The following is a 115,205-nucleotide window of genomic DNA, read 5'->3' as shown; positions in this document are numbered from 1 at the left end:
TTTTTCTTTGCTGTCGGAGCACATCTCCAAATTAAAGCTTCTCCCTCACTGATTACAGACGGTGTGGCTCCACTGATGCAATCTCTGTTGGTCTGATGTGACAGTGCGCTCCCTAAAAGCATTTCCCTCTCTGGCTACAAAGATGAGGCTCCACGTTTGTGGGAGTTGGCTGGTGTTGAACAATTAACTACTTAAACATTTAGGCATGTAAGGCAGCCTATATGACACATTATGGCACACTAGAGGGCGCTATATCACATTTTCTTGCACATATTGACACCAAACCAGTCAAAGAATGGGCAAAGATGTACATAAAATAGTGCCTTTTAAAAGTAATGACTACTTAAGGATTTATGTGTTTAATATGGACATGGTTAGATTACATGATATTTAGTTAGCTTATTCTTGTAACCAAGCACAGACGGTAGTTACTATCCTGATCAGCATTTAAGCATTTTTTTTAAATCAACATGTAATGTGTTCATACTTGTATATTTACGATGTTTTTTGGAAATTGTATAGCTTAAAGTTACACTTAAACCAGTAACATCAAAACAAAGTGAATTAAAATTTGCACAATTTATTATTTAAGATGTAATTCAGCATCACATTTCTGATTTAAAGTTTCTCGTCCTATCTCCTCTCCTCTCTCTGCAAGACAAATTGGAAGACAGGGAAGATTTAGTTAAAGAAAAAACAGTAACAAAGTGAACTGATTATTTGTGCATCACTATATAAATTGTGATATTTTTAAAAAAAATGGATATTTACATTTTTTTATTGACGGTGCACACCTATTGCCCTCCCTCCTCCTCTCCTCTCCTCTCCTCCCAGCTCCTCTCCTCTCCTCTCCTCCCCTGGCCTCTCTGAAAGAAAAGAATGACTGTGGTTAGAAACTTAAGTAATCAGGTAAACAAATGCTGAATGAATCACTATGAAATCTGATAATAACATTAAATAGTCACCTTTTACATGAGAAGATTCACTCTTCATATTGTCTCCTCACCTTTGTGCTCCTCTTTACGTCTCGTCTCCTTTCTTCACTGTCTTGATTTCTGAGCATAGATGCAAAGAGGTTGTGACAACTTGTGCGCACATGTGAGGAGATTCTGGATCCCACCAGCAGAGAAGAAGCAGACAGAAACAAACAACATCCTTTGTGTGGGTCAGACCCGGGCTGGTCCTGTAGTCGTCCATCCTTCTCGTCTGATCCGGAGTAAACACATCTTCTCTCGCCATGGAAATCCTGGATGTCCTGGAGTCTGTTTTCCTCGTCGTCTCATGTGAGGGAGTTCATGCAGTGTGAGAACAAAAATATGATTCGTTTTTTAATATTTTAATAGATTAATATTAGAAAGCTATAGTTACAGCCACAGACACCTAACCAAAGACTGCAACAGAGAGAGAGTACAATAAACAATCTTTGAATGACATGTGAGTGAGATTAAGACTTTTGTTAACTTACCATTGTCTGGTTAGCCACCTGTATTTCATGAAGACAAATACTTACCAATATAACATAGCAAAATGAATAATCTCTGAAATTAATGTTTCTATTAAAGCACAACATAATTGCAGGTTAATCAATATAAAGATAAAGAGATAAAAAGAAGCCCAGGTTCAAGATGTCCTTAGTGATCACCAATCCTGCCACTTTGTAAATAGCCTTGGCCTACCAACACAGTAAGTGCATACGGTATCTGATGTACAGAACGTTTTGTTTTGGTCATGTCCCTGTGACAAATATGGATAAAACCATGTCATCTTGTAAATATTAAAACCAAGGAAACTTACTTTGTCATTCACCAGCAATAGTGTCAACTGCAATACAGTTTTACACAGCGCCATGGTCTTGTTATGCAAAGTAATTTCTATTACAAAAGGTCTATTGAACACTGAAGGTCAAACTGGATTAAAGATTCAATGCACTCTGTAGTCATGCCATGTTGTTGAATGTATCCAACAATACAACAATTTAATATTCTGGTGTGGTTTTGTTCTGGTGCACATTGTTATTTTTTTGTTCTCATGTGCCTGTAGTGGTGCAGAACTGTGCAAACTATCACTTCCATCATTAGATTCGTTGGTGAGCAACCACAGCCAGAGAACCCGCTGACTGATGGTTAGTAGGTTCTATAAGTGACGTCTAACTTGCTTTGTCAAGTCTCTGCACTAAACGTTAGGATCTTAAGGTTATGAGCAGGCACATCACCTGGGGTAGTTTCGCCCAGATAACATGGCTGATGAGATAGCCAGTCTTGCATTAGACGGCTACTATGGAGTGTGACTAAGCTATTGCATGCAGCCTTTATTTTAACAGGCAACTAAACAAATAAGCTCACTACGTAAGTAAAATAATATGACAATTCAAGTATGCATACGTTTTAAAGGTGTCACTGACCAAGTTTTCTTTTTTTCTCTGTTGTTTTAAAGCATTTCTGGAGACAAAAATAGCAAGTTTTGAAAATAAGTGACATACATCAACATGTGAATTAAAATGAGGAAAAGATATTTTCTGCTGTTCATAACAATTGTATCACTGTACATTTGTGAATGGCCTTTGTGTTTATTTTAGTTTCTCTCTAAGTCTGGAATGGATCGATGATAATCAACAGTACTCATGTAATTTACACTACCAAAATTCAAATTACCCTTAGCATAAATAAGCACACCATTAACAGAACAGTAGGTCCTGTCTTTTGAGTGAAAAAGACATTGAACCTGTCAAAAGTCTGATATAACTACACTCCACCTCATATATTTAAACATTTATGATGAAGAAATAAATAAAAGTAAAATCGTGAGCTGCACAGGAGAGAAGTCTTCATCCTCAAACACAGTGCACTCTGCAACCATACAGACAGTGATTCCCCATTTACTAGACTTAAATTTCTCAATAGAATATAGTGCTGGAATCCTACTGTATGTTACATTCAAGCTGCCCGGCCCCCAATAAACATTAAAACAAATGTTCCTTCTCCTGACTGATTAGCTTCCTGTTATTAATTTTCCTCTTGCAGTTTTTTGTACTGCTTTTTTTAAATGTCTGCTACCATTCTGAACGAAAGAATAGACAAGACATTGTGCAAACATTAGTGATTAGTTCCACTCGGGACTACACAAGTAGTTTGACAAACGTCCTGATGAATGGTATCAAATATACGTCCAAAATATCAATATAAACTGCATAATATCAACAACATGACCTTTTGAAAAATGTATTTTACAGTCAAAATAAAAATCTACATCTCAAGTGATTATTTAATAGTAAACCTGTAAATCATCATTAAGCAAGGTTCTGATAGCTCCCACAGAAATCTTGCTAAGATGGCATAAAATACATAACACTCCATGTAAAGCCATGACAAAATCACTGTAAGGTCACTTCTGAGCTCCACACAGTGTAAATTCCTGCAGGAATATCACACTATTCATTGATCAGGGGAAGCTTTTTACAGTGTGCTGAGGTTGCAATTACACTCGTCCACAGAGGTTCATATTGAGATTTAATACAGATGTAAGTGGTGTTTAGTCTTAATGCAACATGGAGAGATAAAGGAGGAAATTGCCAGAAGTGTCGATTTGTGCTGAGTGTGTGTTCAGAGAGGTTAAGTGTCAGTTCTCACCTCATTCATTATGTGTAGCATGTTGCTTATATTAGGCCTATCGTATGTCTGTGTTAGTGTGTTTGCTAAATTTAGTGAATTATTTTCTATTTTGTTATATTTTAGTCCTGTGTTCCTATCTTTTTCACTTAACAGCCATTTTAAGGACAGTATGTGACAATATTATGGAGACGGTTGCCACTTATTGTTGAATGACCTTTTTGGGCCAGGAGCTTTAATCTTAACTTGTAACACTGGCTTTAAATCATTTGAAAACCACATGCAAATCAGAATGTAAATTTTGTCTCATGATAGATTTGTGTGAACAGAGCCTTTACACTTGTTTTAATTTAGTGTGGTCTACATGAAATTATCTTGGAGTAATAATAATTTGCTGCCACATGATAAGATTAGACTTTATGGGTGCCAAAGTGGGAGAAGAGAAAAAGAGCTAAGAAAATACATAAGGAAATAATTGAATGAAATATATTAGAATTCATATGATAAAAAAAGGAATTAAAGAAGAAATAACAGTAATCACTATTTACACACATATACTGCACATTATAATTGTTTAGACAATACATATCAATTATGCAAATATTAATGCAACAGTAGAAGTGCAGAAATTCAGTATCTGCATCAAGGTACTGTTATGAATTGTATCTTATGACGTAAAAACCTGTAATTTGTTTATTTAATTTGTAAAATAAACAGGCTAAATTAAAATTCAATATTTATTGCAGACAATAGTCTATATTTATCTACACATAAATACTGTGATAAATGTTTCACTCTTTTCTCTTTGATTTATTGATAGAGCCATCTACACCATGGTGAGTCTCGAGCCTCTTCAGTACCAGTCCCGACCGCTAGATGTCGCTGGTCCCTGTGTGTAGGAGCTGGTGGGCAGGCAGGGGGCTGGATGTGGACTGTTGGAGACTCCAGGGGGGCAGTAGTAGGGTATGTGTGTATTTGTGAGTGTAGTTGAGGCTTGTCGAGCAGCAGGGGAACTTAAAAACTTCACTGCGTCCAGCAAAAGGAGATCTCACATCGGAGATTTGACGACTGGGAGCTGACTCGGCTGCTTACAGTCCAGCTGTGATCGACGGAGGAGGACCGGTCCCGGTTCTCAGCATTGGAACGATTTCCGGCCAACATGGATGATTTAGGTAAGTTCACCCGCCCTGAACGCAACATTTACACAGCACGCGCGCGTGTGTAGTGTTAGCGTAAACACACAGTGCTAGCGTTACGCTTTTACTCAACAAAACGAAGGTTTTTAAAGGAGGGTTTTCGAGAATAGTTGTCTGTTTGGTTCTGCAATGTATACATGTCAAGGTAGGTTAAGTTACCCAGGTTCAGCTGAGCTCAGTGCGAGGTTACGTTCCCAGAAAGGCCCCGCGTGCAGGATTCAGGATACATTGGCACAGGGCTTCTTGAGATAATTAGCCGAACAACATGTGTGTTAGCTGGTGTTTTCAAAGTAAACCGTGTCTGCGATGTATGGGTGCTTTGGCTGGTGTATTGTCAGTGTTTGCATCGAGTTATTCGCCTCACAATTCCTCCACTCCTCTTTATAAGGCATGGTAGTCTGCTGCAAAGCTCTTACAACTTTTTTCATCCCACTTACTATCACAAATACATTAATTGGCATTTGATAAGACCCATTGAGCCCCTCCTTGTGATTGTCAGGGTTACATAACTGTCTGTCCTGCAGGTGGGATGGTAACAGCTGGCCATCTGATAAATACAATATAGAGAGAGTGATTCCACAACCTGTTTATTTTTTCATTTAAAGCCCTCTTTGCAACGTATTTTAGGCTTGAATTCAGCCCTGATTTCAGCTCATAGTTGCCCCAGTGCTGTATTTTCTCACATATACAGTTTTAGATAAATCCAGCAGAGCTGTGCTGTCCTACTGCCTTTAAAAATGAGCTTAACTCAGTGAATTATGGCACACTTGGTGACAGCAGAAAAAGTAAAGCCCGAGGGCAGGTTATGGTGACAGGGATTGTGTGTAGAGCTCAGCATAATGTTCTCAATGCAGAGAATAATGTGCCTCTCCAGATTCCCTCTGTGACAGCTCCTTAGCTAATATTTTAGTTGTTTAAAATTCTTATTATAAGCCAACATGCCTTCTTGTTTTTGCCTGGCACTGCGTGAGCTGGATATAATAAGACTGCTGCAAACCTTGCGGGATAGTTCACAAGTTTAATTCAATGGTGAAGAATAATTTATACAAGCAACTATGCAGACCCCCTTCAGTGATGCTAAAGTGTGCGGCATGATTAAAAACAGAAGGAAACCTCTGGGGTAATGCAGCGTGCACAGTGCCATCTGGATCAGAGGATTTTATTCGTTTACAAGCATTGACTGTGCAGTTTATGTTTTCAAGGCTTGTGAGTTTTACCCTGACAACTGTAAGGTTAAGTTTAGCAGGACATCCTTGAAATGCATCGAAGGAGTCAGGTTCATTGGCTGCTAAAAAAACACCTGAATGCATTCATAAATTCGAGGATGATAAATGTGTCGCAAAAGCCATCCAGAAAAATATGACCACCCTCTGTGAGCTGCAGGTGGACGTGCTATCAGATCCAGCTCTGTTTTATGGCATGTCAACATAACATTCACATCAGGAAAGACATTGCTATTCATGCTGGCTCCTTTTTTGTACATTTAAGTTACATTGAAGAAACAATTGAATGCAGCACAACATCTGCATGCCTCTAATTAAGGCCAAAACCTAGTTCCCTGGTTAACATCTTGGTGGTGAGAGTGAGACTGTGCCAAACTATCAGTCATCCTATATCCAGTCAATATTTATGGATACCTTCTCGGCTTACACGGGTGAAGGGCTTTCCTTAAAGTAGCCGCTTAAAAAAGAGTGTTACACAACCCTGTGTAATTACCATGTCACAGGGTTGTAAATTCTCTCATCGTTTTAGCCGAGACCTGTAAAAATGTGGCACAGAAACTCTCCTGTCTAATCTTGTACGCTCGTTGCTTACTATCGGTGTCGGTTTGGGAGCCTCAGAGGGAAAACTTTAAATTAAAGGTCTGAAGTTTTAAACTGGTTGTAATGCAGTGCTTGATCTGAAGAAGCACCTTTCTAAGAGTTGGGGTGAGGCTGTGCAGCGAGTCCTCCACCTTAGACTTCAGAGAGGACAACGAAGCCTACATGTATTTTTAGCAGTGAAGTCCTTCTTCTCAAGTGCTGAGACGGCAGCACCTACAAACCTTCCTCCGACCAGCAGACATCTCTCTTTTCCCATTTCCCCCTCCTTTATGGTTATTTCCTTCACTTCCCCACGCCTTAATTGCCCCTACACCCGTGACATGAAAGCAGCAGTAGCTCAGCTCTTGCCCTAAAAGCATCTTTCCTGTGATCCACACATTTGGACACACTCACTTTTCTATATCCTCATGTTCCCTCAGCACCCGGCGTGGGAGCAGACGAGTGCAGCTCTCAGTCAGGGCGTCGGGGTGGATCAGGCCCACATGCAGGGATTGGGCCTCAGCCAAAATTTATCCTCCTTAAACACTGCACTGCCCCACCCTCTCCCTCTCTCCCCACTCCTCACCATTCCTGTGGTGAACCACATAGGAAGCTGCAGGCTGCGATCTATCGACAGTTTAAAGCTGGCTGAGTTTGCAGAAGAGCAGATTAGCCTGTAGGAAGATTTGCATCGAGGCGGACGTGATGCATGATCATAATTGCTCGATCTTCAATCATCAGGTTTTTAACTCTAAGTAAGTTATTAAAGTCAGCACTGGACACTGGACAGGAAAGCTTTCATGTTATAAGCTAGACATCAGCATATAGGCTCCTTTTTATGCAGCCTTTGCATTTTAAAGCCGTGGCATGTTCTCAGGCAAAACTTTCAATGACCTCCCCTCCTCAGCTATCAGCGCTGCCAAGCGTTGCTCCGTGCCTCACTGCTCCGGGCCTGCACCAACAAGACATGAATGTCAAATAGTCTCCAAAGTTAACTTCCCTTTACTGACTGTGAGTTGCAGTACCTTCCAGTATTTCCTTTTCATGTCTGCAAATGCAGTAACTGCTGCTTCCCTGCCTCTGATTTGTTTTACTATCGCTTTAGTAGCATCATTTGAAGTGAAGTGATTCCCCAGAGCCCTGTCAGCACGGCGGCTGCAGCGATGGAAATGTCACTCATGAAGTGGGAGTGGGTGAAGTAGTTCTTAACTAACTCAAAATGGGATCTGATGTAGCCTAGATACTCGGCGGAGTCTAAATATAGATCCGTTCATTGTTGATACACCAAAGGAAACGTCAGACAGCTCACATGTGGACTTTTGACATTTCCTCCACAAACTCCATTTAAGACTGAAAAACTACCACTCAGGCACAATGACACCAGTTTGAATAATAACCTTATTCCCTTTGTGCCTACCAGCAGTACAGTCTTATCACTCACTGTTGTTTACAAGAATAGTGAGCTTTTATCTTCAATGGAATTATTATTCAGTGATGTTTCAGCGACTCTACAGAGGCTACACTTTTATGAATAGTGAATCATTTATTAGAAATCACAACTTTACTTCAGTTGAGTCAAAATAATCTTAATGTTTTTTGTTAATCCGGACAAATATGCTGTTTTCCTGTCATCTTTAACAGATACTTTATATCCATAATTCAATAATATCACAGGAAATAAGCTAATAAGCCACCTTGACTGGATGAGAAGATTAATACCACTCTCCTGTCCGTATGCTAAAAATAGAGCTACAGCCAGGAGATGGTTAGCTTAGCATGAAGACTAGAAACAAGGAAATGCCTCGCCTGGCTCTGTCCCAAGGTAAGACAATTTGCCAAGCACCTTTAAAGCTCACCAATTAACAGGTTATATCTTGTTTGTTTAAATCAAGCAAAACTGCATCATTAATTTGCCAGTTTGCCATTAATGAGGGCGCCTCATTCTTCCTTGGCCAGGACCAGTTGCCAGACAGCCTGCGGAGACTCAAGGAAGAGTCTTCTCCCTGGCAAGATATTGTCCTCGCGTAATCCCAGATAAAACCACAACGTTTGAATTTTACCCTCTGATTTCTACACAAAACAACCCAACATAAAACATGTTTATTTGTGATATAAAGAAGTACTAGTAGATTGGTTTTGGTGCCTTTGGACAGAATCAGGGTAGCTGTTTCACCCTGTTTACAATCGTTATGTTAAAGGGGCTATATGTAAGATTTTACATGTATTGATTAATGTAATATCGTTTTTTTTGCTTGGGATAGTAGAGAAACTGAAAAATTGAGATCTTCCCCAACTTTCTCCATTGCCTCTAACAACCTGTGGGCTGATTTTTATGTTAAGCACTCGGGGCAGTTTTTCTGTTAAAGAAGAGGATGTGGCGTATCCGCACGCCCGCGAGTACCTCTGCCTAGAGCTCATTCTACACCACTACAGTCAACAGTGTGCAACACGAGACAAAGCAAGCTGTGAGATGGAGATGGAGAAAACAAATGACCAGCACCCACAACATCACCAAGTGGCGCAATGCATGCTGGGTGTTGTAGGAATGTAGAATGGGCGAAACCACCAGCTGTTTGTACAACTTTCTCCACAGCTATGACACCAATTTAAAATATCATTGCTTCTATTGATTACGGTGAACACCAGCTTTGACTGAATGTGGCTTTTTCCAGGGGCGAACTGCTCCTTTAAGCTAAGCTAAGCAGCTGCGTACTCCAGCTACATATTTAGCATGCACACACAAGATTGTTGTCAATGTTGTTGTTCAACTTAACCCTGAATGGGAATCTTTTTTTGCCTTTATTATATAGGATAGCTGAAGATAGACAGGAAATATGGGGAGTAGAGAGTGGGGGAAGACATGTACCAAATGTTGTGATCAGTGCGTCGAGGACTGCATCATGACTAGGACTTGAGGTCTACGTAACCTTAACAAAATGAACTGTATTGTGGGAAATGTAGGATCTAGCATTCTTGGTCTCATAGTCAGGAGATCTTGGTCTCCGCTGCTTTAATGTTTTAGCTGTCTCTTGCAAATCCCCCAGTTTCATGGAAATGTACTTTAATTCACTGAAGTACTATTTTAAGTGTGAAGTCTGTCCAGATTTGGAAGTTCCCATTATCAAAAATCCCCCCCTTCATTTAACTTCCTCTTTACTTGAGCTCAAAAATCTGGCACATCCTCATAGCGAATTACATCTTCTGTAACCCTCGGCTTAATGCAGCAAGGGGCACGCCTGCACTCGATGATAAGTCTCTTGTGTGTGACACATGCATATAAATCACACACACAATCAATGTAGCTTCCGAAGGCTTGAGAGAATCCCTCGTATCTCCTCCAGCGTTTGTCCATCTGTTTGACTTTAAAATGAAAATGCTGCGAGGCTTTGAAACATATGGTGTATACACACACGCATACGGACACACTAAGCACTCACACACACGCTCTTGATCGCAGACTGCTGGTGTGGACAGACAGCTCTGAAGGGGAAGCTGACTAAGCAGCGACAGCTCTACACTCAGCCAACCGTCATGTCATCTCTCATGGGCCCAGCGCAGCATAACAACAGCCTGCGGGGTCGATATCCGAACAGCTACTGTAGGTTTTTTGGAACCAGTGTTTATGTGGAAAACGACCTTTTTAAGACGAAAAACATATTTAGGCTGGTAGGGGTTCGAGCAAAATCTGGCTGTGGTTAGAATATGCGTAGTTTTAATTTTAGACTAGCATGTCTTACAGTATAGTTACAGCTCAGCGCTCACAGAGCTCAATAAGACCTTTTATTTTGCAGCTTTTCATCCAGCCAGACACATATTTCAGGACAGGAAGTGGCCTCTGTGACCTCTTTGTCATAGTGGGAGTCAGACGCATTGTTTGCTGCTATCCAACAGAATGGCCTTCTGTAAGTTGAAGACCTCATGTTAGTCATACCAACATGTGGACATGCCTCATCCTGTCCTATTTTTGATAACTTCTCTGATGTGAGCAGAAGAAACTGGTTCTCTGTTTGTTCTTATTTGAACCTGAATTTCTTTCTTGTTTTCACTGTTTTTCGGGGTTGTTTCCAGGCAACCTGAACAGCTCATTAGCTTGATGTAGCATGTTGTCAATGAAGAAATGGAGCAAAAGAAGAAGAAAATATGGTGCAGTGATAATCCATTCTGTATTGTGTTTTCAGTGGGTATTATATGCGGGTTTGCCTACAGCTGTTATCAGCCTGCTCTGAAGAATTGAGTCCCCTGCTGACTTACAGAGATTCTCATACTGACAGTGACGCTGACTGACAGCCGGGTTGATGCGATGCTGCTGATCCTCTGGTGCAAACTGTAATCGGAAAACGGCTGGTGTAACAGTTTTGCGTAGAAGAAAATGAAGCCACAGTAATTACAAAATTCTACTGGTGTCACAAACAGGATTTAAAAGGAACCTGCTGTCGAAAAACTTTCATTCATTCAACATTCATTTGCCCCAGTTTATGCTTATTTGTGAAATGAAATGTAGCTCTTACGGTGTCGAATGGCCTTTAAAATACACCTGCAGGGTTTTGCAGGCTTCCCTCTAATTGACTTCTAAATGTCATTTATCTCTGAGGTTGTATAGTCAGGCAGGCTGCAGGCTTAGATAACACGTTGTTGCTTTATTAGGAAATGAGTGCGTGTGCAGCAGGTTTCCTCTGGCCTCGGTGCAGGTTTAAAGAGTCTGAAAAACACGGCTGGTGCTGCCCTATTTGGGCTATAAAGCCACCACAATGAAGGCCTTTGATGAATTGGGAAGTTGGAGGGGGTGGAGGACAAGTGAGAGTGCGCATGTGAGCAGAACTGAGCTTGATATATGAGTGTGGGTTTGTGCGTGTGTGTGTGTGTGTGTTTCAGATTGCTTGTGCTTTAGTTGGATTTACAATCAGCATCTGGCTTGTTAAAGAGGATCATTCATGGTGCCTGATCTAGACCCCTTTCGGGTTAATGACAGCATCAGTGATGCTTGGGTCAGGTTTATAGGGGTGTAGGCTAAGCAAGAGTTTACACACATACACACATAATGCAGGTTCTGGCACCCACGCCGAGCTGTTATGCAGTGGTGTGATTTGGCCTGCTTTGTGGACCTCACAAATCGTCCTCTCCATCCTCTCCTCTCTGTCTTCGTCCTGCCGGAGGGGGACAAAGAGCGGCTTGTTTCTGGTGCTGTGACCTACTTCGACCCAGGAAAGACAGAACCAGACAGGACTGATTAGGGTAGAAGGAAAGATTGTGTGCCATCCCATTTTACATCCATCCAACCACATATCCACTATCTATTTTAAAATAACCAAAATAGCTCAAATATCTAATATCATTCTTTGAGACAAATATCGGTTCAAGATCCTCTTAATTGCTTTCAACCTCACAAATCAACAGATGGAGCATGCTCTGTTGAAAGCTCCAGCCTGTAAATTGAACTCTAAATAAGTTGTATTTTAGGGATGCACGATATTATCGGCATGTTATCGGTATCTGCAGATTATGGCTTGAAAATGAAATATCGGCCGATATTTTCTGCCGATAAAACAACGCTTTAATTATGCCTAAATGCTCGATTGTTTCCTACAAAAGTGTGACGTAATGCTACAACATTAACTGCGTGCACCACTCCGTTCTGTCAAGTGTGAAGGGTGCAAGATGCCAGCAGTAAGGCAGCTTCTCATAGTTTCTGAAACGGACAGCACGGTTGTGCTCAGCATCTGTCATGCGAGGAGGGCCCAGATCTCTTTCATTCAACACTACAAATTTAATCAGCCATCTCAAGAATCTGCCACTGGGCCACTACAATAAGAGTAGACATCATATGAATTCCACTACAGGGGAGACTTGATGTTCTCTGCAATTAGGTGGAAAAAAACATGTGCCTAATATATCGGTATCGAAATTGGCAATCGGCAAAAAGGGTTGAAAAATATCGGCATATGCCAATATCGGCGAAAAATCCAATATCGTGCATCCCTAATATATTTGTCAAATATAATTCTGACAATTCAAATTTTAGTTTCAAGTTTATTTTGTGTTACTAAGATCAAGGCATATACAAAATATCATTAATGCCACTTTACACCCATTGGTCACAGGGTCTTTTATTACATATTACATAGACTTCACTATAAGCAAAACATTAAGGTGAAAGATTAGTACTGCAATCCTGGATAATAGTTTTAATCAGAAAGAGAAGCATAACCTGTTGGAAAGAAGAGACAGATATAATGTTTTCAGCTGTTTAAATTCAACACTCCTCTCCTATGGGACGCCTCAGTTAGTGTTACAGCTTATAATCCTGTAGTGCAGCATCAATAACAAGTAGGTGAAATTGTCGGCAGAGTCAAACCACCATAGGAGATTGAGGATTTCCCATCTGACAGTGTGGCTGAAGGAGGTGTGTGGATGAATGGAAAATGTCTTTATTTTCACAACCACAGTCCAATGACTTCATTTACACTTGTAAAACTCGACTCCAAGCAGCCAGCAAGAACATTTTGGGTCTAACTTTTCTTTTTCTCTGGGCTCTGTAGTGTCTGTATTTTTTAATTAGAATCAACTTAACTGGACAAGTGGGTCTACACAAAGACTGTAAGACACTGGTAGAATAGAAACAGACATGCAGCTAAAAGCAAGGACAACAAAATTAAAAAAAGGTGGCTAAAATTGACATTGAACTTTTAGGGAAGTGGGTGTATAAATATCTAAAGCAACAATGACTAACAGCACACAATGACTGTTCTAAAAGTATTTCTGTGAATTGTAAACAAGACAAATAGTGCAAGATTTCAGATTTATTTTCAGTTGAACCACATTTGATTATTTTTCATTTCAACAAAACTCCAACTGAGCTCTCTTTCATCCTGGTTTTAATAAAACACCCCCTGCTCTTTGGTGCCTTCACCGCTGTTGCGTTCGCACAGATGCTCAAAATAACCACAGGGGTAGCGAGTAAACCACAGGAAAGCTCATGCGCCCACAAACTACCTCCGTGCTCGTCTGTGAGCCTGCTTCTGTGGGGAGACGGGGGAGGTAGGTGGAAGGCAGCAAGACGAGGGTGTTTCATCTTTTGACTACGTGTTTTTGTTTCAGATACTCGTCTCACTATTTCCATCAGTTCTTATACTCGTGTGGAGATTGATACATTATTTATGCACTCAAAATTCCCCTAATTAATGATTTTTGCTCGAATTTAACGTTTCACTTTGGTGGGTATTTATTGTCCCCACGGGCAATTGGTTTGAAAAACAGTGCATAACAACATAACAATAAAAGCTGTTTTAAAAAATGATGAGCAGAAAAGGGCATGTTAATAATGCAAGATCCCTTGTGTGATAACAGTGATAGAAAAATATATTTTTCAGTGATCATAGCTGTAATTTGTAGTGATTATGTTTTGCTTATGAGCTGTACAAAGTAACAAAAAACAAGTAAACAAGAAATTATAGCATATTGCAATTCATGCTTCACATTATAGAACATTAGTAGATATGAGCAGGTGTGAAGTAATAAAAAAATGATCTCACAGGAAACAGTTTTATGCAGCACTGCTTTAACTGTAACCCAGCGTGTAAAATGAGGCAGCAGCGTGGCCTGAGCTCGGTTGTGAGCCAACACCACTCTAAGAAGTAGTTGTTCACCCACGTTAAGATGCTTAATGTTAAAAAATGCCTTTCCAAGAGGAGACCGAACATAGGAGCGATGAAGATAATGCTCCATAGTTGCATGATTTACATAAAAACAATCTTTGCTATGTCTGTAAAATTACTTTTAAAATCAATTTTACATTGCTCTTATTTTCTCTCTCATCTCATTACAAAAGATCTTTGATCTTTGATCTATAACCCAGAGGATGTTATCTGTATCTGTATCTGACACCTCGTAGGCTGCAGCTCTTTTACATCTTTGCTGAGGTCAAACACGCTGTAGCTTCCAGGAAAGCAGCCTGAAGGGTGTTACTTTCTGGGTGTAAATAAACAGAGATGAGGTGTCATGACTATTTCTGTGGTCAACCGTCACTTGTGTGCGGTGACTACACAACAGGCTTAATAGTATTAAGTGCCATGTAACCATTTTTATGATGACATTATTTTAAAAAGAAAATGGATGAATGCAATTTTTACTTCTAAGTTTATAAATATCAAAGTAGTGTGAAAAGTATTGCACCATACTAGCTTTCCCCTTTGCTCTGTCTTTATGCTAAGCTAGGCCAAGGCTAGCCCCCCTCTTGGCTTTGGCTCTTTGAGTGATATTATCTAAGAGCATATATTTCTTACCTTATTCACACCACTCCTTTGAATGATTGTTTTGACTGTTCTGGGCAGCGCAACAAGCTATAAACACTAAACTAGCATTTATCATCTTTTAGGTTTAAGTAGCAAACTAGCTAGCAAGCTGCAGAAGATATCCAGGAATCCAGACGGTATAAGGAGCAATGATTTCAATGGTTTCTGACCATCAGGTGTATGTTGTCAAGGTTCACTCTCCTTTAGCTCTCTGTTGGTCTCTACAACTGCTGTGTGATATATCTGACTCTATAGCTGCTCCTCCGTGTTTATTAGCTAGTTGCTAACATTGTCCGTTTGCCGTTTAGTGCTGTGCTGGTAATATATGGTTGATTTATCATAGCTTTTGGCTTAAAGAGGCGGGGGTATTATACTAATTTCAAGCTTCATATTTCACTCTGTGATACCTTAGCATAATTTACAGTAAATAAAACTCTGTCCCTTTAAGAAACCCCGCCCCTACAAGCCCACTTTCTTCTGATTTTTGATTTCTTAAAAATGTGAAACAGCATAATACCTCCTCTTTAAAAGGCTGCCGGTTGACATGTTTGCTTTTTGCAGAATCCAGTTTGTGATACAGACGGTAAACATGGAGAAGGAGAGCGATAAACCACATGCATCAATTGTCCCCTTGCTTGATTCAAACTGGCGATGAGGCCCTCAGATATGGTTTCACAGCATGGCCCCTGCTCCATGAAGTGTTTTGTTGTTCCTGTTGCAGCATCTCTCATTAGCTAAGATTTTGCATCAGCTTGCTCTGTGTGCACACGTCTTCTTAAACTACACACAGCAGTGTTACTTTCCTTCATTTTAAGATTGATACTATTCACAGGAGCCGTGTCTTCTACTGGGAAGCTCTCTCTCTGTTTAACATGGGGATTAAGTCAGTTGGCAACAGTAGGGACTTTTCCTTGCACCCGCATTAAGTTTTTGGATTGCACTTGTCTAAACAGACTTACTGTAATTGTATTGAATGGTTTGGAGAGGAGCACACAAGCTGCTGTGCAAGCAGTCGTATTCTGTGACTTAATTGTAAGTGTTGGCTGTGGTTTAATTTAATTTGAAAGCTTTTGTAGCAGCAGCTCTTCATTGATCTCAACAAAAGGAAACAACCAGGCTCTTCTTTATGCTGCAAAGTGTGTGACAGTACTGTTTAAATGTAATGTAATACACAGTACAGGGCTGTTGGGTGGTCTGTAATGTTGCTCAGACCGTCATGGCCATCCATCACCTTCTGTGCGTCTCCGCTCCCACAGGCCAGGGTCGGGCGGGAAGGTATTTATAGTGGACCTAGATGCCTCGGTGTGTCTCTGGTATGTGTAGGCGGCCTAGCCGAGAGGCACCTGTGTGCAGCGTTGTTGTTCTACTGGTGCACCTGTGTGTGCGTTTGTGTGTGCGTTTCTAGTGTGATTAAATTTTGTGTGCCCACTGAAGCGCTCCAAATGAACACAGGCACAAGCCGTCTGCTGTGTAACAGGAGCCTGGAGGGGAGGAAAGTATAAGTGCATGTGAGCTCGTCTTGTCCTGATTCTTTTTTTTTCTCCTTCTGGTGGAAGCAAAGAGTTGGATTCATCATCTCTGTGACGGTCCGTCAGCTCGTTTCACTTTGAAAGGCCATCTCTCTCGCAACGTAACATGAAAGGCTGTCACTTCATGTCCTCGAATACTCGTGCACTACAAACTGAAGGCTTTTCCGTACAATGGAGATTGTTTTACCATGTTCATTTTTAATCCAGGCACTCCCTTTTACTCAAAACTGGTTACAAACAAAATATCTTTGTCTAACAGCTAACATTTCTTCTTCTCCATAGGTCCTATCTTGCCTTTCTGTCTTATCCCTCTATCTGGTGTGCACCTCACATTTCTCTCCATGTCTCAATCTTTCTCTCATGTTTGGAAGACGAGCTGCGGCATGTTAGGAATTCATATCAGCCAGCCTGCACCTTGAAACACATCAGATACAGAGGGGAGAAATTAAAGGAATGAGGGAGATGCAGAAAGGAGGTCAGGGAACACAGGTGAAGTTGCAGCACAGACAGAATCTTGGAGACGATTTCCATCCTGTTAGCTTCGCTTTGGTGTCAGCCCGTATCTCAGTAAATACCTCGACATTTATGAACCTCATAGATAAAACCTTCTCTGTACACCAGCCCTCAGGTTAGAAGAAAAACCAGGGGTGTGCTCAGCCTTCTACGCACAACTCGACATCACCCCCTGCAGGTTTGTTGAAGTCTCTGGTTTGTTACATTTCTCAGGACCTACTTCCTGAAATGATCCGCTTCCAGCAGGGTTAAATAAACAAGACGTGTGGAGTTGTAGACAGCATTGATTCACTCTGTGCAGTGGTCAGCGCTGATAGGAGCTCGGGCAGGAAGGATGTCCTGTCAGCTTGCTTCTGTTGACGTGCAGAACAAACCTCACAGAGTGAAAGTACTCTAGGGTTGTTTGTACCAATTATATTCACATCTTTAAAGTTGGTTTTGACTGTAATAGCTTGTAATTTAAATCCTGATCTGTCCTTCCTTCCTCTGCTTACATACTCTTCAAATGGCTTCCTTTACATCCCCTCATTTCCCTGCATCCTCCTCCCTCCATGTCTTTTTCAACCCTTCCTCGGCCACCCCAATCTTCCAAGTCCCCTTTTTATCTCTCCCTCTCTCTCCCTTTCCTTCTCTCTTTCCAGTAATGAGCCCCATGCGGAGCGGCGTTTGTGTAATTAAAATGCACACCATTCATCTGGGAGGAAGGGAGTCTCCTTAATCTGCGTCAACCCACATTCTAGCCTCGGAGGATTTGCCTGCTGCTCGTGCACACACACACACTTCCTAGTTTCTCTCGCTATCTCTCTCGCCACTCCCACCGCCATTCCTCATTGTTTGAGCCCAGCTGTGCTCTGCCATGTCACATTTAGTGTTGTGGACATGGAAGCTAACAGACCGCTGGTGTTTTTCATTGTTCATTAGCTGCATGAACAGAGCAGGCTGTGTTTGGTAGATGTGGGAGCAGCTCTGTCACCTTCTCATATCTGCTGCTTCTCAGGAAACTGGGTCTCTGAAGGTTTAACATCGCTTTATTCATGTAACACATCAAACAGAATTTTTCAGGGGCGCCTCTTACCTGTATTTCCCCAAAAATATATTCTAAAATAACCTGGAATAAAGGTATCTCCAAAGGTTCTTGCCTCTCCGTGAAAAGGATAAGATGATTTAGGAGGCTGGTTTTGAAGACTGAGCTCTCTCATGTCTGGTATGAGCTCCTCATTTTACTGCAGTTCCATTTTTGGTCACTGGGGAACGTGTCTGAGCCGTGCACCAGTGTGTCACGGTATGTTCTCTTGGCAGACGAGGCTGACACACCTCTGTGTGTTTGTGTAGTTTGCGGATGGGCCGGAGCATGCCTAGCACAAAGTATTCAGCGCACAAAGGCTGCCATGAAGCTGCTCGTTTCTCTATTTAATGTTTATCCTGTATTCTCCAAATTATAGGACTTTAATCCAGAAGATAAATGAGCTGTTGATTTCTTATTGTCAGACCTTTTAGACATAAACGTTGGTATACAGATCTTCCACAAGCCATCGCCTAATCAGATATGTGTTTCATATAGCCTGGAAGGTTTGTGTTTTAGCCTAACTCTATTTGGAAGCAGCAGATTCTCTGTGCGCAGGGTTAAAGCAGGGCAGCACCAGAGCTAAGTTGATTAACATCTCTTGTGTAAAGCATCTGGACTAACATCTGTTGACTGAGAGCTCCACCAGCTGCAGTGAAACTTTGTTCTGACATCAGCAGCAGATATGTACCGAGGCTGCGCTGTTTATTTATGCAGCATTTCAGAGGAGCATCTCATGAAGTCTAGATGATGTTTTGGCCTGTTTGTACCTCGTGCTAGATTAATGTTGGGACTTGTCTGATACATTTTTTTAGTTTGCACTGGTAATGTGTATATTTGTAACCTGTAATGAAGATTAGGGAGAAGGACTGTGTAGTTTTTTACCTAAAAACGTTCATCCATATCACAGTTTCTCTTGGTGCCTTGGGTGACGTTAATATGATAAAAAATCTGCTGCATCGTGGGAAATGTTTTTAAAGAAGAAGAAGTCTTAACCTCTGTTTTAAAATACAGGAAAACCTCAAAGAATAAGTCCACAAACTTCTGCTTTTAATGGACCAGAAGTAAAGCAAAGAGATGTGGTGTTGACTGCACCTGTCCGTCTGATGGTCTGAAACATCCGCAGGTTTCATCATAAACCGCACTTGTTCTAAACTATACAGATTGACAGCTCCTTTACTTCTATGGGTTTTGTTTTATCTCCGGCCACGCACAGAGCTGGCTGCAGCAGTGTAAACAGCAGGCTGCGTGAGGAATGTGTCGGGCTTCTGTGTCCAGAACGGAGTCTCCGCTGTGAAACCGAGTCAACTGGCATGTTAACCATGCTGATCATGCTAATGGGGAAGGTGGGCCAAGTGGATCTGGTATGGATCTGGCTCTGATTCTGCTGTGTCTCCTCTCAGTCTGGGTAGTCCAAATGTCTTCCGCACTGATGATACTATTGGTGTACTGTATCTAGCATTCATTTCCGGGTTCAAATGCTTCAAATGTTGACCTGCAAAGAGATCCTATAGGGCTGAAATGATCCATTACTTTTGTTTTGATTAATTTGTTGATTACTAATAAGTTGTTTGGTCTAGAAGATGTCAGATGATCGATCAGTGTTTCCTAAAGCCCAAAGTAAAGTCCTGAAATGTCTTATTTTGTCCAACCCCCCCAAAAATCAGTTTACTGTCATAGACGAGGTAAGAAACCAGAACTAATCAAGTTCCTAAACACTGCATCAAACCATTTAATTTAGTAGTTGACAACTAAGCAATCCGGCTTCAACTAGTAGTTGTGTTTAGATGTAGTAAAATGAGTGTGAGTCATGAGAAACCTAAGCAGAGTGTGGGCTGACAGCGTGAAGGAGGGGCTAATCGTACCTTTATATACCTTTGTGATTCCACTCCCTTTGGCTGGGCATGCCTCTGATGATAAGAGCTCTGCTTGCTCTCAACTGTCCTCATTTCACAACTGTGCACAACGTTGCTCTGCTAAAGTTGGACAACTCCGTCCTCAGAGACTGTTTTCAGCCGGGGCGTCATTTTGCGTGAGTGGTATCTCTTACTTAAGCTTTCAGGCGGCTGGGTCGGAGCTGGCATTAATTTTAACCCCTCCTTCTCCTCTCTGCTCTGACCCTCTCCTCTGCTTTCAGTTGAATCCCCCCCTTCCCCTCCTCTTGCTCGTCTCTCGCTCTCTTATGCTGATGGTAGAGTTAAGAAAGGCAGTTCCTGCCTGGCAGACAGTCTGTTTGGGTTGCCCTCTTCCTCCTTGCTTCTTCTTCTTTCTCTGTTTTATCTCCTCTTCACTTCCCCGGGTGTAATGTCTTGTCTTTTTCTAAGGTACGTCAGATCCCCATGTTACCTTTGCTATGTTTATTATCTTTCTTACCCCACTGCTTCACTTTTCGGATGGCCTTTGCTGTGTTTGATGTTTGGAACCTGTCAGCATTACAATAATGCAGTTTTATGTATGCAATACTAAAAACCTCAAATGTATTTGTAGCTTGAGTATTTTTCCATTAGCTTTGTTGCAACAAGAAGCAAACCTTGATAGTAGCTGTACATTATCTGTTTCTAACTTTGGTTTATTGGATTTTGTCTGGAATCTTCCGTTATTGTATGAACTTGACATCAACAACACCATCGTCCTTAACAGCCTCCAATATATTGGTATAATGTAAAACATGTAATTTCAGATAACTAAACTTTTGTCCTAAAGGTTTGTAATTTCTTTGTTAGGGTAAGTTAGAGTTTTTGTTTGTTGTACTTGTGAAATTCAGGAAGAGAAACTAAACACTGCCTTGGTTGGTGAGCGCGCTAAAATAAGCCCAAGCATTTAGTAATACAGTCTGAGCTCTTCATTAAATCCCCTATAATGTTATGTGTTCTGCTACCTAATGGTTAGGACTGAAATCAGTAGTTGTTTTCTTCCTCTCAAAATACTAAATGACCCCCTCATGCAGGGATGGTAGCTGTCAGATGGTAAATATAAGCGGGTATGGCCTGGCCGCAGACTTCATCGTGACTCTTGGGTTTAAGACATGTCAGGACTGTGGGCAGGCGAGGGTCAATGAGTAACCAGAGGAGCGGCTCTGACAGTCTGCATGATTCAACTTTTACAACTCCAGCTCACCTGATGTCAGCGCACATGGGGGTTTTGGCTGATTGCAACACAGGCTGTTATTATTTCTTCCTGTGTGATGCAAACGGGCTGGTGATGAGTTGCTTGACATTATAGGGCAGTGCAAATGTTATAAGCTGTGGGCTTTTATTTATGTTTATTGCTATGGTGATAATATAATACTAAGTATGTCGTGTTCTTATCTCTTATCACTTATAATTGTTTTGTTTTTTATTATGTGGATATTGTGCAATGTGGGTAATATGCAAGGTATATAACTTGTGGTTGTGACTGATATGTACGACTCTGTTTACATATTTATTGGTGTTTGTTTTTAATGGGTTTTTTGAGTACTAGCATAGAGAGAGTTGTATCGTACTGTATCGTGTCGTACCGTACTGTATCGTATCCTTTTGTACTGTATGGTGTTGTATCATACTGTTTTGTATTGTGTCGTATTGTACTGTATCGTGTAGTATCGTATGTTGTATCGTGTCATATCGTACTGTATCGTATCATACTGTATTGTATAGTGTCGTGTCGTGTCGTATGGTATTGTACTGTATCGTATCCGTTGTGATAATATGACTTAGGCTATATTGCAATTTGGATATGATTTGCGATGTTTATATCTCGTATCTCATTTTCTTAAAAAACATATTAAAATGATTGTGGTGTGATTTTTCCAGGGATCTGCACCAAACAAAGATATTTAATACTTACCTCTGTGTATGATGTGTCGGCCATAACACCTCTGCAGCACAATTTTTAAATTACAATAGTATTTTTGACACACATTTTACCTTTAACAAATAGGCTATTGCGCCTCCTGCAACTTGAAAATCGCAGTAGGCCATATTCTGATTTCAATAAAATTTGGATAAATTATTCAGCCCTTATAAAAAGTAATGAGATAGGAGTGTCTGATTTAACCTAACACAGTGAATTAGATACATGAAAAAAATGAAGCTACTTTACACGTTGATGCAAATATCCTGTAAATCTAATACTGCTTACAGATTTGTATTATTATCTACAATGGGCTAATACATACAGTATATTATATGGATAGCTACCTCAAAAATGGTATAGCAACACCTTTAACTGTACAGTACATTATATACCTCTTTCTTCCACCCAGCCCAGTCTCTAAATACAATTAGCCTCAGACCTGTTGTGGTAAAATCTTTGTTTTCTATTTCCGCAGATGCTTTGTTGGCGGACCTTGAGTCCACAACATCCCACATATCCAAGCGGTCACTCTTCCTGTCGGACGAGACCGCCTACTCCATCCCTGTTGGGGGTCAGACCCAACAAGACATCTGCTCCCTGCCCCAAATCCCACCAACTCCCTCTGAGCTTAATGGACTAGATGAAACAGAGGTAAATAAAAACACACATATAATGGTGTGATAAATTAAAGAAAAAATATTTCAACAATATTTCAAAAAAAGCACATTTGTTTAGTTTTTTACTATGTTGTTACTTCTCTTCCCTCCTCAGTCTTTCAGCTCAGCTCAGAGAAGTCCCTGGTCTAGAGAGAGCGGCAGTCCAACCCAACCCGCTGGGGAAGAGGACCACGTATACAGGTGGGACTTGAGACTAAGTTAGTTGGATCAAGCGTTTATAAATACTCTCACAATAACTTGTAAAAGTGAGAGAGCTTTTAAATTGTATAACTTGACCACCAACAAGAAAAATACATATTGTTCCAACTAAAGAAAGGAATGCTTTATTTGATATTAAACCCATTTGGTGAGCAGAAAACACTGTCCAAACGGTGTCTGTGTTAGGACATAGCATCATGTTTAGTCCTTGTCTAGCTCTGTTGCTCATGAACATTGTTTTTCTCTCCACCCTGTACAGTTTCCCAAATAAGCAGAAGAATAGTGACTCATCAGCCATGAACTCATCATTGGGCAGCAACCTGTCTGAGCTGGACCGCCTGCTGCTGGAGCTCAATGCCGTCCAGCAAAGCACCCCTGTGTTCCCTACAGAAGGTACACAGTGTTATCATTTAACAATCTTTAAAATGTTTCTCTGCAGGAACTCAGATGTCATGTTCTACTTTTGACATTTCTGTTTATGTTCCACAGTCGCCTCTCTCCACTGTATTTTGATGGTTACAATGTAATTAACTTTGCAATGTGGATCCATTAAGGGGAAATTCATTGAGCCTCTGTTTTCTGTAATAGAAGAAGCAGCTCCCCCGCTGCCTGCCAGCAGCATCATCCACCATATCCAGGAGAATGGAGTCTCTTCTGCAGGCAAGGTTCCTCCACCTGTATTGGAGAAGCCTAAACGTGGTGCAGCGGCTCGAGGAATAGAGGATGTACGACCAAGTGTAGAGAGCCTTCTCGATGAGCTGGAAAGCTCTGTGCCCTCACCCATGTAAGTGCAAAATTTTAGCAACAGAAATGTTGCCATTTCTTGTAGTTGTTCAAATTAGACCTCGAGATTGTTACAGAAAAACAAAAACTAAGTTGTTTTCTCTTCCGCTTTCTTAGTCCCACACCACTGGTTGTGTCAGACGAGCAAACAGACGGACAAGAGGAAACACCAGCACAGCAGCAAGCCAGAATGTCTGCCTCCTCTGCTACACGAGAGCTGGATGAGTTAATGGCCTCCCTGTCTGACTTCAAGGTCCAAAGCAATGTGAGTAGAGTTCGCATGAAGGGAGGTTAGGGGTTAAAGGAGTTTCACACTAGAGGGATTAGGTCTCTTTTTGGCATTCTGCAAATGTTTACGACTGTGCTGCGGATGTTAAGGGGATTGCATGACTGTTAAATTAATTGTAAAATGCATTAGACCAGACTAATTTTATTGAGTGACCCATCCATATTTGTGGGTTTGTAATGTCAAATCAATTACTGCTGCTGGCAGTGTTCCTGTTTTAATGTTTCCATAGATTTTCTTTGACAACCGTAAACATTTGCAATTTTGAAATGGCATAAATGAAGAGGCTTTTTTATCAGGCCTTTTATTTCGACCAGCTTTTCTTTGTTCAAAAAAAAAAGATTCAACAACTGTCCAGAAATTGACAACCAATCTACAATTACTGTAATTTGGTGTCACGCTTCACCATAGATCATATACCATGTGACACCTTCATTTTATTGTGCCTCATTTGTATGACAGTGTGCACAATACATATGTGCAATTTGGGTGCAAGCGTGCAATCATGGAGGAGGTTTTGGGATTAACGCAAGAAAATATGTTGACAGCATGACATAGTGCGATCCAATACAATTTCCTATGAGAGTACATTAACAAAAAGTAATGCATTTTTGTTAAGATTAAAATGCCCCATATTGTAAAAGATATTTTATTAGTATTTTTTAACTTTTTATTTCAAACAGAACCTAATTTCTTGTACTGAAACAAAGTTTTATTTTAGTATTTTAGAAAAATTATGTTAAAAAACTTCCCTAAAAAAGGGAACTCTACCCATACTTTGCTTTCTCTGTCTCTTTCTTTTCATTCTCTTCATCCTCAATGTGTTTTTCCTGGTTTCTTTCTCTTTTCTCCACCACTCTGTATGTCTTGTCTCAAAACCCTGCAATCTTACATGCTCCTGATTTAGTCTGGCTCTCAGTTGTCTGTCAATCAGGAGGCATTAGTAGACCAGTCATTGTTGGTGGGTTCACCAGTTGTCCAAGCCGTAACTTCCCCGTCTTTAAATCCTAATATTAGTTCGATGGATACTCCTCTTCCTTCTAGTTACGATACTCCCTCCTGTACCCCTCTTCCTTTGGAGCTTCATATAGACGAGGATGGTTGTTCAGCCCCTACATCCTCGTCCGGTTCCACAGTAGTAATTTCATCATCCAAGACCCTTCAGTACTCCCACATCGAACAGATGGATGATGGTGTCAGTGTCACTTCTGAGATCTCTAATGTGGAGATCCTCAGTATCTCTAGTACTGTAACCCCTCCTAGACAAGCTTTAGTCCCTAAACTTTCTGACGGTAGTGCCTCGAGTCCAGTTGGAAAGAGCCTAAGTCCAGTTACTGTTGGAAAAAGTCCCAGCCCTGTAGCCACTGCCCAGAGGTCCAGTCCAATAGTTGTTTCAAACAACCCTAGTCCTGTTACTGTGCCTAAAAATCCCAGTCCTGTTAGAGCCAAGAGTCCTAGTCCCCCTGATCTTAGATGCTCTACTCTAAGTAAGTCTTCCAAGAGTCAAAGCCCAATCCCCAAAAGCTGTAGCCCAACTCTCAAAAGAAATAGTCCAGAATCATCTGCAAAGACCGCTAGTCCAATCACAATTCCAAGGCTATCAAGTCCAGTTCCACAAAGTGCAAGTCCAGTCCCCAATATCTCTAGTCCTCTAACTGTCCCAAGATGTGCTAGTCCAGTGTCAATTCCAAGACTTTCAAGTCCAGTTCCAAAGACAGCAAGTCCTGTTACCGTCCTTAATATCTCTAGTTCAGCAAGTGTACCCAAATGTTCCGGCCCAGTAGTTCCCCCAATGCTTTCAAGTCCAGTACCAGTTGTAAAGACTGACACTGCAGTTCCCAAGAGTCCTGCATCAGTCATCAGAAAAAATTACACAATACCAACCACGAGCAGTCCCAGAGCTTCGCCAATTTCACTTGCTGCCGTACCATCAAATAGCCTGTGTTCCCCTCCCACAGAAAAGCAGGGAGGGGGAATAATGGATGTAACATGGCCGTGCCGGGAGCCTTTTCTGGATGATGCTTTAGACAAACTCTTAGCCCCCGACTCCACCCAACCGAGTGAGAACCAGCCACCTGCCAGTGCTATGCATGGTGCTGAAGACAGATCTTGGGAGGAGGAAGACGGAATTTACCCTGATCTCAGCCGAGAGGGAACTCTGACACCCATGACTGAGTCCAGCTGGATGGACGAGTGTTTCACCCCCTCCACTTGCCCCGGGACACCAGATGCAACGCTGGACCTTCCCACGCAGCAGCCCTCTGCTGTTGAGCGACTATCTGCTTCTGGCCAAGTAGGACACATCAACTTGACTCTCCCAAAATAAGCTGCTGGCATACAGCTAGGGAGGCTTTATTACCCCATGTGGTCTTTCTATTATTTGACCATGTGGCCTAAGACATTAATTATCTCTGACAATAATGGCAGAACTGCTGTGTCAGATCATTGTTCTGGCAGAGCGTACCTCTAGTTGCCTTAACAAGCTTGTTTTGGGAGAGCTGCTCCAAAATAGTCAAGGAGCTGTGCAAAAGTACAAAAACTGTGTCTTGATGAAGAGATTTCCTCCAACTCTGTGATGTGATGCATGTGGTGTCATTGCATAGCAATTGCAAAATGCCTTGAGGGAGAAATCTCCCTGTAGAGACTATTTGTGGCTGATGTTGAAAGCTTTGCTGAGAGGATGTTTCTGCACGCCCCTACTTGCCTCAGTGGACATCGATGTGTTAGTCACAGGGATTGGCCTTGGTCATGTTTACGAAACCAGTGGATGATGCGAAAAATGTGTTATTATTCACTGAGGGTGTGATTTATGTAGCAAAAACATACACATGTTGTTTGGCCTTGCTTTGGCACTTGCAGACTTTAGTGCAAGCATTTGTGAAAGGATTGTGTTGTCTTGACTTCAGCGTCCGGCATGCCGTGCCACAGATACCTGCATCGCTTTAAGTAGTTTTTACAGTAGGAAATGAATTTGAATGGAATGGAAGGCTGTGCTTAGCTCTTGTGGGCAAATTTGATTGGATACAAAAGTGTACCTCAAGAACATTTTCAGAAAAATATATTCTGGAGCCATTGCTTGAGCGGATTTCCCACTTGAACGGGACATTCTGTGCTGTGCCTGGCCTGCTTGTGTTTGTAATTCAACATGGACCTTTTGATGAATTGCAAATGCTAAACACCGTCTACTCTCTAGCTCAAGTCGGTTATCCGCCGCACCAAAGAGACCACCAACGTGCATCCGATGTTTAAGGACGGAATGTTGCGACGTAAAATGGGACCCATCATTGTGAATAAGAGCAACTCTCAAGACCGACTCATTGAGGAACTGCAGGGGAAACTGGGAATTGGGCGAGTAGAGCGCAGGCGTAAGCAGCAGACAGATGATTGGCTGACCGAGGGAGTCATTGTAATGTCCAACCCACAACGAACCCGGGAAGAAGGAGTCCAGTCTGCTGTGGATAAGGTAGACATTAGAGGGGCACGGTAGGAATCAGCGCTAATCCGTGCTATCCTGGAACCTCTCTGATTCCTTATCTTGTATTTGTTTGGTCAAGAAGTTAACTGGCAGATAAAAAGTACTACAGAAATAACTGTCTTAGGCAGCTTTAAAAACCTCAGTTTGTGGTGCCAATTTTCTCTTTTTCCATTTCCTTTCTTCATTCTGATGCCTGTTTTTCTGTCATCTGTTTGCTCTCCTCTCTGCTGTTTCCCTTTTCCTTCCTTCCCCCAGATCATCATCCCTCCAGAATCACCTGTCCCACAGAGAAAAGTCCTCTCCCCTCCGCAATCTCCCCCAGCACCCAAAAAGCTGCCCCCAGTCAAGCACACTCCTCCACCACTACCTCCTCCCCCTCCAACCCCTCCCCCTCCTCGAGAACCAACCCCGCCACCCCCAAAGGCGCCTACCCCTCCACCCCCAAAGGCGCCTACCCCTCCACCCCCAAAGGAGCCCACACCTCCCCCTCGGGAGCCAACTCCTCCCCCTGTCCAGCCTCCTCCATCGCCTAGCCCCCCTCCCAAGCCCGTCACGCCACCTCCGCCACCAAAGGTCTTTGTATCAGTGGGTTGTCAGACTGAATACGACCCCATCTTCCCACCAATGCAGGCACGGATCGCCTCTTTGCTCTGACCTCATTCTCTCTTTACATTTTCTATCTGCCCCTTTGAGCTGTTTTACTGGAGCATGTTTGCGTCTCATTTGGTTTCAATCAGGTGTTTCGCAAAATTTGTTTTGTCTTTGGCTCTTTTCTTGATCACTGGTGTCAATTCATGCTACATGGTCACCGGTAGCCTCTTTAAAGCTTAGTTAAAAACCCAGTCAGTCCAGGTTATGAGCAATGCTGACGTCCAAGCTAGAAACACTGAGCCCCATTTCTAAATCTGACATCTGACGGCGCCAGGGGCTGTGTGTTCAGAGTGCAGTGCAGAGTTTAAGAGCTTAGAGGCAAGACGAGTGTAACCCCCCTATGTTCCTGTTACACTAACCTCCCTGCCATGAGCAGGAATGGTATTCTCACAGTGCAACTGAAACCTAATCTGCCACATGACAGCACAGTTACCAGCACAGTTATAACATCTCCCACAGGACTTCCGTCAACAGGTCCCACTGGGTTAGATGCCAGCATGATGAAGTTGAATGCCACGCGCCATCACCTCTTGTATAATCCATGGAGCCTTAATGAAGTAGTTTTGGTGAAGAGCAGGAGATTGATGGAGTATAATTGCATAAAGGTCAAAGGCTGGGTGGCTGTTTTATTTGTGTGTATGGGAGAGTGAGAGAGAATACATGCAGCAGAGATGCTATTTTCTCTCTCAGTGGAATGTAAGAGTCATGAAGCTCCAATAACCACACCATCTGAGAAGGTCTGCGCTGAGTTGCATTACGGCCAGAGACATTCGCTCACACAATATTGATATTGGAGAGTCGTCATGAATGCCTACAAGCACTTATCAGGGTTGATGAGAACACATTTAGTCCAGGTTGATATGTCACTGGCTTTTCCTGGTATATTGTCTCCATCTCATCTGGATGTACTTCAATGAGGACAGCTCACTATAATCTGGATATTACACTTGTTTTAATACCAGCAAATCAGGTAAAGACTATTGTAGCAAACAATCTCAAAGGTAGTTAAAAAGACATACGTTTTTGGAATATGAGTAACCAAAGTATGATTACATGAGAACATGTAGAACAAATGAACACCAATGTAGCCAAGAGAAACAGCAGTCATTAGACCCACATTAACAATGACGTGGCAAAGCATGACAGCAAAACTAACCCAAGTTCTGTTTCAAGACCTCAACGCCATGAGCTTGTTTCTGTCTCCCTCTGAATGGTCACTTTCTGGTCTTCCATCTCCATCAGATCCAGTCCCAGGGAAAGGTTTCTCCCACCGGCCCCCCGAAACCTGCCAACAAGCTGGACAACATGCTGGGAAGCCTGCAGTCAGACCTCAACAGACTCGGAGTTCAGACGGTGGCTAAAGGCGTCTGCGGGGCCTGCAAGAAACCCATAGTTGGGCAGGTGATGATAACACATTTGTCTTTTATTCGCTCATATTAGCAAGTGTAATATAATTCAGCAAACCAAATAAGCTTATAAAACATTATCATAGTTTGTTTGGCTCGTAAAATTATGTTGAAATCAGAGTCCGCTCCATATTTATTTGCCCAAGTTGGACGGGTTGTGCTGTGTTGGCTGATGTTCCACAAATCTCAGGCTGTCCTGAGCGCTGCAGGCCCGAGCCAGTCAATCTATCAATAATTTAGCTTTTATTTATTTGGCAACGAGGAAGTGGAGGAAAATAAAACTCAAAAAGCTTTCATGTTGTATTTTATTATCTACCTAATAACTTTGAGACATATGTAAACAAGCGCAACCATGTTATTTTCTGTGAAACAACTGAAATGGAGGTGTGATTATTTTAAATATATCATCACATACGTGTTACATTTTCATCTTCATCTTCATTTTTTAAGCATTCACTTATGAAATGGGCAGCTGCTGCTGCTGCTGGCAGTGTCTCCTTCTTCATGCAAGGCTGCAGCGATTTCCTCTGCTGAGCCAGGTCTTTCCCTTAGAAGCTCATTTTTATTTAATGTGCTGTGTCTCCCTGCACCAGGTGGTGACGGCCATGGGCAGAACGTGGCACCCCGAGCACTTTGTGTGCACCCACTGCCAGGACGAGATCGGCTCCAGAAACTTCTTTGAGCGTGAGGGGCAGCCTTACTGTGAGAAAGATTACCACAGCCTGTTCTCACCGAGATGCCACTACTGTAATGGACCCATACTGGATGTTAGTAATGCATAAACACACACACACACACACACACACACTGGGTTGGATGGATGTATAATGATATTTATTTATTCATAACTTAATGGATTAAGTCCTTACTGGAAAAATCACTACACGACTACATGTTGGAAATAGCTTTATTTCTCAAGCAGACATTGACGGTTGATTGGACTGAGATACACACACACACACACACACACACACACACACACACACACACACACACAAACGCACACACACGGTCCTAGAGGCAGTAGAGGAAGTGACTTCCAGGTGCATTGTGCATGCAGATTGTCATATGTCTCACTCGCTGCATGTTGCTCTTCTCTCTCTCTTGTCAGCGCTCAGTCTTATCCTCACAGTGACACACACCCGTCGGGGGATTTTCAGCCTTTGCTATTACACACAAACACACACACGCACACACACCCACATTGCCAGAGGTACTACAAGTGAACAGTGGACAATAATCTGGGGAAAAGCCAACATGAGTCACTGTCAGGGTTTCCTAAATCACCTCCTCTTCTGTCTGTCTGTCTGTATTTGTGAATTTTGAACTTCCAGCAGTGCTTTATTGATGCATAAATACATCCAACAATTTTGTACCCTGCTGTTCTGTATTTTACTGTACAGATGATGAATGTTAAAGATTGCCTCCCCTCATCTAACCCCTCTCTTTCAGCACTGCACCCCCTGGTGGCAAAGCAAAGAATCACTTTCTGCTCTTTAATGTAAAGGGGGTTTCTAACAATTGTTTCCAGGGCGGAATTCTTACAGAAATGAGGATCAGCTGAGGAGGTTTTAAAAATCTTGCGTTACACAGACAGGATGAGAGTGCTTCCAGCTGAAGCTGTTGGGAAATGCTATCAGGCCTGGAAAACATGAGCTAACAGTCATAGGATTGCAGCACCTCCCACTCTGCCTCTGTGGACTCTGTCTGCCCTCTCCTGGCCTGAACGTCTTTCATTATATCTGACATACAGTTCATGCTTATAATGTTTTACTTTACTTCGGAGCAACATATGGAACCACCCTTTAATCAGACATTTCATGACTGTCTGTGTGGTTCTGCTTTGTTTTACAGAAAGTTGTGACTGCTTTAGACAAGACTTGGCATCCGGAGCACTTCTTCTGCGCCCAGTGTGGAGCCTTTTTCGGCCCAGAAGGTACTAACTGTTTAATCATTAATAACACAACACCATGCTGTAGAAAACAGAAATGTAAAATTTATTTTGCGAACAGAGGGAGTAACTCTGCGTCTTTGCTGCCCTGTAGGTTTCCATGAGAAGGATGGGAAGGCGTTCTGCAGGAAGGACTACTTTGACATGTTCGCCCCTAAATGTGGCGGCTGTGCCCGCGCCATCCTGGAGAACTACATCTCTGCTCTCAACTCACTCTGGCACCCAGAATGCTTCGTCTGCAGGGTGAGCTCTTTGACATTTTGTACTGAATCTTGTCCATTTTCTGTCAACCCATCCTCATAATCATACCTCTTCTTCCTCCGTTCCCAGGAGTGCTTCACACCATTCATAAACGGCAGCTTCTTTGACCACGATGGACAGCCGTACTGTGAGGCGCATTACCACGAGCACCGCGGCTCCCTGTGCTCCGGCTGCCAGAAGCCCATCACCGGCCGCTGCATCACAGCCATGGGCAAAAAGTTCCACCCGGAGCACTTCGTGTGCGCTTTCTGCCTCAAGCAGCTCAACAAAGGCACCTTCAAGGAGCAGAACGACAAGCCCTACTGCCAAGGCTGCTTCGTTAAACTCTTCAGTTAGACCGAGCGTGTATAAATGTGTGTGCGCACAAGTCTACACATTTCTTTACCTGTCTGAGTGCACGTGTGGGTGTGTGTGCACTCAGCATGTTTAAGTGAGTAAAGTGATTATTGAGACTGAGGGTGTGGATTACATCATGACACTGAAGGGACGTCCCTGTGTGTCCCACCCCTCAGGCTCGGCATTTCACACTTTTGCTAAAGACATTTTTACCAGAGCCCAAAGAGATTTTTATTTCAAGTTTATTCCTGTGTGCAACAAAGAAAATACATGATTTTGCCTTGTATGTGTGTACATAAACAAGCATACAAGGGCCAAATTTAGACATGATTTGTAAATGATCGTATTTCCCCATTGCAGGGCGAGACCTTGCACCATGCGGTGGTTTCATGCATGGACCAGGGAGAGTCGACCTAAGTGTTTAATATCTAGTGTTTGGCCAATGAGTGTTGGAATAATCTATGAAAAAGATGTATTTTTCTAGCTTCGGGAAACTAATGAGGTGCCATTTTAACAAACCATGGAAATACATGAACACACATACACTGACTGGACCCATCCTTCACTCCTTTAAATAGCATATCAAACTGTGCACACTCCAACCACAGGCCTCTCGACGAGACCGTCTTAAGGTGCATTTTACAGGCGTCAAACAAAATATTATTTTTCTACTGTTTTACTATGGAAATGATCAGTTTCTGCATGCATGCATTACATTCACATTCGTGCTCTTGTTAACTATCTGACATAAGAAGTAAAATCAAACATTAATAATTGACTACAACTTTTCACCGTAGCAGCTTGGATTCACGTACATCAATAATGCTCGATTAAAATTAAATGGCTGCAATTCATGATGATAAAAGTAGGTAAATAACAATATTACACATTATGTAGAATGAATATAAATGTTGACAAACTGTGCAATTAAAAGAAGCTAAAACAGTTAATAGTCTTTGATTTAAATTTAAAGTGGAGATTTTACGGCACAGAAAATAATTTCAGTCAGAATAAATGATGCTCTTATGAGTCTAACATTTTTCCCATATTTTACTATTTCTACTGTTGTGAATTTATCACTGTATTAAATCTATTAACATGGCTGGTTCAAGATTTAAGATGTGGTTGTGCATTTGATTTAAAGCATGCTTTCTTCTCTGGACGTTTCTCAGCACTAGCTGCCAGTCGCCGTTACAATCAGAACCTAACATTTATATACCTGGATAATGCTCGACTTTGGGACAGAACTGTGTTTTGTCACTGTTTTTATGGAAATATAAATATATTTTTGAGCTGCTTGGGCTCACACTGATATGCAAAGAGCTGGCTCTAATGGCGTTTAGGCCAACAATAGTTGACCCTGTTGTCACATAAAAACACGTACCAGCTTTGATCCCAGTGTCACACTTGTAAAGAAACGCAGCCCTTATCGTCTTATCATGAGTCATGAACTCTGATCCTGATGTCTGTGATGAAATCAGAGCTTGGTTCACTGATGGAAGCTGGAGGACACAGAGCCAGGGCCAAGCTTCTAGCAAAATCTATGTAGTCACTTATTTCATCTTTATTTTACTTGCAGCTTTATTTTAACACAAGATGTGATTTTTTTTCTTCTTCAATTTGATCACTAAGTGTGCAAGAAGTGAATACACAGTATCCACACTCAGATTGTTTTTACTTTGTGAAGATGTTTGCTCTTGTGCCAAATGTGTCAATGCAATAAGGTCTTATACACTGTGGAGTTGTAAACCTTTCCTGTGATTTGACTCTTCATGTGCTGAACTCTGGGAGAGGCCTCGTCTGCTGTGGTATCACCCAAAGGTTTACACTGTTATAGACGAGCAGAGGATACCGTGATCTTGTAGCTGATTCAGATGAACAGGAAGTAGCAGGGGAAGATTAACAGTTTTGCCCCGTGTATATTTATCTGCTTACAGTATATCGCCTTATAAGTTTTGCTTCTGTCAGAGAATTCTTGAAAATAAATAAAAGCCTTTTACTGTTTATGAGATTATGTGAACTTTGCTCTGCAAGTGGAGACATTCATGTGATCTTTTACCATTTGAGTTTTCTCATGGCTCTTTGTGTGGGTGGGATGGAAGCCCATGTGGGTCCTGATTACTGATTGATGATTATAACTGCTGCAAATAAAATAAAAACTCTATTTCTGGCATTGTTTTGTCCAAAAAGTGATTGTTATTGCACTTTTAACACAGTTGTCAAAATCAGAAAGAAAAAAACACTTTGCAGGTATGAAGGCTTGTAAAGCATTTGTTGTTTTTCTCCACATTTTTACCCCATAAAATAAAAGGTATTCTTACATGACCAAAAAATAAACAAGGACAAGCAGACACATGCTCTTTATGCTTTCCTATCTTCATATCTGGAGACCCATTACATTTATTCGCTTGCTCCTTTTAATGGCTGTCTCTCAGGTTAAGAGCAGCCTATTGAGGTCAACAGTGAGGAGTAAGGCAAGGACTGAGAGATGCCCAATTTAGGCTGATACACTATTTGGCTCAATGAGTCTGTGTGATGTGAGTCTTGCATTTAATACATGGTTAAATTACTTCCAAAATCCTAATCAGACATTAATTTGATCCCTGCAGGGTCTTCACTGGTCAAAAATATTGCAACAATCTCACGCAGCAAGTTAATACACCTGACAAACACAAGCACAAGACAGCACATCCCTCTGACGAGGAGAGAGTGTGACCTGAAGTCTGTAGTCTGTGAGAGCTCTGAGCTTGTGACTGAGCTCAGAGAGGAGCGGACGGCTGTCCAGAATCTCCAAGTATTCAAGGTCCTGCAGCAGGTGGAGGCGTAAAAAATCCTTGTCTGGTACATGCTCATGGCGAAGCTTGAGACTCTTGAGCTTTGGAAAAAGTTGTGGAATTTGAGCTGTGTGAGCTCCCAGATGAGAAGGCCAAGGGTCTATGTGAAGGTGGATGAGATTTGGTACCTGCTTTGATACAGCTGCCATGTCCCCTAAGGATAATCCTGCGACACACAGTGTGAGACTGGTCACTGTGGGTAGAATTGACCTGATGTACTTCTTTACAGGAGGGCCATTGACAATGACAAGGGTGGACAGTGTGGGAAGGTCACTCAGCCATGTGTTCAGGTTCACCTGTCTTTCTGGATGTGACTGACTATAGAAAACAGCAAGACTCTTCAAGCCAGGCATCAGCTTCATTGCATCCTCTGTTAATGAATTATCCTTGCAGTCGATCAGTTCTAAACTGGACAGGACTGGGTGATGTGCTCCTGCAGGGGGACCTGGCTCGAGTTGGGATATGGAGCACTCAGCATGCATAAGTGACAGTGACAGATGCTTCAGCTTCGGCAGACAGTTAAGTATGCAGTGTATCAACAAACTTGTATCGTCGAACTTAACCACCAGATGACAGACCAGAGATGTCAGACTTGTAAACTTGGACATAAAAGAAATGAAGTCAACAGTTGAAGCACTGGGAAACAAAAAATCACAGATGCTCAGGTGAGTGAGTTGTGGAGGGGCAAACACTGAGGAAGCATCCAGCCGGGGACGACTGCGGCTGTTTCTGAGCGCCAGGCGCTTCAAATGTGGAAACTCCTTCAAGAAGTCGAGGCCCTCCTGTGAACTCCGGTCCATCACCAGCGTGGTGACATCAGGAAGGCACCTGACAAGCTTTCTCCAGGCCTTAGCTTTGCAGCTCCTCACCACAACACTGGTGACATTTCTGCGTCGAAGAGTGGCCCAGAACTGATTGTTGTATGAACCATTTTGAAACCCCAAAACTACGGACCCGTTTTTCCAAAGAGATCTGTGGTCAGCAAGTTTTTTGAAATACTTGCAGGTGGCCCTTACGCTAAACTTGTCTGCCGCCGACAGATATCCGAAAACGTGGTTCCAGACCTCCGACGGAAGCCGAAGAGCCAGCGCTGCCATCGTTTCACTCATCTGTCTGATAAGTTAGCGAGTTGGGTAACCCTGTTGTTGGCATTATTTTTTGTAATAGAAAAAAACTGAGCGTAAAAAGTGAAAGTAATCGTTGTTAGTAGCCGTGTTCGACAAAAAATCATTGATTGCCGGTATTTACCATTTGTAGATAAAAGTTGACACCACTCTTATTTTGTTAGGCGTTGGGTTGTAGCAGAATTCCTGTGATTAGCGATAGCGTAGTAACAGAAATGATTGACACATCAACTATCCAATAGCTGTGTAGGTAACGCCCATAACTCAATTCCGATTGGTCACTTATTTGTTATATAAACTTTCTCGTGCCCTTCCGTTTCCTCTTTCTTTCACGCGACCCTACTGTGCGCGGTAAGATTTTTTTCTCTGTCTTTCTTAAAACATCTTAATACATTTCCGGTGAAGTTATGGCACATTGAATTTTTAAACACATGGGGCAAATACCTACGGAACGTACTGCTATGTTTAGTTACCTGTTGAAAGGATTGCGGCGTGTCTTAATCTAGCGCGGCCTGCTAAAATATTGCTAGCTTGCTATTAGCCGGCTAACGTTAGCTGTAGACCACATGTTAGACTGTAGGATACCCTGGACTGTAGAGTACCGTGGACTGTCGTGATGTACTAAAATGTATTAATAAACAATTTTATTCCTTCATTTAGGTACTACCTTGTCTTTAAACCAGCTGTTAAGCGATCCTTGGAAGCACTGCAAAGATGCCCAGGGAAGACAGGGCCACGTGGAAGTCCAACTATTTTATGAAAATCATCGTAAGTATGACTTGTCATGTGGAACATTGGAACACAATGTAAGTTGTTATATTATCCATACTACCAGTGTACATATGTTTACCTTTACTGTCTTACTATACTTTGCCCTTGTAGCAACTCCTGGATGACTATCCAAAATGCTTCATCGTGGGGGCAGACAATGTGGGCTCCAAACAGATGCAGACCATCCGTCTGTCTCTGCGTGAGAAGGCTGTGGTGCTGATGGGTAAAAACACCATGATGCGCAAAGCCATTCGTGGCCATCTGGAGAACAACCCTGCCTTGGAGAAGTGAGTTTGTTTTTCCCTCTGCCTTTGGTACCTTGTGCAGGATAAGTTACAATGCAGCCAGTTCGGTACTGCTTTGTCGTTCCCCCTGCAAACAATAATCTGTCTCCAGCTATCCCTGTCTGTCTATGTCCCCCGACAACCAGGGACGCAAGGTCTCAGACACTTAAAAACCTGTTACATTTTATACAAATGTTGACCTATTTACGTATCTTAACAGCTGATGCTGTGATTTAACAGGCTCCTGCCCCACATCAAAGGAAATGTGGGCTTTGTCTTCACCAAGGAGGATCTGGCTGAGGTCAGGGACTTGCTGCTGGCCAACAAGGTATGTGTCCTTATCTGACTACAATATAAAAGCCTGTAATAAAACTGCTTTGGTCACTTTATTTGTGCACCCATAATACTCTTGGGAATAATTGGTAATAAAGGGACCTAGCATGTTGGTTATATGAAACACTAGTTCTCACATCCGCGTGCAGGATTAGTTACAATGCAGCTCGTGTGGTACTGCTTTGTCGTTCCCCCTGCAAACAGCAATCTGTTTCCTCGCTATGCCTGTCTGTCATCACTTGACTGCCAGGGACGTAAGGTTTCAGACACTCCATGAAAGCTAATCTTTAACTCTGGGTGACAATGTAACATATTTTAGAATTAAAATTGGCCTTTATCATACTAAACTGTAAAATTCTCCATACCTCAGGTGCCTGCAGCTGCCCGTGCTGGAGCCATCGCCCCTTGTGAAGTGACTGTGCCTGCCCAGAACACTGGTCTGGGTCCTGAGAAGACCTCTTTCTTCCAGGCTCTGGGTATCACCACCAAGATCTCCAGGGGAACCATTGAAATCTTGGTGAGTTTGTAAACAGCCGTCCTGTGATGGCTGGACACTAAGTATTTAACATGCAGGAAGCATTGCCTGTTTGATTTAAGAAGCCAGAAATTTCAAGGGCTCATTCAATGAAACCTTGAATGGTAAACCATAGTGTAAATGTTTGCACCAGTAACTAACATCATTTCTGTTCCCAGAGTGACGTCAATCTGATCAAGACTGGCGACAAGGTTGGTGCCAGCGAGGCCACACTCCTCAACATGTTGAACATCTCACCCTTCTCCTATGGGCTCATCATTCAGCAGGTGTATGACAATGGCAGTGTATACAGCCCTGAGGTGCTTGACATCACAGAGGCTTCTCTGCACGCCAGATTCCTGGAGGTGAGATATAGAAAATGGTCTCTTTAAATTCAAACTAAATTCACTTTCTGAGTAATGGTTATTGTCACATTGGTTAACTAATATAAAACTTGCTTTTTATTTAGGGTGTGAGGAACATTGCTAGCGTGTGCCTGGAGATTGGCTACCCCACTTTGGCCTCTGTCCCCCACTCCGTAATCAATGGCTACAAGAGAGTCCTGGCTGTCGCTGTGGAGACAGACTACTCCTTCCCCCTTGCAGACAAGGTATTCACATAAAACCTGCAACATGACCTTTTGGTTAACCCGTAGCCTAGATTTTTGGAGTGATGCTGCACTGTACACTACCCTGCAAAGCAACATTTTTCATTGCAAGCATACTACTCTTGGGAATAATAAGTAACACTATTAAAGGAACCTAGCTTGTTAGTAAGATGTTTTATTGTTTCCAAGGGGGGAAATTTGGATAATATCAAACACTAGTTTTCACACCCACGTGCAGGATAAGTTACAATGCAGCTTGTGTGGTACTGCTTTGTCGTTCCCCCTGCAAACAGTAATCTGTTTCCTCGCTATGCCTGTCTGTCATCACTTGACTGCCAGGGACGTAAGGTTTCAGACACTCCTCCTTGTAGAAAAATGTAAAGATTTCTAGTACTACCAGGATGCGTTAATCTGTATGAGATTTTATTTTATATGAATACACTTGTTAACGGAAAATTTTATGTATTCTCCTCGCAGGTCAAGGCCTACCTGGCTGATCCAACTGCATTCGCTGCTGTTGCGGCCCCTGCAGCAGCTGCAGAGACTGCTGCTGCTCCTGCTGCTGCTGCTAAGGAGGAGGCTAAGGAGGAGTCTGAGGAATCAGATGACGACATGGGCTTCGGTCTGTTTGACTAAAATACATACAGCGAACAGAACCAGATAAGAGTCAAATAAGACCATGATTCAATAAAAGATCTCATTACCCTTATTTGTTGTGTGAATTTTCTTTGTGGTAATTGGCTCAGATGGTTAAACTGCAATTGCATGATGTGCTCCGATGGTCAACTGATTATTGGGTATTTCCTGTAAAAATGGCAAATACTGGTGTATTTGATTTCTATGGCATTTACCTGGAGCATTGAACATTTCTCAGTTATTTGGTATTAAATACTTGTAAAGCTGTGTTTAGAATTCTAACTGTAAACTAACTCTAAAAAGGCTATCAGTGCTGAATCGAAGATTATACTGCAAGACGTCAGCACTCGCAATAAGGTATAACTTCGTGAAATCAGCATCTGAAAGATTCCAACGCGTTTCGGCCAAAAGGTTAGCTTCCCTTCCAAACTGTAACCATGTACCGGAAATTACATTTGGTATTACGTCATTGTAAAATATGCTGGGACAAAGGACTTCCGGATTGGGTGTGTCGGCTTTCAAAATAAGAAACCAGAGGGAAAGGGTCTTTAGCTTAGAGATATAATTTAACTAAATATAATTTGTATTAAACCAGTAACAGTGGCTAATGGAAAAAACAATATTTCCGGTTCACATTTAAATGGCAGTCAAAGTCTTTCGCTATCCACCCTGTATATTGTCAGCCTCTTAAAGGGTTGCTTTGACTGGCTTTTTTTTATGATCTCCACTATGGAATATGAATAAGCAGTGTATTAATAGATTACGTATTACTCTTGGAGCAGTTTGAAATGTTATTTGTCAGTATTTTTCAAATACCTCGGTTTGAAAGACTGTCAACTCTGTTAACTGTAAACGATATAAAATCTATTTGTTTGTCCATTTTATTGTTTGTCATTTGGACCATTTGTTGACTGTGTGAGCTACTGGATACCCAAATTTCCCCAAGCGCACGAATAAAGTATCGATCTACATTTGGAATTATACTGCATCCTTAAACCATGCGCAGCTTCACAACTGAAACCTTATCACTTCATAATAATCAGTTACTTCTAGGGGTTTATAATTGTTCTTTCCTCAATAATACCAATATTTTAAATATGCTTTTATTTTGAAAATAATAGTCCGGAAGTCACACCGGGCTGGAGGAGCATAGATGCGTAGCAGCTACAGGGCAAACGTCCACTATGGCTGAGGTAAGATTTGTTTTGTGGGTTTTTCGTTGTTTAAGGTTGACGTGTAATAGGATACCTGATTTTGTAACGTGTTGTCTTTGATCTATTGATGTGTGGTGATTATAAAGCTGATCAATATTTCAACACTCCATACTACATCGGCATCGACGGGTTAGCAAACATAAGCTAACGCTATCGTATAATTATCTGGCTAATGTTACCTCATATCATCATCAGTATTTCATGATTATAACATATTGAAAATGTATGTAGGCAACAACAGTGTCAACGTAACAACGGCGGTAATTGTCGTCACGTTTATATGATAAAAACAGAAATTAAATGTGGTCGATGGCGGAGGGCACCGCAACAGGAAACACTATCCGATGGAGGAATAAACATCGACCCTTCACCTGGAATAATACGCTATGTAGATATTTAGACATTGACAATAGTATTTGCGTGAGCGCTCGTCTAGTTAGCTATACAGTTGGTGCAACTGCACTAACCTTTCAGGCGGATATTCTTTACAAAATGCCTAAATGTGAGATTTTATGTCCAGACCCACAGCTTACAGGACCTCCAGCAGCCTGCTGTCTCCTCCAAAGTGTTTGTCCAGAGAGACTACAGCTCAGGAACCATCTGCAAGTTCCAGACAAAGTTTCCCTCTGAACTGGAGTCAAGGGTATTTACGAGTTTTACATGGCAGTTTTATTTGTTGACTGTTAAAAGCTGGTGTATGAAGTCTAAACTTTGGTGTTTTTTCAGCTTGATAAGCAGCAGTTTGAGGAGACCATCCAGACTCTAAACAACTTGTACGCAGAGGCAGAGAAACTAGGGGGGAAGTCTTATTTGGAGGGCTGCCTTGCTTGTCTTACTGCTTATACAATCTTCCTCTGCATGGAGACACACTATGAAAAGGTAAAATTGCTTCAATATTGTGTCTATGATGTGTTTGATAGGTCTACATATCATTTATATCTTAATTGTGTGTTTCATTGCCCATCTCTGTGTGCAGGTGTTAAAGAAGATCGCCCGGTACATCAAGGACCAAAATGAAAAGATATACGCTCCCAGGGGCTTGCTGTTGACTGACCCCATCGAGAGAGGCCTGAGAGTTGTATCCTTCACCTGGCTAATGTCATATTAATTTAATTATTCCCTGGGCTAGATACAAGACAACAATACAATATGCAACACATGTTGTCTTTTTGTTTTTCAACATTGCAGCCCATTCCCTTATCTACGTTGTGACACAATAAGGCTGATCCTCTAATAGTTGTTAGCTTTTTGATTGTCTGTTTTTTAAGTGGGTATTGTGATGTTTTATCTCAGAATTAGCAATAGTAAGGATTTAAGCCTTTAGGTTCACAGCTTTGACTTAAGGACTGTAAACAATGGGATAGAAAAGGGTGACGTTGTGTCTGCTTAAAATAGTACACTGTGGTTGACTGTGCAAGTAAATTTGAATGTAGCATTGTGTATTTCTCTTAACTTGCTATCTCATAGGTTGAAATTACCATCTTTGAAGACAGAAGTATTGGCTCCGGTAGATAAAGAAATTTGCGGTATGTAGTCCCTTTGATGTAAAGCCAGGTCCACTAGAGGTCATGGGAGCTCAACATTTTTGTTATTAAATCAAGAAATCAAAATTTTTTGGGGGGATTTTCCACACATCAGACATGAAGCAGTTTTTTTTGTGAGGAGTTTCTTCTCAGTCACAGAAATAATTAATACTGAAATCTCTAGATGACCCGTATAAGCAAACCAGACCATCATCAGCTAGAAAATTGACTTTCTTTGTAGTTGTTTTAAAGGAAAAACACACAGAAACTTCTATTATCTGCACCCATGCTAATGCTGTTTTTCTTTCTAACTCTCTTTATAGGCTCATGGCTCTGACTCTACATCTGTGTGGCAGCACATACTCAGACATCTGCTTCACCTGAATGATGTATATAATTTTGATCTGATCCTTTTCTCTGTTATTTATAAATACTCTAATGTCTGCCTTTCCTTTGTAAAAGTGTCTACATATCTTTTTATACATGCAGTGATGTATAAATGATGTACTCATTTATCATAACCGGTCTTCATGCATAGTGCCATTGTGTTAAATGCTTCTTTCTGACCATGGTAAATATAAGTGATTTGACTAGTTTATTGTTTTGCAAGTAATATAAAGTTAATCTGTAGTTGCCAAGAATTGTTAGTGAAATATATTGGGATGGAGTTGTTGGCACTGTCTGTAAACGGTAATTATGTTCTGGGCAGTGCTCCACAGTATTAACATGCAGGTTGTAGCCTTTGTTGAGGCAAATGTTTTCTTATCCTTGAATGAATGTGACCGTTTTTGGGGGTATATCATGTGAAATACACATAATATAGGTTCTGAACTGGAGTTTATGCAACTTCAAAGATGGAGCATGTTTATTTTAATCGCAAGAAAAAACACAAGTCTGCACTAGATCTCACAAATCATAAGAAAGCCCTGTTATGTTTCTCATAAGAATCACTATCTATATTGCGAATGTTACCCCCAATTTCATTGTCACCAAACACCACAGAAACCTTAAACACTCTCAACTCCACTGATGAATGCGATAGTGGCTGGTTGATACCAATTGTCTACTTTTCTTACAAATGTTTTTCTGTTTTATCTAAATAAATTTCCCTTTTTTTCTGCAATCTGTATGGCTTCTTGTGCTTAATCTTTATTTAAAGATTGTGTTTGACTAATTATCAAATGTTAATCACAGTTAAACCAGAATGCCGCAGCCAGGATTTTAACCAACACAAAGAAAAGAGACCACGTAACCCTCTGTTCTCGTCTCTGCACTGGCTACATGTGTCTTATAGAATTGATTTTACTAAAGTAGTAATTTAGCAGAGAGCAAAGTACTTTTACTCATCTACAAGGTCTTACACAATTTAGTACCTACATATATCAACGATTGCCTCTCATTTTACATCCTGACCTGTACTCTCAGATTTTCCACTGCCAAGAATTCTGGTGAGGCGGCTTTTAGTTTTATGGCCTTAAATTGTGGAATAGCCTCCCCCTGGATCTTAGGACAGCAAACTCCATCTGAATTTTTAAAAAGAAATTAAAGACCTGTCTTTTTAATCTGGCTTTTAATTAGGGTCCACTTTACTATATCTTTGATAATACGTTATTGTTTGTTTTTTTCAAGTTGATTTTATCTTTTTTTTTTTTTTGCTTTTTTGGTTTTCTATTGTTATTCTTATTTTCATGTATTAATATTTTTGTTTTTAATTGTTGATGTGTGATTCTGATACTGTTTTGTTCAGCACTTTGGGTTGCATCTTTGCATGAAATGTGCTATACAAATAAAGTTATAAGGTGTTAAAATGATTATGCTGTTGTAATTTGTGTAGACAATGTGTCCCAAAACAGGTATTTAGTTTGAATTTAAAAAAATACCACACACAAACAAGCACTACATTTATTTATGCAGACTAGTTTGTGCTCTGCCTAATTTGTAGGAACTTCGCTTTTATTTTGAAGAAATCAGACCGGATATCTCGCCGCATAACACATAACACCTGGCTGCTTCCGGAAGCTAAATAATAACAGCTAGCTTGCTCCGTTCGCATTCAATCAGTTCTGCCGGTGACTGTGATAGCAGCAGTTACCTGCGCCACCATGGGCACAACAACTTACTGAAATAACCCCTAGGAGTATACTTTAAAATAACGGTAAGCCCACGCGCCTTAAAACACGTTGTGGCTAACGTTTGTTGACTGACGGCTACCTTGTGTACGTTAACGTTAACCAACCTCGACTAGCTCTGTTTTGAGTGGGTAATGTGAGGGGTTATGTTAATTCAGCGGAATAACCTAATAATATAACCATAATGACCAGCTCTCCTTCTGTTCTAATGTTACTTTTTGTTAACGGACTCAGTTTATCTAAGTTGCGCAACCTTTCGGACCAAGGTTGCTTTTTAGCCGGTCAGAGTTAATTTGCATTTGGCTAATAATGGATTGATTGATTTATCCGTTACAGCAAAGTGAGTAAAAAGCGAAGTTAACTTTGTCCTAACATTGTCTACAACAGGACCCGTCCTCTGTCCACCCTGGCGTTTCCTGGTTTCAATGGCATTTAACAGTTATTCCACAAAGGATGAGTGCCAGTTCGTTCACAATGTCAAAGATGAGCTTGAAACATACCAAGAGAGGAGAAACCGCAGGAGGTAAGATGACGACCTTTCAGAAAATATAGTGTTATTAGAAAGTTCAACTTTTGTACAATATAGCCTTCTTTCATTCGGTATTTACTGGGGTGCACGATATTGCATTTTTTGATGATTTGCCGATATTTTACAACCCTTTTTGGCAATTGCAGATTTCCATACCGATATATTAGGCATATGTTTTTTTTCCACCTAATGGCACAGAACATCAAGTCTCCCCTGTAGTGGAATTGATTTCATGCCTACTCTTATTGTAGTGGCCGACTGGCAGATGCTTAAATAACATAATACAGTGCTTTTTAAAATGTACACTTTCACTGGGCAATATAAGACGACTACTTAAACATAGGTTATGTACAAAATGCCATATTTATTTGTATGTATAATTTACTTTCAAATAAAACTGTAATTTTCATACAACTTAGACAGGCTTGGATGATGAGATGTGGCCCCCCCTCTCATGGCAGATGCTGAGCAACCATTACAAATAGCAACCTTGCTGTCCGTTTTGGAAACTCAGAACAACTGCCACATCACAGACATCTTGCACCCTTCTTCACGCTTGCCGGAAGTGGTGTGGTACACGCAGTGTGCGCACACACTCGCGCTGCTTTAATGTTGCAGTATTACGTCAAGCTTTTTTACCTAACAATCGAGTATTTAGGCGTAATTAAAGCCTTGTTTCATCGGCAGAAGACATAATCTGCAGATACGGACAACATGCAGATAATATTATGCAATATCATCACCAGCAACAAGAGAAGAACACCAAACCCTTTTTTAACTAGCATTTGTATCCTACAAAAGCTGCCTCAGTAACACTCACTTTTGTCAGATTTCATCAGTAGAGATCCAAAGACTGTCATGATATCCTACAAGTTGATAAAAGACCTCCAAGTACTTTGCACTATGTAATAAAATGAATAACAAAGGGATTTGAAAGTTGAATTTTTTTTTATTTTGGATGATTTTAAACTGTTAGCCTTGGACCTATTGAGAGAGATTTCTGTGATTGTTTTTTAAGCGGCTTGCATGTCTCTTATGTAGGTAGAGTGAGATGATGCACAACAAATATAAAGTCTGAGACCACTTGTCAAGATACATTTATATTTTGCATTTGCTTTCAAATGCAAGACCTTTTTTCATAACAAAAAAATGTAATTGGTCATAAATACAATGGTCATTGAGCCTATGGCCAACCGATGAAGGCTTCTGCATTTGCAGTATATAGCTTATTAAGGACTAGGTGTCTGTGGCGACATTCGTGGAAAAAATCACAAGTGGCGCCCAGTTAGTGGTTGGTCTGCCAGAGAGGGTAGGCGGAGCTAAGCGGCTGCACATCCGGTGTCTGTAAGCCTTGCAAGGAAACGGTAATCTACTGTGGCTGAACAATCAAAGAAAAGATCTATGACTACAGATACAACCTCAAAAATAAGTGAAAATCCAAAGAGAGAGGAACAAATTCGGCGCTCAGATTAAGTAAAACAATCTGCAAACGAAAGCGAGGAAAATCAAGAGTTAGATCCATGACAAAGTGAGCCAGTCATAGGCGTCTGGTTAAATTGGGAAGTGTGATCCTGCACTTACAGATTATCAACAGTGTGTGGCGCTGTAGAACAAAACTAAAGTCTTATTATTCACTTTTTCTTTAATGACAGCTTGCAATTGTTCTGGCATTCTCTCCACAAGTAATTGCAAAACCCGATGACCCATGTTATCCCAACATGATTTGTCAACATTTCAAAGAGAATCTTGTCACAAAGTTAATGGCATCCACTCCTTGGTCTTCATTTGACTTCAGTTAGCTCATGTAAAGCCTTTTTTTTATCCTGTTGCCCGATGAGTCTTTCTCCAAAAAGATGCAAAACAGAGGGTGAAGCATGTCTCTGAGTAATCTTATTTCTCCTTGGTCAGAGTTGAGTCAATTTGCCCCAGACCCACCATGTGTCACTGTTGCTTTGTACATTGCTGTCTGCCAATAGTCTCCTTACATACACCAGGCTGTGGCTGCCATGAAACTCCTGAAACCAGGATTTTAGGATGACTGACAAATAGTCCTATTTCCTGATAAATCTGTGTCAAGCTTTAAAAGGGCTTTAAAACATGCTCCTCGTTCTCTGAGACCGTTACAAGACAGCCATCTTTTGACAGTACTTTGCTGATTGGAATCCTGCTTTCTCTCTTAAGCAAATTCTGAATGTGTTATAAAAATGTTCTATTTCTCAGAGTTAAACTAGATTTAATGATCTTGATGTGGTCACTTAAGTGATCTTGCTTTGAATACAACTGACCAAGTTCCTGCAAAGCCTTTTTGAGTTGCATTTCCCTCTTAGAAACCTTTATTGTAGCCATGATTTGATGCTGAGAATTCTCCTCTTTGCTTAGAGTAACACTTTGACTTTGGGCATTTACTAAGTTCTCATGCCTTGTTTTTTGTTAATCACATACTACTTTGCAATAGTGCTGTCAAAATTGGCCCAAAACGAGGTTTGATTATTCCCACATAGGTTTGCCCAATATGTCCACAAGAGGACATACCAATACAATGGCCGTGGTTTTGCAGATTTTTTTTCCACAACAAATATTAATTTTTATATCCGAATATCCATTTTTTTTTTACAAGTCTGTTATATATTTGAATTTAGAATATTCGTTGACAGCCCTACATTACAATGAACTGCTGGAGACTTGAGGAACAGCCTTTGAGTAACAGATAAACACTGGCTGCAAGTTGAGTTTCTTAAATGAACCTCTGATGTGTAAATCAAAACCACCTGAGTGGCATCAGAGCTTCACTGGAAGGGACACAACTTAAGGAAACCTGAACTGCCACTGTAAGTTGGTTGATGCTACAAATGTATTTACTGCACATCTGAAAATAGTTTACACTCCATAATATTTCCTCTTTATTTTACACGTCCTAATGTCTTGTGTTTTTTCATGTTTCAGAATCGTATTTCCAGGTCTATGGGAAAACAATGGACTTAGACTTTTAGACTGCATGGTGCATTGAAATCAAAGTCCACGGCAGGCTTATATAGTGAAAAATGAAGTTGCTTTAATATTGTTAAAAGACAATATGCACTTGCTTTATTTCACCGCTGCCACGCTGTCTGTGTCCGTCTGCCCAGGGTACTCCTGTTCCCCCCTCTACCCAGCAGACTGCGTTACCTGATCCACAGGACCACCGAGGACCTGCCTGAGCTGGCCACCTTCTCTGTGGGGGAGAGCTGGTGCCGCAGAGTTGTGGTCTGCTATTCTGAGCTCAGGTAACATACTTAATGTTATGAGATTTTAAAGCTGAAAACACGTTCTGTTCAGTGGGATTGACATACATACTAAAATTCAATTTATCAGCTGTGTTTAAACAGGTTTATGTGATGAGATTGAAAGAAGCAGATTGTTTCTTTAGTGCAGGATATACTTATTGATAACTTAAATTTTAAATTTTTGTTGATTACTTTTAATGGGTGCTCCTGTGTAAAGATGCTGATATTTGTCCGTAGGTGTGAGGTGGAGGAAGACAGTGACTTGGAGAGCAACAACTGCTCATGTGAGATGGAAAGTGATGTCAAGCCTAAACGGTCAATCCCAGCGCGAAGCCGAGGACCTAAGAGGCCAGACAAGCCACTATTCATGCCAAGAGCGGTTCGCCAGAGACTGTTACAAAACTCACAGGCACCCTCAGGAGACCAAGAGTTACCCAGCCCAGCTTCAAGTAGCTATAACTGCATCAGCAGTTCTTCTGACTCTTGTTCCTGTCCTGAAACTACAGAAAACACAGAATCCTCATCCTCATCCTCCAGACAGGAAACTTCCCCCGGTGCAGTGGGCAGTGTCCTCAACCATGCTGCTGACAGTTCAGAGCTCTGTCCTCAGGTGCTGACGCCGCATGAAGCTGATCCTCTAGTCTGGGAACAATCTGTGTCCTGCTTCGCTAACATGAGCCTGGAGGATGAGAAGGACACAGAGGATCTTGAAAGCTTGGTATGGCCCTTTGGCTACAGATAATCGCACAGTGCCTTTTTTGATCAACCTTCATGTAACTTTGACCTCTTCCGTTTTGGGGACAAATTGCCTCCTGAAAATGTAACCAGTTATTTTGTGTTTGTCTTATCAGATCAAGGTGCATCTTAAAGAGGCAGTACCTTTCTCCATTGAGCACACTCACCAGGACTACTCCATGTACGAAAACGTGTTTTTAAACTCAGATGAGTTTCGTCATGTGATCGAGATCTATAACTTCCCACCCATGTTCAAAACAGAGGATCTCCTGGATGCTTTCGCAGAGTACAGGTACGAGCACGGAGGTTAGATTTAAACCTCTTCAGACGTCTCTCTTTGAGTAAAGGAGTCCTTCTGTATTAACTCACTAAATTTTAATGATACTTCAAGCAAGAACATTCCTGTATGTCCCATCTTAAAGGCCTAAGACAATTTATCAAGTTACCATGCTCCTAAATGACTCTCCTGTCTGTCACAGTGATGGTGGAATGAAGATCAAGTGGATCGACAACACGCACGCCCTGGGCGTTTTCTCCAGTGAGTCGGCAGGTAAGAGTTCTCATACACTGCTGTGGATGAGTTTAAACTATTAATAAAAATGTGCTTAAATGTAGCAATGTTTTCTGCAGCACTTGATGCCCTCTCCATCTGCCATCCGCTGCTGAAGGCAAGATCACTGGCTGAAGGGAGTAAAAAAGCCAAAGGCAAGGCCTTTAGACACGCAGGTAGGTCATTCACTCAACTTATTTGAGCCTTTTAAAATAATGTGTTTAGCGTGGTCAAGTAGATTTATCTTAAGCAGTAATATCCTTTTTATGTTAATATCTCTATGTATGGCTGATGTGGATTATAAAGTTGTTTCTGTGCCGTCTTCCAGAGTTTATCCAGCCAGTGAAGGTCCGTCCTCGGACAGACTGTGCTGTTGCCCAGCGGATGGTGACCAGAGCCTTGGGGCTGCAGGGACGAGGCAGAGGGCAGAGATACTAAAGGGACACACTAACGCTGCTGGCTACTGCAGGTGAACAGACGTACAGAAGTTACAAATGAAGTTTTAGGCTATTTAAGTCCACACAGTTAGCACTGGAGAGTTTTAGGAAATGAATTGCTTTTTTGCCACTGTGATGGATTTTCTTGTTGCAGAAAGGGTAAATCAGCCATTCATAGTTTTTCGCTGTGGACCAACTATAACTTTTTATTAGAGATAGACCGATATGGTTTTTTCAGGGCCGATACTGATTATTAGTAGTCAAGGAGGCCGATAACCAATATTTAGAGCCGATATTCATTTGCAGTAAAAGTGAAAATATTGACGTCAAAATTTTGAATAATACAAACTCCAACACTTCCCAGGGTCAGCAGCATGTCTTATAAAGTTAACTGAAAATGTAAATAAATAAATAACTTCCTGAAGTTTTAATAAGTAAATGTGCGTGAGCCGTGTGTGTGAGCACTCTGCACTCTTATTGGCGTCGGATAAAAAAAAAAAAAAAAAAAAAAAGGCCGTTGCTGGTATGCGTCAAAATGCCGAATATCGGCGCCGATAATCGGTCGATCGCTACTTTTTATTGCTATTTGCTGGTGATCTGAGCCCACAGATGGCATGTGTAAAACCATACACATAGTGTAGAATAGAATATACAGTGCTGTTATGTAAGAAAGGCAAAACACAAGTTGGGATCTGCTTTGACCATTTTTTATTTCAAAAAAATGTAATGCTTTTCAACATTCACCCATGCATACAAAATAATAACAGTCTGGCAGCAAGCAACAAGTACCCTTTTAAAATGAAGGATCCTTGAATTTGCTACATTATAAAAAACTAATTTACAAAACAATGAGGAGGCATTTTCACATACATTTGTGGCTTTTACAGTACATCCACAATGTTATCATGGTCCCTGATGGTAATAATGTAACACAACTTAGACACTGAGAGAGAAGCTGAGGAGATGCACATAGCATGAAGATAAAACCGCGTCTGCTGAAGAAACCAACAAGGAAAAATTAATAAATAAAAGATGAAGCTCATGTATGTGAAATGCAAAACCCTTAGAGAAGTAAAAGTACTTTTCCACTCAGCTTCATTTTGACAATTTATGACTGAAAATCCTGACGAGGAAACAAATTCAACCAAATGTTGTCATAGATAAATCCTCTGTTTCACCACTGGAGGGGCTCTGACACACACTGTAAATATAATGTAGAGTTTGTAGTTAAAGCCTTTAACAATACAATTATCTAACCGATTTTTTTGGGAAAAACTTTCAGTGCAAAATTGAGTTGTAGCACCAGATTTAGCAGTAGACCGTCTTCATACATCCCAAGCAAACTCGACATTAGTGTGAGGGTTTATCTAATGTGTTTTTGCTTTGGGGGCTTTTCCCAAACTCTTAAAACTTAAGCTGAGACGAAAACTGTTGGCACACTTAATTTAATAAGTTATGTTGCTGCTACCTGCCCTGAAATCTCTACTAATAAGCACCAGATTAAAACCTTCATTTCACAACAAAGGCACTAAGACATTAAGAGATAAGAACACTTGTGCAGCTGAATGTGGTTATTCGATTTAGTAAGCAAGCAGTTTGTTCTCCCATTGAGTCATTGTCCTTTGTACCAGTCAAGCCTTGAGCCCAACAACAATCGAGCACTCCTCCTCTAGTGGTTGTCAAATATTAATATTCACTCCTCTAATTTCCGTCCGTCTGCGTAGTCCGTTTTTGGTCTACCTCTGTGAAAGCTGGTTGGTAAGCAATCCAGGGAACGAGTCCTCTGTGTCTGAACCCAATGAGCCACCTGTGAAGTACGACAGGGAAAAGAAGGTCAAGAGCAGTACTTTGTAATGTAATACAAATCAAATGGAGAAGCTGGTTCTCAGCCAGAAGTCAAGCCAACCTTTTTGTTTAAAAAAAAGTATTACATTTTGTAGCGTGTTTTGATATTTTACCCTTTTAAATTATAATCTCACAGGTTTTGTATTTTTTTTTACAGAGGGATCCAGCAGAGATCTGCCTCCGTTCACTGGTCCTCTGAAGCTCCACTTCTGCCACAAACAGCTAGCTAATTATAACAGACGTGCAGCGCTTTTGCCTGCTGCACTGATCCGTACATCAGGTTTGCATGGTGATGGAGGAGTCTAAAAAGGTGACTGACACACATGAGCAACGTCTACCCTGCTGGAGTGTCCCTGAATCACCAGAACTCTGAATCACAGCAGCCTCAAAGTTGCCGTATTGTCGCTAAAACTGACTCCATGGATAACAGTTATTGTAGTGGTTCCTGTTGTTCACCATTATTATAAAACATCATGATGCACCAGTGTTACAGAAATAAAGTATGAATGAGTATGATGCAAACAGTGACTTTAAACAGGAAGGGCAGTGGAGGATATTGCTCTGATATGATTGCATGTTGCCTGAAACTAAAGGGTGTTTCAAGGTTGTTCCAGGCAGGGAGGTTTTTGGAACAGGTGATGCATGGTAGGTTGCATAAATCTATGTAAGCAAATTACTTTTTTGGTTAAAGGACCAGTGTGTAAGATTTATGTGATTCTATTGGCAGAAATGGATTATGATACTGTTTTTTTTTTCATTGATGTCAATTGAAAATAAGTGTTTTTTTTAACAGTCAATCATAAGTTGACAAAACACAGCCTGGCTCTAGAGAGGGCCTCTTTTTCAGTGACTTCAGCAGTCTCTGGTAGGGATAGACCAATTATCGGCCGGGCCGATTATTGGCGCCGATATTCAGCATTTTGACGCATATCGGCATCGGCCATTTTTTTTTTTATCCGACGGCCGATAAGAGATCAATTTAAAACTGGGTTATTTTGGCTCTGATGCATATGCTTAAAGGCATTTAAACAAAGTTAAGTGTTGGAGTTTGTATTATTCAAAATTTTGACGCCAATATTTTCACTTTTACTGCAAACGAATATCGGCTTCAAATATCGGTTATCGGCCTCCTTGACTACTAATAATCGGTATCGGCCCTGAAAAAACCATATCGGTCTATCTCTAGTCTCTGGTATTCTCCTACATACTTGATGGTTAGTTGTTACCAGTTGGTTGCAATCTGCAATCTCACCTCTAGATGTCACTGAATCCTACAAACTGGTCCTAAGTGTCGAATTCCTCCACTGATTAATTCTCAGGATTTGGTGAAAGACGTCTATTTCATGTGTGCTGTAGTCACAACCTGATACATATCAGGGCACAACAAATGTAATGTAGTTATATCAACAGAACCTGATATGTTGACCTGTTAGAAGGATTAAAGTAAATCTAGTTTTGAAAAGCCAGAATTTCTATTGAGGTACATGTCAAGGCAGTGTCATGGTGGAGTCTTTTCTAACGTTCGAGTTCAGTTTAAAAGTTTTTATTTTTTGTAAACAAATTCTAAAATGTTAATCTTGTGTTAATTTTAATAATAACTAAACTTAAGATTAGTGCTTTAAAGTGTTTCTTCCTAACTCAACTTGTGCTTTGGAAAGTTCTGTATCTTTTAATGTCTCTTTGTCACTGACATAACACTACTCTCACCTGTGTAAAGGGAGTGTCCTAAATGCTCTACAGAGAGAATTGTATAAGTGTGTATTCAGTGAAAGAAGATGTTGAGTATTTTATTTTTTGTTAAACTGAAATGGGATTTTTTTTCCTGAAATGTTCTTTAGTGTGCCTGATGTGAGAGTGACAGAGCTGTGTCACATGGGTTAGCTGTCAGATGAAACTGCATCCATTGAGGAATTTCAGGGAAAAGAAGACTTGATTGTAGCATTTAACTTGGCACACGACTATAAATGTTTAAAACTTTTATAAATGTTGTTTCAGCGTTGTAAAAGTTAAACAGTGCCGCCAATAAAGTGACGATGGGAAGGACAGGACACACTTCCTGTTTTGTTGACTCTACTGTTCTCTACATGTTGGATTTAAAATGAAACTGTGTTAGTTGGTAAAAGTTATGACATACACCTTTTTGAACATGATATTTACCACTATATCTTTTAAAAACTAATTGTTTCTAGTCGACTTAGTTTAAAGCCAGCGATTTAACAAAATACTTTAATTTCATTTGAGGGTGAACTGATCTTGACACTTAACTTTTGTAGATTAAGTGGAGGGCATTATGATCCTTATAAGGAAAATGTCTCACCTATATGACAGTTGTACGTCCATATCCGATGTCCATCGTACCGGGAGCGGCACTTCATTAAATTGTTGGAGTAATCTGATTCTGCAACCTCAAAGTTTGGGTTTATCATAACCTGGAAGCAAAAACCAGTGTTAGTTAAACATCTGAAAGAAACGTCCCCTTTCATGTATACACAAGGTTATAGAAATACTTGGGTTTCAAATGCTGCAACTGATTCAGAAAGATGAGTTTCTAGTGGAGGAATTCAGAGTTTCTTCTCTCAACCTGGAGTTTGTTAATTTCTGCAGCAGCCAGAGAAAGTTCTGTGTCCTCTAACAACCCCTGCACACTTATTTATGTCTCAATAGGAGTGTACTTAGGCTGAAAGCTGAACACAAGCAGATGCAGAGAGGTGGAAACCTTAGGTTTCTGTTTGGTCTGTGAGTCTTAGCTGGCTGGAGATGAGACAATCTTTCCAGCAGCAGATGTCGTATATCTAAGACGGCTAGACTTAAAAGAAATGTTTTACCTGGAAGATGTAGTCCCCAGGCTTCAGGTCTGTGACGTCGATCCACTGACAGTCAATGTCGTGCCTGTAGGTATCCCAGCAGCCAACTGTGATGCCCTGTGCCCCGAAGTTTGCACATTCATACCTCTTCTGGATACCTGTCAGCAACATACAACAACATGAATATATTGATTAATAATAGTGTTTTTACTCTAATAAAGAAGCTCATGTTAAAGCACCACCTGTTAAAGTAAATCTACAGACAAACCAGGAAGTTATTTTTACCCTCGTCACACTGTGTGTCCTCCAGACAGAAGCTGGCTTTGTGTCCCTCTGCTACTTTGGTGCCGTTTAGACTCAGCAGGTCATAGTGAGTGAAAACCTCCATGCTGTGGTAATGTCTGGATTGGACAAGGATAAACACAGTGTTCAAACATCCTATATATTTAAAACTATATTTAGAAGCTCCATAATCACATACGTGCAGTTATCCATGACCGTCTATAGACAGCTCTTACAGCAGAGTACAGGGGAAAGCCAGTGAGATGTACAAGTTTCAGAAAAGTAAGCCATTAGAAATTAATAATATCGCTAGCTAGCATTAGCATGAGGAGATTTCATACAGTTTATATGAAAGCAGTAAACCACAAACAGTAGGTCTGATTGAGGTCTCACCTGTGACACTCATGCCAAATCCAGGAGTGGTGTGCAGCCCGCGGCCTGAAGTCTGACTGGCCGTTGTTGTGGATCTGGGAGGAGAAGCGGAGGAGGCGCCGGTAGGAGCTGGGGTCTGCTTTGTCAGCACTGGTTGACAGACAGTGCTCCTCCTGGGCACACTGCAGCGCGTACATCGGCCTGTCTTCAAGGTAGGTGGTCTGCTCCACAACCTGAGCATTCAGGACAAGGTCTGGTGCCGCTGAGAGGGCAATAAAGGAGCGCGGTGGTTAGGAACAACATGTATCAGCAAATTTTCAAATCTGTCATGAAAACCTGTGAGATTCTGAATCTAAGCGTATTAGTATCACACTCGTTCTTACCCTGAGTGCAAGAGACCCCAGCAGCAAAGCGTCCTCCTCCTTTGGGGCAGTCGACGTGTTTCCCGTGATGTAGACACTGATCCAGAGTCAGCTCAGTTCCTGAACATCTCACGCCGCTCAAGATAATTGAATCAGCGGATGGATCTCCCTCCCAGTACCAGGTCTCCTGATAAAAGAGAAACACAAGACACAGACATCACTCAGCTGAAGCACAACATCACACTGCCTCTGTAACGTTACAGGGAAAGTGCTGCTGGAATAACTGATACTACTGTGTTACTTTCACACATGTCTTATGAGTGTTTTTACATTACTGAGACCCTTCAGTGCATAGACCTAATAATTAAATATTCCAGGTGTGTGGCCATGCTGGGCCTGTCTGTCGCTGTCTTCATTATTTTAATTGTTCAGGGATTTTCCCAGGTCATGTCAGTTTTTCCTTCCAGGACTGAAGACTAGCCAAGGCTCCAGGGCAGACAAGTGACGAGTCCAAGCCGAGTGTAGTTAAATGAGAAGATTGATATCACTTCCATGTCTGTATGGAAAATATAGACCCAGCAGCCAGTTAGCTTAGCTATGAATACTGACTGAAAACAGAGGAAAATCTGCCTTCCAACACTTAAGCCTAACATTTAAGACGTCTCATTTGTTACATCTACTGTAATGTAATAAAATAAATATTTAGTTACCTTCATATAAAGCCAGACTAGCTAATTCCTCCCATTTCCAGTCGTTATGCTAAGCTATGCTAACTGATAACTCTGTGTAGCTCTATATTTTTATCATATCGCAATGAGAGAAGTAGCAATCTTCACGCCTGACTTGGAATAAGTCTACTCTCCAAAATGCCAAACTTATCCTTTAAATCAATAAACTTAATTAGCTTAATCTGAAGTTCTGTGATGTAGGTCCAAACGTGTTAACCAGAGTTGACTGGAATCAAAAAGACATCTCGTGCTCAAACTGTTTTGGAAATTTGTGTGGGAGCGTTTCAAGCAGAAACATTATCTACATTTTTCCGACTGGGTTTAATTCGCAGACGTTTAATCCCAGAAATCCCGCCGGGCGAATCTAATCAGAGATACCATCACACAACACACACACACACACACACAGCAGGAGGTGCCCTGTTGTCCTCACTGTCCTTATTACAGCGTCTTGCAGACCACAGGGATATGACCTGTGACAACACACTTTCCGTCATCTTCCCAGGATGCGGAGGGGGATTCATGAGAAAGAAATTGAGCTGAGGGATATGGATGTGGGAAGCGTGAGGGTGGGCTGAGGTGGACAGACGTGCAGTGGTATAGCTCGAGCTCTGTGTCATTTGTTCCATCTGGCGGTGGGGTTCGCCTGCAGAAGTGATTAAAGTCAGACAGGAAAGAGTCTCTGGAGGGGCCGAGACCCCGCTCTGCTATGGTAACAGAGAGCAGACGTTTATCACCCCCGAGTCTGCTGTTAACATGCGAACTTTCATGTAATGGTAACTTACAGTACGTGGTGACAAAGGGACGTGTTATTACGCTATGATCACCTGATTATTTGAGTTGGCACAGAAGACTCTTTTTATAAAGCGAAACAGACACTTGTAGTCACAAGTAGACACATTATTACACGGTGGCTTAGGGAAACATGATGTTGAATTGTAGTTGACTAAAGGGTGAGCGCTCCAGCAGTGACCACAAACACATAATGACATGTTTACGTGTTGCTCCATTAGAAGAGCTTTGCACAGAACGGCCCCAAACACACTTCGGTGAGATAAACAGCCTCCATCAGATCCCGTCCAGGTTCCACTCATAAAACCTCCTGCTGTTATCATGATTCACACATACTTCCACTCCTATATCATCTAAAGCCTCAAACACCACCAATTTAAGTCTTAAAATAGGAATATATAAAGAATGACAAGAGGGGGGTCTTTAACTTTACCAGCCTCTCACCTCATGACATCAAGGGAACACAGGGGTCTCCTTTAAACAGCAGAAAGTAAACGTAAGCAGCGCAGGATTGGGCGCAGCTAGCTCATACCACAGGCTTTAGTGGTGGAAAACTCCACTAAACTTCAAACAGCAGAGGAAGGCTTCCCCCATCACTCCCGCTGAGGAGTTTAAAGCTCATCTGTGTCATAGGTTTTTACCATCCCGGACCTGCCTTCTGCACCGACTGTGTGTTTTTGATGTTTCTAAGACAGCCACATCCTTATTTTGCCTTCAAGGATCAATAAAGCTCAAGCTTATTAGAGTGAGAGTTAATGGCATCCACTGGCACGTAGGCACTTATACACACACACACAAGACACAGATATTAAAATCGGCAGAGCTGCAAAAGTGGCTTTATTTGCTCCTCATTGAGTTTGGCTGTAACCTGCGTTTAATCTCCTACACTCTCAAAATGGATATGTGCTTCAAACAGCTACTAAGTGGACCTTGAGGTTAGACTAACTGTGTCCCCATTCAGGGGCTGCAGCCTTCAAAGGCCGAATTTGAAGGTCGATTGCATCACAGCGGCATGTCGAAGGCTGTCCCAATTCGAAAGCTCCTTTAGATACGGCTGACAAATGCGTCCTCCGTTTCCTGGGCCACGAAGAATCCATCAGGTGTATCCTTCGTGGCCCAACGTATCCCAAGATGTATTGCGTGCAAATTCAAATGAGATGGAGGAAGACACTTTTAAATGTGAAAGTTTTTGATTTCAACTCAGTTGAATAGCTAGCAATACACATTGGTAATAAAATGAAGAGGACCTTGAAACAAATTATCTTTAAAATAAGAGATTAACGCGATGTTAGCAGCGTTTGTCGAGGCAAGGGTAAAGGTGGGAACAGCTGGCGACGCAAACAGGAAATTGCCTGTAGATCAGACCGTCTCATTCAGTTCGGCCTTAGCGGTCCACACAGGCAATGAATGACGTATCCTCCGTGGACTGCCTCTTTCGAAGGCACAGCTTATATATACAAACATAATGTATACTTCTGGCCCTCTTGTGACATATCTGTTTCACCCTTTTATATCCCCTTTTTACGTTGTTGTGCATAAACTGGAGTGCTAGCATAAAAGAGTCCAGTTTGGACACCCAGTGTAACGATAAAGAGCCTAAAGCCTGTGCCCTAAAGATAAGCTCATCTTGATTTGTTGGAAGTGACTGTTGTAAGAAACATTTACTTCCGATGCCCTTACCTGGAAAGCGTGGCTGGCGAAGCCCAAGCCAAGCTGTCTGCACACCACCATGGCCTCCATGGTCCCCCAGCTGTCGCTGCACACGGTGCCCCACGCCAGAGAGCCGTTCTTCTCTGCCAGGACCTCCACTCGGCCCTCGTAGGGATTACGACCTCCATTTAACCGGAGCTAAAGATAGAGAAAGACAGATGTGTCCTCCTGTTCTGTAAACAAATCTTAATTTTTTTATATTATAAACAAAGCTACTCACTCTTTTGTTAAAGCCCATGGCAGGAACGTTGCACCTGACTGCTGCGTCCTCCTCGTGGCTGCAGCCCAAAGATTCACGGTTGAAGTAGCACTCTGTCAGCGACTTTTCAAACCCAGAACACTGCACCTCGTTCATGTGGACCGGTCCCATCCCTTCAGGGAAACAAACATAATCAGGCACATGAAAAACGGTCATTCAGTTCAACTTATGACTCAACTTTCTCCTGAACAAAAAAAAGACAAACAGGTGGAACAGTAACATCATGAAGGATTATTCCTGAGTACAAAAGCAGTGTCCTGGCTTGTCTGCATGTTTCCTCTGAACAACATGTCCATCTCAAGACAGATGTAAGATGTCCTGTTTCCTGGAACAACAGCACAAAGCAGGCAGCCATGTCAAATTAATATGAGACACTTGAGGCTTGTAAAACAGTGAAAAGTCCCTCTGCATCTACTTTTTAAAGAGAAAAAAGTCATCTCAATGCTGCAGAGTTTCCACAATAACATGTGTGAGTATTCCCTCCATGCTGGCTTTATTCACATGTGACTGAGGAGGAATGTCTCCAGTGATATTAGCTCTGAAACTGCAGCCAGAGACTGAGACCGACTGGCAGCAAGTGGAGGAAAATAAAATGACAACAGGAAGAAAACAGGGCTCTGGATCTCACAGTTTCCTGCTCTGACAGATGATTAGACAGATAATTATCTCACTTATCAAAGGCATGACAGAAAAATGTATTGAGTAACACAAGACTGGAGCTAAAATTGGGATTGTATAAGAGCTATGCCTGGAAACTACAACAATACAAACCAAACCATACATATCCGGGGATCATAAAGCACCATTTAAGTTTAATTGACATTCTTGTCGACTCCACTTCACTGACTTCTTCAAACAAACATCTATTTGAAGTCTACAGTCTGTATGTGACACCAGTTTTAGAAACCAGTGGTCAGTGCATAAAGAAAATCCTTCAAATAACCGTGTGCTCTCTCCAACAAAGAATTCCTCTGCTGAAACCCATAAAGGCTGTTTTCTTTGCGGGAACATTTTGTGCGCTCTTGTGTTTCGCTGTGAGAATAAGAAGGAACAACTGTTCCAGCGCACATATGATCCTCATAACGCTGTGGTATATTACGTTTCACAGATCCAGGATCAGGGTCAGGGTATTAACATTAATGTGCCGCTCCATACATTCCCACATGTCTTTATATGCTGACTTAAGGTCTAGACTGATTGAAGTGGACAAAAACAGGCGGTGATTCAGAGGCCAAAGATAAGGTGGAGGTGGAGGTGGCTGGTTTCAGTCCGCACCTTTCGTTTTCACAGCTGGGAATGTGCAGGAGTTGTTCTTGGGCTTTTGTTGAGTGATAAGTGCTGTAAATGTGACATGTGACTAAAGCTAAAAACACGTGAACAGTCAGGTTCAACACAATCTAAAGATGATCACTGAAGGATAGCATGGTCTCCCATGTTACAGAGTATGGAGTCAGCGCTGTGCCAACAGAGTAACTACATGATTTAATCTTTAATGGGAACAAATCTGGATTGTTGAGGCTCTATTTGAAAAATCTGATAACTACACATCTGCTGGTTTTATTCAACATTTCTGTTCAGGATGTAGTGAACCATGTTAAAGAGAAACTGTGTCTGATTTACCTTAAAGTGATAATGTTGAAGATTTTCATGTACATAAATGTCTGTTAAGTCTCTATCTATAGCTGAACGAGGTGACACAATGGTGATTGAGCCTATGGCCCACTGATTAAAGCCTTTGCATTTGCAGAATTAAAGACTGGGTCTAAATCTAAAAAAGGAAAGCGACCGTCAGCGAGGAAAATCAAGAGTTACAACCCGAGCCAACCGTGGACGTCTGGATATCTGGGAAGTGTGCTCCCACAATTACTGTTAATCAGCAGAAGCGCCGCCAAAGACAACGAAACAGAGATCTTCCAGATTACAACTTTAAACATTTCTTTCGCAATTGTGCAAGGAGCTTTAGCCCAGTCAACCTCACAGGTCAGCCAAAAATGACTTCATCTCCCTTTAAAAGTTTTTACTTAATTCAATGCTTTTTTTAGTTTGTAAAGTGGGTTTGCTAGAGCTAAATAATATTGAGTTACTTATATTAGAAATTAGTTAATTAAATTGCCATATAAATGACTTTATACGATGGTACCATGTTGTATGGATGGGCACTACTCTGCAGCTCATACCTTGTCCCAGTCGGGCACCATTCAAGGCCTCTTTGGCGCTCCCGAACCCGAGCTCTCGACACACCACGGTGGCAGATCGAATGTTCCAGTTGTCGTCACACACCGTCCCCCACTCCCCGTTCTTCAACACCTCCACTCGGCCCTCGCCAATCATAGCTCCGCCTCTGAGACGCACCAAGGGTTGCTACGGAAACAGTCAAAGAACAACTAAAGTTAGTGAAGACGTCACAGAAAACAGTTTTAATGACTTAAATCTACAGAGACGTTTTAATGAAGCTGTTACTTTGGTTTGGGAACCTTTGAAAGAGGACATAAGTACAATAAGCAGAAACAAGACTAGTTATGGTGCAAGCTTCAACAGCTTCAGTGAAATATGTACAATATTCTTCCATCAGTCATCTCCTGAAAATGCTAAAGATCAATGTAAAAGCTGGCAGCATGCTCACTAATGAATTAAAGGTATAAAGCTGGAAGTATAAAAATGTATTAACTTGAGTCTTTTCTGACTTTATTTGGTCTTTGTTGGATCACAATTGTTCCATGTTTTGCTGGCTAGATAGTAAATAGGTGTTACTGTGGTAACAACTTAATAAAAAAACAATAAACACAAAGTGGGAACATGATACTTTGATTGTATACATGACAGATGTTTAGCATTCATCCATTCAAACGTTTCCAGATGCTTGTCTACAGAGCCCCTGGATTAATAAGCAGGCAACATTATAATGCAGCCAGTGCTGGACTCAAATCAACAATTGATTACAGGATACAGTATCATGTGCTGACTCTACATTAAAGATTAAATGTTGTGGTTCTTATAATGTGATAATAATGCAGCAACATCTAGACCATAAACAGATTTGGACATTGAAATCTGCCCTTTAAAACCAAAAGCAGGTTTTTCTTTAGAGAAAATCAGAAGTTATCTTCAAGAAGGTATGCAAGAAATGTTACAAACATCTGCAGTGTGTGAAACTAACGCCCGCCATATGGCACCATAAAAGGTGTGGGGCAGTCTGGTGAATGTTGTTTAGTTTACTGTTGTTTTCCCACAAGGTAACACTTTGATTTGAGAAGGAACTACAGTTAACATAATCAATGTTTGCCTTTTCCCTGAGTAAAAACACTCTAGCATCTGATTCCGTTCAGTCTAACAAAATCACCAAATCCAATGCAATAATTCACCTTAATCCTCTTCTTTGAACTTGACCAGACAAAAGGCTGTTGGTTTGGTTTTGTTTTGCATAATCTGACCTACCTCTACCCTGTAGGCCTTCCTAAAGCCGGCACTGACACTGGGAGCAAAGGCACGTCCAGGCACACAGCTGATCACCACAGGCATGCCTTGCTCACAGGTGAGGTTCCCCTTCAGCTCAATCTCTCGGCCCAGCTTGCAGTCAGACAGGTCGGCCTCGTTGCCCGTGCAGTTGACAGAGAATCCCCAGTAGTTCTTCTTACGACGCTTGGCCAACAATCTGCGAAGGAACAGTACAAAACATTACAAATACATCCTTTTTTTTAGTTTGTCACTGCTATTACAAAGTCTGTGTTAAAGGGTTAATGAATGATGGACATTTTTCCAGCCTTTTTAAATACATGTGTATCAGTTCAAGCCAAAACCTGCAGACTGGAAAGTTGCTTCAGAGAGAAAATCCATCACGGTGAACATGTATCATCTTGGTCTTTTTTTTTAATCTTATGTAATGTCATCATGGACATGCAGCTGCATACGTGTATTATTCTGAAGTGTTCCACTTGGTGCGTTCAAGTGCTGATGAGAGGCTTTGACATCAAACCCTTAGGCTACGTTTCACTTTAACTTTACAGATGTCAGTGGATGGTTATTGATATGAAGCACTTTATATATATTAAGTAAGTTTAAATGAATATTTTTGTACAATACAACAATTGCAGGTACATAAAAACATCTTAAACATCTAAAAATTGGTAAGCAATAAACAGCATCATTATGTCAGCCTACAGTATCGCTTCCTTCATGTAGAAGTGCACAAGAAATACAGTATTTCACCACTGTTTCTCACACTGCTTTGACATATTAAAAGTGGGTATAGTGCTAATTTCAAGGTTCACATTTCCCTCTGTGATACCTGTGGAGTAGCATCAAATAATTTACAGTTAAAAAAACTCATGTTTCACACACTGGCGCTCTGTGCAGGCCCCCAGCCTCTGCCTGAAACAACTCGGTCAGCTCTGTCCCTTTAAGAAACCCCGCCCCTACAAGCCCACTTTTGTGACGTCACAAAGTGCAGCGTGTAGAAAAAACTGTTTAAAAAACTTGGCGTTCACAGCACCCTGCAGACTGAGCTGAGAAGCCTGGGGATTACTCCAACATACTTTTACCTACAGATCTGAAACTTCACCCATGTTTAGTCTGGACACCCAACATTGTAACATTAAATACATTAAAGTGTGAAACAGCATAATACCCCCTCTTTAAGCAGCTGTTCTATAGGAAGCGGTAGCTATAGTCATTTAGTCTGAGAAACAATGCCCGTCCTATTCTGTGACGCACAATGGGGGTAATTGTTGTGAGAATACCTTCACATTCCCATGACCCCCCATACTTCAATGAAAGTCATCAACTAGGGGTCATTGAAGACCCCAACAACGGCAAGGCTTGTAGCAGGTTCAGGTCTCAGAAGAAGCAGACCATGAAATGAAACCAGCATGAGCTACATTTACAGCCCTTCATGCAGCTCATCCAGATGCTGTAAACACAGCGTAGCTCTGAGACAGCTCGAAAACAAGAACAAGTTGCGGCCGATGAAATTTGACGAGATGCCAGATTTGATTGAGAGCTTAATTTTGTCGGAAAGTTTGTCGAAAAGACGTCTGCAGATAAAACACTCAATGAGATCTTTACCCTCGGTAAAACAATGAACCATGTGAGATCACAGCAACATTAAAGGCTTATAAATGTGATAAACAAAAAACATCAACAGTGTTCTTTGCTGGTTTGATGCGTCTGATCCCTTCAGTTAAAATACATCCACATGTTCACTTTGCATCAAATCAGATGAGATCATGTCTATCAAAGCCATTTTTAATCAAAGCCAGCGTTTTTGCCTTCATCTTCACGCTGCTTAAAGCCTAAATCGTTCATGTGAAGCTCCAGGTGCAGGCACATTAAAGGATCCTGCTGTTGACTCACAGTGTTTGCAAATAAAAGTATTTCTAATGTCTCCGGTTCAGATTTGACTGTGGTTGGTTTGTGGCTCGGGGAAACCAACAGTGACTGGATGTGCATAATGAACTTACATAAACTGCTGTATCTGTTCACTAAACAACAAACTGACCAAATAGAGCTGTAATGGTTAGTTCAGTTCAGTTAATTGATTAGTTGATGAAAATTAAATTATTTGACAACTATTTTCATGATTAAATTGTTGTTTCAGTCGTTTATCCAAGCAAAAATATCAAACATTTGCTGGTTCAAGAATCCAAAAGGAGTCTTTAGTTTGTTGGACAAAAGAAGCAATTTGAAAACAACACTTTTGGAAAGAATGAGATCGCGGATACTAGCGGCCGAAATGAGTTTCCTTTGGAGGGTCTGTGCTCAGCCTTAGAGATAGGGTAAGGAGCTCGGACATCCGGAGGGAGCTCAGAGTAGAGCCGCTACTCCTTCGCATCGAAAGGAGCCAGTTGAGGTGGTTTGGGCATCTGTTTAGGATGCCTCCTGGGCGCCTCCCTTTGGAGGTTTTCCGGGCACTTCCAAGTGGGAGGAGACCCCAGGGCAGACCCAGAGCTCGCTGGAGGGAATTTTTTATCCTGTCTGCCCTGGGAATGCCTCGGGGTCTCCCAGGAGGAGCTGAAAAACGGTGCTGAGGAGAGGGACGTCTGGGTCACCTTGCTGAGCCTGCTGCCACCGCAACCCGACCCCGGATGGATGGATGGATGGATGGACTTTTGGATCTACATTTTCCACAATCTTTAATATTAATTGAATATTTTTTTTAATAATTGGCAGAATAATCAATAACTAATGAAAGAAGTTTGATTCTTGGGTGCTGGTTGAGCTCAATGGTTAAGGCGGGTGCCCCCATGTACAGAGGCACATTCCTTGACGCAGTATGACTCTGACCCTCAGCTGTTAATTCATATCATCCCCCACTCTCTCTTCCTACATTTACGACTCTACACACTGTCCTGCCAAATAAAGGCAAAAGCCAAAAACACAATCTTTAAATTAAAAAACAAATTGGATTGAAACTTCAGGCTGAGCTTTGTAAGAGTTAAACATGTTTTTCTCAGTAACCAGATCAGAATGTTTGAGAGTTGTTCTCATGTGAATTCAGCATCTGTTTAAAGAGGAAACTGGCCGTCTTTTTTTCATGTTAGCAGATAAAAATTAAAGGGACAAGTGTTCTCTTCAATAGTTGGCTTTGTATTGGGCTTCATTTTGACTATGACATTCAAAAAGCACAGCGTGTTAACACTCAGAGGGAAACTATTAGCTGCAGCCAAAAGAGCCACTGTTTCACCGTGTTCTGCGCTCTGTCGTTTCCCAGAAAGACCCATCCTTCATCCTCCTCTAAAACTTCCTCCGGCTGTGTTTGGCTTCTTGTCAAGAATCTCTGGGCTCCAGTCTGCTTAATCTCAGTGTGCAGGATGGATGACGGGTTGAGTGATGACCAGTGTAAACAAGCATGGTTACGTAATCTCTCCTAACATCAGTATGTTTCGGCACAACATTCCTAAATGGACCCAGACTAAATATAACCACCTAAAAAAATGTACCCTCCAACAAATGCAATATTTCTAAGTCAAAAACTGTTGTACAGGAATGTGAGTTGTACTTTTTTCACACATGATTCAATAAGTATGCAGCACTACAATATTACAATTATCTAACCTGTTATCAACTGAACTAAGAGCTGTTTGTTTGTGTACGAGTTAAACTCATGTGAAAACTTTCATTACATCTAACTGGCCACATTGAAAACCTCCTGCTGGCCCCCGGCACCATTACTCACTTGTAGGGTCGGGTATTCAAGCGTTTCTCCCCGGGGAAGCCGTGCATGCCACAGATGACCCTGCTGTTCATCTCCGTCCACCCCTCGTTGCAGATCTGTCTCCACTTGCCTCCGTCTTTCACCTCCAAGAAGCCGTCGGTGATGGGAATCCTCTTCCTGTGAGAGTAAGTGGCCCTGATCCGCACCTCCTCCACCTGCACCGTCAGAGCCTGAACAGACAGATAATGTAGAAAAAATAAGACCTCTGACAGATAACATAGGTCCATCTGAAAATAACTGTAGTGAAAAAAACTAAAAGACTGTTATTCCATTATTTAAAGGTTTAAGAGACATCAGATACAAGCATCAGTAAAAGACTTACACACATGAATTAACATCTAGTTCGGTGCAAACATTCGAGGCCCCTGCAGGATGAATTACCATAAATCTGGTGAATCATTCATTTCCCTCCCAATCAGGTTTCCATAAACGTGCAGTGATACACATAAACCACACGGACATGGAGTCACTGCTTTACAAACACCGTTTTATAAAAGGCAAACATGATGTGAGTGAATTGTGAGCCATCTCAAAGACAGGAATGTTATTTAGAGGATGTCGGTTTTATTTGCACTGAAGACTTCACGTGTTCAGTCCCACTTGATTTATTGTAAATACCGTACAGCCAATGAGTCATAAACGAGGTCCGTACTGCGAAGGAATGCAAACGTGTTTCGGAAAAAAAAAGTGGCCGTTCAGAGACTGCACATTTTGCGCATATGTTTGAAAATACATGAAGAAAAAGTTGGAAAAATCTGCAGATGAAAATCTTTGTTTAAACTTGTTGAAGTGTTTCTGAGCGGCCTTAGGAGGACGCATGAATGTCTGGAATTTATCCGCTATTTTTGTTGCATCTTCAGAGTTTAAAGTTGAGATTAAAGGGTCTGCAGGGAGTGATGAAAAGTATATATCATATATGATGTGAAACATATCAATGTCTTTGTTGCAACTTTGACATTGAGCTGCAAAGCTGAAGCCCAAAAAGAGAAATACGTGTCTTCTCCCTGCACGGAAGTGTTGAAGAAATGTGTGACCCAGCAGGAAATTACTTAATTACATTATTCATTAAATTGAAACTGTAAATCAAGCCTTTGCAGACAGCAGCTCTAGTCAGAGTTCATGTTAGGAGAGTTTGCGGGTGGTCTACAGTCTAATATAAAAGACCATAAAGCCAGTTGGTCCGACCGGGGGTCACCAGCCACAGTTAGTAGGCTATCACGTGTCCTGAAGACCCCTAAATCAGGAAGGAATGGCAACCTTTGACCCCCACAGATTTATGGGAAAACAACTACCTCATAACTCTGCCATTGTTCATTTCCCTCCCTGAGCCGAGTTATGCAGTTTGCTCCTGGCTGGGTGCGAGGTTGAACTGTGGGAGCCAGAAAGAGCCAAAACTCTGAGCTGCTCTGTGGAATGCAAATGCTGACACAGCCGGCTTCTTTACCACTGCAGGAAAAAAAACCTACAACCAGGCAGAAATATTAAACGTTTGCCCGCAGGGTGGTTTCCTGACATGGCGTCAGCCTGAGGGAATGTTCAAGGCTTCAGGGTCTCTACACACAGAAGTCTGTAATACAGGAGGAGCCAAGACTAAGTCAGACTGTTTCTACAGTGACCCCGGTCCTCCCACCGACCGCAGCGGTTAGAGCGGGTAAGAACCACTCTTTCATGAACAGATTCCTGCAGGCCATAGCATGACAGAGTGTTTTCCGTCTGCGTTTGGCAGGAGGAGAAGGTGAGGAGACGTGATCGTGATCAGGGATCTCGTGCACTCAAATAAAACCTCACCACTCTTAGTGCATCAGGTTCACTCTGCTTCAATACTAATACAAGATGAGAGCGACGTAGACATGATCGATTACAGATTAAAAACATGAGGCTAATTAAAACATGTAACTACAAAAACTAACAAGGCAAACATGAAAACCAAACACTACACGGCGACACTGATACAAAGCATGAAACCAAATGGAAAACGTGAGTCGTCAAAGTGGAGCCAGGTGCAAAAACAAAAGTGCCAAACAGGACAGAGGGCACGAGGTGAGCTTGAAATGGGGCACTGAGAAGCATCTGACCAGTGTTACATTTGGCTCCGACAGAGGAAACTGGCCGTCTGAACGTGTGAGACGTGAGGGAGGAGGACACACACACACACACACACCCACAGCTGGGATCAGTCCAGACGGTTCCTCCTCCCCAAACCCGGACCTCCAGACATAAATTCAGCATAATCCTGCTTGGCAGAGGCCCAGATCTCCTCTCTGGTCACATTTTTAGCTCTCTTAGTGGAAAAAGGCTGTAAAGTCACTCGACAGCACAAAGAACATGAAGACATGATGGTTATTTTCACCTTCTAGGACTAAAAACGAAAATGTAATGTTATTAATTTAGAAAACATTTTACATTTAAAAAAATAAATTATTTCTGAAATAGTTCAACATTTTCGAGAGTTTCATGGCAAGATTTGATTCACTTTCTAATCCGAACATATGAAGCAACCAATGGCGGCAAGTTAGCTTAGCTTAGCACAACGGCTGGAAAAAGGGACAAACTGCTAGCTTGGGTCGCTACAAAGCTAACAAAATCCTTCTATCTGCACCTCTGATGGTGTCTAAACATCATATCTTGTTTGTTAAATTAAACCAAAGAGCAAAAACAGTTTGCTGCCAGGTTGTATCCCTCTGTTTCTAGTCCAAGCTAAGCTACGCTAACATTTCTATGAGGTTGCCTCATCTTACAGTCACTCCCTGAGTGTGGTACTTTAATGATTCGTTCGTCCTAAAGGCCAATATTAATGTTTAAATGATGACTACAGCATGACTGGGTGTGTTGGGAATACTGGATTAAGAAAAAAGCCACACTACACACATTACTCACGCATTACCTATTTAAGAAAATAAATGTTGTAAATGTAGTTTAAATAGAGTCCCACATTCTCTGCTTGTGGTGACTTAAAAAAAGAAAACACTCTGTATTTAACTGTATTTATTCCCAGTGTGTGAAGTGAGCTTTGACCATTACTGAACTTTTTCCAAATGGAGAGCAGACGTGTTTTTCTGCCTGTGTCCCCTCACTCAGTCGATGTGTGAACATGAGCCTGTGGTCTAGCCAGTGTCTGACTAATGCTTCCACTACTGTGCATTTCTTCCGCTTTATTCAGCCTTCCAGCCACGCCGCACGTTTATCTGCACGTGCCTCCCCCCCACCCACCCACCTACCTACCCCCGCCCCACCTTAGAGAACATGGCCACTATGATGATAATCACTCCACAGTTTAGATGAAAAGCAGGAGAACAGCCAGGCTCTTTGAAATGACTTTCACATCTGCTCCACCCCACTTTCTACCTCACTGGCCCCACGTTTGCTCAACTTGACTTTGGAAGTTTGTGTGTGTGTGTGTGTGTGTGTGTGTGTGTGTTGTATCTGGAATATCTATCAGCCAGTCTACTGCTACCATCATGGCAGTGAAAAGGAATAAAAAATCATTATAATAGGTAGACTAGACGCATGCCCAACACAAAGCTCATCTAAAACTGGACTTAAATACAATGTGAAGCTTAAACTATATTTCTGATGTTTGAACCTGGTTGGATGGATTGTACTCAACATATATTGATCATATTTGAGAATTATTATTAACTATTACTATATGACTTTAAATGTATAAATTGACTCATAGCTCAGTATAACAGCTTTTATAAACCAAAGCAGATAAAGGTCTACAGCATTAGTCTAGCTTCACGTTGTCTCACATGGAGCTAACCCCTAACAACAAGCTCCTCTCAGACTGTTAGCGGACAAAAACATCCCTACTGACACATAAGGGTTAAAGGTGAGGTTACTTGGTGAGGGTTTGATGAGCCAATTCAGCATACAGTTTTAGCATAAAGACTAGAAGCAGCCGAGCTCCATCTAAACTAATACAATCGCATCGAGCAGCACACCTAAAGTTCACTATTTAACCAGTTCGATCTTGTTTAAGATTAATCACTGCAACAATTTGTAGTTTCACAGGAGGTTCATGCGAGAACATTTTCTTGTCCGAAGGCAGTTCCTTCTTGAAGATGTGTCACAGCGATGCTCTCTGACATGGTGCAGCACAGAAGCCCCTGAGCGCCTTCATATCTTATATTCGAATCTTTTCTTTATGAAAAAGATTAACATCCAAAAAGTTTTCCTTATTTTTTTTTATTTAAACTCTAAAACATCTCTGCTCACTTTGTGGATTTAACTTTTCCCACTCTCATAAAGTGCCAAAGACATCACAGTAACTTCTCCTTCTATTCAGGTGATTAATGAAAGCCTTTTCATACATCTGAAGATTTAAGTTATGTAATGTCTGCAACTGGAATATTTTAAGTGCATATCTGCACAGCACATAAGTCAGCACAATGTGCAAGTGGTAAATCATAAAGTGAGGTATGCATCATTTAAGTCTGCCTTTTAGGCGCTCTGCAGCCTAAAGGAGAGCTGAGGCCACAGTGAGATCCAGCTGTTGAACATGTGGTGGATCTGTCTGCTGCTTTATCCACAGGAGAGAAACTGGCCTCAGCTTCCTGACACACACCAACCTCTTCTCCCCTCGATCCCTCTCCTCCCTACAAGCCAACATACATCATGCTGGAGGCGAATCCAACTTTGGCTCGGGTTTCCTTTTGTTGTGTAGCAGCGAATGAGAGGAAGTGAATTCTTGTAAGAAGAAACCGTCGCGCCTGATTGAGAGCTGCAACCTTTGCCCTGTTTAGATGAACGCAGCATTGAAATGCTTTTAACCGCTGCATTCTGTTAGTACAACTGGATTGTGACGTCTTTGTGTTGACTCTGGATGTGAGTGTTTGGCTGTAGTCAACACAGTAAGTGTTGTGGTGGACAGCTGCAGCTGCTTGTGGGGGCTCATTTTTTCCACCTTCTTCTGAAGATGAATCCAGAGTCGTATCTGTGGGAGTTTCTGCAGGAGGTTGAGCTTTTTTTTATACAAAACAAAAGGTTTCAAATAAGAGTGAATCATGATGACATAAGCATCAGTTCCCACTGAAAGTCTTTTCTGCAAGGGACAATGTATCCCTCAATGCCAACGTAAGACCTGACCTGAAACAACTCCTATCAAAACATGAACCTATAATTATCCTAAAACGACTCATCACCTTCTCTCATAAACATCTAACATATACAGACTGAAATCTGAGGCATCTTCTAACAGGGTGGAATATTTAGCACTGATCTGACTGCTGACACTGAAGACACGTGCAGCGTGCCAGTCACATGTGAACAACAGAACACAGCAGAGTTGGATGAAAAGTCCTGAACAGATGATAAACAAAGTTTCCCGGCTGCTGAGTCACTGGGTCTACTGACGAATTTAATCCCCCCCCGCTGACAGCCAGACTGCATCTGCCATCTCTGCCACAAACTAACACAAAAAAGCAACTTAAGAATTACAAAGACAAAACTTTGCATTGTTTCCAATTAAATAGATAATAGGTTGTTCAATGTTTGTTTGGTATTAGTTGTATGTTCTGCATTGTGTTGCGCAACTAGCTGACAAAGGTTGCACTGGATTTTGTCTACAGAAAGCACATCAGTAGCAGACAGCTTAAGACTCATTCTGCCCAGACAAAGCAGAGGTTAGAAAGATCAGAGGTTAAATGACGGCTCTGACAAGAGCATGCAATGACTGGTAAAGACACTCAGGGAGTCGTTTCCAGCATACTATGTAAAGTTTATGTCCTGATTTAACTTGAGCTCATGGGGTGAATTGTCCTCAGTTGCACCCGGTGCAAGAAGAAGCAGCTGTTTTCATTAATGACAGACTGATGTTTTCAGTAGACTGTTATTTGTGGTCAAAGTTGAACTTCTATCTTTACTTATTCGCATATACTGCAAAGTAGTCTCATGTCGGCTCCCTCATAAAAAAAAAATAATTGGCAGGTTTGTGAGCTGAAGATTTAGCCTGATTGACAGTATGGAAAAAATACTAAATGCTTACTAGAGGATAAAACTGGTACTCTAAATTCTGTGACTTAAATTGAGAATTTACACCTAAATAATGTAAATTTGAACAGACACGTGACGGACACTTCAAGTTAAGAGCCTAAAGTAGACACGATCTGTCGTTAAACTGTACTCTTTGTATATAAAACATGCCAATTGCTCCACCTTTTCAGCACTGACCTTTACTTGGACTGTAGTGCACACTCATTGAGGGTGTTAACTTCCCAGATTGAGCACAGAAAGTCACTTCATGCTGTGAGTAAACAGATTAAATGAACAGTGCTGCTATTGCTGACGTCAGTTCAAGCATGGTTAAAGAGGTGTAGCTGCACCTTTTACCATTCCTCTCCCCTGCGACTTAAAAGGCAACGACCAGACCGAGGAAATATTTACAGGGTGGGGGACTTGACTGCAGCAACACCCCAGAGACCCTAAATACACAAGACAAATAGGGGGCAAGAGGCTTACATACAAGGCCTGTAAAATTAAGAACGTTGTGAATAGGGTTCAGTCGTTCATCATTAAAGATTTCAGCTCCTCCTGTCATCTTTTTCTTTGTTCCCATGGCTCATTCAGCACAAGAGAGAAACACATGGATTTCAGATGTGAGTTGTTTTAACTGATTCCAGAAACAAACAAAGGCACTTCTCTTGTAGAGCGTCTGGTGGCATAACAGTCAGATTCCCACCCGCTGCCTAATAGCAAACAAAGCACTGTGGTATGAAATCAGTCATAGAGTGTTCAAGCATCTTGTAAGCTGCCAAAGAAATGTTGCTTCATCGCTCTCAGTCTGGTTTTAATAGGGAAACCCTTCATGGCTGTGTGTTTTAATAATATGCTCTCTGACAGGCCGAATAATACCCCTCCTCTTCTCCCCTCCCTCCCTTTCTCCAGTCACGTCCACAAACCCACACTGACTTTCCATCCGGCACAAAGGCGTTCTCTGCAGACAGACAGGATGGTCTTCCCTCTCTCTGAGTCATCTCCAAAATCCCCCAGGCTGCAGAGTGGGGGTCTGCTGTGGGCAGGGATTGACTAATAGGAGCCTGGCAAAGTCATTAGAGCACATTTTGGAGTGCTATAAGGTGAATATTTCACTGGTGATTTTACTTGATGTCATGGCAGATATGAAGAAGTGCTGTCTCATTTTGTTCCGACACGTGGATTAAGCCCCCAATTAGTCAATTTTTCAGTTACAAGTTACATCCATTACTCATACAAAGCACAAAATACTGGAGCTTGTTGCACCAGCTGTTTGGAACTTCTCTTCTTTTCCCTCATTATAATGCAAGTGTTTAATAAGTATCGATGTTTGCATTACTACATTCAAACTGTTTTTCAAACTTTTGTGTAGCTAGCTAGCTAGAAAGCTTAACAGCTAAACATTAGCCACAGCTTAGCTAAACACAGCTTGCCAATATGTTCAATACATCTGATCTGACACTTAAACTGCTGTTGAATAATGACTTAGACATTTTAAACTACATTTCACAAATGTATAACACATAAACCTTTAATTACAAAACACTCTGCCGGTACAACTTCATTATATGACTGAATAATGCTGCTTTGTTCGTGTATTTTCGCACTTGTTCTAATACAACAAACTACTCACATAAAATGTCTTTGTGTATGTATGCACATACACTAATAAATAAAACAAGGATTAGTTGTTATGTTTAATATATAACCAAACGTATTATAACTGTATGTTTTTGTAGTTTCTTTACCGTTTGTTATGAACAGAAAACACTGGTTCAATGGTTGATGTTCTCTAGCTAGCTAAACTAACGTTAGCATGCTAATCTACAACTGACCTAAGATACAACTGACCTGACATTTGATAAAAATGATGTTAAATACTGACTTAGAGATTTTAAATTACATTTCAAAAATGTACAACACAGTATACCTCAATTTACAAAACACTAGGACAGCACAATTTGACTACACGACCGAAAAATGTTGTTGTGTTATTTCCACACTTCTTCCAATACTATAACCTCTGACGCTACCTATTTTTTCAGGTATAAACACTCATGAAGTGTATACAAATGAAAAAGGATTTGTTATGTTAAATATACATACATATATATATATATATATATATATATATATATATAAGTGATGCTACAGGATCTTCCTATCTTCATTGGTAATTGTTTTTCATTAGACCATGCCACAGATGTTTCCTCAAAAGAACTAAACTCAAAGCATGTAGTAAAGAGGTTTTACTATGTTAAGTTTTACATAGCAACTCTATTTAGCAAACCAATACTTTGAAACTGACAGTAGCTCCTGCTACCGAATTGTGGTCTGTAAGCAGGTTTTGCCAGGTTTGGATCAGGGTGTGAAGGTTATACAGTAAGTAAGAAAAACTAATGTATGATGGATATTCCACACACGTCATGTTTTGGGTATTTTGTTTAGGACAGGTTTAATCATTTTTTATTGCTCCTCTTAATTTCTTCAGACAGACAGACGTTACAGTCAGTCCACTGATCTGTCTGGCTCAGTCTGGAAAGTTGGAAGGATTTAAAGAACATAGTTTCTGCTCGGAGCAAAGTCTGCACCCTGATAAGTTCTTTCCTTCATCCTAAGCCTATCCTTTCTTCCTTGTCTTTATTGTTCTGAACATCTGTTTAAGTTACATGTGTGTACTTGAACCACGTGTGGTTGCTACTTGGCTGTTATTTATTATGTGATCAAGTGAACCCACCCCTGGTGTTTACCTTTGTGTGAGTTTATATGCAAATAGGCACATGTTTACTGTATGCTGGCAGGATTATTTGTGTGTGTTTCTCTATGATAACCTACCTCATCGTTGTTGGCTTCGTTCCGGATGAACTTGAAGCCAGGAATGCGCTTCTGGGTGCACACCACGCCGACGTCCTCTGAATGCTTGCAGTCAGACACTCCAAAGCCGTTGGACTCACACTGAGCCAGGCTCTTCTCTCCACCAGTGCAATGCACGTTGTCCAGCCAGATGTGGCCTGGAGACATAAAGATACATGCAAATGGATATATGCCATGATGCAGATAAAGATTTTACAGCAGCAGATCCAATAAGGAAGAAATAAATTGAACTTGGGTAGCTAAAGGTAATGAGCATGCTAGTTAATTTTTCTGTTGTGTACACTGACTAATGTTTTGTGTGTCAGATAAAAGGAGCAATCTAAAAAAAGATATCTTATTAACCATTTGATTATTATAGAAAATAAACAACAGAGGTATAAAATAATGAATATAATGATCAGTTTTGACCCTTGAACGTTGCTTTATGCTGCCTTCTTAGACTGTAGGACTTAAAGTTTCTGATGCCAAGGTTTCAGATAATTGTTGCATATTCCAGCGTGTGGTTGACCCTTGCAGGACCACACTCTTCCCACTGAGCTACATGGAGTCTGAGTAACTTTCCCGAAGAAGGGATTAATTCTTGATCAAATATAAGTGGAGTATTATTAAAACATTAACCACTTGCAGCTGTGTGTAACATCCATTTGACATCTATTTCAGCATTTCCACAGGAGGTCCTCTCACAGACATGGTAAACCTACTCACGTGGAGATGTTTTAAGTCCCCAACCTAACCTGGCGCATTCTTTTAGTCAGAACTTTCCCAATAAATGTTGTAATGGCTGCCGTGGCTCATCTGCTGGCCAGCTGGCTGTCCTGAAACAGCCGTAGAGGAAACCACAGAGCTGTCGCGATGGAAACCACCAAGGAGCTGCTCATCATTCTGACAGCCTGAACACGTTTTTTGAGGAACATCCTAATCATACCAAGGAAGTGACTGCATGACATACTGTCACGTTGCTGCGTCTTGGCAGAGAGCTGTTTACTCCTGGAACATTTTCAAAATAAGAGTCAGCTCCTCTGAGTTTCCAAGTGAGAACCACTTTGGTCTCAGTGAACCATTGTCTAAACAATTATTCAGCATCACCAGTGGTGATGAATGTGGATTGCTGTATTAAAACTACCATTGGAAGGCCTGATGGGAATGTAATTCACAAGCCAGTGAAAAGAGAGGGAGCACAGTGCACTGGGAGCCTAGATTCTTTAAAATTCAGCTTTTATGAGCCATTTAAATCAGCCACGTAGCCTCAAATGTATAACACACTGGATGGAGCACAGTGTTCCGAAAAACATCCACATAAGATGTTTTTTGTTTCCAACTTTCTGGTATGTTTTCGCACATTGCACAATTCTTTTCCTGTTCCATATCATAGCTGTGTAAAGTCAGCGGAGGATCAGATTCAAACATCCCTGCAGGCAAACCACAGTGCATCCAAAAAGGATGTCCCCCTGCTAGTTATGTCGTTATGTCTTCAATTAAAAACCTTTGGTGGTTTCTCGCTCTGGCTCATAAGTCTTCATGATGGAGAATGGAAAACGCTCTCGATCACTTTTATGGCCATGTGTCTCCACCAACAACATGAGAACAGGGATCAAAGCCGTTTCCATTCACTCACATGCTCACAGCTCGTGTGGTCATCAAATACTCTGCTTACATTATGTCTCTCCCACAAACTAAACATCCACTTGTCAGAAATAGAGTAACCCCTCTTTATCATTACCTAAAGATGTTATTTAAATGTAGTTTCAAATGACTGAATGCTATTTCAGAACACATTTGATGCTTAAGTTAAACATCCTGGCTGCCCTGTAACTGCAACTGCACAACATTCAACGTGACACAAGTGTCTTTAAGTACACTTAACAAACAATGGTTTATTGTAACTCACTACCAAAGGCCCTCATCTTCATGCCACTTTGCTAAAAATAGCGCAAACGTGTCTGTCTGCCCGGGCAGTGCAGCCATATACATCAAACTGCTTGTTAATGTCTTCTTGTAAATATCCTCGTGCCAGATCATGTGCATGCGGTGTATTACTTTATAAATGTAATTCGTGAAACTGCTCTAATGACTATTGTGCCTTGGGAAGCAAGTTGCTAATCTAATTACTACACTTTTAAAGAGGCTAGCTGGATGTGGCCGACCCAGTGGGAAAACATGTGCTTTTAACGAGGGACACAGAGATAATTAACAGACATCAACCGACGTTTACCAGCAGCAGCCAGCAGCTATCGCAGGTCGTGAATCTCATCAGTGTTTTTACAGTGGTGGAGGAATTTATTCAAGACAAAGTCAGAGGAGATGAGATTACGTCTCAGTGTGTCTGGTTTACACAACCAGCGACCTCCTCTCCATCCCCCCCACCCCTCATGCTCAGGCCTGAGTGGCGTGTTTAAGTTCTCTCTAATGGGGAAACCAGGGCCAGAGGGGATTAGCAGTCAGACAGGAGGAAACGTGTACTTAGTTTAATGATTTCCATGGAACAATGAAACTGTATTAATAGATATACTCCCGTTTAATGTGGATGGTCGGACTGAGATAAAGACCTTATGATTCTCAAGTCTTCCACAGCTGGATAAAAAGATTTTAAGATGTCTTTTGGAGGGTTTTGGTTCAATAACACAAGGTTTAGAACAAATCCTAAAAACCAGCAGGCGTTTGAATGAAATGAAATGAATAAGATGCTGGTTTTCTCACCTTCTCCTCTTCCATACTTGGATGAAGGCGACCAGGACTCGGCATCCATGAAGCCAAGCTCTCTGCACACCACTTGCGCAGCTTGGATGGAGAAGTCATCATCGCACACCGTCCCCCACTCTCCATTGTAGAAAACCTCCACACGGCCCTCGTAGTGTTTCCGCTTCTCCCCGGCTAGACGAAGCTGGATGGCAGGGGAGCCAGAGTTTGACTGGGCGCTGCACAGCGGCCACATGAGCGTCAAGGTGGACAAAAGACAGTGGATGACAACTGGACGCAGCATGATGAGGGAGGTAGAGAGTGATCTAGTAGGAGATGATAAGAAAAAAACAAGCGTTAGTTATTGAAGTTGTTTAAAGCTGCTATGAACAGAAGTTAACCAGACAGTCTAAATAAGAGGGCTACATAAGGTGAAAGCTAGCTTGGTAGACAGCCATGGTTAGCCTTGCTTGAACAAAAGCTAAGTTAAGTAATTCATTTCCCCCTATTTGTTATCAATCCATCCATCCATCCATCCCAGCTGTCATTGGGCGGGAGGCGAGGTACACCCTGGATTGATCGGCTTTCAATCACAGGGCTGACACACAAAAACAGACACGCTCGCTCTCACACCTATGGGCAATTTTAGAGACACCTTTCTCCTGCCCTCCCAGTTTGTTATTCCACACATAAACATAAGGCCGCACCTGAATCAGTTCAAAAGGAGAAAACCGCTAAACTCCTGCTGAAGGTTGTTAGCTTAGCAGATCTTAGCAGCGACTCAGAAAGATAGAAACTTTAAACACAGACCCACTTGATTTCTTTAGGCTTCGGGCAGTTAATTATTTTAATACTGAAGTTAATTTTCGAGAAGCAATTTTTACATATTGTCTGATGTCTGAAGCATTTCATCTTTCTATCTGATTTACAGTTTGCGGCCCAGCCTGAAAACTTGGATTTAAGAGGAACCTTCTCCAAATGCAAAGAGTTCAATGGAGGGTTAAATGATATCTGCATACAGGCAGAGACAGACTGTAATTTGCGGTGTTCGTGGGTAGTTTGTCCATAATTTGAGCGAGTGAGCAGTTTCAGTCTGTGCAGTCCTGTGCAGTAACAGTTTGGTTTGGCCATCAGAGAGCTTCCAGATACCCCTCACTGGCCTCTGTACAACCACAAGTAGAAGCTTGAATCCCGAACAGAACTCACCACAGTTTTACTGTATTCTGAGCATACAGTGAAAATCTATTTGAGTGCCAGGAAGAGAGAAAAGAGGGAGAGCTTTGGAGGGGTTGAATAAGAAGGAAGGTTATTTTGCTGCGACAAGAAATCCTGCCTGTCTGTCTGAGTCTGACTGTCTGACAGCCTAATGGAGAGCAAATGTGGGCTCCTGCAGGGTGGGTGCTGCCCCTCTCGTTTATCTGCTCATCTGTGCCTGGAGGCTGCGCAACTGTGGGTCAGAGTGAAAGTTGACTCCACCTCGATATTTCATGGCGAACCATGAAAGTGTCAAAGGAGGGAGGGACCAAAAGCCCCCAGGGAGGAATGTTCCTGAAGTTTAGGGAGGGGAGGAAGACAGTGAAAGTAAGGAGACCTCCACGTCTTTAGTGAAGGGAAAAGAGGAGGGGGTTGATTTCTGACTTGACGTCATAGTAACAGGCAAACAAACTGCAGAGTGTACCGACTTGAAAAGACACCCCTGGAGTGCGCCAGACGTCACTTGTGATCATCAGAAACATCTGGCTTATCTTTCCATGAAAGGAACGAATTCAGCAGGAGGAAGGAGCTTCTTTAATTTGGCCCTTTCATGTCCTTTTTTTCCCTCCTCACAACATTTACAGCTCACTGTATGTTAGTTTAAAATAGCCCATCAGGGTTCAGAGGGCATTTAACAGCTGAGTGAGCAAACATCAGCTTAGTCAGCACCTGTCAGCCACACATACTGATTTATGAATATATGTTCATTATGTGTGCATTATCAACACAACTGCTTACAAAATCAGAGGAGACACACCCACTTCCTGCAGAGGAATGTTCACAGTTTACTCTGTAATCTGGCTCAAAAACGTGATTTTTACTTGTTCCAGCTTGTAAAATGATTTTTGCAAAGACTATTAAACATTTAAATCTGACTCAGAAACTTGACTTACACGCACTGCAGCTTGTAAATGAATTGTAGCACAGAGTTTTTCAACTTGTAGTCTTGCACAAGAGCTATAATGCCAAACAATAAGTGAAAGCCAAAGATTGTTAAGTCAAGGGGAAAAACCAAAATTCCACATGCTGAATGTATTACTTTCCTGGTCAAAGCCAATGCTCTCTCAGTGTATAGCCTTTTGTTCATTTCAAAAAAGCATAAATCAAAAATCAAGTGCCTGTTAATCCCTCAACAGAACTGATCCAACAGTAATTCAACTTCTTAAGGATATAAAGCATGAAGAGCTAGTTTAATGATGCTAATTCAGTTGAGTTTGAGCAATACAATGTTGTAATAAAGCCAATTTTGTCATGGGGCTAACTTTTGCAGGCAGCGTCACAATAGAAAACAAAAATATAATTAAATATAATATAAAAAATACAATTATATAAGTTTAAAAGGAAGTACAATACAAAAGGACATCATTTTTACGTCTTAAATCGTAGAAAGAAACTTTGCTATCTTGATGTTTCACGCATTTATGCACGTGCGAAACTATTTCCTAGTATTTGTCAACTGGCCTGGGAACTATTAAAAAGTAAAAGTAAAGACTTACTTTGACAGACGAAACACAGGCAGCACAACCTTCCCGAGACGAAAACTTTCAGGTTTCCAACCTGTTGCAGAGGATGAGATGTGGAGCAGTGGCTCTTTGTCCCTTTAGTAGTCCTCTCTCAGCTCCCCTCACAGCTGGCAGCGCGCGCCCGGCCCACTCATCAGCAAACAGAGCAGCCAATGAGAAGCCGCCTCAGCATCCTGAACCCGCCCCCTCCTGCCCGATCACCAGGGTTACAAAAACACTGCACGGGAGCTGGAAAGACTACGGTCCTGGATCCGTGGGTTACGAAACCTTACATTTACCTTTAAATTAAGTTTTAAATTAATAAAATGTTGATTTAACTTAACTTAACTTAACTTACGTCGTATGGCTTTATAAAGCATTACACTGAGAATGACACTGCAATGCCGTCTCTTTGTAAATGTTAAAATAAAGAAGTTAAAATTAAATTCTGTGGAGTTATATTTATTTATTTAAGCATCATCATATTCAATAATGTCCTTTGGGTACATTCCATAAGAAAGAAACTTTCTACAAGGGTTGGAGATGTGATCTTTAAAATAAAAAAATGTCCCTACAACCCAAAACTTAGTGTTGATGTTTTAAATTGTACGGTGAACAGTTTCTTACCCATTTACAATGAAATATTGGGCTTTGAGTCGGTAATATTGGGTGCTAAATCAGTGTCTTTGAAGTTCCATTGAATAATATTTTTAACAGTCACTTATTCAAGTTAGTGCTATTACATGTAAATTGTAATAATGATAATTTCACAGCAAATCAACACTTCTGACTCTTCTCAGCTTTTAACGGCTTTTAGATCAGTGTTTTGTTTCCATATTTTAGTGTTTTGTGTCCATATACACTATATAAATTACCAGCAAACAAGCAAATTTAAGTCCATTGCCTTTCTTAACATAATAACATGCCTGACAGAAAGGTAAAGGAGAGGCTGATAAAACAACTCAAAGAGAGCTAATGTCTAAACCTTCTGACTGATCTGTCAGAGAAAAATCTCCACCTAAGGTCCCATCAGGACAGGCCCTGTGTTTGTGGTGCTGTGTGTTTTAGGACACCACCTTGTGGTTAGAAGGTGCAACACAAACTGAGCCTGGAACAAGGTAGAGTAAATAGACAAATAGATACAACTCTGGAAAATAAGTCCACAGCATACGTGCAATTAAGTACATCAATATTGTGTGTAAGCAATTATTGAGTTGCCATAGTGTCCCAATAGTGAATTTTTGGCAAATCAAATCTTGCAGCTTCTCTTTGCCAGTGTTTTGCTGGTCTTTAAATCTAGAAGATACATTAAAAGAAAGCATTTGGGGTGTCATAAGGAGGACCGTTTGTTGGGTCTGGAGAGAAATTGGTTTACAATTCTGCTGGAGATCAGGAAGTTGCAACACAGTTTAAACAGACTGAATAAATATCAACAGGTCTAATGCCGGCAGAAGTCTAACTTTGTTACTGAAGCCACCAGATGTGAGTTTATAAATTAACAGTATATAAATTTGACATGCACTTTTTTTAAATGTATCATAATGGTTAAAAATGTGCATCTCCTCACAAACACTGACACACTACTGTTGCAGATCAGGCTACATGAACGGAGACTGTTTTGGGAAACATTTACATTGTTGTAATAGTCTGACTGTAGAGGAAACTGCAGGCCATTGACTCATAAACAAAATGCCACTAATGATATGTTTGTACGAAGCGACGGTACATTGGCTGCAACAGAATGAAAACAGGGATGAAATCTGGCCTCTGGCTGCCCTGTAGGAATAAACAATGACTGGGTTAGTATCTGTTTATGATCAGAGCAGCAGCGGCAGCAGACTGAGATACTACAGAGATGTTATGTGTTTCTGATTTATGTGATCATCTTAAAGGACTCAGGCAAAGAAGGAAACTGGAATAACATTCAATATTAACCATTTATTCAGAAATGCACAAAATATAGCAATTAACATACAATCTGAGTAACTTAATTCTTCAATTTTACAAATACTCTTTGATAAAATATAAAATTTACACATATTGTACTGTAACAATGAATTCGCATTGAAAAGCACCTTCAGACTATTGTAACAGCACGACAACAGGACACCGAGTCACACTGAAACCAACCTTATTTTACAACGACATTTGGCAATTGATTGTGCTGACGTTAGAATTTGCCCTTTATATAGGAAACATTTCACACCTGTGTGCTCCTTCAGGTTCAATCAGACCAGAAACTGCTGATGTTAGCAAAGGACATGCTCACCAAGAAGAGTATAGTGATCCACCATCGTGCAGGTAAAGCATCCAAACTATAATCCAATTATAGCTCGCTGTTGTGAATATCTCGATCAGATACAGTTCACTTTGGCAACAGAGTGTGGAACCCACTGCATAATGCGACTGAGAAAACTGACCTTTTATATATATATATATAATATAGACAAAATCAAGGCACACCAGCAACATGGGGGCTCACGGATAAAACATTAACACAATCAGATATATCTACATGGCAGCGACAGAATGTGTCACTCAAATGCAGAGTGAGAAAATCAAACATGGCACATGGTTGAATAATGCAGTATCATAAGAGCAAAGTTTTTACTTCAGCCTCAAACTATACTTAAGTTTCCACCCGGCACTTTCAAACTATTATAAAATGAATAAAATATTGCAGAACAGAATTTAAGATATGATTAATTTAAGTGCTCTTCATATTCTAAAAACCACAGAGATTTAAGAGGGCCATATTGTACAAGATGTCCAAACTGTGCAAGACTTTGTCACACATTGTGTATGTGACCATGAAACAAGAGAGACTAACAAACTCAAAGGCAACTTAAGAAACATGTAAGTTATATTACCTACAGTTTGACCATGAAAGAAGACAACCAGAGGAATTGAAAGGTCTTCATCACAGAATAAATCGCAGCAAAAAAAGGTCAGAAACTAATACTATACGATCAGTTCAGGCACTCAGTAGAGAGATTTGTCCTTCTGGAGACTGTAGCATCAACAGTTACACACAGTGAAGACACACTGTGGTAAAAGATGCCGGTGTCCCCGCAGTTTTGTGTTAAACTTGCAATAAAAAAGTGTAATTATTTTTAATACAACCTAGATGGTTTCTTAAATTCACACACAAAGAGGGTCAACCGGTAAAAACTGACGAGCCTTAAAATGTGTCTTTACTCTCAACCGTAAACCAAATATGAACTAATCATGGCACTTCTCCCTTAGAGTCAATAAAATACACTGTCATGATTGCTTGTGCTTCTTCAACTGCCGTGACATCATCAACACAGCCGTCAGTTATTTCAGTCTGAGAGGATCCAAAGAGCAGCCGTTCTGTATTTCATTGTATTTAAAAAATAAAATAAAAAACACAAAGCAGAGAAAAGGGAAGGTTGATGTGCTTGAGTGTGATCATGTACAGATTTTACATCAATGTTGCTGTGAGAGTTTGATTAAAGGCCCCTCAGTCTGTTCCCAGTTTGGCGATCAGTTCGTCGCAGATCTTCGTGAGCTCCTCGATCTCTTGATTCTATGAAACGGAGAGAGGAAGTGTGTTTAGAAAGTGGTGGTTAACTTCAAATGGCATGATCCAAGTCTTTGAATCTGTAGGGAGAGACCAATGTTTCTCTGTTTCTCTTGCAGAATAGTACGACGAAGTATTAGGGCCACATTAAAGGGAGAGAAAAAAAGATTTCGAGAATTAAAAAATTCTCGTAATATTATGACTTTATTCTCGAAATCTTAATTTTTTAATTTTTTTATGTGGCCCTAATACTCCGTCGTACAATAGTTTATGTGCACACCTACAAAGTTTAAATTGGGCCTATCAACTGCACTTTCCTTAAGACTCTTTTCTAATGTTTTTATGTCCTATCTTTTTTTTTATTTACAGGGATTGGAAATGTGTTTTTTGTCTATAGCTTCAGGTTCTGGTTATAATAAATGAAACACTGCCCCCTAGTGTTAGATACCGTTACTGTGTTGGCAGCCATGTATTAAGAAAATCTGTTCTCAATGCCTGCACATGTTGAGGGACTTTACAGTGATTTTACGGATCTTAGTAAATGAAGGGCTTTTTGATTTACTTTGATTATACAGCATGATTCTGCATTTCATTATTAGTCAACATAAGCCAAAGGGGAGGGATTTTGCCTTTAAATGTATTAGATTTTGAAACTGCACACAATCGGAAAATAATCTTTTTTAATGTAAGAACAACAAGTTTCATATTCTTATATTGATCCAACAAGGAAAAAGCTGACGTAAGCACACATTTATCCCTATCACTGAACAAAGACAATGAGACAGGAACAAAACTCTTTTTTAGCATCTTTTTGCCAAACTTAAAAGGGAGACCAACACACAAACTCTCTCAGCTAAAGGGTTTTAACCTCAATTATCCACAGTGTTATCCTGCCCTGCTCTGACACAGTCACACACAGTGAATCCATTTGAATCATGTTTGTAGTCAGCCTACCTTCTGAAGGACAGCTCTTTCAAGCGAATCCACCTTCATCTGTTCCTTCCTCAGGCTGGCGCTTAGTGCGACACCCTCAGCATTGGCCTTGGATCGTACCTGCGCTATCTCCTCATTAGCCCTTTGAAGAGGGAGTGAGAGGTTGTTAAAATGAGGGATTATGTCTAGTCTATAATGCAAATGGCTTTTCAGGATTAATGTCGTGTCTCATATAATCTCTTGAGTCACAAATTGAGACTTGGGCACTTACTTGTCTAGTTTCTCCTCCGCGTGCACCTTCAGGGTTTGGTATCGCTGCTCCTCCTGCTTGATCCGCATCAGGTAGTCCTGCGCACACTTCTTCAGCACCTCCTCATTCTGGAGAGATACATGTAGAGAATGTTTAGTGATCTGGCAATTATGTGCAAATTGTTGGGAAAGCATATAATAATAGTCATACTGAAGCTCTACTAACCTTCTTAAAGCCCTCCAGGACTCCCTTCATGTTCTCGTACCTCCTGAAGAGGTCGGCGAAGGAGCGCTCCACAGAGTTGAGGTCAGCTATGGCCTGGTCCCTCTCTAAGGTCAACTGCCTGACTGACTTACTGCAGGACACTGTCTTCTGTTGCTGCTCGTCCTCTGCAACCAACAAAGGAAAAAGTATTAGATTGACAGCTGATCATGTGTTTGAATCCCTGCAGGATGCCTGGCTGCAGCACGGGGCTGGCAGGACATCGTGAGGAGCGTCTTCTGGTGTTTTTGAACCACAGAGTTTAGTCAGTATTATTCTACAACATACCAGCAAACATATATGAAATATGAAGATTTTAAGTTAGAAGCAAGAAGTTTAAGATAATTTGGTCCCAATACTTTATGTTCTATAACATTTAAGGTGTAATAATAAAAAATGAGAGGGAGACAGAGAGGGACAGGAAGAGAACAGACTAGTTAGGAGGGCCGGTTCTGTCCTGGACTGTCCCCTGGACTCCAATGAGGAGGTGGGTGAAAGGAGGATGTTAACCAAGCTGACATCTATCATGGACAACCCCTCTCACCCCCTACATGAGACTGTGGGGGCCTTAAGCAGCTCCTTTAGCAGTAGACTGTAAGAAGGAGCGCTACCACAGGTCCTTCATACGCACTGCTGCCAGACCCTATAACACCTCATTATAGTTCAATAACAGTACTGTAACTATCATCCAACATTAATACTACAATTACACATATTCTACTTCCAATATTGCTTTTATTACATACAAAGTTCATGAATGCTGTGCAATAATTCTGTGCAGTAATCTTTGCTACACTGTGCAATACTACTGTAATATTTTAAATCTAATTTCTGGTTTTAATTATGCTACACACCATGTGTGTTTTTATCTTTTAAAATGGCTGTGCAATTGTCTGTGCAGAAAAAGAGTCCCAAGCAGATCTATCAACAAGGAAAAATGTGTACATAGTGTGCATAGTTTTATTACTGTTATTGTTATTATTTATATTGTCAGATTTGTTCCTCTCTTTTTGCCATTTGCTATTGCCACCTGTAATTTTTTGTCTAATTTTATTACTTGAGCACTTTTTTAATGTGCCTGTCTCTTGAGCTGCTGTAACAAGTACATTTCCCCTTATCTTAAACCATTTAGAACATATGACCACCAGGTGGCAGCAACTCACCAATCATCTGTGCCACTGTTTTCTCATACTCTGCAACAATTGTCCTGTTGAGATAAGAATAGAGAACACTTTTTGACTTCCTTCTTTCTCTAAATTATTCATTCAGTATCTTAAAATGTGCAGCAACACTCCAGAGAAACAGCAATGCGTCATACCTCATCTCCAAAACCTCGGCTCTGCTCTCCTCGTACTTCCTCTTCCACTCGTTGACCTCGATCTCTTTAGTGATGATCTGATTGGACGGCAGGACATGAAGAGAGGAAATGTCGAGGTATAATACAAATGACTTTATGAAGTTAAGGCCATCTTTCTTAGAGTGTGGCAGTGACGTACCTCCTCTCTGATCAGGGTGAGCACTGCGGCCTTGTCCATCTCGGTCAGAGGTATGCTGTCCTGAGACAGGGTGGCTAAGTCTGTGGGCTCGCTGAACGTCACCTTGGCTTTTTGGCTCATGGATATCTCGCACTGTGGAGCATCAGAAAGCAAAGGGTGGGCTCAGTTTAACATTCATGATCTTTACATTTAGTGAGCAGATCTATGGCATGTCATGAATCCCTTTAGCTGCTGTTTCATTAAAGATCACATGATGTCTTTGAAAGGTGTGCTCTGAGAAAACTGTCCACATGTGTTGATTTAATTCATCAAATATTTATAAAACCTGACAGTGCAACAGTGCTTATCGCAGACAAATATTGTGTAAGTAAAAAGTATTCAATTATAATGGTAGCAGGTGAAGCATTAGAAAGCAACCAGTATGAAAATATAGACAAGTATATTGGCTTTTCAACTGACGATGAGGAACAACTGCTCATGTTTAAATATTCATAGTGCTTAATCCCTGTGGATCCTGTAAACTACTTACTGTCTCTTCTTTCAGACTGCAGGTTTCCTTCTCCTCCAGATCATCTGCAATCTTCGTCTCAGAAGCTTTAAGGAGGAAAAAACATGTTATTTAATGACAAATGAAAACATTTAATAAAACTAATCTGTCAAATCTAAATTACAAATAGAAACAGATCCTGAAGGCCTGGTTCCAATGCACTACTGAATGAAGCATTTGGTCCCAGGTGCAATATTTTTAACTTTTTTATATCAAGGACAGGTTTTTTGCTGAGCAAGCTCGCTTTATTTTTGTCTTACGTAAGGTTCAACACGTCCCCTGGTTGCATTTTGTCTCCAGTAGTCCAAAAGAACTTGTTATGTAACTGACTCAGTCTCCTTGTTCTTGTTTTTCAGTCGTCTGATAGGTACCCCTCTGATCATGGCTACATGTTTAAAACCATGCCTAAAGCTTAAACTCAGCTAAAATGGATTTACATACCAGTATGTCCTTTCAAATATGACTTATAAGGTTGAGTGGAAGACAAGAGACCACATCATATGACTTTTATTTAATCTACTTGTGCTGTCTGCTTTATGAAATGAAAACATTTACTGCTTTGAGATACTTCAGGCCCTTGAATTTTAGCACTGTCATATTTATGTGACAGTTAAAGTAATAATCTCGAATATTTTCATTTAAATAAATGTCTGTTAAGTCACTATCTATCTCCGAATGAGGTAACACAATGGTGATTGAGCCTGTGTGTCACTGATGAAAGCCTTTGCATTTGCAGTATTACAGCGGTGCCCAGTTAGCGACGCGTTTTCCATCAGCCAGCAGTGGTTGGTCTGCCAGAGAGGGTAGGCGGAGCTAAGTTTCAGCTTTTCCGGTCTCTGCAAGTGTTGCGAGTAAACAGTAATCTACTATGGCTGAACAAACAAAGAAAAGCTTGATGACTACAGATACAACTTCAAAAATAAGTGAAAATCCAAAAAATAAGAAACAAATGTGACGCTCAGATGAAGAGTTACAATTGGTGCCAACCGTGGACGTCACACATGCAGCACTGTCTGGATGTCTGGGTAGTGTGCTTCCGCAATTACCGTATATCGCCATAGGTGCCGCCAAAGAGAACGAAACTGAGATCTTCGAGATTACCACTTTAATAATAACCTCAAAATGTCATCTGGGCAAAAAGGTCTCCTTTCACTCACTATAGTGATTAATTTGACTCCTAACAAAGCTTTTTTGACTCATTAAAGAAAGTTTGGATTCAAACATACCCTCAACAACAGATTTATCGATGCTTGGCTGTTTTTTTGCAGGTGCTTTGTTGCATTCAGGTTCTGCTTTTTCCTCCTGCATCTCTGCTGTCTGACCCATAATGCCCGTGGAGGCGAGCTTCTCCTCATCCGTGGCGTGATGAACCCGCTGAGTGATCTCTGGGGTCTGAACCACCACCTCGTCCTCCTCCTGGAGACAAGAGCCACAAAAAGAGAGGTTTTTTTTTCATTTCAAGATAAGAAAATAAAAAGTAAATTGTTTACAATAAAGCAGAGTGAATATGCATCATTGTGGATTAAAGTTTTCCTGAACAAACGTGTATATAGTATATCACTGCAGACATTTATGTGCACTTAAAAAAATCAGAGAGATCCAAAATAACTCCAGTGTTTAATAATAATTACTAATGCATTATGCTGGAAAGGTTACATCATCAGTTGGCCTTTAAAACTGTGTTACAGTAAGTTATCTGAGAGACTCGGGCATGATATCATACCAGAGGTGATAATGTCGAGGGCACACAGGAGCAGCAGACTTTTATTTAACTGCAGAGCGATAAGTCACAGATCTGTCACCAGGCCAAACCGGCACTGCGGAGACACTGCTGATACTCCTGTCAGCTTGTGTTACAGAGTGTGTGTGCGTATGTGTGTGTGTGTGTGTGAAGAGATGAGGCCAAAGGGTTAGACAGCTGCTGAATAATGGACAATGCGGCGTCCCTGCAGTAAGGTGAAACATTTGGGCTGACACCACGCTCGCGCACAGAGTCACACAGTACCTGATTGCACACGTCGAGCACCAAGGACTGGCTCTCGTCATACTTCTGGACTTTGCAGGTGTTCCTGCAAAAGAAGCAAATAAGGAAAAAACAAGCGTCAGAACAAAGACATCCAAATAAATACATCCTTAAACATTTCATTTCTTTTTCCTGGCATAGCTATTACAGCGAGTACAACCATCATAGTGCTGCAGAACCTCTGAAAGGATCACAAGACAGTACAAATTAGCTCGCTGATGTAACAGGGGACGACCTTTCAGGTGCGATGACACCAGTGACATTTACATCCTTTGCATGCTCCCTCAGCAGTCGCTTCAGACACAGCCCATGCCACGATGACAGTAAAATGGGAAGCCGGCATGCATGAAAGAAAGAGAGCGACTATCGTGAGAGTACTTACAACAGAAAACAGAGAAACTTGACTTGTTCAGATGTCCTGAGGCCAAGAGAGGTGGACGAAAGCAGAGTTTGGGGGTGTTGCGTAACAGACAAGAAGAGGAGGGATGAAGGATGAAGGGGATATAGATGAAGGGGATGGAGAACAGAGAGAGGAGAGCGTGTGAGTGACTAAAGGGGATCAGCTCAGCAGGTTAGATTCTCAGCAGAGTGGTTTAAAGGTTGAGCATAAACACGAGACGCAGACAGACCTGGAAAAACTGAGACTAGTCCAACCCCTGCAGCTAAAAGCACTTTTAAAAGTCTATATATAACTTGTTTGGGAATAGCATCAATGGTAAGAATGCAGTGTTAAGTGTTTGGCATGTGTTAAAAGCATTGTTTGGTATGCAACCAACCATCACGGAAGGAGTTAAGAGGAGATAATCTAGACTGTTTCTTAGAGATTATAAATTGTATCACAATCTGCTTTTGTATTACTGGTCTTATCGCTTAAACTTGCAGCTACTGGGACGAGAATGAAGGTTTTCTTACTTTGCTGTTCGGTCTTTGCTCTTCTTGGGAATCTGCCTCACTTTCTTCTCCCCTGCCGGCTGCCCCGCTGCCTGTTTGCCTCCCTCTTTCGCTTTTTTCTCCGGCTGAGGGGCGCTACTGGTCGACTCCTCTGTGCTTAAAGCTTTAGAGGATTTAAAAGGGTCCACAGAGTCGTCAAAATTGTCTGGATCAAAACTGTAGGAGCCCTTGGGCAGCACCGGAGGACTGCTCACCGTGCTATTGCTACCAAACGGATTGAAGTTCGGATCATCCCACTGATTGGGATCAAAGTTATATGTTCCTTTTTTAGGAATAGGAACGTCGTCAAGGTTCACAGGTGCGGTAGAGTCTGTAACTGGCAGAGCAGCTTCTGGAGGAGGATCTGAAACTGGTTCTGGTGCTGGTTGAGGATCTGTTTCTGGCACTGTGGGCTCTGGTGCAGGTTTGCATGAAGCCTCTGTTACTTTAGGCTTCTGCTTCTTAGCCGCCAGTTTGCTGATTGTCTTTTTACCGCCTAATTTCCTCGGAGGTGGCTTGCTGACTGGTCCCTCGTCCAGACCGAACTCCAGCATCATAGGCTTTACCTCTGACGATGACGCCACTGTCTCTGCTTCTGCTGGAGCCGCTAAGCTCGCCTCGCAGACAGGCAAAGAGCTCCCGAGCGGCTCGAGTCTGGGGAGAGAGCTCGGACCGCACGGAGGGGGAGAGTTCTGGATTTTGGATCCGCCGCAGGTGAAGGGGTTAAAACTGTCATCCAGCTGGTCAGGGTCAAATTTGTAAGCAGCCTGTGGAACAGGAAGTTCTTGTTCCTCATTTGTTTGGGGAAGCTCGCTCACTGAGGCCTTAAACTTCAGGGATGGAGGCTTCGACTTGCTGGTTTTAGTCTTTTGAGGGGGTTCTGTCTGGTTTGGACTATTGCATTCTGTCTGGTTTGGACTATTGCACTCTGGTTCTGGTGACTGTTCAGCGGGCTCTGGAGCCGGGCTGAAAGCAGGTTCAGTGATCTGAAATGAGTCTGGCTCTGGGATTTGAGCAGGGGCAGGGGCAGGAGCAGGGGCTGGAGCTGGAGCTTGAGCTGGAGCCAAAGCCACATCTGGGACAGGATCTGCAACTAGGACAGGGTCTGGTGTTTGGTATGTCTCAGAGGCTGGCGCTGTGCATTCAGCCAATTCAGGTGTTTCCTTCTCTGAGGATGCAGCAGGGTCCGGCAAAGAGCTCAGGCCTTCTGGAAGATTCTCTGTTTGTTCTGCTTCTAGGGTCTGGATGTTTACTTCTGGATCTGGATGTTTACTTCCACCCATGTGGACCGCAGGCTCATCCTGACCCATGTTGTGGCGAAGAAAAATCACCTGATCTTCGACAGGAGCAGTCACTATCAGGTGCTCCTCCTGATCCACGTCTGAAACAGTGAGAGAATATAACATTAACTATAAAAACATAATAAAAATGCACACATTCAAAACAGCATGCACTCTTCTTCTGCCTGTGATCATCTCTCCAATCACATTGAAACTCAGATGTAGGTGAAATCTGATTGGTTACTAGCCAGCCAACTGTTCTACTAGCTGCTGTTTCCATGGTGATGTCTTACTATGAGGGCTATGACATTTAAACCAAGTAGTGAAAAAGAAAAAAAGAGAATAAAAAGGAGATATGATTTATTTGTATAGTGTTGAGGACAAAGCGACAGTGGCGGTTGATGCGTAATTGTTGCCTCCAGGGAACCTTTTGACACATCAACATATTTCTATCTGCCTGTCACACTCGCCATATTCCTGTAATATTATGTTGCTAGGAGACGAGCAAGGCCTGCTGTGTTTCTACCTACTTCCATTCAGATTAGCACATCGCCAGAGTGTCACTGTCAAAGTATTCCTGCAATCTGACATGCCCATACAAACGTGTCCTCAACAAATCCACGTTCAGTAGGTATAAGGTAGTAGGTATAAGACCCCCTTTTTGTTCTCTGTCTCGTGTTTGTAAAGCAGGGATTAATGTCTCTCAGCTGCAGTACCTGCTTAAAATAACTCAAAACATGTGGTCTAATTTGGGTTTCAAATGGATTTTTTTGCATTTGTTTGTCCCGTTTTGAAGAATGAGTACTACAGCATGTACCTGTGCATAGCAGTTGTTTTCAATCAAACATACTTTACATTATATTAGCAATCTAATTAAAGACCCAACTTTTTATTCAGGCTTTTAATTGGGAGTTTTAGCTTTACATCTGGTATTTGACTTATATAACATTACACAGATTTTTATTTATTGATTCCTAAAAGTTATTGTTTTTCATGTTTTCAAATGTAGTCCTTCACATTTGTATCTATCTTTCATTAAATTCAGTACTTGTTTTCTCTCTGTTTGTTCCTGTTTGAAGCACTTTGAGCTGCATGTTTGTATGAAATGTGCTCTATAAATAAAGTTGAGTTGAATTTAAATGTTTTTAAAAAACAAAACATATTTACTCAATCAGAATGCCTGTGGTCTGCGGTAGAGCGGGTCGCCCTCTAATCGGAAGGTTGGCGGTTAGATCCCCAGCTCCTCCTACATGTCAAAGTATCATTAGGCAAGATGCTGAACCCCAAATTGCCCCTGAGGGCATAGCCTACAGTGTATGAATGTGTGTGAATACTTATAATTTCATGGCCTTGAATGCCACCATCAATAGTGTATGTATGTGCGTGTAAGGGTGAATGTGACATGTAGCGTAAAAGCGCCTTTAGCAGTCAGAAGACTGCAAGAACAGTCTATTAGCCATTTACAAGACATAAACAAAGCATCACTCAAGTATCCACATTATAAATGTAAGCTTGTGTTTTGGCTTTATCTATCTGTCACCATGTATAGACTGATGCTGATGTTGTATTGGAGACTTTAGATTAGACAAACACAGCCATCAGCGTGTTTACATTGCAAAGTCGTTTTTAGAGGCACTTCAACTCCTGCCTGCCAGGATTCAAACTTCCTCATTCACAGCTGCAGCAGAGACACACGTGGTTGACTCTAAAGTGAACTCCCTCCTCGCTTCAGATTAAACTTTATAATGTAACTGGATTTTTTTTAACAGGAAGAATTTAATTCCAACCAAGATGGCAACCTCGCCTCATCAACACATGGCCTCCTCCTTCTTAAAAGGGGTGATGGTTTCAGCCAGATAAGAAGCTTTGTTGGGCCCCTCCCCTCACTGTGACCTCTATCAGTTACCAACACAAAACGGGGTGAACCACAGCTTTTGTTGAACCTGTTGAATTCCAGAGCAAAGGCCATTCCCACACTGACTCTGCTGCAGGCTCCTCCTCTCAGTCATTCAAAGGACAGTGATGCTTCCGCTATCATCACACCCAAAATCCTCTCAGTGTGCATACCAGCTTACATACCAAGCATGCAGGACATGTTTGGGTATTAAGCAACATTAGGTGCTGTTCCAACAACACATCTGTATGAGCCATAAGTAGATTGAATACCTACTTATCATGGTTCTTATATGTAAGAAGGGCAGGTAAGTTCCATGTTAAAGCTAAAAGCAGTAGGTGGGTACATTCCTGAAACAGACAGACTGCATATGTATCCAATTACTGTGGCATGGTGAACCTGATACACAGTTCAGACACAGTAGTGGAATTCATGTGTGCACAAAAGTGCAATATAAAATACACAACGAAGACTTATATGATAGATTTTTTCCTTTCAAACACACGCACACACATGTCAAGTCAGGTTACCTACAGCATCTTAAAAAGACTCTTAAACTTTAGGGAGGGACACTCTGTCTACAGTTTGTTCTCTGTACTTGAAAGGTCATTCCTTCATCTGTTAAATATTTGTGATGTTAACTTCAGCTCCACCGAGGTACCTCAGAAGGCACAGCTTATATTTCTCTCTCTCTGCGTCTCTTGTTTGCTCAACAGTGGCCTCACCAGTTTTGTCTGCATCAGTGTTGTTGTTCTCCAGCTCTCCTGGGATGGGTGGAGGGGCGCGGACAGGAGTCGCTGCTTCAGGAGTGTCAAAATGACCCTCTGAGTCAGAGCTGTAAGACAGACAAAGAGAGAGAGAGAGAGCATGAAGTTCCCAAACAGTCAAAACATTAGAGAGTAGGAGGACAGAGAGATCCTTACGTAACTCAGCAGTAAATGCTGGAACTATGTACACTCAAAAAAAAAGCTTAACAAGCAATGTGACTGTAAACACCACCTGAATAAACAGAAGTGCACTCACAGCATTAAAATGTGCAAGTACAGGGACAGATGCAAGACTTATTTCTGTTTCCTTTAAATCTGTTCACTCATGTTGACACGTTATATGATTTCAGACACTGTAGGGTTCATGGCATCATTATCTTAGACAGTGTTTGGCAGCCTTTTAGGCCTGCGAGCATTTCAAGTAAATCAGTTCTTTTGTGATAGAGGGATGCTCCCTTCTAACGTTGTTTAACCTGAACACTTTGAAGAGGCCTTAAAGGGGGGGACTAACCGTTTTTACATGTTTCTATAACCACGTGTCATGAGCAAAGACGACCAGATCTGTCAATACTAGTGAGGAGGTGAACGATTGGGTAATACCCACAGAGAGAGGAAACAAGGCAAGCCCACTCTTTCCTGTCACATCTTTACAGCACGAGGTGTTAGACTGCACCACACAAACTATAGAGGAATCTATCTTTAAATAAGAAATGAATATATTCTGCAGTAGGCATGGATCCTATTGATTTTAACACTGTCGTGCAGCAGCAGTCAAGTTGATCTGATCACTTCCCGGAAGCCACATCACAGTGTAGTTAAGTATTGATGTCCTGACAGTTAGCAAACATGAGCTAACGTAGGGAAGAGACACATAATCTGTTCAGCACAATGTTAAAGTTCAAAAGTGTGTGGAGGTCACTGCAAAAAAAAAGGGAGCTATAGTCTTTGTGTTTACTCAGTTGGAACAATGGCCAAGATAATATCAAAGCAAGCACGAGGAGCAGGGACAATAAGGTATGTGTAATGTTGGTGAGCAATGATTACATCATTAAACTACCTGACTGCAGTGTTGAAGCGTGTGTTGTTTCAGTGAAGCCACAGAAATGAGAATGTACCAGTCAGGCTGAGAAAAACACTCAGTTCAAACAGTTTAACCACAGCCAGGCCCGGAATATGTCAGCACTGCAACAACACTTTTCTGCATGCAAACAAAAAACACAGATGCTTGTGTCCCTTTTTTTCTAGAGATCCTCAACCTGACAGGTGGACACACACATACACACTCATGATCACACACGTGAACATGCCCCCCCTCTCCAGTCCAGACAGTGTGAATCACAGTGTCAGGAGTCTCAGGGGCTCCAAAACAACACTTGCCTGCAGCTTTGAGATCTCTCCTCCTCCTCCTCTTCCTCCTCTCTCTCTCCACGTTGCTCCCTCTCCTCGCTGGCCTCCTGCCCCTCTCCATCCTCCTCTCCCTCTCCCCCTCGCACGGCCGTCCACGTCCATTTGGCCCATGACACTGGTGATAGCCAAGACATCCCTCCTCGTCTTCCCAAGGGGGTTCTTCAACCCTCTGTCAACCCAATGACTCGCTGGACTGGTTTTTTTGGAGCCTGACGGATCCTTTTCTGTGCGTTTCTTCCTCAGATTCCCACCCTGCCAGCAGCTCTCACATCTTTCCAAAAAGCCTCTCTCTTCTCATGAGTTTCCTTTTTCTGATAAAAAGAGGAGGACATTTCTTTTCCACTTGATTATTTGTATATTCTTGGTAGTAAAATCCCAAAGATTTCAGCAGCTTTCTCAATCTTCTCTTCTTTTTTTACCGGTCACGAAGCCTCTTCTTCTGCCTCTGTGGCAGAATACCACAGCTCTGATCAGCTGGGTTTCCAAATGCTGCTCTCACTCTCTCCTCCTCTGAAACCCCCCCTCCAACCGTTCCCCTCCACCTCGGGCCAACCCACTGACAAGAAGCACAGCGGGGGAGGCAGGAAGCTTGAGCTCTTAAAGCCAACGCTACCTCTCTTTACACAACTACACGAGTTCCCCTGTGGTCGGAGAATGGTACGTTCCTGTCAGACCGCTCATGCACTCTGAAGCAGAAGGAGGGAGTCTGAAAACAAACACAGAAGGAGGGGAAGGAGGAGGAGCTCAACTGTTGGGGCTCCACACTTTATAGCCCAAAGAGAGGTTAGGAATGTGGGGCTGGATTTTCAAGCCTTCCCAGCTCCTCCGGGCAGTTTAACAGTTAACTGTTTCTCCCATCCGGTGGCAGGCATGCATGACCAGGGGAACCAGTTCTGTTGGGTAGCCTCAGGAGGTCTACCTGGCTGGATGCAATGTGTCTGAGGTATAGTTCAAACCACAGAGCTGACAGTGAAGCATTGTCTTCAATGTACTAACTAATGGATGGTTAAACCCCATTTTAGCATCTGACGCAGGTACAAATTTTCCAAAGTCGTCAAGGAAAAGGAAATGGAAGAAAACAGTACAAGAGACTGTTCTCTAAAATAAGTATCTAGACCAAGAGACGCTTGACAAAGGATGAGCGCCTTATAGAATGATCCAGAAGAAACACCAATTAAAAATGATCTATTACCAACAGCTGACGCAGATGAAATTACAGTTTTGATCTCTGCTCCCTATTTGATTGCCTTGCTTATGGAACTTAGTTGGATTGCCTTAAGACAGTGTCAGCCTCGGGGATTAAGTCTCAGGCTGGTTGAAATCTTGTCAAACTAAACCTTTACAGATTGTCAGTGATGCCTTCTTTTCAGTGGTCCCAACAAGAGGAGTTCCCCAAGGCTCCATCCTTGGTCCCTTGTTGTTCTTTAAACACATGCTCCCAAATAGAAACGTTTTCCAAAAACACAACATTTATTATTATTGTTATATGGATGACATTAAGATCTAAGTCCCATCACATATGAAGAAGGTAACCTACATGTCTTATCATTCAGAAATCCACTGCTGGATATCCCAAAACCTTCAGCTAATTGAAGATGAAATAGGGGTAGTTGTGTTGGCTCCCTTTGAGTGCATGGTTACCAATCACTGGTTACCAATCAGTTGGAGAATTGATTTTAAGAGTTTACTGATCACATTTAAAGCACTCATAGTTTGGCTCCTAGTTATATTTCTGAATTGCTGCTCCCCTGTGAGCCAGAGTGTAGCCTCAGGTACACAGGCAAGTCTCTGCTAGCTGTTCCACAGCCCTGACCTCAGGCTAAAGGTGAACATGCTTTTGCTGTTAGTGTTCTGATATCGGGCTACAGAATGTGTTTTATCTCTTTTATTTCTAAGCTTTATCTTATTCCATTATTTTGTTGTGTGGTATTTTATTCTATTTCATTCTCTTTACCTTTAGTTGGCTGATTTGATCTAATTGTATGGTGCTGACCACATGCCTGCATTGAAAGGGTAATTGGTCAATTCCTCCTGCTTATACAGGCTGGGAAGAGCTCACACTCTAGTTTTTCCCGATGTTGCAGCTCACGTTCACCAAACTTAGACACAGTGTCTCCATTACACAGTGTGTTGACCATGTGCGATGAGTTTAAAACTTTTCAGTATGTATGTTAGTCATTATAAAAAGTATCATTTTGATATATGAATAAAAAGATATCCATAATCAGCCTCTAAAATCAAATATTGGTTGGGATATACTGTGAACGTGTGTGCATTGATAGGAGGAATATTTGCATCCACCAATAACATGGTGCTAGATAGAGAACTGTAGTTATAGGCTTTTATTTAATAAGGAAGTGAGCCAGTAAAACAAACTCAAAATGAATTGATTACGTCAAGCAGAGAGGCCTTATAAATGATGACACAGATAACCTCTATCAAAAAATAAACAAGGCTAAGGTTAAAATCATGTGTGCATTCAGGCTGAAATATTGAAGTCTCTGTACGATCAGTGCACCTGGGTGGTATACTTGATGTTTTTGGCTTGGTGAGCTTTTTCATCTAGCTTTATAATACATCCTCTGTGTAATATTTTGAACAGTTCTTTCTCCAGATCCTCCTTCAGGGTTTGGCTTGGCCATGCAGCAGCTAAACTCCTCCCAAATTCCACTGAAGGAGCAGAGAAAAACGTGCCTCAGTCAGGCTCAGAGTTTCCACACTGGACCAGAAAGGGTGGAGCTCGTCCTCTGCCCAATTATTAACCGTCTGGGTCCGGTGGAGCTTAAGGCTGAGGTGAAAGCAGGGGAAATCTCTGCTTGCATTGATCATGAGCATGCAGTTGTTAGGGGGAAGTACAAGGAGATTATTGCTGGAGGCTGAGGATCAATTTTTGCGTTTAATCTGGGGTTAGCGTTTCTTTCTTGTCTGTCAGCCAAAAGCACCAGGCTTCTGAAGTCAGAGACTATCAATGAGTCATCTACAAAACATTGAAGATAAGGTGTGAAAGTGTTTTCTGCATCTGTGAAAGTTATTTCACTTTGTCTTTATATGGAAAAAGCATTAAACTCATCGTTTCCATGGATTCACTGTTTATTCTAAAAGGCTCCCTGCACCAGTGCTGAAGCTGAGGCCAGTAAAAACTCATGGCAGCCAGGGATGAGTGGGTTACATAAGAAAAGGATCATATTACCATCCCTAACATAAAATCCTGACTGTTTATTTACCATAAATCAGAAAAACACAAAAGAAACCCGAGCTGATAGCGCCATCTTCTTCACTCCTTTAAAAACAAACCAGTCACACTCACAGCTCTATGTCTGCTTGTCTAGTCTAAAAATGGCACAAATAAACATCAGTAGGCAACGCCACGACGCAGCTGTGTGTGTCTCCAGATAAAAGACCACCCTATTCTTCAAAGCTGCTCTATTACCACCACAAGCACCAGAACTCCTGCCAAGGAGTCTGACGCGCCACCAAAATCCAAACAAAACGCAAAAGAGCTCAGATTTCAAACACAGTGGGAGGAACCTGAAAGGCAGTTTTAAGAAAACAGAAAGTCACTAAAGCTGGAAGGAAAACAATTCTGTCCTTCCCCTCCTATTGTGAGGTTATTCTCAGTTGACACAGCAGCTCTTATTCCGCCTGTCTCTGTACAAACATGACTAATGACAGATGTATGTTTAGGCTTAACATCCAGTAACAATATTGTTCTCCTGTGCAAATTCACAGCTTCAGTGTCAGGAAGAATGCAGAGATAAAATGTGCACGTTATAATTAGACCCTGTTGAGGTTATAATATTTTTAAACACTATTATTTTCAGAGGACAATAGTGGAGCCACCTCATTATGAAACAGCCATTCCTCTGAATGCTCTGAAGACATGAAGAGAAAGGAAGTAAATAACCAGAAGGGTAGTTATGTGTGTATTTGAGGAACAGAGGAGAAAGAGGAAGGCCAAGTGGACCAGCGGCCATTGGCAGAAACGATTTGTGCAACAATTAGCCTATGTTAGATTACAGTTGTGCTGACTTTTGCCTTATCATTACTGTTAGGCAAACTAAAATGTCAGCTCCCAAACTGCACATATGGATAGCTATAAGTGACACAAACTAAACAGTGAGATAAACAAATTCATAAACTATCAGCTGAATCTACTGGAAGCACGCTTCTGACAAAAATGTTGCTTTGACTTTAAGTTATAACCACATCCTCAGAGAAATACGTAAGCCTACCTTAACAGGGCAAAAAGTAGTCATAGGTCAATTTTGTGTTTCACTCTGAGCTGTCACATAGCAGAATCAATGTGTTGCAGTGACATCTAGTGGTGAAAACGCGCAATGACATTTTAATAACAAAAGCCATTGCTTAACATACGTTTTACAATTTAAATACTTATTTAACAAAATCCACACACAAACTTGAAAGTGAGCATGTGATATCTATTATTTGGCACATAACTACTGTTAAACTTCAACAAGTTGACATGTTAAAATGTATAATTACATATTCTTAATTAGCAAACTGTGGAACTTGAATTATATTCCAAAGGCCATCGTGAACAGATGTGGTTTGAGGGAATTGGGAATATTGGGAATTTCCCTAAAACACTTGGAAACCTCTTGCAGAGTAATTCAGCACCAAAATCTAGGTAAGCTAATCATTGGGGTAGGCCTACAGCACAGGCTAATGTCTCCTGCATTAACATGGAGAATTGTATGTTGTTTTCTTACGCTTACCTGGCTCTTTGTCGTCAAGAACATAAATTGACATTTAAAAAGGCAAAGGGGTTCAAATAATGTTAAGGTTACTTGAATAATGTTAAGTTAAAAACTCATTTCGTATATAAACCATGCAGGGTTATTTTTGTTAACGAAAACTAAAACTAAAACTAGCAGTGAAAAAATATTTTTCGTTATTCGTGAAATAAAAAGTATTAAAAAAAACTAAAACTAAATGAAAATGACGATGAACAATGCAACACGAAGTAAAACTAAATAGAGTTGCAGGTAAACCAGCGTAGTTTTCGTCTTCGTCGTCCAACACCCCCCATTCAAATTGTGGTTGCTATAGCTACCACACTGTCCTGCTCTTTTTGACTTCTCGAGAGATACTGGCCTAATGAAAATAATATTTGATGTCATGCATTCTTTCATCCTGCCCATTTCAGCTTCTTTAAATCAAGGCTTTCCTCTTAATACATGAAAAACGAAAACGAAATAAAAACTAAACTAAAAATAACTATTCAAAAAACAAAATGAAATACAAATATAAACTAATGAACATTTCAAAACTATAATAACCCTGATATGTCTATGGGTGGCAGTACACGCTTCGGGATGTGTTAGAGTTACAGAGAGAAAGAAGTCCGCCAAGCCCGAAGAAGAAGTACTTCCGTTGTGACGTAGTAAGCTAGTTTACTAAATGGCGGTTGGGAAAAGGGTGGACAGTAAACGTTAAAACGGTTATAACTGTAACTGACTAACTATCAAAAACATGTACTCGACTGTGTCGGAAATACAGGGTGGTTACAAAATGTCTATTTTCAACTTTCAGGTCGGTTCATGTGCCAGGCTGACCCAAAATGCACTGCCAAGGAGACGGAAACGAGGCAAAGGGTAAGAAGTGCAATGTTGCATTACATTAGTTGCGCTGGGCTCAGCGGTTAGTTAGCAGCTTTGTGTTCATATTAGAAGTAGTGTTGTTTTAAACCATTCACAGTAGCTTCAGTGCCAACTGTGCTGTCACCGAAGTTAAAAGTTTGAATGTAACCGTCCTCAGTTAAACTAATGGAGAAGGAGGATGGGGAACAGGACCCGGCGTCTGAGGAGGCTGAGCTCCGGCTGAGAGTGGAGTCTCTGCAGCAGGAGCTGGCTGAGTGCAGAGCCGAGCTGGACAAGCTACAGAAACAGCTGAAACAGTCCGAAAGACAGCAGAGGAGCACAGAGAGCTACAACGAGGACCTGAGGAAACAGGTCAGTGATAACAACACTATTATAAATGATTATACAGACCTCTTCGTGCTGTACACCAGTTCAGTTTGTTCAGAGCTCTTTAGGACAGTGTGGTTACCTGAGACGTTATACATGTATCCACTGGATAAAGCCCTAAAAGGATTCTGAATTGTTCCATAAAAACTAACTTTTTCTATCTCTCAAACATTAATAAATGAATACTGAGTAATTAAAAAAAGCAATTGTTACCCGGAAGCTATGAGATCTGTCAACTGAATTGATCTGAAATCTATTGTTTCAGGTTGACCAGCTGAGTGCAGAGATTCATGAACGGAAGAAGAAAGATAAAGACAGAGTTGAATGTGAAACGCAGACAGAAGAACATGTCTGGACAGAAACTGGTGTGTGACTTTCTCATGCACATTATCTTTTATGTTAAAGGAACATTTAAGTTTTCCAAAAAAGTAATATGCTGATAAATATGTCAATAATCCTTTCCAGACTATTACAACTACTACTATGGAGGCTATACTGAGAATCCAGAGGCCTCATACATTCAGGAAGACCTGAGCACAGTGGCAGCTGTGGAAACAGCTGATGGCAGCGAGGCAGCTGAGGTGTCAACAACAAATGAAGCAGTTGTTACTGATGCGTCAGGTCAACATGTTGACAGTGTTGCAGTCCCAACTGAGGTTTGTTTATCTAAAAAGTTTGTTATACTAAAACGTTACTTGAAGAAGAAGTTATTGCAAATGTTGAGTTTACGTTATGACTAGTAAATTAAATTGTTCTTTCAGGACGGTGATGGAGGATCCATAGCTGATATGTTAAGGGCCACTGCTGAAGAGGCTATGACACAGACCGGGTTCGTCTTTGATGAGACCACTGGCATGTACTATGACCACAGCACAGGCTTCTACTATGACTCGGTTTGTTAATTACACCCTTCTCAGTAAAATAATACTGTCTGTAGCAGCAGTAGTAGTGTGGTTTAAGGGTCTACTCTTACACATTTTCCTCTTCCGTAGGCGAGTCAGCTGTACTATGATGCCAACACAGGCATTTACTACTACTTTGATGCAGAGAGTGGACGGTACCAGTTTCATTCCCGGATTGAGGTTCCTACTGCACAAACTGCTGCTGAGCCTGATCAAGACAACAGTGTTGTTGAAAAGAAGGGCAGAAAGGTTAAGAAAGGGTCCAAGAAAACCTCCTGCCAGGTATCTAACACTATCTTTTACTGATGCATGACATAAATACATGAATGCGTTCTTCCCGACAGCTGGCTTTTGACTTTGTAGTTCCCCTCAAAAGCTGCAATGTTTCAAGTCTTCATTAATTTGTTGGTCTCAGTCTTCAAACACTACTTGCTGTATGTTTTCTTTTATATGAATTTGAGGCTAGTTGACTAAAAGATATCCTCTGACCTAGGTGCAAGAGGTGACTAACTCATTGGCTAAAATGAAGATTTCTTCTTACTGGAATACCACTCCCCACAGAGGTACACCTTTTTAATATATGTATATAACTCAAGTTATTTATAGCTTAGGCCTTGATTCAATAGATTTTGCCACTACATTAGGACAAATAAATACTTATAAGTCTCTCATACGGTTCCAATAAAGAGGACAAGTCCACTTATACACACAAGCCACTCCTTGGAAATATTTGGATAGGATTTACAGATTGTTCTTGGATATATATATATAGCATTAAAGTAAGCGATAACATTTTAAGACAATCAATAAAGTGATAGCAACACAGGTTATCAAACAGTTGTCTGTGTGATCGAACAACTGATTGTGGGTGGGTTTGATTACATGACTTATTTTGGGGGCGGTCTGTAGTGAATTGTCTTTGAAGTCTGAGACCAAACAAAAAAACAGTGCCTGACATGCAACATGGGATCTACAAAGCCAGCCTGCCTGCTGTCAGGGCCCATCACTGTGGATGCTAATTTCGCTGTTGACTGTCTGATGGCAGGGCCTCGTATTAGAAGAGGTTAAGTTGGAAGAAGAAGAAACCGAGTGGGTCGAAAAGAAAACGACCAAGAGGACCACAGAATCTCGAAAACTGAAGCGAAGGTCTCGCAGTCCAGGCACGGTTTCTCGTAGAAAAGACTCCTCCAAACACCGGGAGGAGAGAGACAAGTCTTCATCGAAGAGGAAGAAACAGAGAAACGGTTCACACTCGGATGAAAAGGATAGATCAAGAAAGAAAATGAAGAAGTTAAAAAAGCAAAAGAAGAAAAAGAGTTCGGCTCGCAGCGATGACTCAGAGGGGAACAGTGAGCCAGAGGAGGGTGAGATCACAGAGTCAGAGAGGGAGGAGTGGGACTCAACTCCCTCGTTCTCATCATCTTCAAGCTCCCCCTCCGAGGGAAGCCCAGAGTCAGAAATGGAGACTCAGACTCAGGAAGGTGAGAGGAAAAACGAGAGGAGTTCAGTGCTTTTAGGGCTCTAATCTTAACAACTAGTTCTTGGGTATATTAGCTTAAGCTGATAGGAAGCCAAAGACAGTTAAATCCTCTTGAGGCAATGTTCCTGTGACAATGATCTGGCCTTTTTTTTCTAGCAGTCAAAGACATTTGGCCGCCCTGTGTGAGAGTGACTGTGGTCAGATCTCCCGTGCTGCAGGTTGGCACTCTGTTCATCATCACCGCAGACTCTCCAGCCACCATCGGCAGGTTTGTTGGGTCTTTCTTTCAATCAAAGGTTTAGCACTTTACACCATGCAAAAGTGGTTTGAGAATGGGTTGCAACAGCGGCAAACTCTAACCAAAACAATAAAGGACAACCTGCTGTCTTTCTGTTGCAGAGAGAAAGATATGGACCATGCTATCAGAATAGCAGAAATGGGAGTAAGCAAGGTACCCCTCTGCGCTTTAACTTTGTACCATTGTCGACATCGTTCATTGGTACTTTACAGACTTTATGTAATGTTTCTAACTTTGAACTGTGTTTGCTTCAAGTTCCATGCAGAAGTTTACTTTGACCAGGAGCAGCAGGGCTACATGCTGGTGGACCAGGGGAGCCAGAATGGAACCGTCATCAACGGCAACAGGATCTTACAGGTTCGCCATTTGTCTCAGCTTGTTGCCTCTGAATAAAAGCTTTAAACATCCATTCAGCAGTGACTTCATTGTAGAATCTTTCCTCTTTAGCCCAAAACCAAGTGTGAGCCACATGCACTGATGCACGGAGATGAGGTGAAGATGGGAGAGACCGTGCTGTCCTTCCACATACACTCGGGGACTGACACCTGTGACGGCTGTGAGCCCGGTCAGGTGATGGCTCACCTCAGCAAGCACAGGAGAGAGGAGACGGCAGGTGAGACAAATCAAGAGAAATATCTATATATAATAAGGTTAAACTTGTTTGTTTGAAAAGCTTGATGTGCTTTTTAATTTTTATACCACCCCTCCATAAGAGATCCTCCCTGTGTATTTTCCCAAAGGCCCTACTCTTTCCAAAGAGGACAAAGAAGCGCTCAGACAAAAGGAGCTGAAGCAGATGAAAGCTAAATACGGCCTGCAGGTGAGTGTTATCGGGACAAGCAGCAGCCAAATCAAGTTTTTAAACCCTCTTCTCTTCAAACAGCCAATCCCCTCTCTGCTTTTCTGTGAACAGAGCAGTGAATTCGAGGGGACCAAAGCCCTAAAGAACAAGAAGTACAAGGACCGAGCAGAATCCAGGAGACAGACGGTGGGCAGCGAGGGCGCCTTCCAACGAGATGATGCACCCGCTTCTGTTCATCAGTAAGTATATTCTCAAAGACTAACAGCTGAAGAAGACAAATATTGGATGAATTGGTAATCATGTGCTGTGTCTTATTTGCCTCCTTAAAGGGAGATCAGTGAAGTCAATAAAGGACGGAAGATGCTGGAAAAGATGGGCTGGAAGAAAGGGGAGGGGCTGGGGAAAGAGGGCACTGGAATGAAAGCCCCGGTAAGACCTTCTGATGATGTCCTGTTTGCAGATCCTGTTCTGAGTAAGATATAGTGTTAACAAAATGATGTGATTCTTTTCTTTCTCATTCCTCTCTCCTCAGATTGAACTGAAAATCAGAAAGTCCCAGTCAGGTTTGGGGGCCGGTGCAGCCATGTCTCTGGACAATGTGTCTCTGACCAAATCAAAGTCTCAGAAGAACTGGGAGAAAGCGCGAGAGAGATTCGCTGATTCGTGCCAGCCTGACGTGCCGTCGCCTAAAACACAGAAGAACAGCTCAGCCAAAGCCTGGGTCAAAGCTGAGGAGACGGAAACGACAGACACACAAGCAGGTTTTGATACAGGCAGTTAGCAATGAATGACGCTGTACATATTTATATTGGATTTACACGCTGGATATTTGATATGAGCAAAGGGAGTCTCCTCAGTCTGCAAATTACTTGTAAGATAGCTTGTGTTTACTCACTGAAGAGACTGAGCATGACCCAAATTATGTCAACTTACAATCTACAGTTGTAAAAGTCACCAGCTGCTGCTGTAAAACTACTTTTGTCCGCTGTCATAAGTGAACTGTGGGAATCTTTTACAGTCCAAAAAGGAGATGAACTGTGTGTTTGATGGTCCAAGTTTTGCCTCACACAACAAAAAGGACTTGAATCGCCCCAGGCAAACATTGACACAGCGGAGCTATATTTCTCACAATGAGATCATGCTGTGATGAGACTACAGTGGATTTGTTTTGACAACCTGTAACTAATCATGTTAAACCAGTCACAACTGTTTGGTGTGACACTTTCGCAACCTTCTCTTTCTTTTTTTTCTTAATGTTGTTCAATGAATTTTGAAAGTAAAACTGTTTTTGTTGTCTTTGATTCACAGTCACTTCCTATTTTACTGTCTTAGGTTTGTTTGCTCAAAAGCACATGGAAACACATACGCAGGCGCTCGGTGAAGCCGGCGAGCAAACATTTAACAGTCCATTTATCAGTGTGCACTCTTTATCTGCGGGTTCATTTTGAGGGTGTGTGAATATTTGCATGTGTGTGCAAGCGTACACTTGAAGAGAGGCCAGCGTCGCACCGATTGGTAAAAGAATGCAAGCTCAGTGTTGTAGATTACACCAGAGTAACGTGTTTTAAATCCTCACTGATAACTTTACAAATATTAACTACAGATGTTTTGAGAGTTTTTCTTCTGTTAAAGGTTACCGACTTCAAACTAAGTGGTAATAGATTTAACTGTAAAATCCCATCTAACAGGTGAGTGATTTGACTCACATGACACTGTTGCCGTGACTCCTTGAGCTGGCTCTCCTGCTGTTCTTCTTTTGACTTATATTTCCTCCCATTTTGATCTTCTCTCTCTGCAGTCGAGTAAAGACCCACCAATGTGTTCCCTTCAGCTTGCAGGCATACTCTCCTCTCGTAGTGTTCAGTAGTCACTCTACTGTCAGGTTTCTTCTGACAGGTCGGTCCTCCCGTCCCTCCTTCCTTAAGTTTCCTCCCTCAACTTAACTGCTCTTACAGCAAGTAAACATTCAGCAGCTGATACTGTAGCGTAGTAAAACTGGGAGGGATCAGCGCTCGTCCTCTGTGTTGAGTATAAAGTCTCCGCCATAAAAGGATGATGCCAGTCATGAGATAATGCGGGAATCCAGTCGTTGGTGAGGATGTAGCTCAGGGCTTTTTCACAGATCTGGCTTGACCAGTTCCTGACACTTTGAGAGCTTTTAGACGAACACTGGGCCACTGTTCTTTGACGTGCAGGCCTTTCATAATGTAGTTTCTTCACATGTTATTAAACGAAACATGCAGTGATTTTAAAGTCCTTCAGGGCGGAATCAGCGTACTTGGGTTCTTGTCATGGTCTGTTGCGTGATAAAGATAACAAACCAGTAATTGAATCTGTTAAGCTGGTTATGTTGAATTGCATTTTCCAACTCAACACTGGAATACACAGAACATAATATAAGCTGTGACAGTGCATATTAATCTCACAGAGATAGTATGCTCTTATTTCGCCCTAAGTGAGAAAATTTGACAATTCCTGAGGAGCTGTTTCCTTTTTGGATTATACTCTCACAGGCGAGTGGAAACAAGTTCTCTTAGAGACTAGGTTTGGAACTGAAACAGAGTGGTTTATGTGACAGATGAGAAAAATCCTGAAGATAGTTAAGACCATTTTTAGACTAGATAGTAATAAAACAAATTATTAAATCTTGAATGCTTGAGATTTATAAAAGAGGAAAGAGTGTGTCTGATCTCTTTATTTTAAGCTACACTGTAAGGAACCAAGAAATGTGGCTGTTGAATTGTTTCTGTCAAAGGTGTTTAACCAAACAGAATTAGAGAAGTGACAGGTGTGATGAAAGTTAGAGTTTTTAGTCACTAAAACTTGCCATTGCCATGTCTCACTCCGACAATGACACCTTGTTTTCCAACACGTCTAACTTTAAGCTGTACCTAGGTCAAAGGTCAAAGAGCAGGAAAAGGGCATCCCCCTATTCATACCAAACATTTATCACATACATGCATCCAATCACACAGACCTGTAAAAAAAAAAGCACTGTGACGTGTTGCCTTTAAACATAAGATCAGACAGAAGAAGGGAGGTTCACATCAGCAGATAACAGAGGAATGTTTCTAACGTGAATACAGTGTTTCAGGTATTTGGATGAGCATAACGTCATAACTCGTTATCTTGATAGACGACATGAGTCAGAAGTTTTACATGAATGAAAAGTATTCACTTGCCTTAAATAACATCTTCTATGCAAGGTTTAACATTCTTTCCTTCTTAAAATCAAACTTTATTAAATTAAATTAAAACAAATAGATTGAAATAAAACAAATTCAGTTTGTTGAATTATATTGTATCAAATACTTGAATTGAATTAAAATAAGGAAAAATAAGTAATTTTATTTAACTGAATTAAATTATTGAATTTTGTTCAGTTAAATTTAACCAAGTAAATAGAATTTAATCAATAAATGAATTACAGTTCATAGAATTTGATCTTATTATCTTTTAATTAAGCAGCTCCTGTATTTTGTGCAGGTCTCAGTGTCTTAGGAATCTACCTGTAATTGAGTCAGGATTGGGCCACACTTTAAAGATAGAATCTCGAAATCCTCAGTTTTAGCACCTTATGACGATAAGAGGCAAATGTGGGATCAAACGTCCCAGATAACCAGACGTCTATGGTTGGCTCCCTTTGTTACAGTTGTAACTCTTGATTTTCCCCGCTGACGGTCACTTTCCTTTTTTGACTGTTTGCCTTCATCTGAGCGTCCAATTTGTTTCTTTTTCTTTGGATTTTCACTTATTTTTGAAGTTGTATCTGTAGTCATCCATCTTTACTTTGTTTGTTCAGCCATAGTAGATTACTGTTTACTCGCTATAGTAGATTACTGTTTACTCGCTATAGTAGATTACTGTTTACTTGCAGAGACCGGAAAAGCAGCCGCTTAGCTCCGCCTACCCTCTCTGGCAGACCTCTCTGGTGATTGAAAACGCATCACTAACTGGGCGCCACTGGTGATTTTTTCCACAAATTTCGCCACAGACACCCAGTCCATAATAATGCTATATACTGCAAATTTAAAGGCTTTCATCAGTGGGCCATAGGCTCAATCACCATTGTGTTACATTAGATAGTGACTTAACAGACATTTATTTACATGAAAATCTTTGATATTATTACTTAAAGCGCTAAAATTATTGGTGAATTCTCGAATTCTTCAGATGAAACAACCTGAGAGGGTAGACTTAGTCATTGGTCTGAACGCTTGAGATTGTTTGTTTTAAGGCAAGCCTATTAAAGTGGGAGCCAGTGAGCCAAATCTTGCCCATTTACAACAGTTCAATACATTGTTTGATTTTTAGTAGATTTACATTTTTGTATCAGTAGGCTATTTAGGTCTTTCATTATAATGTCTGTTTAGCACAGACATGTATATTCTGTTTAAAAAAAGTTGGAAAGGCTGATTAAGCAGAAGGGATTAAGATAGATAATAATTTAAAGAAATGTCAAATGCAACTTTGTGTTTATTAAATCAACTATTTACCGCAACATTAAACTACAGTCTGACATAGAAAATGCAAATCTCTGGCCTCTTGGCGCTTCATAAATTCCTGTTGTAGCGTTACAGGGTAACCTCTGACTCCGCTCTGCCACCCTGTGGAGAGAGGAGAGAAGAAGTTTTCCAGACGTGTAGGTTTCCCTTTTATATATCATTGACATCTGTTGACATCAGCTGGTAGACTGTGATCACTACAAGAGACTCTCCCTCAGTGTGTGTCAGAGTGACCACACAGTGATCGTATGAAAGCAACTCCTCCATCATCATCACTCATAGTTTCCCTACATGTTGCAGGAGGTCATTCATTACTACTGCTCTCCATCATCGTCCAGGGCCGGGCTGTGCGACCAGAGTAACTAACTGCAGTCTGTCATTTGGGTTCAGCTCGGAAAATGTCAGGATGGTTTTTTACTATTTAAAGTTGAACTGCAGTTGCGTGCGTTCAGAGCTCGTCTGGTGTGTTGTGTTGCTCAATGCTGACCACAGCTTGTTTTACTTTGAAGCGGCACACAACACAATGTGTTTATGAGAGCAGCTGTGAAGCAGAATGAAGCCTTTTGTAACACAGTGTGCACAAATGCCACAAAGTGAAGACAATAGCTCTTGAAACAGAGACGTCCACGCTTATATAGTGTGTAATGTTTTGCTACAGCCTTGTGGACTGCAGACGTGGTGTAGAGGTCAGGGAAAATCATGAAATATACAGTATTGTATGAAATAAATCTGGATAAATAATGCCTTTGTGCTCTTGTACTTTGTTGCAATCAGAGTAAGGTCCAGCGTGGTAAATCTCTACAAAGAGCATTAATAATAATCTCTTTAAAAGTAGTTTCAGTTACACTTCTTTCCCTTCTCTTTGACCCAGACAGAAGCAGGATATCCACCTCCCCTGCCAGTTTCCTGTCATTTCATCTGAGCCGTGTCTGCCTGCGTCTGTTACTCCGTGTTATCACAATCTCAGTCTGCGTCTCCATTGAAAGGCACGAGACCAGAAGCGACACAAGTCTGACAAACTGTGGACTCTGAGTGCTGTGTTGACTCAACTTCTCCCCTCTCCCCTCCAACTTCACTTCCGGCTCACTCGGCCCTCCCAGCCACGTCCGTCCACACTGGTGGCTGAGCCTCGATAAATCAGAACAAGGCACACAGGCTGAAGCTTTGCAGATTACACCAGTTAAAAACCCGTTTGTGGTCCTTAGCGAGCAGTCTGAAGAGCTTCCAGAACAAACAGTGCACTTGTTTGGATGTGAACGCTCATGTGAGGCGAGGTCAGGAAGTTGGGGGTTTAAATGCTTCCATGGGGTCAAAGGTCATCCAGCTTGATCATTTTAGCTGAGAGGAAATGATTCACATTCCAGCCTGAATATGTTTTTTGTATATAGTACAAACCTGTTTATAATAAGGTTATGCTGCTGGTAGGAAATGACACTATTTGGAAAAAGGAAACGAATGCAAAAGTGTCTTTTGAGCAAAAATAAAGCGCATTATGCAATCCTATTAAAGCCGCCATAAGGCTTCAGTTTCTGTATTTCAAAGGGAAGTGGCCTTCATGCCCTCAGTCTCAGTATAAATACCACATCCAGACTGAATTCTTGTGCTCCAAACTGAATGGAAATTCCAACACAGCTACGGCTTCCTCCCGACAAGTGACTCAGTCAGAGCTGCTGCTGTTGTATGAACGTCTTCCACCCTCTTCCTCCCTGCCCGAGCCTCTGGGTGTGTCTCCCTCGCTGTGACCTCATGTTCCCAGAAAATCCTCCAGAAAACCTCCGCAGCGCAGTCGCTCACATGATGCAGCCGCCGTGCCAGTTGTACACAACAACAAGCAGGTCGCTTTATAGACGTCACTTTGCTTGTTACATCAACAGCAGGGATAGTGGTGCCGGTGCCCCAGCATGTTCATTCAACCAGTGTGTGTGTGCAGACAAGCATCCTGTTTATACAGCCTGGTTACTGCTGCCTGCTGTGAGAAACTCTCAGTTTGAACCTTCAGTTCTTTCCATTAAGATTTGTGTGACTAATTCTTCCTAACAGGCACACATCTCTTTTAAAGTAACCCGCTTGTTACCGTGAGTCTTCACCCGAGCAACATTCATGAACACAAGTACTGAACAGCTCAAGAAGTACATCACAATTACAACAAACTGCCGGTTCGACTTCTGACTTGTGGAGAGGCTTTGTGCAGCAAAAACACAAAAGCTCAAACAGCAGCAAACTTTACACATTCAATAAGCCATCTGTCATACAGTACAAAAGTCAGACAGGTCAATACTAGGACTCACACAGTTACTAAAGCAAACATGCTGTACTGAGGATTTGAATAACGGAGCACCTGACAGACAGACCGGCTGTCATGTTTGTGTAAATCATACCTCGGCTTCTCTGCGGACGGACAGGCTGTGACGGATCTGCTGGGAGCTCTGTGGATGTTCAAGTTCTCGAAAAGTGACAGAAGTCCTCAAAGAAGTCAGACTGCTGCTGGAGGTGCCGCTCTCTCTCTCTCTCTCTCCCTCTGAGTGAAAATACTTGTTCTCTCTGCGTGGCGGAGCTCCGTCCATGTGGCTGGATGGGAAATGGGAAATGAACTTTCTGGGCAAAGAGCCAAACAGAGTGGGTTTTAAAGACACAGCAGTTTGCAGAGCTGCACAGGGTTTAGTCACACTTTACGCTGTGGAAGTTATGAGCAGTCAGCTGCTGTTTGCATCAATTTCATGCGTACTGCAGTTAATTTTAACTTTTACTATACATAATTGTTTTAGTTATGCTTAATGAACATTTAACATTGCAATAGACTATAAGGACTTGATGCAGCAGTGCAAGTTAAAACATCATCTCTTGTAGATACAGACTTTATACAGACTTCCAGTATTACTAAGTACATCTAAGTAGATAAATACTTTTACATTAAATTATATTACATGTTTTGCTATGTTACACTTCTACTCCACTCCAATTCAAGGGCAAATTTTGTACTACTTACCTAACAACAATAATTTGAAAGCTTTTGCTTAAAGATACTTTCAGATTGGGATGCATCATACAACATGTAATCAACAAATTAATTATGATGCATTGACAATCAGCCCAGCACTATACTTTAAATGAACCCCATCTCTACCAGCAACAGTTGTGTTGTAAAGATGATTCAGTGATATATGTTATTCTGAAATGTATCATTCTGATTATGAGCTCTTTTACAATCAGTAATTTAGGTACATTTTGATGCGACCAGGTAAAGGTAAAGTAATTATTTAAAGTATACTTCTTACACCATCATCCTCGTCGCTGATCTCTTCACTGATGTGAAAAGAACAAACTCAGAAGGGGAGCATCTGTTCAGAATTTGGTGTCATGATGTGATGATGATGGTGTCGGTCATAGTGGTGATATTGGTGACACACTAAACCAAGAAACATCACACTAGGCATAACTCAGGCAGTCGTGAGTTGTACATAAGTGAGCTGGTGTCTCCCTCTAGTGAAACTACAGCAGAAGTCTCTGCCCAACTTCTCCATAGTGCTGCTGCAGCTTTGCTTCATCATATAAGATAGTCATCCATTATCTATACCGCTTATCCTGTTCAGGATCACGGGGGGTCTGGAGCGACAGGTGGGGTACACCCTGGACTGATCGCCAGTCAATCACAGAGCAGACACGTAGAGACAGACAACTTTTCACGCGTACATTCACACCTACGGGCAATTTAGAGTCAATGAACCTGACCAGCACGTCTTCGGACTGTGGGAGGAAGCTGTAGCACCTGGAGGGAACCCATGCATCCATGGGGAGAACATACAAACACAGAAAAGGCCCCCTATGTCTGAAACTGGATTGGGACCAGGAACCTTCTTGCACCACCATGCAGCCCCATATAAGGTGGTTTTCTTTTGAATTTCATCACAAATTAAGATTGTGTGTTTCTGCTTGCCATAAAAAGAACCACGAATGAATGCCAGGATACTTATTGAACTCTCAGTGGAGCCCTGTCCTGCAGAGGCTGAAACTACAGGTCTGCTGGAGCATTACAAACACTTACAGTATGTCAGATGTCAGACTGACGGGTCGGTCATGTAAGAAATAATGACATCATCCACACTAATATAGTGATATCTAAAAGAAAGGAAAGTAATTATCATTTAGGATGATCACATGTTCGCTTTCAGGAAACTAATGACTTCACCTCTCAGGCCCCAGGGGGTAAATCTGATAGCTATGACTTTGTATCATACACTCACTATACAATCGTAATGCAAGTTAGACTTTTTAGACACTGTACACTGGTCACAGTGCACAGCGAAGGATCTATGAGACAATACTAAACTCAAAACTGTCCTGAAGTTATTTAGTTAGTTTAGTAGTTGTTTTTTTTTAGGATTATTTTTTGCCTTTATTTAAAGGACAGCTGAGGAGAGACAGAAACTACTGGGAGAGGAGAGTGGGGGGTGACATGCAGCAAAACCAGCGCCCCTGCTTTTCAGCTTTAAATATGTTGGTGTTTATCAGCAAGAGGAAGAAGAAGAACAGCTTGCTTAACAGCTTGCTTATTAATTAGAACACACACACTTGGACTTGGGCATGATGGATACGATCTCTCGGCCTTTCTATAACCAGAAGAGATGACATCATGACATCACCACTGGGAAACGTAGTTTTTCTCCAATCTCCATACATCATGAGGCAATGACATCACCTGCACAAACCTGGGATATTTTTGTCTGTTGCAACTTGCTTAAAACAGTCATACTGTGGGAGGAAAATTACTTTCAAAATGAAACCTCATTCTGCTGGTTTCCCCCTAGAGGAGAGGGCAATGTGCTTTATTAGGTTAGATTAGTGAAAGCTCCTTAAATTTCAGGTTAATATGTCAACACAATCATAAGTAGTTGCAAACTTTTGAAAATTACCTATTTGATAAAAACAGATTGACATTTGATTTATCACTACATCAGATCAGGGATCAGGGAAGTCTGTAATTCTAATGAGATGACAAAGATGACCATCAAAGCAAAGATTTTTTTTATCCAGTGGGTTTAATTTTTACTATTGATTTAAGGTGGATTTTATTATTGTGTATTTTCATTTGAAGCATTTTATCCTTTGAACACTTCGAGCTGCTTGTGTGAGAGCTGTTTACTATTCTTATGGACACTTGAGAAAGATAGAAGATTAAGGCCAGTGTACAAACCATGACAGAGTCACAGCAAGTGTAATAAAAACTTATCTACACACACTGTTGCACACCAAGCTGCAGGCTTATAATAAAAATAAATGTCACCGTATAAAGGAAAATATCAAGTTAAACAGAAATCCCCTGTCATGCATTATAAAGCCTGAATTCAAACTCTGATATTTACACTTTTTTAAAATATGACTTATAAAGTGCCCTGAGGAAACAGAGGGATTGCTGTGAGGAAAGTGCTGCTCTATCATTAGACCATTGACCTGAAAGCTTTGGTCAATTGGATCTGTAGATTTAGTTCTTCTTCCTGGTTTCCTCTCTGGCTGCTGCTTGCTGCTCCTGTAGATGCAGCTCCAGCTGGGTCAGCTCTCTGTCCTCTCTTTTGATGGGGATGTTCACGCTATATGTATATGTATCTCCAGGCTTGGTGTCGGCCGCAAAGCTCACAGTAGGCTTGATATAGTTCATGACCTCTGTGGCTATGAGGCTGCTGGCCAGCAAGGCAACCTGAGCATCCTCCATCAGGTCTTCTCTACTCAGCCGGTTGTTCGGCACGGCCTGGCAAAGCTGTGCTTTGATTGGCCGGCGCGGTTACCGGCTCAGTATAAGTTTTTACTCCGGATCTTTGAGGCGTTCAATGTTTCTCAGGAAGATCCTGTTCTTATCATATTTCTTTGCCTCCTTCTTCAGCAACAACTAGATGTGCTCCACCATCTCGTCTTCAAAGGCCC

At 41.5% G+C, this 115,205-nt stretch overlaps 7 protein-coding genes across 13 annotated transcripts; 5 read left to right on the top strand and 2 right to left on the bottom strand.

The window, feature by feature from the left end:
* The first annotated feature begins 4,581 nt into the window (after positions 1 to 4,581).
* On the top strand, positions 4,582 to 34,030 carry LOC138605551 (paxillin-like). Of its 2 annotated transcripts, XM_069677888.1 has the most exons (11): positions 4,582 to 4,777; positions 22,309 to 22,484; positions 22,605 to 22,690; positions 22,968 to 23,101; positions 23,297 to 23,492; positions 23,609 to 23,756; positions 29,146 to 29,304; positions 29,903 to 30,076; positions 31,164 to 31,245; positions 31,355 to 31,503; positions 31,591 to 34,030. In XM_069677888.1, exons 1-11 carry the CDS (start codon positions 4,765 to 4,767, stop codon positions 31,855 to 31,857), a joined length of 1,584 nt encoding a protein of 527 aa, XP_069533989.1. In that variant the 5' UTR covers positions 4,582 to 4,764; the 3' UTR covers positions 31,858 to 34,030. The 2 variants fall into 2 exon arrangements, with proteins under 2 accessions (XP_069533989.1, XP_069533990.1); XM_069677889.1 differs by lacking the exons at positions 4,582 to 4,777; positions 22,309 to 22,484; positions 22,605 to 22,690; ... (1 more) ...; positions 23,297 to 23,492; positions 23,609 to 23,756 and adding exons at positions 26,572 to 27,240; positions 27,508 to 27,882.
* A 2,100-nt stretch (positions 34,031 to 36,130) lies between these two features.
* rplp0 (ribosomal protein, large, P0) lies at positions 36,131 to 39,033 on the top strand. Its single transcript, XM_069678551.1, has 8 exons — positions 36,131 to 36,166; positions 36,476 to 36,583; positions 36,698 to 36,873; positions 37,111 to 37,198; positions 37,574 to 37,720; positions 37,897 to 38,082; positions 38,187 to 38,327; positions 38,802 to 39,033. Exons 2-8 carry the CDS (start codon positions 36,530 to 36,532, stop codon positions 38,958 to 38,960), a joined length of 951 nt encoding a protein of 316 aa, XP_069534652.1. The 5' UTR covers positions 36,131 to 36,166; positions 36,476 to 36,529; the 3' UTR covers positions 38,961 to 39,033.
* A 1,061-nt stretch (positions 39,034 to 40,094) lies between these two features.
* On the top strand, positions 40,095 to 42,820 carry golga7 (golgin A7). The gene is made up of 6 exons (XM_069678045.1): positions 40,095 to 40,153; positions 40,695 to 40,817; positions 40,901 to 41,053; positions 41,151 to 41,252; positions 41,642 to 41,700; positions 42,021 to 42,820. Exons 1-5 carry the CDS (start codon positions 40,145 to 40,147, stop codon positions 41,687 to 41,689), a joined length of 435 nt encoding a protein of 144 aa, XP_069534146.1. The 5' UTR covers positions 40,095 to 40,144; the 3' UTR covers positions 41,690 to 41,700; positions 42,021 to 42,820.
* An 895-nt stretch (positions 42,821 to 43,715) lies between these two features.
* Positions 43,716 to 53,230, top strand: r3hcc1 (R3H domain and coiled-coil containing 1). The gene is made up of 9 exons (XM_069679060.1): positions 43,716 to 43,852; positions 44,214 to 44,349; positions 47,481 to 47,618; positions 47,856 to 48,336; positions 48,470 to 48,645; positions 48,833 to 48,903; positions 48,984 to 49,079; positions 49,232 to 49,372; positions 51,343 to 53,230. The coding sequence occupies exons 2-8, from the start codon at positions 44,252 to 44,254 to the stop codon at positions 49,339 to 49,341; spliced, it is 1,170 nt and encodes a 389-aa protein (XP_069535161.1). The 5' UTR covers positions 43,716 to 43,852; positions 44,214 to 44,251; the 3' UTR covers positions 49,342 to 49,372; positions 51,343 to 53,230.
* loxl2a (lysyl oxidase-like 2a) lies at positions 50,038 to 80,049 on the bottom strand. The gene is made up of 14 exons (XM_069679059.1): positions 79,978 to 80,049; positions 77,249 to 77,553; positions 74,513 to 74,688; positions 65,666 to 65,874; positions 61,930 to 62,146; positions 60,672 to 60,855; positions 58,456 to 58,607; positions 58,206 to 58,373; positions 55,027 to 55,192; positions 54,665 to 54,905; positions 54,275 to 54,390; positions 54,011 to 54,147; positions 53,503 to 53,614; positions 50,038 to 51,147 (listed from the first exon to the last, which is right to left on the bottom strand). Exons 2-14 carry the CDS (start codon positions 77,529 to 77,531, stop codon positions 51,077 to 51,079), a joined length of 2,232 nt encoding a protein of 743 aa, XP_069535160.1. The 5' UTR covers positions 77,532 to 77,553; positions 79,978 to 80,049; the 3' UTR covers positions 50,038 to 51,076.
* A 1,865-nt stretch (positions 80,050 to 81,914) lies between these two features.
* Positions 81,915 to 95,822, bottom strand: tacc1 (transforming, acidic coiled-coil containing protein 1). 2 transcript variants are annotated; one of them, XM_069679057.1, is made up of 14 exons: positions 95,286 to 95,822; positions 93,867 to 93,976; positions 89,950 to 91,348; positions 89,420 to 89,455; positions 89,020 to 89,083; positions 88,241 to 88,430; positions 86,997 to 87,061; positions 86,468 to 86,599; positions 86,290 to 86,366; positions 86,135 to 86,178; positions 84,936 to 85,099; positions 84,732 to 84,838; positions 84,482 to 84,602; positions 81,915 to 83,533 (listed from the first exon to the last, which is right to left on the bottom strand). In XM_069679057.1, exons 1-14 carry the CDS (start codon positions 95,447 to 95,449, stop codon positions 83,468 to 83,470), a joined length of 2,739 nt encoding a protein of 912 aa, XP_069535158.1. In that variant the 5' UTR covers positions 95,450 to 95,822; the 3' UTR covers positions 81,915 to 83,467. The 2 variants fall into 2 exon arrangements, with proteins under 2 accessions (XP_069535158.1, XP_069535159.1); XM_069679058.1 differs by lacking the exon at positions 89,420 to 89,455.
* Positions 95,823 to 100,732: 4,910 nt separating this feature from the next.
* aggf1 (angiogenic factor with G patch and FHA domains 1) lies at positions 100,733 to 105,852 on the top strand. 5 transcript variants are annotated; one of them, XM_069678125.1, is made up of 16 exons: positions 100,733 to 100,776; positions 100,869 to 100,930; positions 101,094 to 101,287; positions 101,568 to 101,667; positions 101,768 to 101,958; positions 102,064 to 102,195; positions 102,295 to 102,486; positions 103,250 to 103,685; positions 103,841 to 103,952; positions 104,084 to 104,135; positions 104,238 to 104,339; positions 104,430 to 104,595; positions 104,696 to 104,802; positions 104,896 to 105,023; positions 105,114 to 105,213; positions 105,317 to 105,852. In XM_069678125.1, exons 2-16 carry the CDS (start codon positions 100,897 to 100,899, stop codon positions 105,563 to 105,565), a joined length of 2,295 nt encoding a protein of 764 aa, XP_069534226.1. In that variant the 5' UTR covers positions 100,733 to 100,776; positions 100,869 to 100,896; the 3' UTR covers positions 105,566 to 105,852. The 5 variants fall into 5 exon arrangements, with proteins under 5 accessions (XP_069534226.1, XP_069534227.1, XP_069534231.1 ...); XM_069678126.1 differs by having other exon boundaries at positions 100,739 to 100,785; XM_069678130.1 differs by lacking the exon at positions 100,733 to 100,776 and having other exon boundaries at positions 100,816 to 100,930; positions 103,844 to 103,952; positions 104,723 to 104,802.
* The last annotated feature ends 9,353 nt before the right edge of the window (positions 105,853 to 115,205 follow it).

The sequence above is a fragment of the Semicossyphus pulcher genome, unplaced genomic scaffold, assembly GCF_022749685.1.
Source record: "Semicossyphus pulcher isolate SPU_LCO1_2020_fin unplaced genomic scaffold, fSemPul1.0.p SCAF_3, whole genome shotgun sequence".
Taxonomy (NCBI): domain Eukaryota; kingdom Metazoa; phylum Chordata; class Actinopteri; order Labriformes; family Labridae; genus Semicossyphus; species Semicossyphus pulcher.
Note: the sequence above shows the minus strand (reverse complement) of the source record. Positions and strands in the feature narration are given on the sequence as shown.

Coding starts and splice junctions, on each gene's coding strand:
- loxl2a (XM_069679059.1), bottom strand. CDS start 77,531: ATGCTGCGTCCAGTTGTCATCCACTGTCTTTTGTCCACCTTGACGCTC. Junction 74,689..77,248: donor CAAGTATGGAAGAGGAGAAG/GTGAGAAAACCA, acceptor TTATGTCTCCAG/GCCACATCTGGCTGGACAAC. Junction 65,875..74,512: donor ACGAAGCCAACAACGATGAG/GTAGGTTATCAT, acceptor CTGTCTGTTCAG/GCTCTGACGGTGCAGGTGGA.
- r3hcc1 (XM_069679060.1), top strand. CDS start 44,252: ATGGCATTTAACAGTTATTCCACAAAGGATGAGTGCCAGTTCGTTCAC. Junction 47,619..47,855: donor GTCTGCTATTCTGAGCTCAG/GTAACATACTTA, acceptor ATTTGTCCGTAG/GTGTGAGGTGGAGGAAGACA. Junction 48,904..48,983: donor TTTCTCCAGTGAGTCGGCAG/GTAAGAGTTCTC, acceptor TGTTTTCTGCAG/CACTTGATGCCCTCTCCATC.
- LOC138605551 (XM_069677888.1), top strand. Junction 22,485..22,604: donor ATGGACTAGATGAAACAGAG/GTAAATAAAAAC, acceptor TTCCCTCCTCAG/TCTTTCAGCTCAGCTCAGAG. Junction 22,691..22,967: donor GAAGAGGACCACGTATACAG/GTGGGACTTGAG, acceptor CACCCTGTACAG/TTTCCCAAATAAGCAGAAGA.
- aggf1 (XM_069678125.1), top strand. CDS start 100,897: ATGCACTGCCAAGGAGACGGAAACGAGGCAAAGG. Junction 100,931..101,093: donor AGACGGAAACGAGGCAAAGG/GTAAGAAGTGCA, acceptor AACCGTCCTCAG/TTAAACTAATGGAGAAGGAG. Junction 101,288..101,567: donor ACGAGGACCTGAGGAAACAG/GTCAGTGATAAC, acceptor CTATTGTTTCAG/GTTGACCAGCTGAGTGCAGA.
- tacc1 (XM_069679057.1), bottom strand. CDS start 95,449: ATGTCTTGGCTATCACCAGTGTCATGGGCCAAATGGACGTGGACGGCC. Junction 93,977..95,285: donor GAGAGATCTCAAAGCTGCAG/GCAAGTGTTGTT, acceptor TCTGTCTTACAG/CTCTGACTCAGAGGGTCATT. Junction 85,100..86,134: donor AACAGTGGCACAGATGATTG/GTGAGTTGCTGC, acceptor TGTTGGTTGCAG/AGGACGAGCAGCAACAGAAG.
- golga7 (XM_069678045.1), top strand. Junction 40,818..40,900: donor CCTCTGAACTGGAGTCAAGG/GTATTTACGAGT, acceptor GTGTTTTTTCAG/CTTGATAAGCAGCAGTTTGA. Junction 41,253..41,641: donor TCGAGAGAGGCCTGAGAGTT/GTATCCTTCACC, acceptor GCTATCTCATAG/GTTGAAATTACCATCTTTGA.
- rplp0 (XM_069678551.1), top strand. CDS start 36,530: ATGCCCAGGGAAGACAGGGCCACGTGGAAGTCCAACTATTTTATGAAA. Junction 36,584..36,697: donor ACTATTTTATGAAAATCATC/GTAAGTATGACT, acceptor TTGCCCTTGTAG/CAACTCCTGGATGACTATCC. Junction 38,328..38,801: donor CCTTCCCCCTTGCAGACAAG/GTATTCACATAA, acceptor TTCTCCTCGCAG/GTCAAGGCCTACCTGGCTGA.